This window comes from Cydia amplana, chromosome Z (assembly GCF_948474715.1).
Source record: "Cydia amplana chromosome Z, ilCydAmpl1.1, whole genome shotgun sequence".
NCBI lineage: Eukaryota > Metazoa > Arthropoda > Insecta > Lepidoptera > Tortricidae > Cydia > Cydia amplana.
The window spans coordinates 8,095,038-8,216,933 of NC_086096.1; the positions used below are offsets into that span (position 1 = coordinate 8,095,038).

Genomic DNA, 121,896 nt, shown 5'->3' on the forward strand with positions numbered 1-121,896 from the left:
ATAATAATAATGCTACACTAACCGGGGCTTGTCCTTGGGTGCCCTACTATAGTGTAAACAGGGATAATCGTCGGCCGGTGTCACATTACATTTAGAGTAAATTGTCTTATTACAAGGGGCATCTACGTGTTGGCTTCGGCCCCACGCACGCCTTCCGAATGCCCGGGACCCCATTTGGTCCCGAGAATTTGTAAGAGACTTACAAATCATAATAATAACATCGTGATTATCAAAAACGTTTAGCCTTACAAAAAATAAAAGAATATGCAAATCGCAGTGTATTTTAGAAATGCTCTAACAAGTCATGCAATGGCAGTCTAACATTGTCTCCGGAAGGTGTAATTATAAACAGTAAAAAGGAGATGCACATACTTGTACGCCCAGTTTCGCAAAGAATGACATCTTGAAAGAGCTTCAAAAACTTCGTGAAAAAGTTACATCTGACTTACGGCCGATACCTGCCCAGTATAACGAAATGGTATGCGGTTTAACTGACAAAGGAATTCATTTATTAGAAGCCATACCAAATTTCACGGACATCAAATCAGCGCTATACAAGAAACGGAATGAGAGTCTTGATATCACCAAAAGTATTTGCCGTGGTCATTCTAAAAGTTTGGTGCCACTGTCCTTCAGATAGTTTCTCCTTGCAGATTAAAAAAAAGAAAGTAATAGAATTTTAATGTTTTCATCAAAAGAAGCTAAGCAGGTTATGAGTCGTGTCAATCACTGGTTCGCGGAGAACTTTCAAATCCCGTCCCAAACCGTTTGCTCAAATTTATGTATTTTTTGGAGACATGGGCAGTGACAACCAACATACAAATATAATTCGACTGGTATATGCCCTCCTAATAAATAAGACTCAAAATACTAATGAGCATTTATTGCGACTTATATTATCACAAGTGCCGACGTGGGCTCCTAAAAACTAACGATTGGTTTTGAAATAGGTATAAGGAACGCTGCGATGATAGTTTTTCCCAATATAGAGATAAAAGGGTGCTTTTTTCATTTTTGGAAAAGTTTGTCAAGAAAAGCACGTACGATTGGCCTCCAGACCAAAAGAGGCCGTCGGCATGTCGCCCTTTGCTCAGGGCTAGCATTATTGCCTGAAGAATACATCGATGCTGGATGGCCATATGTTTTAAATGAAACTTCCATCACAAATACAAAAGTTGGCATATTCAATGAATATATGTTCGATGAATGGGTTAAAAACGAAGACTTTCGTGTTATTTGGAATTGTGAAGGAGAGGAACACCGGACTACGAATAAGTTGGAAGTGTGGAATGCAAGGTTGAACAGATTTGTTGGTAAATCAAAGCCTTCATTGCTGCACTTACTTACTGTATTACGGAACGACGCAAAATTTCACATGACAACCCAATCTAAAAAAAAACTCAAAGTTTTTAACAAAAAAGAAAAGAGCTCAAGATATTAAGAATGATATTTATATTCAAAGGGCGATTGCTGAACTACAAAATGGAACAATTTCTGTTGGCCATTGCGTAGAAAAACTTGCTCCTTATACACATTCATTTTGTTACCTATTTAATACGTAGATGTCACAAGTTGTGGATATTTTTTTGAAGTGAAAACTACTTTAGCGGCGCTGTGCACTTTTTGTGATGGGGAAAAAATGTTAAACTCGTAACAGGTGTCACGTGACCGTAAGACGTTAAACTAGGGTTGCCACCTATTTTTTGGTGGAATATAGTATTTTCCAGAATAAGGCATCATAAATATAGTAATTTCAAAAAAATACTTAAAAAAACTTTTAGATAAAATACTAAACATAAGTGTAAAATACGTTTAATCGGAAATATAGTAGTTTGAGTTTTCACTTTTCTGCCGGCACTCCCTGAGTGCAACCCGTTGTTTTTTTTTTAAGTTCAAGTGATACGTGCGTTATATTTGACATATTATTTGAATTGTATCTGCGTGTATTGAATTAAAAAACTGTGTAAACCATCTCGACCTCTTATACTTAGTAGTCACCTTCTCTTTATATACCTGCATACCATTTGTTATATATGTATTTCTATGCTAGCTAAAAAGTTAATGACGTTTAAATTTTATTGTTAGTTATGTAAAAGGAAACCTTAGTACACATCGTTGACTAGTTTTTTACGCGACAGATACGCTCTTCCTGGACAACTAATTACTTACTTATCAAAATCGGTTAAGAATATGGAATAACAATTCCACTCATACAACTGGTTTTCTCTGCGGAAGAAATGGTTTACATAGATAACCAGTTATCAAACTTGGTTTACTGGGTGGTACAAAGGGAAAATTAGAAGCTATTTTTAATTTTAAAAACCTCAATGTTTTATTTTGGTGATCATTGCGCAATTAAGTATGCTATGGAAACATGAGGTTTGTTGGAACCTTGGAGCCCTACAACATATTCGAAAATATTAATATCCAGAGAGGAAAATGGGGACTACGTTTGTATGGAAATGCGGTCATCCACTTCCCGCTTAAAGATCCAAATCTCCGCAATTTCAATTTGCTACCCGGCCTTTTTCCCAATAGGAAAATGTCATGTGAAATTTTTTTATGGCATTTTGCGAATCTGACATTTATTTAGTGAATCTGGCATTTTGCAAATCTGTCATTTTGCGAATTTTTCATTTATTCTGCATTTCTAGCATAAAGCAACAAAACCAATAAATACCCGGCCCATCTATTAATTACGTAGGTACCTAATTGCAAAGCTGTAAATTAGTGTACAGTATTGTTGTTCACTTCACGCGAGTAAACCAATTCGTCTCTAATTATGTAATTCTAAACTGATTAATTTAAACATCACTGTTAGGTTATATTGTTCGTTGTGCTTACATTTGCGAACATTAAACGAAAGCCTATATAAGTGCTTAATTACAATCTATTATAATCCTTTGTATTAAGATGTGAGCTTACCGTGGTGCTTAGTCAGTTTGTGTAAAAATGTCCATTAATATTTATTTATTTATTTAAGATGTTAAATATACTCGGTTGTTTCTTTTATACTTAGTTGTGTTAGTTACTGTTGATTCACATTCTTTATTTGGTTATTATTTGTTGCATAAAATGAGCCATTCAATAACAAAGTTCCTGTCCAATTTTTACAAACATGGCATATCAAAAAAATTTAAGTACCTAAATGTTTTTCAATTTTAGGTCGGTAAGTACCTAATGTTTTTTTTTAAATCTGCTTTTGGCAACTACTATACCTAATATTGAACGTTTAAGCAGGTAAGATCTACGCCTCTAAATTAAGGTACGCCGGACCACATTATGATACACGGCCTCTAGCAATATACGTTCCAGTAATTGAAGTAAAGCGGCAATTACACTGCGTCGTTCACCTAATGCGGTCGCCGAATTCATTTTAAACTACTTAGGCCAACAAACGTCGTCTTCACATTAGTCTGTCCGCCTACTACGGCGACCGCATGACTCTTGAATGGATTCGTTCAACAAACGTCGTCTTTACACTAGTCTGTCCGCCTAATGCGGTGGCCGAATGCGGTGGCCGAATGCGGCGGCTGAACTACAATTGCTTTCTTTAATTGCTCTCTAGTACCAGTACCTACAAACCTAGAGCTCAGTCTGGGACTAGGTCAATTTGTGTAAGATTGACCCTGATATTTATTTATTCTTTAAATACTAAACAATATTAGCAAAACTATACTTTAAATAAAAACGTTGATTTTTAAGAACGTTTGACCTAAATCAATTTTCACCTAAGTTAAGTAGGTACATAAAAATCTTCACATAAAAATAATCATGAGAAACTGCTACCGACAGACACCCGAATTTTATTTATATAATAATATAAGCATGCACGTCTGACGTTTGTTATTTGTGACAACTTCAAATATTAGTGGCCAATGCCAACGATATAATGAGTACATTTGCATAGAGGTTTTACTTTAACAAATGATCTGCGGTCGCCGCTGTCGGTGACCTTAATAAGGCGGACAGATGTCGTATTTACACTGCTTCGGTCACCTTATAAGCGTTGGCAGCTGTCGATCGCCGAATGCGACCGATTAACGTGTTCTTTACAATTTTGCGGTCGCCGACGAAGTGTAATTGCCGCTTAATAAGTCAACACTATTGTGTTGCACTGTACCTATTGTTCTGAATTTGTTATTGCTGAATAAAACTGAAGTGAGGGTAGAACAAAATAAATGAAATAAGTGGTCTCTATTTCTGATGGATATTTTGTAAATGAGACTAAATATGACTTTAAAATTGTTTCTGACTTATGATGATGATATTCCCATTTTTTGTTCCGTAGCCAAAATAACAAACGGAACCCGCCGTTTGATTTCGTTATGTGCGTCTGTTTGTTCACGTTAATTTATAACTTTAATAATTATTAAACAACCTAGGTATATGATTCTATTTTAAATTTAGAATTTTAAGTTACCTATTTACAGATATATACAGTTATATATTTATGCATGTTTGTATATATATTATGTAATTTTATATTGCTGTTGTTGTTATATGTGTATGTGTATAATTAGAATATTGTTTAGAATACTTAACTTGATTTGTGTTTCATATTTCTTCTCTTAGTCTACAATCCTGCACTAAGTATAAGTTTTCTGTTTGACCCATTGGTTGACTGGTAGAGATTGCCTTAAGGCATTAAGTCCGCCATTTGTACAATTTTTATCGTGCAATAAAGTTTAAATAAATAAATAAATGAAATACCTACACCTAAAATTTATCTGTATTCAGATTAACCTACTTAGACTCACTATGGAAATGCAACACCTATATATTGCATCTAGGTGCTTAAATGTGTACATGCATAAAGTACATGCTTAGGTTTCTGTGAAGCCCTATTGAGAAGCCGGGCACGTGGCGATTTGTGTTCCAAGCGCATTAGCATAAATAAACATAATCACCATACAACGTAACAACTCTATGCAGCTCACATTCCGAATTTACAAAGAATTTCTGCAAAACAAGCCTTACCGCACGGCTGGTTACTTTAGATTGTTCTACGAAAGAACGAGAAGCATGCATTTGTGAATAAAGAGATCTCTGACGTTGTAATTTGGTAGAAGTATAATAAAGCCTAAGAAAACATGGTCTAATTTAAATATTGCCAGTAAAGTTGCGATTTAAATAATTTGCGAAACAAACCTGCATTCAATTTAAATTTGGGCTCTTGAAAATGTAGTATGATACTTCGGCCAAACCTTATCTTAAGTGTTTAAGGTGGCAATTCTGTTTGGCAGAAGTTTGGTTGAAGTTTTAAGGACTTTTTGAGTATCACGGCAGCTAATTAGGTAGTGTGTGGGATAAATTATTCAACGCTCGAAACGGTGTCAATTATTGTCACTTCGGTTAGCTAATGATAATGATACATAAGTGTAAAACAAGTAGTAGTTTTTAATAGGAATTCATGTTAAAAACGTTAGATAATATACCAGAAATAAATTAATAACATATTTACCCTTATTGATAATAACTGTTTATGTATATATTCTGCTTAAAACTTCACAAGTATATCGAAATATATATGCTTACGGAACGCATTATGTATGCGGAAACGCGATATAATAATTCGAAATACATTAACTAGAGAAGAGCAAAAAACTTAAGGTTGTCTACCTTTTAAAGATGTGCTTTTATTCTGTTTGGCACTAAGAAAATTAAGGAGACTATACAGGGTGCGTCCTGTAACAGGAGCAATAAATTAAACTAAAGGCTGTACTCCTCAAACTGACCAACATTTGTTCAGCAACTTTTGAAAATAAGTCATGTTTTGGTTTTTATTACACTTTTAAGTTTATTCTAAGACGCAATGTATTGTAAATTTTGTTATGTTTAAAGCGTGACAAGCAACGTCAAACACACTGATGTCAGCGTACATTGAAGCCAATATTTATTTTGTATGAAAAAGAGGAAGTCTAAAGGATTCATAATTTTCAAAAGTTGCTGAACAAATGTTGGTCAGTTTGAGGAGTACAGCCTTTAGTTTAATTTATTGCTCCTGTTACAGGACGCACCCTGTATAGTGTAAGAATGCGGCCAGGTCAATAACCTGTAGCTCCAACTCTAGGCTGAATAAACGAACAAGGCGAATCACAAAGGGAAAGGCGAACTATACGAATCTGTTCGATAGATTGTGTTAACGTAGATACTAAACTTTACAAAATGTATAACAAATAACTGGGAAAACATATAAAAACTCAAAAATGCGCATTATTACAAAGATAAAACCTAGCGAGATCGATTTTTCGTCCCCAAAAACCCCCACATAGCAAATTTCATCGAAATCGTTAGAGCCGTTTCCGAGTTCCGCGAAATATATATATATATATATATAAATAAATATACAAGAATTGCTCGTTTAAAGGTTTTAGATAGATACATAGATAGAAAAAACACTCGTATCATTGCCAATTACAACTACAACACATCAACCTCAGCGTCTCTAACTAGGACTAAGTTATCAGAAGCTAAAGCTGCAGAGGAAATGTCGAGAAGGCAGGGTAAGACGAACTTCACAAAAGGAGTTATTAACGCATGAGCGGATTCGAATATGTCTCTGCGAGGTCGACTTAGGAAATGTGACTAGCGTGAGTTATAAAATTGTAGAGATGTGACGTTTCAGACAAAAATGTACTCCTTTTCGGTTTTAGATAAGTATATACATAATCCAGTAAAATTGTCGAATTTTGTAACGTGGCTCTTTTGCGTCAAATCCGTTAGTTCTGATTTTTTGCAGACTTATATATGATGTCGGTCCAATGCGTAATCCAAGTTTGTGACTTCGAGCGCCGAACGCAACTTTGTCAAAAATCGAAAAACCGCGAAAATTTCGTTTTTTTTATAGTTTTGGGCGATTGTAGGACTAGTTTTTGATAGTGTTGTATTTGGGAAACGCACGAGTGAAACAACCAATGGCTATAGACACACTGCTTTATTGCACGTTTAAAGGAAGCGGGGTGGTGCGCTCACACACACATACATAACAATCCTCCCCGTAGTTTACAACTAGTCTAAATACAACGATTACTTAAAATAGGGTTTATAATTAACTTTGGGACGGTTTCGTTTGACTCTGTCCTGGCCGACAGTAGTAGACGGGTTGGGTACAGTTGGATCACCTGGCCCTTCTACTGGGGTGTCGATGTCGTCCGACTCGGCGTCCTCGAACTGTTCTTGCTGGTCGTCGTCGGGCAGCGGCGAGGGACCAGTTACCTCGGCGCCTTCAGGGCTTACATCGGCTATTTGGCCGCCTTCTCCTCCCCCACTATGTTGCACCTCGCTGTCGGTAGTAGTACCCGTCGATAAATGGTTTTGTTCTGATGAAAATAGGTCTTCTAGAGAAATGTCGTCTAGAAATGAACCGTCCTCTTGCCCCTTGTATAACATTAATTGATCTTTATGTTTTTTATACTTATCTAAATGTTCACAATCTTTTACTAAATATACAACTTTTCCCAACTTTTCCATAATTATACCCTTACACCATGTAAACTTATTATTATTAAAGTTCTTTTTATATAAAACTTTATCGCCTATATTAAATTCTTGTTTATTTGTACCACTATACGCTTTACTCTGTAAACACTGTTGATTTTTTACATAATTATCCAATGACGTGTGCGAGCAGGACGCCGTCGAAGGGTTAATTAAATCAAGGCGTGTCCGAAGTTTGCGGCCAAAAACTAATTGGGCAGGCGAGTGCCCCGTCGTGGAATGTATTGAATTCCTGTAGTCAAAAAGAAATTTTTGTAACTTATTATTACAATCTTTAATATTTCGACTATTCATTAAACAGGCTTTAATTCCCTTTTTGACTATTTTCACGGAGCTTTCCGCCTGCCCATTGCTAGCAGGGTGGTACGCCGGCGACGTCACCGGTGTTATGCCGTTCAACAAACAAAATTCCTTAAACTCTTGTGACGTAAATGCGCACCCGTTGTCACTACCTATCACTTGCGGTAACCCAAACCTAGCCATAAACTCGTACAACTTTTCGCACACGGCCGACGTGTTAGTACCGTTTTTCATATTATAGACCTCAACCCATTTACTATGAGCATCTACGATCACTAAGTAGGTGTTGCCGTTAATTGGGCCCAAAAAATCTAAATGAATCCTCGTAAAAGGATCCGTAGGGAATTTCCAAGGAGCTAAAGGTGCGCGACTGGGAGCGGGCCTTAACTTAATACAAGTTTCACAAGAACCTATCATTTGTTCAATCTTTTCGTCGATCTTAGGAAACCAAAATTTGGACCGAGCCTCCGCTTTGGTTTTTACTATTCCTAAGTGAGAATTATGTAACTCTGATAACGCGCGTGACTGCAAAGTCGCCGGAATCACGACCTTATGGCCTCTCATCAAACAGCCGTTTTCATAAGATAACTGCAATCTACATTGGAAATACGGGTTTAACTTATCGTCATTAATTTTCCTAGGCCAGCCTTTACAAACGTAACCTATCACCTTACTTAAATCTGGGTCAATCTTTGTTTGATTACGCAACTCGTCCGTAGTTAACGGTAAGCATCCTTCGATAACAAAATTGATATATGACGCGCGATCATCTGGTAATAACGGGTTTTGTCCCTCCCCGCGCGCGCGCCCCCGCTGTGGCCCTTCGCTGTTATCGCCGTCGTCAGGTAAACAAGCTCGAGACAGATAATCTGCACTATTCATGGCACTCCGGATATATTCAATTTTATAATTATATGCGCTTAAAAAAATGGCATACCTTTGCAACCGATTAGCCGTAACTTCGGGAATGCCCTTATAAGGCCCGAAAATTGAGATTAGAGGTTTATGATCGGTTCGTAAAGTAAAGGGCACCGACCTCCCGAATAAATATTGATGGTAGCGTTTAACTGCGAACACGATTGCCGTGGCTTCTTTTTGAAGTTGCGAATAATTTTTTTCTGCCGCGTTGAGAGTACGTGAAGCGAATGAAATAGGCCTTTCACTGTTATCTGGCTGTATTTGACTCAAAATGGCACCAAGGCCGTAAGGTGATGCGTCAACGGTCAAAACTAGATTAGCATTTGGGTCAAAATGGGCTAAAACTTGATCCGAGGCCAAACTTTTTTTTATTTTTTCAAATGATCGGTCATGCTCCTCTCTCCAACACCACTTGACTCCTTTCTTCAACAAATCATACAATGGTGAAAGTATCATGGATGCCCCTTGCACAAAATTACGGTAGTAATTAACTAAACCTAAAAATGATTGTAATTTATTTACATTGCTCGGTACAGGCGCTTCCAGGATCGCTTTCACTTTGTCAGGTGATTTGTGAAGCCCGTTTTTATCAATGATATAGCCTAAGTATTGCACTTTCTCCTGAAAAAATACGCATTTTTCTTTTTGCAAAGTTAACCCTGCGTTTTCCAACCTTTTTAAAACTGCGTTTAATCTTTGCAAATGTTCAGTGTCATCTTTACCGGTTATTAATATATCGTCAAGTAAACACAGTACACCTTCCATACCACTAAGTAAATTATCAATCGCGCGCTGAAATATAGCCGGGGCACTAGCCAACCCAAAAACCAAGCGTGTGTAGAAGAATAACCCACGATGCGTATTTATGCAGGTGAGATGCTGTGACTCCGGCTTTAACTCAAGCTGAGTGTACGCGGAAGATAAGTCTAGCTTTGAGAACGTTTGTCCTCCGTGTAATTTAGCAAACAACTCTTTAATTGTGGGTAACGGATATTGTTCGACACACAGCTGCTTATTAATGCTGACCGAGTAATCTGCACAAATACGCATGGTGCCATTATTTTTCAACACCGGTACTATTGGAGATGCGTATTCCGAATACTCAACAGGCTTTAACACCCCTAGACTTACTAAGTGGTCTATTTCTTTGTCCACTTTTCCTTTTAAAGCAAATGCTAACGGTCGCGCCTTGAAAAAAACCGGTTTCGCGTCAGGTTTAAGCTGCAACCCTACTTTGTACTTATTAAATAGGCCTAAATCATCTGAAAACACTGCCGGATAATTACCTTGCAATATTTCTAGTTTATCCTGTTTTTGCGTACAGTAATTAACTGGTGTTGTCATTTCTAAGTTAAATGACGAAATGAAATCTCGACCTAAAATCGGCGGGCCACCATTGCGAATAATGTAAACATCAATCAGCTGTGTGCGCCCCGCGTATTCTATGGACATTGGCGCCATACCTATGCAGGCCAGGTTACCGCCGTTATATGACTCCAGATTTTTCTTAGGCGCGCAAACCGTCACTTTAGAGAAATGCTTGTTGAATAGCTTCGGTGACATCGCCGTGACCGCTGCCCCACTATCAATTTCAAACTGTAACGGCACGCCTTGTACGGTAACCCATTCTAACATGGGTTCACCCTTTATAGATCGAATATTAAACAACTTACCGTCGTCTCCCTCGCTCACGTCATTCGCCATTATGCACTTTACTGTTTTGCACATTTTTTTTAAATGGCCTTTACCGCGGCATTTCTTGCATCGATAATTAGAAAAACGACATTCGGCCGTCTTATGGTTTGAATAACCGCACACCGCACATTTTTCACGGGCCGAATCCTTGGTATCGCTGGTGATCTTGAACAGCTGGTCGCTCGTCGAGGCCGTTTGTCCCGCACCCGCCGACACCTCCCGCGCGCAGCGCACTGCGTTAGCCAACTCCACCGCCTTAGTAAGCGTCAGCTCCTTGAGGTCCTGCGTGAAAACCTTGTCCCGCTCCCGTCCCGGCAGCATGCCCATCATAAATCTGTCGCGAAGAACTTCCTCTACGTTTGTGAAGTTGCAATCCGCTGACAAACCACGTAGCCTTGCCGCCCATTGGGTATGCGTCTCTCCGTTTTGCTGAACGGCTGAATAAAATTTGTACCGTTCACTAAAACCAAACACCTTTGGAACAAAGTGGTCTTCCAACAACTTTAATACATCTTCGTATGGCACTTCTTCTATTTTCTTCGGCAACGCTAAATCCGCTGCGAGTTTGTAAGTACCGTCAATGAGTGTGCTAAGTAATATCGCTCGCCTTTGTTCGCCTCCCGCGTCCGACGTCGCATTTATTTTATTTGCCACAAACCATTGCAATAAGCGTGATTTAAACGTTTTCCAGGTCTGCGAATGGTGATCAAACGTAGGCAAAATTCCGAAATGCGCACTGCTGGACATTTTTATTATCGCGTAGGTAGATCGCCGCCAATGTTGTATTTGGGAAACGCACGAGTGAAACAACCAATGGCTATAGACACACTGCTTTATTGCACGTTTAAAGGAAGCGGGGTGGTGCGCTCACACACACATACATAACAGATAGTAAGTACCTTCCTTAGACGTTTTTAAAGAAGACTAAATTTGCTACAATACGAGATTAGAATTGTCTATGTAAATTGAATAGTTTCCGAGATAAAGGATTTCAAAATTTAGATTTTTTTTAAATTGAGTTCGTATGCTAATTAAGTGAGTGCAGTGAGTATGCAGTTTTGACTCAGGCGATGCCGCTTGGCATGATTGTTCCTAAGGTCAAACAAAGCTGATTTGGCTCAGTAGCTACGAGATCGTTGTAGTGTTTTACCTTCGATTACTTCTTTTAACACCTTCCCTTTCTCTGTTTACGTAATTAGTGTTCCCAATCCGATCTTATAAACTTTCGTTTTCTGGGTCTGATCCATTTACTATTTCCATGACCTCCGTCTGAAATCCATGGGATAACGCGCCCATTCCAGACGTCGCACCCCTGAGCACGTCCTTCCGGACGTCGCGCGCCTGAACGCGCCCTTGCAAACGCTGCGTACCTATTCGCTCGGCATCTGCTCCGATTGTTATTTCGTGCTGTTGTTTTGGACTTTAAAGTAACTCTGCTTAAATTGAAGTGGTCAATATGGCCTATTAGTTCTGGAAAATAAACGAGACCTACCCATAAATTCCTACTTTTTATTGCTGGCACCCACATCTTCATCTTTAACCCTACTCGCTGCTCAGTTGCGTACTCTACCAATCTATTGGAAGAGCACGTAACGTGACAGTTTTGGCGCCCAACTGCATATTTTCCAGCCCTTTGTTTCACAAAGTTCAAAATTAGAGACAACATTCGTGTCTGAAAATTGTTAAATTTTTCGGCCTATTTTCAAATTCAAAAATTTCTTAATTTATCTGCAAGTCAATATGGCACGTCCTATCAAATACTTAAACAAACCAGAATTAGAGTACGAAGTTCGAATTAGATTAGAAGAGCCTAAGGAAAACTTAGCTGCATTAAAAAAGCAGGCAAGAGGGATTAGGACAAAACCAACCCATTTCATTCCATTATTCCTCCTGAAGAAGAAATGGAACAGATCCAGACCTGCCTTAATTTCTTACAAACGCAAATCGAGCAACTCCAAGTCAAACCTTCGCTATACGCAACTAAAAGGTTAGAATAATTTATTAATAATTTGTATCATAGACTTAATCGTACGTATTGATCTAGATCATGACTCTCCTTTCGTAGATTGTCTTAATAGTCTTTCTGAAAGGCTTACATCATTAGAGAATAAGTATGAAAGCTTATTATTTAAATCCCCTCAGATTTCCCTACACCACCCTCCCGAGCCCCAGACCTCGACATCATCACTAGCTACCCCCTTAACTTCCTCTGACTCCCATCAAATAAACTCCTCTCTCAGCCACCAAACCTTTCAAATTGTTTCCCCTACGAATGTAATCTCTGAACTTAGGAAACTTGCCTATAATGGTAATTTTTGCCTAAAATCCTTCCTCCAAAAGATAGAGGAATTCAGCACCTCTCGCAACCTTTTAAAACAACGTCTTGCCGAGTTAGTCTTTGAAATCTTCACCGATAAAGCCCTTCATTGGATACGCTTCCAAAAAATCCGTAAACCAGACCTTTCCTGGGATGACATTTCTAACTTAATAGTTAGGGATTTCGGAAATACGGACTACGATCATAAACTTCTAACCGCTATTCACGCTAGAACCCAAGGCAAAAACGAAGCGATCATTATCTACATTTCCATTATGCACGGCATGTTCTCTCGCCTAAATAAACAACTGCCAGAATCTGAACAACTGGCAATTCTCCTTAGAAACATACGTCCTTCTTACTCAGTCTTTGTTGCACTCAACAAAATTAATTCTATTGAAGATCTCCTAGCGGCATGCCAAAATTATGAACATCTTTTGGACAGAGACCGCAACTTCTAAGAAACTAAACCAGCTGTAGACCAACTGGCTTCGGAGTTCAACTACATGCCTACTCCATCAAGTTCCAAATTCTCCTCTAATTTCAATTCTAAACCTGCATACAACTTAGATACAAGACCTAGCAGGTATAACTTTCCCAAACAAGTAAATAGCATTCATAATAAATTTTCTTCTAATCTTTTCTGTTTGAAGCCGTAGCAATGGATATTCCCTTAGTACTTGTAAACAACCTCACTATCCTGTTTGTTTCAAATGTGGCCTGAAAGGTCAAAAGACCCCTGATTGCCCTAAATGCATCCTACAAACAATTCTTCTCCAAAAAACGAACTGAGCACGACTTAGATAAAGCCAATTACTTTAATGCAACTGATTGGAAAGACTGGTTGTCCTATCTTCGTAACTTCTTTACCGTCTATAAAAAAAATTCAGTTCTTTATGAAGAAGAACAAGATAGCGACAGACCATTTTTGACATTCACTGTAGATAATATTTCTCTGGCTTATAAGACAGTGGCAGTTAATTGACCATTCTGGGCAATAACAAGGCCGAAATGGGAGCCTTTTAAAAATGGGTTACCCTCTATCTAAGTCGTGTCAAACTTCAGTTTCTACAGCCAACAAAAATAAACTACATTCACTTGGCCATATAAACCTACTCATGACCTTCAACAACAAAACACACGCCATAAGAGCTCACGTATTCCCTGAACCCTTCTATAATTCTCGATGTAGACTTTTGAAAATCTATCAATCTCATACCTGATTTACTAAAACCTAATTTTCTCAACAATCTACACTGCAACTCAATTACAATTGAACAAGGAATAATTTTTACCTTTGAAGCTTTAAGTACTGAACAGAAAAACATCGCTTCGGTTATAATTTCTCGTTTACTCGTTTTCGGCAGATCTCTTTTGAAGACAGGGGCGAATTTGGAAGAACTCATCTGATTTGTCACAAGATTGACACCGGTGACTCCCCACCAATTAAACAACGCTGCTATCGACTCTCCCCTGAGAAACAAAAGGCGCTGGTCAACGAAGTGGACAAGATGCTTGCTTGGAAAGTAATCGAACCCTCCGAGAGCAGTGGCTACCCCCAAAAAGGGAGGGGAAAGGGTCGGATCCCCAGGTCCAATATAAGCTATATTTCTTCCTGATCTTAGCAACTAGGGCCGTTATATATGATTTTCATATATTTTAGGGCTTCCTTATTCTATAAAGTATCACTTTAAAGCAGGCATTCATAAATTTTTTTGTAAAAATATGTAGCGGATTTAATGACGATTAAAAAGTTAAAAATCTTAAAAAAAACACTTAACTTGGCAAAGTATGAATATAATGTTTTTATCCCTAAATTATATATAATATAACTTGCCCTAGTTGCTAAGAGTAGGAAGAAATATAGCTTAGCTTGGACCTGGGGATCCGACCCTTTCCCCTCCCTTTTTGGGGGGTAGGCACGGTACGATCTCGTAGCTACTGGGCCAAATCAGCTTTGTTTGACCTTAGGAACAATCGTGCCAAGCGGCATCGCCTGAGTCAAAAGTGCATACTCACTACACTCACTTAGCATACGAACTCAATTTCAAAAAAATCTAAATTTTGAAAGCCTTCTCGGAAACTATTAAATTTACAGAGACAGTTCTATAATCTCGTGTTGTAGCAAATTTAGTCTCCTTTAAAAACGTCTAAGGAAGGTACTATCAAAAACTAGTCCTTTAGGGTTAGAATCGCCCACAACTAAAAAAACCCGAAATTTTCGCGGTTTTTTCGATTTTTAACAAAGTTGCGTTCGCGCGGCGCTCGAGGTCACAAACTTGGATTATTCATTGGGCCAATATCATAAATAAGTCTGCAAAAAATCTGAACTATCGGATTTGACGCAAACGCTAAATGTATAAATTTACTGTATTAACAGTCGAATCGTAATTTATTTTAATTGAATGACAGTAGTCGACATGTATCGACAATAGGTACGTAAACTTCTCCTCGAGTTACAGTCAAACTGAAAAACAAAATAACGACGCAGAATAAGGGTGTAATTTACAAGCATTGATGGAAATTTCCCAGAACTCAACAGTTCAACACCTTTCTTCATCTGACTTTCCATGACCTAATATTATTTGCTTTGGGGATTTATCAGATTAAACAAGCTCGCTCATATTACGGCGTGGCTTGGCTACCAGTGCATACAAAATCGGTCGTCAAAATATGCATGTTTTGATGGCAACAAATATTTGCTACGAGGCGAATTCAGTCCCGGCACAGGACTAGGAAAAGCTACTACACGTGCTCGTAGACACCAACCCAATACACAGAAATACCAGAGCCGCTATGTCTGGATATTGTTGCAGTTGGTTGTTGTAGTAATCACGAGTAGTAAGTCATTTTGATCTTGAGTAATATTTAGTAACCTAAATAAACATACCTTCATGTTAGTTGATGTTGGTAACGGTCAGTTCCTAATTTCACCAGTTTGCAGATATCGCTAACGCCATCTTGTTCAATTCATTAGACAAAACTACAGCTCTAAGCCAAAGAAGAGGTAATGTAAATTTCTTTTTCGTTTCATGTTTTAGTAGTACCTACTACGTTACGTTAGGTGGCGCTGTTGGAGCATTCTACAAAACGATATGTCATCATTTTCTTAGAATAATATTTTTCTGCTATGTATGTTCAATAACGTCACGATAAGTGCTCTCGTGGTATAGAAGTGGTGGAAAATATTTTTTTTTAGTTAAATACAGTACTTATCTGTTTTTTTTTTTCAATTATAATATGTTCTGTCATTGTAGCCAACTTTGCCCGCTTTTTTCGAAAAAACACTAATTTCTCCAAAAAAATATATGACATTAAAGTCTATTTTTTTATTCGGTAGACTGAAATGACAGTTAATAGTATGAACATGAAATGTAATTTCATACTATTAACTGTCATTTCAGTCTACCGAATAAAAAAATAGACTTTATATGATTTTCTTTTGCTCAGCACGTCCGTTGTGATCGAACGCGTCAGTTTATTTAAAGATTTTTTTTTTAAATCTTGCTTTCATCCACTTTTTTGGCGTTTTAGAGGGCGGGAAAAGATATCCGGGGTTATGGCCAACATTGCCCACGTCAATTTGGTGCGCAAATATTGCTCTTATGACGATGATGCCCAAGGATCACAAAAAGTTTTTGGGTAATCCTACCATTCCGTGTTAATAACTCAGCGATATGTATATAAACTTTTGAATAAATTGGGTGGGCAATGTTACCTACCCGTTTTTGCCCTTTTCCATACAAGAGTCGCCTAAGCAAATGCTAGGGTAGTCACTTTTGAGAAAATCTGTTACAATAGTTTAATGACCAAAAATATGATTTTTGCTGTATTTTACCAGCGTTAATGGGATAAAACATCTAAATAAAGGATAATAAGACAAATTAAATCCAGTATATATTTATGAACATACTTTAGTGTACAAACATAACCTTCTTTTACTTGCGAAGTTGGCTAAGTTAGTCGAAAGTGACAACCCTAAGCCGTTTTTGTTGGTGGGCAATGTTGGCATCCATAGGTCTGTACATGACCGGATTACATTGCCCACCGCCAAAACTCTTGTGTCTTTAGGTCTTTTTAGTTTAAACCTCAATAGACATAATCTACGCTTCATGTTTTATAACTGAAACCCGGAAATATTTGTCAGAAGGTTCTCAATTTTTTTCTACGACCATTCATTTTTCACCAACTTTTTGCCCGCAGTAATATACCCTATTTGACAACACGCTGAAAATTCCCAAGTCAAGTTATGCTCATTTTTGGTATATAGTATTGTCACAAATAAAACCTATTTTCTACTAAAAATACCAGGGTGGCCAGAAGTATTTGAAATTTTTCTACATTAACGAATTTGTTTAAAATTGTCGTTTTGGGCAAAGTTTCCCCTGGAGGCAAAGTTGGCTACAATGACGGTCATATACAATTTTAACTCCATTATGCAGCTGATGCCATCGAAGAAAAGCAGCAAAGAAAAATTCAACGACGGACCATAAGGGATACAATGCCATTGCATTGTATCCCTTATGCCCTTATATCATTATATGCCCAACGAGGAGTTTCGGCACATAAATATATCGAGTGCGCAAAGACTTGGCATTCTATTTGTGTGCCGAGCTCGACGCCGACCTCAAACCTCAACATGGCGATGGATTGCCGGCTTTATTGTCACCTTTTACCACCATCTTGATCATAATACTTATTTAATAACGACATACCAACTTACAACTGTTTTTTTTAGATTCAAACATTACTGCTATTGGCTGACTTACCAAAGGGGAATAGGACAAGACCATGGCTTGTCCACTGCTCAATCTACCGTCAACAAATACCTGGATCAATTTGTTACTGCAGTGAATAGAAGGTTTGTCTATTTTGTGCTCTCGTGGTATAGAAGTGGTGAAAAATATATTTTTTTTTGGAGTTAAATATCAGTAAGTATCTGTGTTTCTTTTTCGAATTATAATATATACAATTTTAACTCTATTCATTTACATATAAAATTATCAATAGGTACATTATTTGTAGGGCTGGCAAAGATATCATTTCTTCTTGGCAGCTGATGCCATCAAAGAAAAGCAGCAAAGAAAAATTCAACGACGGACCATAAGGGATACAATGCAACCCTTTTGATATGCCCAACGAGGAGTTACGGCTTACGGCATATAAATAATATCGAGTGCGCAAGACTTGGCATTCTATTTGTGTGCTGAACTCGACGCCGACCTCAAACCTCAACATGGCGATGGATTGCCGGGACATCTTAAAGTAAAGATATAATGTTGCACTATTCCTCAAATCATTATTGTCACCTTTTACCACCATCTTGATCATAATACTTATTTAATAACGACATACCAACTTACAACTCTTTGTTTTAGATTCAAACATCACTGCACCTATTGGCTGACTTACCAAAGGGGAACAGCCCAAGACCATGGCTTGTCCACTGCTCAATCTACCGTCAACAAGTACCTCGATCAATTTGTTACTGCAGTGAATGGAAGGTATGTCTATTTTGGTACTGAACACCACTGACACATGGGGTAACAAGGAATGCAACAGTAAATCAGTAAACTTTACCAAAGAAGAAATCAATGTCTTAAAGAATCTTATCGACAAGTATAGTACTGTATTAGTAAATAAAAAAACCGATCATATAAGTAAGTAAAATACAAAGAAAAATAGCGTGTGGCAGTTGATCGAAACGGAATACAATTCTCAAAGCTCACGCCCGAGGAGTCTGAAACAGCTACACGCAAAATTTGACAACTTCAAAAGGACTGTAAGAAAGATTGTTGTTGTTGAAAATTGTTACAATATAGGTACACATACAGATAAAAACAGTGATGGCTATTACCACCTTTTCCAAATTTTGTAAGGTACCCCCGTACCTACATAACTTATTAATGCTATTAATCTTATTTTTTTACTTATTTAACTTCTTTTGGTTGATTGTTACACTGTGAAATGTTAATTCTAAGTAAATTATTCAATTGAACATTTAATTATTTAACTAAAAGTGTAATATTTTGTATTATTTTGTTGTGTTAGTGGTTAAGTTTAGTAGCTTGATCTCGATTATTAATTATACATAGGTAACTTCTTTTGGTTGATTTTTAAATTGTGAAATGTTTATTTTAGTTGAATATAAGTTAAACATTTTATTTTACTAAAAATTGTATTATTATATTGTGTTAATAGCTAGGGAAGTAGTGTCACCCAATGTATGGAAGGTGCAAATTTTGGTATTGGATGAATTCACTTGGCACAGATGTATGATAGGTGAAGTGAAGCTAAGCTAATATTTAAGCCGGTAGCCAAGCGCCACCCCCTGGGAGGTAGGTAGGGGGGCAGTCAAAGTTACACGCCGCCGCGCTTTAGGTAAAGAATCATATCGGCTTCTATTTACCTACCACCTCGAGTTTGGTGTCATTTCCCGATAAATCAAAGATGTAGCTTTCATTTTTAGTGAAAAAAAATACACCTTTTCATATACATTTTGCAAGATAGGTATATGAAAAAATCTCCCAACGCCAGCTAATATGTTTTGTTTCAGCACACAATACTTTAAAATATATGTACAACATCGTATTAAAAAAATATATACCTAGTTGTGAAGCCCAATTCATGCAGATTCCAAAAATATGTAGTTTTATACAATTTATTAAAGAAATTTTGTAATATAAATGTAGGTATTACCGCGCGGTAACGTGAATTGTAACTGAGCGTGAGCGGGCGGACGGTCTCGTATACGATAAATAGACAAGTTTCAAGCGGCTTTTAAACCTAGCTTACCTAGCTACTAGTTAGCTACCTATTTAATTAAATGTTAATACATTTGATTAAATACCTATTTCCGAACAGACTATCGTGTGCAGCACGCGCACTGGCCATGACTCGCAGCTCAGTACCTTCCACCTATGACAAAAATACATGTTTATTTTGTGGGTTACAGAATACCCGTAGGAACTTATTATGCTCAGTAATGAAGAAAAGTTGCAGTGATAATATTATTTCATGTGCCACAGAATTAAACGGTTACAAACTTTTAGCAAAAGTATCTGAAACCTACGATTTGATTTCTCTAGAAGCAAAATATCACAATAAATGTTACGTCAATTATAAAAACAGGTTAAAACCTATTCAATATTTAATCCAATATCAAACCAAATTAAAACGTCAAGTCCAGGCTATCTCTTTTTCTGAAATCGTTACTTATAACGAAAATGAAATTCCAATCCTTAATGTAATTGGGTACTTTCCTCTACTTAAAATAAATTATTTCACACCTAGCACGAAATAAAGCACCAGATAATTATTACAAAAATAGAGATAGCAGTTATTTTTAAATACTATTTCTATTTAATAAATTGGACTGAAACTTAAAAAGTAGGTGAGTTGACCGTGACGTCACTACACACGTTTTCATATAAATTCCATATTAGAAAATCGTTTTGACAGTTTTAAAAAAGAAGCTGATTTGACTAGTAGGAAAGTAGCCAACTGAGCTTGCATTAAAGCAATCGCAGACTATGAAAGAATTAGGAGCTAAATTCAGAGCCCAAAACCTCCATAACTCAAAATATTTAACCTCATTAAGACGAAGTAACCAACGAGCCGTTTCACGACTATTCAGTTCATATGGAAGGACTATCTCTATAACTCGAAGAATGAAATTTGACCTCTACAACGCGAACAAAATATAGTCTGACCTCTGACCTCTTCTGTCTGACCTCTTTAAGATGAACAAAAACCTACGAGAAGCTCCTTAAGTCGATGCCCTCTATAAGACTAAAGGCCTGTGCACACCGGCTTGCGTGTGCGTGACGTGCGCGTGCGTGTGCGCTAAAATGTTGGAGCCGCACACGCACACGTCACGCAAGCGGTGTGCCGTCTCTCAGAAGGATCTGTATACTATAACGCTGCACGCGCACGTGCACGTCACGCACACGCAGCCGGTGTGCACAGGCCTTAATCCTCGTTAACACGAAGTTTCTGGCGTTTCCCTTGAGATGCGTGCTATCGAGGTTCCACTGTATGGATGCATCTGACCATAAGCGACAGTCAATAAGTAAGTTAAGTATGTATTCTACATATTTTTCATAAAAAACCAACATAATACTTGCAACAAATTATGTGAGACTAGACGTTTGGAAAAGTTCCTAGGCACCGCCGCGTACCATGATCGATTTTTTTTAGATAGATGTATGATCTGTATAAAATAAAGTTTATAATTTTTTAAAGCTATAGATAAGTGTTCTTTAAGGTACCATTTTTTTTGTGCCCAAAATTCAGGATTTTCAAAGATAGTGACAGTTGAATAAAAAAATTAGCAGACCGGTTTTGATATGTTCGTCAATATTTTCTTTTTTTCTATTAAACTATGTACCTATTCAACTCTAAAAAATGAATTCATCGTCCCCGATTTATAAGAAAATGACACCACACTCGAGGTGTTACGTATATAGAAGCTGCTATGTTTTTTTTCTGAAGCGCGGCGGCGTAACTTTGACTGCCCCCCCCCCCTCCCCCCTGCCTACCTGTCAGGGGGTGGCGGATGGCTAATTGGCTATCGGCTTAAATTAGCTTAGCTTTGCCTATCATGCATCTGTGCCAAGTGAATTCATCCGATACCAAAATTTGCACCCTATGACACTACTTTCCGGGGTATAAGTTTAGTCCGATTAAACAAGATGACTTACCTACATTATTTTTAATCACATAGGCAGAGGATACTGTCTGCTTATTATATTGTTATCTTTGCAAATGCGAATATTAGACATGATTTCGATTATTAAAACATCTAGGTACCTATGTAGGTTTGAGTCAATATTTGTTAATTCATAATTACGAAGTTATTGATTGAGTTAGGTTGATCTCATTTTTTTTTACATTGTTTTTGGATAAATACCTACATAAAAAGGTATTATATAAAGAAGTCTATTAATTCATAATAAATCCTGACAGTTTCCTATTCCGGCCGCATTCCTGACAAAAACCAAAATTTCTGACGTCTGGTAACCCTACCCCTAAACGGCGATTGGATTAGAGGACAGAGGAAAAATCAAACCAACCTATTAACAATGACATATTATATTAATTAGTGAGATGAATACGAGTAAGTACATGCAAATCGCAACTTCTTTGAGAAAACCGCGTATCAAAAGAAAACGGGCAGAATACTGTCAATCAAAAGAAAAATTTAGTAACTATGTATGGAATGTGTACAGAGCTACTTACTGCGTTTCAACGTTGAGTAGCAGTGTGACTTGCGAGATTTTTTCAAAGTAGTGAAGAAATATACCAAAATTGTTCCTCGCTCTCCACAATATTGAATTAATGATATTTGATGTTTGCTATTATTCGTACATTGAGTTTATCAATTAACTGTTAAGCAGTGAATTCACAGGCTATACAGCCTGTGAATTCACTGGGTAATACTACCTAGATACCTAATTACTCTAATTAGATATAATATAACGTTTTATAATTATAAAGTTGTGAAGTAGTAAACTATTAACTATTTGAGCGAGATATACAAATGTAAATGCTGTACTAGATATTTCAACATTTTTAGGATTTTTATGACATTATTGTTGAAAGGGCCACAAAGAGTGTAGAGAGGTACCTTGATGCAACGAATTCGCAGTCTTAGGATTTTACAATTACGAATACCTAGTAGCTTGTGGTACAAACTTAACCTTGCGGTTTGTCTCCGACACAGCTACTAACTACGAATACCTATATTTAACTTTGTCTACAAAAATGTAAGTATAACTAATGTACCTAGCCATTGGACGAAGCCGAAATGTACATATGCATTATGGTATTTAGAACCAGTAAACAAAGTATCAATGCCACCTGAAGAAAATAAACGAAAAAATTATACTGGAATACGTTCAAGATGATGAGACGATTGAGATGATGTCATATTTTGAATCAGTGCGTGATACCTTGCATATAACACGAAAACGTTTTCTGGAAGTAAGTGCAGCCTAATTTTTTTAAAGTATTGATGTGGGAGATACCGTAGAGAAATATAGTAAGACAAGAGTGCTCAAGGTAGTTTTGAACACCTCGCCCGCTTAGCAACTTCTGCTGCTGACTGTACTCGCATGTTAGTGCAAGCGAGATGGATAGAAAGTAATGTTACATTCACGTGAGTGTATCATGTCAATGTCAAAATGAATGATAAAGGCTAGTTTTTCCTCGCTGCCGCTGGTCTGTGTCTAGATAATTGGAAACAGCAACACAACACAACAGCTTGGTATCATGGCTGCCAGGCATTATTTTGCTTGGGATACTTAATGCTTGCGACGGCTGAGCGTGAAGACGAAAGACGGCAGCAAAGCATATTCCAAGCAAACATACGGGATATGCTTTTTAATAACCCGCTTGAAGATAGAAGTGACTCGAATTTTATAATAGACTACCGACTAGATAAAGAAGCATTCGCTGACTTATGCGATATATTGTCACAAGAAACCAACTTGAAAGGATCCCAAAGAGTGATTAAAGCGAGATGTATATAAAGTAATGTTACATTCAGCACGTGAGTGAATATGTCAATGTCAAAATGAATGATATAGGTAGGCTAGTTTTTCCTAACTGCCGCGGGTCTAACTGTGTCTAGATAATTGGAAACAGCAACACAACACACAACAGCTTGGTATCATGGCGGCCAGGCATTATTTTGCTTGGGATATGCTTGCGACGACCGAGCATGAAGACGAAAGACGGCAGCAAAGCATATTCCAAGCAAACATACGGGATATGCTTTTTAATAACTCGCTTGGAGATAGAAGCGACTCGAATTTTATAAAAGACTACCGACTAGATAAAGAGGCATTCGCTGATCTATGCGATATATTGTCACAAGAAACTCAAAGTGTCCCTTAAAGCGAGATGTATATAATAAAGTAAGGTCACTGCGGGCAAGACCGGCATACTTTATTTTTTTTCTACTTTGGAGTGATCTAGTTGCGTTAATTATTCACCTACGTTACCGTTTGTAATCGCATATGATGAAGAATTTAATATTTAATAGTTTAGCCATAGTGACACATCATTTTAATCACAAATTAAGCAAAAACATTAGTATTTTTAAAAAATCGGCGAGTAGACGGACTTCCCTTGTAGTTTAAGGGAAGTCCGTCTAGTAATGATATCAGCCAATCTATGGGTGATGTTCGTAGTCGAATTCCTAAAAAGAATGAATCAAGACAATGAAAAGTGTACTTTCAACTTGTTAATATACGATTCTGATTCGAAATAAACGCCATTTTTCTAATATAAAGGCAAGTCCGGCATATACTACGAAAATGGGGTGGTAAATCTTTTATGGCTAATAATTACACGTAATAATTTTTTGGATTTCCGAAATAAAAGACCAATAGAAATTTTAAAATGGACTTTATTCGTTTCTTTTAATTTACTGAGATGAAAATTTAGGAAACTAACATCATGCGCAATGTCAGGAGGATTTGTCGATACCTTATCAAATCGTTATAATATTAAAATCGCAAAAACAGTTGGTAATCTCTGATTTAACGAAAGTCCGGCATATGACGGACTTGCCTTGTACATAATAGACGGACTTTCAAACTTAGTCAAATTTTAATGTGATAAATGGTGGAACGTATAATTACAAAACTAAGCCAATTTCTGATATTTTAAACACAGAATAAAGATAACTGGTTCTTATGCTACTTACGTAGGTACTTTCTTATGCACAATCTTTTAAAAAACTATTTTTAACAAATTTTTTTCGAACGGCTGTCTAACTATGACTTTGAGTTCAAAACACGAAGTGACTTATTTAGGCGGATTGCTCTGAAATTGGTTGTCACAGCGCCATCTGTTTTAGAGTGAGGGAACCAACGCGCAAAACTGATAAATCGACTAGACTCCAAAGCGGCATACGCCTTCAAATTCAAAAGTTATAACGTATTGACGGACTTGTCCTGTAGACGGTCTTGCCCGCAGTGACCTTAATGTTACATTCACGTGATTGAATATGTCAAAGTTAAAATTAATTATACAGCGTGTATTTTTAATATTACCTCAAACTGTAATCAAACGTAGATTTTAGTACTATGAACCGATATTGCAAGGTAATCTTAAGTTAGTCTTAACTACTAAAGCGTAATGATTTTTTGAAAAGGTATGGAGCAGCAATGTATTGCGTAGCTACACTTATTTGACACCTGAAAGAAAAGGGTCTACTATTGTTTAGTTATTATCGTTACGTATTTCCTACATGAGGCTACTTGGCAGCCAAAACCGAATCATTATTGCTGTTAATAAATTAACTAGCCAAATTAAAGGCAAAGAATTTTTATTAGAAAACAATACTTACCATTTTAGTACAAAACAACTGTCTTGCAACGAACAAATCACATAAAGTTTCATCTCATACTACTAGATTTTTTGAATTCTTCTGAAATTGTTATGAAACCAATGATCCTACTATTAAATTAGCATTATTTTAAATAACTAAGCACTGTAAGGAAGATAGTAAATAATCAACAATCGGTTGACAAGCTAACGTCAATGACACACTTCAAACCGATACCTACCACAGAAATAGCTACCTACTTGAATAAAAAATTTGTTTAAGGAGTATTCACTTCATTCCAAATAAATTTTTTCTACTCCAGCACTTAAATGTGTCAATTAAATGACTGACAGTGATATCTAAAGCAATGTCATTTGAATGCTTTGTCTATAGGCTCATAAGATGACTGCTAGCAGTCATCTTATGAGTATAATACAACTGCTTTATTTTTTTTAAAGATACAAGTTCCGATCATCTTGATTGAAAGAGGTATGTTTTCATTTACAATAATAACTCTTTTTTTTTTAAATAATAACTCAATTTTTTTTAAATAATAACTCTTTTTTTTAATAATTTTTTTTTTTGCTGCAGCTGTCATAGAAAAAGTAATGTATGCAACAGCTCATAATTGGTTCTTAAAATTCTCGGGTCTTTTTTTACAAAACTCGACTACGTCTCGTTTTGTAACTTCGACCCTTGAATTTTAAGAACCCTTATTATATCACTGTTGCATAAACTACTATTAAGGTATTAATACAAACTACCAATTTAATAATAACTAATTTCAGCAACTCAGGCAGACTACGCATTACTGTTTACTGGCTGGTAAGATATGATGCTATTAAGCTAAATTACAAAAAAGAAAATAATTTGTTTTGACGTAAATTGTCTCGTAAATCGGTGCACGGTGTCGATAACTTCGGCACTTTAGTAGATTATGTTATATATGTTAACGCATTGCCGGAAGCTGAACGTATGCAGACGTGGTTACAATAAGATAGTGCTCCTGCACACTCTTCAGTTCGCGTCCGATCCGAGACCGATGGATTGGAAGGTTTGGCCCCCGTCGTTGGCCAGTTTGTTCGCCAGACCTCACGCCGCTCGACTTTTACGGTAAAAATGAAGTTTATTCCCAACCTAGAACGACTGTCGAACAACTCAGGGAAAAAATTACAGATGTAATTGAAAATCTCCAGCAAGTTGATATGGAAAAGGTACGACAATCACTGTTACGCCGTTGTGTCGCCTGCGTCGAGGTTCAAGGATGACATGTGGAAAATCGGTACCTCAGACGTGTAAATCGTAATGATATTTATTTTTAATACAAACTTATACTTACCAAACACAATGTCGGCTATTATTGACATCAGTTATAAGTTAACACTTGTGGCAGTTGTGATGTCACGCCAGTAAGACAAAGCAGCGATACATTGCGTGCTGAATTATTTTATTAAAGAAAAAAAAAACCTTTCGGCCGTCATCGCAACCATGTTTCGCAACCAGGTGCGACGGAAGAATTTTCCTGCTTTGTTTGTAACTAGTTGCGGTAGGCGAATGTTTTGTCTTGATACGCAACCAGTTACCAACGCGTAAACCATTTTACGCATTGGCAACTAAGTTTCGCAACCAGTTGCCAATAAATATTTATCTTTTCTTGCTATGCAACCTATATGAACGTGGTAGTATAGTATACCCTGCATATTCTTCAGAGTACTAATTTATAAAACTAGGTAATTTTTATTTGGGTGGGCAATGTTATGGTGTTTTGTGTTTGTTTGTTTAAAATATAAATATATGTTTACTTCATTTGTTACCTTTTTTATTTGACAGAGACAGTGCCCAAAAGTTAAAGGAGGAACAAAGTACCTACACATAGGATTATAGTGCAATAGTGCGTATAATATTGCTAACATAATAAATTTACTACAAACTGTACTAAATTCAATGGCAACCTCATAATTCGCACTATATCGGCTGCATGGTCAACCAAATTGTCCTCTGCTTCCACAATTTCACTCCAGTCTTGGCCATGGCGAAGATGGTATTCGCAGGCTGTTGTCCCTGGCGAAATATATAAATTATATTTATAAAGCAATGCTTGCTGCTTTTAACATATCTGTAAACTTGTTCAAATGAATTCTACAGTTTAGTGGCGTATAAAGAATAAACGGTATTTTGGCACAACTATACGACAAAAAAGAAATCTTTGCTGGCAACTGGTTGTGTATTACGTTAATTATTCCTCATTTACAACTAGTTGCAAACAAAGCAGGAAAATTCTTCCGTCGCACCTGGTTGCGAAACATGGTTGCGATGACGGCCGAAAGGAAAAAAAAACATAGTTAATGAGTTTTTTCTTGCAATATCGGTTCATAGCACTAACGCCTACTGGTTAAAATTTGAGGTACCTAATATTAAAAATACACGCTGTATAAGCTAGTCTACTCGCTGCCGCTGGTCTAACTGTGTCTAGATAATTGAAAACAGTAACACAAGACACAACAGCTTGGTATGATGGCGGCCAGGCATTATTTTGCTTGGAATATGCTGGCGACGGCCGAGCGTGAAGACGAAAGACGGCAGCAAAGCACATTCCAAGCAAACATACGGGATATGATTTTTGAAAACCCGCTTGGAGATATAAGCGATCCAAGCATACATACAAGATATGCTTTTTAAAAACCCGCTTGGAGATATAAGCGATCTAAGCATACATACGAGATCTGCTTTTTAAAAACCCGTTTGGAGATATAAGTGACCCAAGCATACATACGGGATCTGATTTTTAAAAACCCGCTTGGAGATATAAGCGATCCAAGCATACATACGGGATATGCTTTTTGAAAACCCGCTTGGAGATATAAGCGACTCGAACTTGATTAAAGACTACAGACTAGACAAAGAGGCATTCGCTTACCTATGCGATATATTGTCCCAAGAAACCATCTTGAAAAGGTCACAAAGAGTGTCCCTTGAAGCTAAGCATGTCTCATAATACATATATGTACTTGATTTGCATTCTACGATATCAATCAAAGATAAAACAACTTGTGCAGGTTTTATGTGCATTATTATTTATTGCACACTCCATTTTTTGTGCATTATTATGATTATTATACGATGTTGTCATTATGCGGATCAAGGCGTTTGTTATTTTACGACCTAATCGAATTATCATGTAGTAATTGCGGCATTCTCTGATGAAGCTCGAGTGGCCATTTTACGATCTATACAAACTAAGATGTAGTAATTATTTAGCGATTTAGGCATTCTGCGATGAAGCACGTTTGCGATGTAGCTCTTATGCGATGTGATCATTTTGCGATCTAGTCATTTTACTAGTGACCCTATAATATTAGTACCTACTTATAAACATACAAATGAAATGCTATTAGCGAGATTTAAACTCAGGACCTCCGGCTTCGTAGGTCCTAGTCACTACCAAACTAGACTAGGAGGCCGTTAATAGTTTTACAAAGTCTAACAGATTTTCCCGAAGATATTCATCAGGCTGTGGACATGGTTAGGATTACGCTGAATAAATCAAATACAAATATTTTGCCGGCAATAAATAAAAATCGAGCTACAACTCTTGTTTAGCAAATAATTCACAAACGGTTAACATTAATAACCAATATCGATCTGCTTTTGTTATAATTTATCTGCTTAGTAAATATTTATTTGGTCAGCAAGATCCATCTGAAGGTATTGGTCATCGCATCATCGCCACGACACTGAAGAAGGAAGAAAAAATTCGTAGGACGTAGGACGAAAACATTTTAGCAAATGGCTTGTCTCAAGTAGTCCTAATAGACTCAAATGAATGGAAAAATGGAAGATGTAATTGTCCAGCTTTTTACAATTTTTATATGTATATGCAAGCACGTGACTGGTTTAGCAATTCGCTTGAAGTATACGACGACTCCACCTGAAGCTGAACGTATTCCTATAGGGGAAAAAGGAAACGTGGCCGCCCATCAAAGGAAAAACGAGCATTGATAGTGCAATAAGGGTAAAACTGATTATTTTTTTATACTCATCATAATTTTGCTAAACTTGTACCTTCATTTACATTTTGATTTTGATTAGCAAGGAGCGGAATTTCTCATAGCAGAAATCAAATGTCAAGAGGGATTGACTACTGTGTTTCATCGACAATTCCAGTTATCGATGTTATCGAATTTTTTCGCATATTATTCCTATTACTGATCACCACCTTTTTATATTATTCTGTAACATTTGACCTCTTTGCATCTCCACATTAAAATAAATCACGTCAAATCAACGTTACATATGTCATTTATGTCGCTTGAGTTTTCATAAATCATTCCGGTGCCGTTTTAATAAAATGGTTAACCCTAAAAGAAAAACGATAAACAAATGGATAAAGAAATATTCTTGTCTAAGTTACAATGAAAATTCTTCCACTAGGTATATATTGCTCTAATTGTGAAGTTAATTTAAAACAACTAAAGAAACATTGTGTTGAAACTCACATAGCGAGTAAAACTCACGAGAGTCATGAGCCACAATCACAATACCCAAAAAGAACGAGTGACACATTTTATATAGACTTAATAATATTTATAGTATCTTGCAATATTCCATGGAAAAAAGTTGACAACCCACAGTTTCGAATATTTTTCGAGAAATATATTTGTCGTCCCTGTACATCAAAAATTCTTCCCGATGAATCGTTGCTGAGAAAAGTTTATTTAGATGTTCTGTACCAAGAAACTGTTAAAGAAATACGCAGGAAAATGTTAGGAAAATACATATGGATAACAATTGACGAAACACTAAATAGAATGGGAAAAAGTGTCACTAACGTGATTGTCAGAGAACAGTAAATTATTGCGGTAAATTTTACTTAATTGGAAGTAAAATTCTTGAAAAAGTTGACGATAACTCAATGGCCGAATTCTTAAAAAAACAATTGCAGTTTCTTTGGCAAAGTTCATATAATGAGCACGTAAGAAATGTCCTTGTTTTAAGTACTGATAGTGCCGCGTACATGTTGAAGGCTGCTGGTAGTTTTAAAAGGGGTGATTATCTCAACGAATTTTTTTTGCGGCGGAGCTGATAATGATAGTGTGGACTAACTGTTTCACAATGGTATTTTTTTTCTGAAAGCCTTACACAAATTATTATCTTAAGCCAAATCGGAAAATGTTATAAAAGTTATTGTTATTATGAAAAAAAATTTTTCGCCGCAATTATAATTTTGGTGTAGTGTCCAGAATCCATTTTTCTCGAATGATTTCTGTAGTAGAACCATAACATCCATTGATTTAACTAAAACTTCACAAACTTTTACTCGTTATTAGCCCTCTGCCGCAAAATGTACAAAAAGCAAAATGTACACAACGCGCAAAATGTAACAACAGGTAAAATGCTAAATACGCAAAATGTGCACAAGATAAAACGTACAATAAGCGGAACGTACAAAAGCACATTGTACAATCGCATAATGTACAAATCTGAAAATGCGCACTACTAGCAAAACGTACATTACGCAAAACGTGCAATATGCAGATAGAGTTGTAAGCAAAATGTACATTTTTTTTTTGTATTTTATGTGTCCCACACCACTGCTGGGTTTACTCCTTTACCCCTTAACCTCCTCCTTAACAGCTCGATATCGACTCCAAGAATCCCAGTACTTCCGTGGTTAGGGATGTGCCCTAAAAGTTCGTGTCCGCAAACTTGTGTTGTCTAGACTAGATTGTCCTGATCCCACATCGAGATTTTGGTGAGTTCATTTTCGATGTCTGACACAAGCTTTTCGCGACTCCATCATCATTTTCTATCTTTTCAGACTTTTTGACCCCATTTTCCCCTATTAGGGGTTGCATTCTCAAAAATGCGGAAACACGCGTTTACTAATTTGTCGTTACAAAAACTTCTACGAAGTTTTTAATAAAATGGTCTAACAAATCATGATTCCCCATACAAACTTTGAACCCCCATTTTACCCCCTTTTGAGGGTAAATTTTGAAAAATCCTTTCTTATTGCACCCCTAGACCTTATAACGAATCTACGTGACAAGTTTGAAAACTTTGGGCCCGGCGGTTTGGGCTGTGCGTTGATATGTCAGTCAGTCAGTTTCTTTTTTATATACAGGATGTTTTTTCAACACGATTACTGAGGCCATACTGACCGAAATCTCGGAAAAATTTTGGCCTTCCCCATACAAATTGACCGATCGCAAGACGGCATTTTGTATGGGCACGTTGGAAAAACATCCTGTATTTAGATTACCGTGCGTAATGTGTTGATTTTGTTTTAAGTAGAATAAAGTTACGTTTTTATTAAGTTGAGCAATTTAGTTAAGTTTTACTTATTATAGTAATTTTTATATTCGTATCGAATTAAATAAGTTACCTATAACTGTTTTTTTATTCATCGGAAGACACAATATGGGCTGCACAAGGTAAATGTTTGTTTCCAGGAACGCCAAAGACCAGCATCCAAAATGAATGAATGAAGGGAATGCAAAACCGGTTATTTTTACCATACAAAACTAACCGGTTTTGCATTCCCTAATTCCACCAGCATGTACATTTTTTTATTAAGGTCTGGTATTTGAAAAGGAATAAAGTCAATACATAAATTTCAACTTTCCTATACTTTAGGATTTAAGGAGGGGGTTAAGGGGTAAAGGAGTAAACCCAGCAGTGGTGTGGGACACATAAAATACAAAAAAAAATGTACATTTTGCTTACAACTCTATCTGCATATTGCACGTTTTGCGTATTGTACGTTTTGCTAGTAGTGTGCATTTTCAGATTTGTACATTTTGCGATTGTACAATGTGCTTTTGTACGTTCCGCTTATTGTACGTTTTATCTTGTGCACATTTTGCGTATTTAGCATTTTACCTGTTGTTACATTTTGCGCGTTGTGTACATTTTGCTTTTTGTACATTTTGCGGCAGAGGGGTTATTAGTCTACGTATATTATAAGAAAATAAAAGTGAAGATTAGTACATGACTTGGTACTCTAAACAATCTAAACTAAACTAAGCATTAATAGTTGTCCTGGTAAAATAGTAAATTTTGGTGGTAAATATTAAATTCCACCAAAATTAGGTCAATTTTGGACCTGTTGAAATTCACCCAAAGGCACATTTCCAAATTTACTGCACGTTACATGCTTGGCTCATTGATTGCATAGAGTCTCAGAGCATATACGATCTCAATATAAGAATGTTGATGCCTTGATATCCAACGTGAAAAAATATTTTTGAAGTCTCCACAAAGAGTCAGAATATACCAACAAGTATGTCCATCAATACCACTGCCTCCAAAACCTATTATAACCAGGTGGGGCACGTGACTAAAAACAGCTATATTATGCCGAAAATTATGATAGTATTAAAGAAGTAATTTCAAACTTAAATTCCAAAGAGTCGGCTGCAATTACAGAAGCAAAAAGAGTACTTAAGTGCAATAATTTGAGAAATGATTTGTTTCACATTAAATAATGTTATGTCTTTATTATGTGAAGCAATAACCAAATTACAGATATCCTGCTTATCCTTAGTAGACTCTCTCCTAATACTAGAACATGTAAGGACTATCCTAGATTGGTGTGGATCTAAAACTGTGAAACTAAAACTTGAAAAGTACTAGATAGGATTCCGGACTGATTCCTGATTTTATAGCAAAAAGTGATTACAGCCAAAACAGTGTTATCGAGTACTACAAATATGCTCCACTGTAACTTAAACTAAGGTTGAACGCTCTTTTTCATCGTATAAATGGATCTACGATGAAAAGAGGACAATTTTAAAAGGTGACAACGAAGAAAATATAATTAGTACAGATATAGCTTTCGATTTTGTTATTCTGAATGAAGGTTAACACTTTTAGGTATATTTGTTTAAATCATGTTAAGATAATATATTATAAATGTATTTTCTGTTTTATCTATTATTTTACCAATCCAAAAGTTTAATTTCATTACTTAAACGATGTCGTGTTAAGTGACAAATACTTATCGATAGTCGATAAAACACAGTAGTCAATCCCTCTTGACATTTGATTTCTGCTATGAGGAATTCCGCTCCTTGTTGATTAGGTATTTGAATACATTTGTTTTTTTTTATAAGTTATTTTGTAACTTAAATTCAATAAGAACTAAATATATGTTTGTGTTTTTTTTTATATTCACTCTATTACAATAATAGTAACAGCTGTAAATGTTTATTTAATCACCTAATTATTTTGTTACTTTGGTGTAGGAATCTACCTAAATATTTTGATTTTGATCTCAAACCAAAAGAAAAACCTTTGTTTATTTTCGTATAATTGTATTACTTTGATTCAATAAGTATAATTATAGAAATAAAACAATTTGTTGTATAATTTACATTTAAGCAAGCAAAGAAAAGTGGGTTAGGTTATGTTAGAACTGTGACCTTCACAGAAACCAACTGCTACTAGAAAAGTGGGTTAGTGGTGGATCGCTTACTGCCGATCAAATAATTAATTTGCTAACCAAATCAATTTAGAGCAGCTCAGTATGACATTAAATTGCGAACTGATTTTGAAATACTTGCTAACCTTGCCGATCAAATATACATTTTGGCTGACCAAATTATCGCTCGCAGACGTATCTGCTAGATAAAAAATTGATTTCTAAATTATTGTTCATCAAAATAGGAATTATTGGCAATTCGATGACGTCCCATTCGAATAAATGACACCCAATCAAAATCACGGTAAGCTTGGAGGATACAACTAAACGGAGTAGCCATTGACAGGCTTTCCCCTCTGCCAACGGTCATACACAATGTATGGACTGACGTTTATCTGACATGGCTATTTTTACGTTACGCATACATTTGACGTTCCCCTCCCCCGCAAAAATCGGCAGACTGTTTTGTACAGAAAATTACAGACATGGCGTCTCCGTTTGATTATATCCTCCAAGATGGTAAGGGATTCTTATGTAAGTACTAGTTTAATCATATCGTCACATCTCAGGATTCGCATAAAATAAATTGGCATTGGCAATGACCGTATATACATATAATATTATATTTAGGTAATAACTCAATAGCCAACAGCGGTATTATCCATCTACAACTATACTAGCTTTCTAAATTGTCGATATATAAAAACAAATAATGACTTACATATTAATATTTAAAAACACATTTTAATTACTTGTACAAGATTTTTGTTTTTGTATCTTGGCACTAATTTAATATTTCTTTTACAAAAAGTGAACACGCGTTTCTCATTGATGTTGTACCTATGTTTTTGATTTATTTTCATTGGAATACTGAATTTTGGCACACAAAATACTTTTTACCAACCAATGTTTGATACAATATTGAATAAGGGGTAAAAATAATAAATACACTCAGCTACATAAGGAATAATTATAACATTCTTCAATATATATTTAAATACCTAATTACTTACTGACATACTCATAGCTATGTTCAACTAACATATAATGATTATAGTATATACAGTACTTTTTCTTAAATTAGTCAAATTGATAATCACCTACGTAGAAACAGTAATTATAACCTGTCGTAATAGTGTTATAGCACATAATAAATAATGTTATAGTTTAATACAATATCAAACACAAAAAGGATATTAATATTGTCATAAGCACAATGATGTGCAAAAATGAAATGTTGTCACTTATTTGATAATTACACTAAATATGTAGTAATAATAATAATAACACTGTAAAGAAATTACCTATGTAAAGCCTGACCAGGAATATAATTATAATAATGCGCCATGTTGCGGAATTTGATTGGAACTAATTTCTTACACTGGCAATAATTTGAATGATAGGTTGTCATTGTTGTCAGTGTAATTGTGACGGTTTACTTAAATACTACTTAAGTTTTGAATATTAAATAATTCATGGAAAATCTTCAGTAGTTATACTCATTAATAAACTTTTCTAGGTAAATTAGAATCTACAATTACCCAATGCTGGTATGCGGATGACTCCTCTGCTCAAGGAAGCTTTAAAAGCTTAAGACAATGGTGGGACAAAATTAGCCAAATAAGCCCCACATATGGCTACTTTCCTCAAGCAAAAAAGTCCTACCTAATCGTAAACGACAATGACAAACAAATTGCGCAGCATATTCAAATATTCAAAGGTGTTAACGTAACTATAACAACTGGATCACGCTTCCTCGGTAGATTCATTGGTGAGGGAAAAGAAAACTTTGTTAACAATAGTATTGGAAATTGGAATTCTACAATAGAAAAGCTCTCACATATATGAAAAGATTCACCATAAGCCGCCTACACTGTTCTGACTAAAGCAGCCCAATTCAAATGGTCATTCCTATTAAGAGTTTTAGAAAACGCTAATCAATCCTTTGAACCTCTTACAAACTACGCACCAGCTTTCTACCAAACCTCCTAAGAGGCGACGTATCACCGCTAGAAGCCGATTTATTCTCATTACCCGTTCACAAAGGTGGTCTAGCCATCCCTGCACTTTCTAAAATAACTAACTTACTTAAATTATGAAAACCACCATAATTGAAAATAAATCACATTTATAGACGGGTCTGACGGGTATAAATGTGAGTTAGTATATGTTCAAAACGCGAAAGTTAAATCTCTGGACCGCACTCAACATCACACAACCCTCAGAGAAGCTAGAAAAGAATGCATGAAAAAGAAGGATTCTCAAGAAGATGACCTAATGGAATCTATTCTAGAGAAACTTTCTCCTACAAAAAAACGTGCAATCGAGCGTTCAATTTTCACGAAAACTAAAACAAAATCTTCCATTTGGCTCTCAGTCATACCAACAAGGAAAGACCTTTTTGACTTATCGCCATTAGAATTTAGAGACGCTCTGGCACTGCGATACCACAGAACTCCTGTCTCCATGCCCAAATCATGTGATGGCTGCGGCAATGATGACCTCAACGTCGACTACGCCCTCTGCTACAAAACGGGTGGTTTAATAACACGTCGCCACAACGAAATTAGAGATCTGTTTTGTGAGCTATGTCAGCACGCTTGTGGTCAAAGAACCCATCATCACCGAAGGCGACGGTGGACTTCGCGGGGATCTCTGCTGCCGCGGCGTCTGGGATGCACAGCAGGAGGCGTTATTTGATATCCGTGTCGTAGACACCGACGCTCTTTCTTATATCTCACGTCCCGTAGCATCCGTCCTAAAATCCGCCGAAGAAGAGAAAAAAAGAAAATACTCGAACGCCTGTGAAAAGCGTCACGCAACTTTCGCTCCGCAAATGTCCACCTTCATCAAACATCTCGGTGAAGCCATCGCTGACCGTTGGAACAGATCCCTTAGCGTAGTAATGGGCTGGCTAAGATCCAAAATTATGATTTCGATAATCCGAGCCACCAGCATGTGTATCCGTGGGACACGGCACAAATTCAAACCCATCCAACATTTCTTCGGTCTCAATGACGGTGCAGCCATACCTAACCCGTCTACCTCCACTTTGCACTAGCGCCATGTTTTTGTTGTTGCTCATTCTGTTTTTTTTTTTATATTTTACATTTTTGATAATTAATAAATTAAATTTATTTCGAGGTAAATCTGAGGCATCGATTACGAGAATTACGAGAGAAGGTCGTTCTTCCTTAGGTTTTAGGTCTCCTGAGAAAAACAAACCGAAAAAAAAACAATTATTTGATTTTGACCTTTGTGTGATACGTAGGAAAATACTTGAATTTTATACTGTAAAAAAAGAGGTACCGACATTTAAAAACTGTTGGCAGTACCTATTAAAATAGGACATTAATTTCCCTGGAGGCAGAGAGTCATTACGACTAATTTTGAAAAAAAAAAATAGGATTAAATTTAATAAGTGTCGAAATCAGAGACAAATTTTGATGGAACGATTTGAAATAATTGCTTGGCGAGAAAAGTATTTAGACAAAATTGACAATAGGATACCCTATTTCCTACTAAAACATTACATCGTGACGTCACGGTCAACTCACCTAATTTTTATATTTCTATCGTATTTATTAAATAGAACTTGTGTTTAAAAATAACTGCTATCTATGTTTTTCTAATAACTATCTGGTGCTTTATTTCATGCATGGTGTGAAATAATTTATTTTAAATGCAGTATAATACCTACCCTATGCTCGAAAAAATAACATTCCTATTATGTATTTGGACGAGTTATACATTCACATCGTTAAATCACAACAAGTGCTAGCAAATTGATGAGGAACCAGGTGTATCTACAGGAAAAAGTTACATAATGGTACACTGGATTGGATTTGTACCAAATGCTTTGCTTCTATACAACGACAAAGAAAAAAGTCACTTATGACTCAATAAATAAGGACATTTTTAAATGGGTCACCGAAAAGCTTCTTCCCAACCTGAATAAAAATTCCTGTGTAGTTATGGACAACGCAAGATACCATTCTTACCAAACCAACAAAGCACCACTTACTTCTTGGAATAAGGCGCGGATTTAAAAGTGGCTTGATGACAACAATATTTTTTATCCAGCCAAGGCAACCAATGCAACATTAATGACTATTGCAAAAAAACCTACACCAGAGCCAAAATATGAAATCGATGAAATGTTAAAAGATAATGGCTACACAGTACTCCGTCTACCGCCATACCATTGCGATTTTAACCATATTGAATTATATGGGGTATAGTTAAAGTGGTTAAAGTCAAAGTGGCATCAAAAAATGTTGTACATGGGGGAGATGGTTTTTTGAAACCAGAGCAAAACCAAAACAGTTTTGAGGTACCCTATATATTTATGTTAAATCAGGACAAATGATAATGCTCAGTTACATATGTTACAGAAGTAACGTTTTTATTTTCAGGAAATAACTGCCGATCCTTGGAGGAACTGTTGCGGTCATGTGATCAAAATTATTATAGGAATTAGACAATTGATTATCCACGTGGAAAAATTGGTGATTGAAGTTGAGGCAAGTGACACCTCTGACTCTGAAAGTGATTCCTGCAGTAAGTCACTTTCAGGGCATTAATTTCCCTGGAGGCAGAGAGTCATTACGACTAATTTTGAAAAAAAAATAGGATATAAATTTAATAAGTGTCGAAATCAGAGACAAATTTTGATGGAACGATTTGAAATAATTGCTTGGCGAGAAAAGTATTTAGACAAAATTGACAATAGGATACCCTATTTCCTACTAAAACATTACATCGTGACGTCACGGTCAACTCACCTAATTTTTATATTTCTATCGTATTTATTAAATAGAACTTGTGTTTAAAAATAACTGCTATCTATGTTGTTCTAATAACTATCTGGTGCTTTATTTCATGCATGGTGTGAAATAATTTATTTTAAATGCAGTATAATACCTACCCTATGCTCGAAAAAATAACATTCCTATTATATATTTGGACGAGTTATACATTCACATCGTTAAATCACAACAAGTGCTAGCAAATTGATAATGCTCAGTTACATATGTTACAGAAGTAACGTTTTTATTTTCAGGAAATAACTGCCGATCCTTGGAGGAACTGTTGCGGTCATGTGATCAAAATTATTATAGGAATTAGACAATTGATTATCCACGTGGAAAAATTGGTGATTGAAGTTGAGGCAAGTGACACCTCTGACTCTGAAAGTGATTCCTGCAGTAAGTCACTTTCAGGGTCTATATTTGAAGCCACTAAGGAGACCGAATATTTGGATTTTGATTTCGATTATAGCGAATAAAAGTAAGTCATAATAACGAGTTGCCAATCCACATAGTTCAGACTATACTGAATTGTTACCATTTATAAATGAGAATAATAGCGCCTTGACAATGATCATATATTCCTGGTCAGGCTTCTGATTACTAAAGCTACATTATGGACATAAACTGTATAATATCTTAACCTTATACATAATTATATACCTTGACATATAAATAGCCCTCAATCTAGTTTAAACCAATACCCTCTTATTAATAAACACGTTACAAGCCTTAAATTAGCTAATAATCGTTTGTCTCAATGGGCGTTTTCACTTTCAGACGCGGCCAACAAACAACAAACTGCTTCACAGATTGGCAAAACATTAATTTAAAGTACAATGTTGTAATTTTGTTAAAATTTCAATAAAAACATCAGTGTCTGCAACGAACTAGAATACTATAGAAGACTGACTTGAGCTCAAAAATGACCCCACGGCTACTGTGTCGAAAACGAATCGACTGTGTCGGGCGGAATTTGACAGCTTGAAGCGGCAATTACACTTCCTCGTTCGCCGCATGCTGCATGCGGCGACCGCAAAATTGTAAAGAACACGTTAGTCGGTCGCATTCGGCGATCGACAGCTGCCAACGCTTATAAGGTGACCGAAGCAGTGTAAATACGACATCTGTCCGCCTTATTAGGTCACCGACAGCGGCGACCGCAGATCATTTGATAAAGTAAAACCTTTATGCAAATGTACTAGTACAATGATATTTGATTCTGATTCTTTTTTGTAATAAAATAAAGTTTAACTTTGTCATTCAACTAATATTATACCGTTACTGAAACATTGTCTATTCATTTTCTCTACTCACCTGGATAAACTCCTTCAATACTTCATATATGGCATTACAGACGTCTGGTAAAAATAAGCTGATAGAGGATTCGGAAACACTGAACAAATACTGCAGACTTTGAAATGAATCTCTCGTGGCTAGATAACGTAGTGTTATTTGTAGTTTCATACGGCAACTTAAAGTCTCGCGAAATGGTGTATGTTTTTTCTCAATTAATGGTGAAACTCGTCTTAATAAGTACTCAAAATGTGGTTTATCCATCCTATGATTTTTTTTAAATTGCACATCGCACAGGTCATCACCAGGCCTCGGAGTTTTTTTAGCACGGTAAGACTAAGGAGAGCTATGGAGTCTTTGTTAACATTAAAATTAAATTCATACTCATACTCATCCTCATTAATTAAGTTCGTCCGAATCGTTTTATAAATACTTAGACTACTTATATGTAATTCATTCTGTTTACATATATTTAATTAAATGTTATATTATAAAAAAGTAATAATATGTATATGTGTATGTTAATATTATTATATTACCCATATTGCAGTGTCATCGCTCCAATATTTTATTTAAGTACTTAACGTACCTACATACTATAATTACTGTTAAGATAAGGAACTATACGTTGTCACTGGCCGCTTTAGATAATGCACTTAATGACATCATATGTCATGTATCAACATATTAAGACGTATGATTTGTTACTTCAATATATTCATTTAAGGCAAATTTCGGAATAAATTGCTGATTTCATTATGACGGATCCACAAATATCTGAAATTTTGCACTGGATTGAACCGTACAAAGATCTTATATACGATCACGAAAAATGTGTAGTAATGTGTGTGTCTTGTGACGTACATCTCACGCAATTAAGACACACTTTTATATTAAAGCATGTCAACAGCATTCTACACAATACAAAATCTCGCCAACGTTCTTCGTTTATACAGCGCTGGATAGAACCCTATGAAGAGTTAGAGTATAATACCGAGGCCACTTATGATTAAACCTCTTTACCTAAATATGTGTATGAGTAAATCAGATGTCACATTATGTCATGAATATATAGTTACGTATTTCGTTATTGTGATGATCGCTGATATTTATTAGGTCTAGAGCTGTACATAATTTACTTGTACTTAATTAATGAGGATGAGTATGAGTATGAACTTAATTTTAATGTTAACAAAGACTCCATAGCTCTCCTTAGTCTTACCGTGCTAAAAAAACTCCGAGGCCTGGTCATCACACAAAGTTGCTGTTGCTCCATAGGCGTAACGCTGGGCATATATCTTGCGAACCCAGTATCTTCGTTTCTTTCTTATTGATTTTAATAATATTTCCTGTATTATTACTAATAAACTAGCTTTCCTAAGCACAAGCTTTGACATCGCGACAGCTCTCAGAGATCTGATGGATGACTTTGTAGTTCAGCCGCCGCATTCGGCCACCGCATTAGGCGGACAGACTAGTGTAAAGACGACGTTCGTTGAACGAATCCATTCAAGAGTCATGCGGTCGCCGTAGTAGGCGGACAGACTAATGTGAAGATGACGTTTGTTGGCCTAAGTAGTTTAAAATGAATTCGGCGACCGCATTAGGTGAACGACGCAGTGTAATTGCCGCTTTAATACGACAGCGGCCTTCTGAGGGATAACATGTCAGCCCATATAAAATAATTAATTCCGATAGCCAAATAAAATGCCTTCTTGTGCGGTGAAATGGTGCCGCAACCATTCAGTAAAACATAATAAAAAGGAGGGAATTAATTGGTTTGTGTGAGTGTAATTGCTGATCATGATAAATAATTATTTGAATTAACAGACTGTTTTAGACTAATACGCTAACCCAAATGTCGTAACTCTATACTAGTTGCATAATGACTTATGCCTTTTTGATACTGGGTTGCAGAATGGGGATAGCGTTATGCAACATATGTAATTAGCAAGTTGGCTATTCATTTTAGTTTAAAGCAACAAGCAACTCCGAATATTTGTTTTTATGTAAAATAAAAATTACTGAGCGCTGTTAACTAGAACGCTGGTCAATAATGTGATGAAGATGATCCTTCCGGCCGTTTTAGACCATGGCGACCACTACGACTCCTAGTTTGCTCAGCGCTGCACGCTGGTGCGCCCGAAGACGGCTGACGTAGTCGATTTTCGGGGTGAACCCCCGCGCACAATGAGGGCACGTGAGGACACCGGATGTAAATATATATTGACTAATATAGTGTCAATACTATAATTGGCTACTTTCCTACTAGTCAAATTCTTTTTTAGAACTGTCAAAACGATTTTCTAATATGGAATTTATATGAAAACGTGTGTACTGTGTAGTGATGTCACGGTCAGCTCACCTACTTTTTATATTTCAATCAAATTTATTAAATAGAAATAGTATTTAAAAATAACTGCTATGTTTTTCTAATAATTATCTTGTGCTTTATTTCGCGCACGGTGTGAAACAATTTATTTTAAATAGAGGAAAGTACCCAATTAATAAAGTGACGATGTTGTATATCATTTTAACGATACCTACCTCCCGAGAGGTATTTTAAAGAAAATTGGGAAACGACCACTGGCATTTTATAAAAGTCTGTATGTATGTACTGACGACACTGTTCCGAAATACATACTACGCATTAATAATATATTAAAACTTTTGGATGGATCGATATAAAGTATAGACATGCATAATCTTAACAATAAATACGCGTCAAAATAATAATTTTAAGAATTGGTTCCCTCATGGTTCGTATCATCCTTATAAGGTTTGACAACGCCAAAATATTGTAACGCCGCTCAACTCGCGCAAGAGGTTTGACCATGGTTTGACGCATAGAATTTTGTTATAGCCAATCAAAACTGATATTGACCAATCATAACTTTTTTTTAATAGCGGGAAATTGTTTATTGGATATAATTAAAAGCTGGTGGGACATATCCATAGAGAAGGAATAGCTGTCAGTGTCAGTGTGGCTGGGGTCATATTTGGAAGGCATTTTTATATGGAGAGCGATGTCTATATATATTCAGTCACCGAGTGTCTGTCATTCACGGCCGGTTAGCAATCGTAACAAAACTGACGGTCAATCTCAAACGCTATACCTACATTTAAAGTGACAGACGTGAATTGAGGAAACCGGACTATTCCCAATAAGGCCTAATTTCCCCTCTGGATTGGAAGGTCAGATGGCAGTCGCTTTCGTAAGAACTAGTGCCTACGTCAATTCTTGGGATTAGTTTTCAAGCGGATCCCAGGCTCATGAGCCGTGGCAAAATGCCGGGAATGCCGGGATAACGCGAGAAAGAAGAAGTGTTAGACGGGAATTAAACTCCACCTAAGTCACGCTTTAAAATACAAGTTAAACTGAATATACCCTATTCCGTCATTTTAACTTATGTATTTGTAAGAAAGGTGGAGATATTGCCATCGAAGGACCAAAGAGAGAGAGCGCAGCCCGAAGATAAAAAGTGACTATGGCTATGAATGATTAATTATGATTGAATGTGGCCGACCTCATCTGAATATAATTTGAACGAATTGTGGCGGCCGCCAGTATTTTGTGGTTCGTTTCTTCGCTCCCTTATCTTACCGTTCTGTTCGCACACACTCACTGTTTATTTATTACACTTATATTTCCAAAAGGAAAAAAAAACGCGTATTTAGTTCTTGATTGAAATATTTATCAATGACAGATATTTTTAATTTGCGTTTTAATTAAGTAGGTCGGCAAAAAGGCGGGTGATAGGAAAATGAGGTCGAATATATTTATGAAAGAAAGAGTGAGCGAGATGGATGAATGTGAATGATAATGAATGAAAACAAAAGGGATACAATATAAATTAACTAAGCTTGTAACGCGTTTATGAATTGAATATGGTAGATAGAAATTATTTTTCTTTTAAAATCTTTTCGGTTCGTTAAGTTGTCAGTTGTATCGGTACCAGTATCGGTGTTCGCAAATTACGCGAACCGCATTACGCTGTTGTCTGCAATCATTTAAAGTTACGCAAATTTAATAACTGCGTTAAAACGATCAATAAATGAAAAATATTCACAGCAAGTATGTAACAACTATATAGCATATACCTACAATCATCAATAAAAAGAAACATCAAGATTGTTTACTCTTTTTCTAATGCTATAAAACGAGGTAGAGACAAACCAAAGAAAGTCTGCAGCGCTAGATTAAAAGTAGTTTTTAAAAATCAGTATGCGACAACACCACAGAAAATGGATTAAATAGTCTTGATACTTGTGAAATTTCTACCATATTTACCGTCTATGAAAAAATTTAGCTGTATGCACAGCTTAATTTTTATGGTAAAATAAATTTCATTCCAACAATAGATGTCACTATTAATATGTAGACATATACTAATATTGATAAATAATATTGGGAGAATGTGACATTTGGCTTCATCAAAATTAATAAGCTTTTGTAATATCCGCGACGGCGGTAAATAGGTACAGAGGGCCTACCGCGAACACCGAAGTTCTCAATATGCGAGCATCTTCCTCTTTTACTCCCATTAAGGCGTAATTAGATTGACAGAGAAATTGCCCGCAATTTGCGAACTAAAGTTTTCGGAAAAACGAAATAAACCATTAAAACAATAAACATACAAGGTGTCCCAAGAAGTAGTGATATACTGAATGTTTTATTTTTCTGAGCGCCCTTGAAGTTGTGAACATACTGGGTAATTTTATCTTTCTTGGCATTAATTTTTTTTAATTCCATTCAAAGATCTAACGATAGTAAATGTTACCATACTGAATTGGCCTATCTATCAGCTTAGCACACAAAAAAAATCAAGCATCTACCGCAATAATTCACATCACCATAAATAAAAATCTCATCGTACTCGGCGATAGGTGAAAAATTAAAAAAAAATCATAACTCCGAAAATACGAAAAATCGCGGAACATACATGGGGGTGATTCAGATAGCCCTCTAGGTCCTCTACCTCCCAGCTTCAGTATATCACTACTTCTTGGGACACCCTGTATATTAAAAATTAATTTTAGCTTTAACTAGTAGGTACCCATGCCGTGAGCATAAGCATGGAGGTTGTGGGTTCGAGCTCAAAACCCGCCTAGTACCAATGAGTTTCTCGAAATGTTAGAGGAAGTTCATAAGTATGCCTATACCTATTAGGTGTGTTCAATTTGCTGTGAAACCTTAGTCTAAACCAATATTATATTATCTAAGTAGGTACATATGGTGAAGTATTAAGATGTTTCATTCCACTTACCCGTCATCAACTCCAAATTTTGTAAACATTGTCGTTTTTCAGCTTGAATCGCCTCGTGCTGACTTTTTACAAGTGTAAAATTATTCATCACGCGGAAAAGTAACTCCCGCACGCCGGTTTTGTAAGGTTTCACCATGTTTATTCCGTTCATCACAAAACACAATGAATATTTAAACGATTTTGACAAACACATACCATAGTGCATGACGTTTACTGACTGCTTAAAAAACATTGCCATATGTAGTTTTTTAATTCGATGTCAAATTATTGCGCTGCAGACTTTCTTTGGTTTGTCTCTATAAAGTAACGCATACTACGGGGCAGTATTAACACGCCATATCCTAGGTGTGGTGTGATGTTGAATATCAGTTTTGATAACACCATGTTACACCTCTCACATTAAACATAACTTCGATTCGACTTAGTTGGCAGCACTACGTCAGGCTTAGCCCTGTTAACCGTTTCGATGCGGATGGCACGACAGGCGTGTCATCAATGTTTTTAACGTGTGGCGTATGACACGATAAGCGAGCAATCCGCAACGAATACTGGAATCGTCGCCACAGCCAAAAGGTTTCGAAAATGGAACACGCAACGAAATCCTTAATTGGCTGCGTACACAGTGCAACGTGCTTAGTAGCAAGCAGTAAGTGTCATATTTGAGACACATTAGAGCTGCGAGTGGGCTCTGAGCCGGTTGTGCTTATAACTGATACAGGTCGACGGCGTTGGCGGGCTTGGTGAGTGAGGAGCGGCGCACGTTAGCGCCGCCCTTCTCCGCGGATCAGACGTGCGTGAAGCTGGCGTGTACGGCGTCGTCCTGAGCGATCTGCGTACCCGCAGCGAAGTACTGGAAATTACAAAAAAAATTACTAAATTAAAAAAAAAAACAGCACAAGTGAGAGTCGGACTAGCTTTTTTATTGAAGTGAAAACTTCTTTAGCGGCGCTGTGCACTTTTTGTGGTGGGGAAAAAATGTTAAACTCGTAACAGGGGTCACGTGACCGTAAGACGTAACCCTCTCTTTCTACCGCGCGGCGAAAATGTATGCTGTTTCCTGCGGTTTCGTTTAGGCGGCGCAGGTTGTGTGTGCGTGTGTGTTTGAGTTACAGCGTGCTACGCACATCCATGGATGGTGACTGCTGATGAATCGACCGTCTGTGTACTCGTAAAATTCGTGTATATAAAGTGTTTAAAATAAAGTGAATCTATTCATGAAAAAAGTGACGAAGAAATTGCGAAAGAAAATGAGTGAGTACTTTATAAATACACTAGATGAAAACCCGGCTTCGCTCGGGTGAAATGTGACACACACACATTACACAAAATGTAGGTACAGAATGTAGGTAGATATTTCTGTAGTTATCGGTTCTCAAGGAATATTAAAGGCAAAGCAAGGCATAGATTTGTATAGCATCGTTCATATATCTAATACCTTTAAACGAGCAATTCTTGTTTATTTATTTATTTATTTATATATATATATATATATTTCGGGGATCTCGGAAACGGCTCTAACGATTTCGATGAAATTTGCTATATGGGGGTTTTCGGGGGCGAAAAATTGATCTAGCTAGCTCTTATCTCTGGGAAAACGCGCATTTCCGAGTTACTATATGTTTTCCGAGCGAAGCTCGGTCACCCAGATATTTGTGTTTAATAGGTAAATATAGGAAATTAAAACTGAAAAAGTCAAGATGACATCCGTTGTCAGGATAGAAAAAATATGTCAATAGGTGATTTCGCAGACACTCGTCAAATCCTTGATTCGTCAAGTTGGAGATTAGCCAAATCCTTAACTTGCCAAAACAGATACTCGTCAAATCCTTGATTCGTCAAGTTAGATGTTAGCCAAATCCTTAACTTGCCAAAACAGATACTCGTCATATCCTTGATTCCTCAAGTTAGAGATTAGCCAAATCCTTCATTCGTCAAGTTACAGACTCGCCAAATCTTTGATTCGTCAATTTAAAGATCCGTCAAATCCTTAACTAGCCAAAACAGATACTCGTCCAATCCTAGATTGGTCAAGTCAGACAGTATTACCAAATTATTGATTTGTTATAGACATTCCCAGCAAATCATAACTTAACTAAATTTGCAAAGCTAAACATGCTTATACGTCTAAAAAGTTAAACTTAAAATTATCAATTAAGTCATTATAAGATCACATGTGAAAGTGCTTTATCAGTTTCGATAACAACTTCATGTCTTCGATGACCTCTAACCCTAAGTGATATAAATCTAATGTGGATGCAACCTCTTTCATTATATAATTTTCAAATGCGATCTATTTGAAGGAACATTAGTTGAATGTCAATATCAGTCACTTGTCAGTTTAATTATCTTATTTTATGTGATTGTGTGAATTTACTTTTTATAAAAAAATTGCAAATATATCAATTTGTTGTAATGGCTTTGCCATCTACAAGTAACTGCAATGGGACTACATGAAGTAATTTCGATTTTATTGAAACTGAAAGAGGCCATAAAAATTGTTATATGTATAATGGGTATCAGTTTTATTTAAATGTAAAAAATTCAAATGGAACGACGATTTGGAGGTGTGTAAATAGAAGCATTTTCAATGGATCGTTGACGTTAAATAATACAATGGATAGTGTACTTAGAGAGGGACAACATTTATACAACCCCGATGATCGTAAAAACAAAGTTGACACATGCTTAAATTTGTGCAAGAAACGTGTTCGAACTGAATTCCAGCCAATCGGTAAAATTTATGCTGAATGCATGAACAGCTCAAATAGTGAACTTGATACATCATATTTTGAATCAAACCAAGAAATCCCTGATCTGCGTTCGAAAATTGATGCTTTATATACTAAACTGTCGGAAGAAGGCGTTGCAAGTTCCAAGTGAATATTTTAAAAATGTCACGGACGTTGTATTCCCGACTATACTGACGACTAAATTCATGTTGTTCAAAGCTAATGATGAAAACCCATTTTTCATTTTTGCTTCTCCCACGTACCAAGACTACATTGAAGAGACACATCTGTTCTTAGTAGGCGGAACCTTCAAACAAGTGCCAGATCCATTCGCTCAACTTTTTTCAATACATGTTGATTTACAAAGTACCAGGGAAACAACAACGATCATACCTGTGTTTTACTGTCTTTTGCCAGATAAAAAACCGGCTAAGTGCGAGTCGGACTCGCGCACGGAGGGTTCCGCACCAACAACAAAAAAAAAAGAAAAACAAAAGCAAAAAAAAAACAAGCAAAAAAACGGTCACCCATCCAAGTACTGACCTCGCCCGACGTAGCCGACGTAGACGACTTCGGTCAAAAATCACGTTTGTTGTATGGGAGCCCCACTTAAATCTTTATTTTATTCTGTTTTTAGTATTTTTTTCAACTGTCTAGCTATCACGGCTCGTGAGATACAGCCTGGTGACAGACGGACGAACGGACGGACAGCGGAGTCTTAGTAATAGGGTCCCGTTTTTACCCTTTGGGTACGGAACCCTAAAACAGGTTACGTTTTTTATTGTTTTGTAAGTGTTTTTATATTTTACTTTTATATTCATATTATAAATAACCTAACGTAAGAGGAAAAATAAATAAAGGGATAATAATAATAAAAATAATAACGAAGTAATGATGACGAACAACTATCGGAAATATATCCTGAAGGACGGTACGGTCGACATTTGTCGGGCATGCCGCCGTCCCGGAGAGTCACTCAGGCATATCATTTCCGGTTGTTCTCATCTTGCTAACGGCGAGTACTTGCACAGACATAATCTCGTAGCCAGGATTATTCACCAGCAGCTTGCTCTTCTATACGGCCTTGTGGACCGCGAAGTACCGTACTACAAGTATTCACCTGCGCAAGTTCTCGAGAATGGTCGTGCCACGCTCTATTGGGTTCGATCTGTCATCACTGACAGGACTATTGTAGCCAATAAGCCTGACATTGTGATAATAGATCGAGCGCAACGCCGGGCCGTGCTCGTTGACATCACCATCCCTCATGATGAGAATCTCGTGAAAGCCGAGAAGGACAAGTCCAGTAAGTACCTAGACTTGGCTCACGAGATAACCGCCATGTGGGATGTTGATTGGACGATCATTGTCCCGATAGTTGTTTCAGCGAACGGTCTAATAGCGAAGAGTCTCGACCAACATCTTGAGAGACTCTCGCTAGGTGGTTGGATCAAGGGCCAGATGCAGAAGGCGGTGATCTTGGACACGGCGCGGATAGTCCGCCGGTTCCTCTCTCTGCGGCCCTGACCACCGGTAGCTTGGGCCCTGCCCCGCTGCCGGCGGCACCCTAGGTTAGGTTTTTTTATAATGTGTTTATATGTATTTTTTATTGTTTTGTAAGTGTTTTTATATTTTACTTTTATATTCATATTGTAAAAAACCCTAGCTTAGAGAAGATAAATAAATAAAGGAATATAAAAATAAAAAAAAACATACAACCGAATTGATAACCTCCTACTTTGAGATTTGGAAGTCGGTTAATAAAAGCAAAAACACAAGCTCTACAATTCCTAAAAAACTAACTTGGATCAAGCTGACGCATATTTCTTTGCTATAAAAATTTCGTTATATGTGAAGTTGTTAGGAAGTTGTCTTACTTAAGTTTTAAGTTTAAAAGAATGTTATACTGATTTATAGGAAGATTTCTTACTTAGGTTTCAAGCTTATAGGTATCTCAAGTTTTCTTAAAGCGTTGACGAAAAATATAAACATTTAAGTTTAAAAGAATGTTATTTTGATTTATAGGAAGATTTCTTACTTAGGTTTCAAGCTTTAGGTATCTTAAGTTTTCTTAAAGAGTTGAAGAAAAATATGAACATGTTTTTTTTTTCAATATAAGACAAAAATATATTATATGCCTATTATTTTATTATCAATTTATCATTTTGTTCTTGGTTACGTGTTCTCAGATAATAATTTGACGAATCCAGGATTTGGCGAGTCTCTAACTTGCCGAATCAAGGATTCAACGAATCTCTAACTTGACGAATCAAGGATTTGGCTAACCTCTAACTTGACGAATCAAGGATTTGACGAATCTCCAACTTGACGAATCAAGGATTTGACGAGTGTCTGCGAAATCCAATAGGTGTACTTCCATACAAGCCCAAAAGCCGGGCTTGCCTTACCGAAATTATGTAGTGATAAGATCACTAATTAATATAGATTATTTTTAAACCGCGCGCCAAATGAACCCGTATTATTAAATTCAAGCCACAGCACGCGGACCGCGGCGCCAGCGTGTTGCATATTTTTGCCGTGGTGGCGCCTCGTCCGTGCGAAAGAAATCAGGCGTAGGATCACAGAATAAGTAATAGTACGAGGGGCGTTCAAAATATTCTCGGTATTGATATCTTACGACCTCTTCTAAAATTTCTTTCGTTACTGGCCGCTAAGGTTTATTCATTGACATTAAAAAAAAGTATAATTCGAACCGAGATGGTCTTTTGTTTTTCTGCAATTGCTGAACAAACATGAACATCATGTGCGAATTGACAATGTTAACTAAATTAGAACATCGATGCGTGATAAAATTCTTGACAAAACAGGGTAAAAATCAAAAAACCATAAAAGAGGAAATGGATTGTGTTTACCGTGAGTCTGCTCCTTCTTTATCTACCATTCAAAAGTGGTCAAGCGAGTTTAAACGCGGAAGGGAGAGTATTGAAGATGACCCTAGACCTGGCCGGCCTGTAGTAGCTACTTCACAAGAAAATATTGATAAAGTGGAAAAACTTATATTGGAAGATGGTTGAGTGAAGGTAAAATCTATAGCACAAGTAACCAATCTCTCTATTGGTACCGTACATGATATTATACATGACCATCTTAATATGTCAAAAGTAAGTGCAAGATGGGTTCCGCGAATGCTGACTCGGCTTCAAAAAGACATGCGTGTAGCTTGTTGTTCCGATTTTATTGACCTGTGCGGTGAAAATCCTGATGAGGTGCTGCAAAGAATAGTTACTGGAGATGAAACCTGGGTTCATCATTATGACCCAGAGAGTAAACAAGAGTCCATGCAGTGGCACATTAAGGGTTCAGCTCATCCCAAGAAGTTCAAGGTCATCCCTTCAGCTGGCAAGGTCATGGCCACGATATTTTGGGATTGTGAAGGAGTATTACTAATCGATTATAAAGAAAAAGGTGTAAATATCACAGGACAGTACTATGCTAACATTCTACGTCAATTAAAGGATGTAATTAAAGAAAAGAGGCGAGGAAAGTTAACCAAAGGTATTCTGCTTCTGCATGACAACGCCCCCGTCCATACTGCTCATATTGCCAAGGCAGCTATTGTTGAATGTGGGTTTAAAACTGTTACTCACCCACCGTATAGTCCGGACTTAGCCCCCAGCGACTTCTTTTTGCTCCCCAATCTTAAAAAGGATCTGCGTGGAAATAAATTTTCTGACGATGAAGCATTGAAGGCGGCAGTGGAGGAGCATTTTTACACGAAAGATAAAAAATAATTTTAGGGATTAAAAAAAATAATTGATCGATCTTTTAAGTGTATGAACATAGGGGGGGAGTATATTGAAAAATAAAAATATCAAACTTTTCGTACTTGTTTGTTTTCATTCTCATACCGAGAATATTTTGAACACCCCTCGTATTATCATACAGAACGGACACGCACCGCCCCGCCCCGACTCGGATTACCTCGCCCCTCGACAGCAGTTAGCCGAGTTTTAGGCGCGCGCTCAGTTCGGTTAGCGACGCGATGACGGACGGAACATTCAAAATGCCGGTCTATTACATATGTGTGTGTGTGTGTTATTTTAGAAATAAGTAGGTACTTAATTAAGTTTTCAATTTAAAATACACGAAATGTGTATAAGGCTAAACTTTTGTATAATTATAGGTACTTAATAATATCGTACGTCACATACATACACGCCTACCGATTTTTTGTTCGTTGAATTTAGGAATGTAAAGTTAACATTTTAATGTAAATACCTACACAGATATTACTTGTAAATGTTTTATTTTTAGTTTTACACTCTTCACAAAAAATAATTTATGCTCGGAATATTCGCGTTTTTATTGATTTATTTATTTATATTTTGGAAATCCAACAGCTATCTATACAGAGTATCCCAAATTAATAAGAGAATAAGAAGATATGGTTTTTTTAATTGTAATATAATTAATTAGGTATTTTACCCAAAAACTCAGCCTCACTGTGCAGAGGGGGAACGCGGCCAGTATCCTGGGAACTGCCTCAGGCTAATTTAGGGTTAGATTTTTGATTTATTTTGTTATTCAGTCTCTGTTATTAATATATACCTATTAATTTTTTCCATTAGGTATGTACATGTTATATAAAATCAATAGGTATCAATAATAACGTAAATATAATAATGGCGTAACTAAACAATTGGAGCGTAATTTTAAACTTAAACATTAGTTCACATATTTCGGTTGAATTATCCAACGCAGCGCAGCGGGCGGCTCGTCGTGTCACTTCGGCCGGCCTTGGCAAGCGTCGGCTTAGCCTTCCCCGCGCGCCGCACGTGAGTCAGCCCTAAGCGACTTACTCACACAATAACGCGTGCACAGACGTGCCGTTCACACATATAAACGCCAATGATTTTCGATGTATGGCGTGTCCGCCCTGTGGTAGGATGTTCTAGCTATCCTGCTCGCACTCGTCGGCTTGCAACCGGGCTTGCTTTTTCGTCCCGCTCTTGGCCCTCTAAGCCTACAAAGCGCCATAGAACGATGTAATATTTTCTGTGGATGTCGCTGATGGTTTATCTAATGGCACTGTAGGAAAATTACTTCTCATAGAATCTGATGAAAATGATGAAATTACAAGACTTTGGTTCAAATTCTCAAAATCCATTGGTCAAAAACGTGCAACAAAATTTAGAAGCGCCATTGCACGCTTTTAAATCGACAAAGACGCTGTTCCGATTTCTGTACAATCATCGTCAATACCACTCAACAAAAATAAAACAATAGTGGCAAAAAGAAAACATTTTCCACTGATTTCGGCTTTGGCAATGACAATTCACAAATCCAAATGAGGTACCTTCGATGCTATTGTTTATGAATACAATCGTTTTCATTCAAGAGAATTGGTGTACGTTGCGTTATCAAGAGTAACTAGTATAGAAGGTTTGTTCTTAGTCACTGAAGAAAACGCAAGGGCGAGCTGGAAATTTCATCATGGCAGAGTAGGAAACACACAGGTGGAAGATTCAAACGCAACAAAAAATCAAAAGAGATCAACAACTCATCGAGAAGATTTATCAATTGAATTGAAACGATTACATTAAAATCCTTTGCAAACCATCACCAAAACACTTCTTGATTTTATTACTAAGAATAATAGATTGTTTATTTCAACCAACCCAGCTGGGGTTCGGCTCAAAAGGAGGCTGCTATGCCGCTGTTCACGCCTGCCGAACTTATTTAGAAAATTGTAAAGAACAGGTACGTGCAATCGGCAATGCTACAGACATCCTTCCAACCTCATGTACACACACCACCAAATCTCCTCCTCGGACGGCTGTCAACAAGGTGATCCACTCGGTCCAACCATCTTTAGCTTAGCAATACACCCAATTATTTCGGCTCTAAATTCTAAATTCAACATCTGGTATCTCGATGACGGTACCATAGGCGGTGATGCGAACTGTCCTCGACGATCTTCGCTTTTTAGTTACCAAATTCAGCGAAATCGGCCTGGAGCTCAATATGAGCAAATGTGAACTTTTTATAAGCCCAGATGTCCAAAATGATACACAAATTATAAACGACTTTAGAAATAACTGCCCTGGCATAAAATTACTAAGCAAGAGCTCGCTTCATCTCCTCGGAGCCCTAATGTTTGATAAATCAATTCCAGATTACATTGATATTCATCGTTTTTCTGAAATTTCGGACCACCATCTCCAAATGAATTCCCACATGGCATTTTTTCATTCGGTTTTGTCTTTTTGTTCCTAAATTTACGTACGTAATGCGATGCAGCCCTCTTTTCAAATATCCACAATTATGTCAAAAGGTCGATTAAATTATACTACATATCGAAATACAAAAAAGCGGCCAAGTGCGAGTCGGACTCGCCCATGAAGCGTTCCGTATTTAGGCGATTTATGACGTATTAAAAAAAAACTACTTGCTAGATCTCGTTCAAACCAATTTTCGGTGGAAGTTTACATGGTAATGTACATCATATATTTTTTTTAGTTTTATCATTCTCTTATTTTAGAAGTTACAGGGGGGGGGGACACACATTTTACCACTTTGGAAGTGTCTCTCGCGCAAACTATTCAGTTTAGAAAAAAATGATATTAGAAACCTCAATATCATTTTTGAAGACCTATCCATAGATACCCCACACGTATGGGTTTGATGAAAAAAAAAATTTTGAGTTTCAGTTCGAAGTATGGGGAACCCCAAAAATTTATTGTTTTTTTTTCTATTTTTGTGTGAAAATCTTAATGCGGTTCACAGAATACATCTACTTACCAAGTTTCAACAGTATAGTTCTTATAGTTTCGGAGAAAAGTGGCTGTGACATACGGACGGACAGACAGACGGACAGACAGACGGACAGACAGACAGACAGACAGACATGACGAATCTATAAGGGTTCCGTTTTTTGCCATTTGGCTACGGAACCCTAAAAATCATCAATATTAATATTGACAACAGGCAATATATCCACGCCACATTGCCTATACGATTTGGCGGCCTAGGTACATATAAGGCAAATATCCAGTGTCGCACTGCCCGCTTTTCTGTCTTCTGTGCATGGTACCCTATCCTTCGTAGGTAAAATACTCTCTCCGTCACTGCGTGACTTCGAGGTAGTGTACCTGTCGGAAGCAGAAAATGCAATGCCTGCCCGAACAAAGACATTCCGACCGAAAAATTAACCCAACGATTTCGGGATGAACCGCTCTGCCACCAAGTACAAAACTGGCTCCTAAATTCAACACAATCCAACACAGAAAAAGCCCGCCTTCTTGCCTCATCCCAACATCAACATCCCAACCCAACATCCGGCTTTTGGCTTAACGCCTTCCTCTCCATTAATTGCGCAACTTTACTGGACAACAATTCTTTTAGACTGGCTGTCGGCCACCGCCTAGGCGCCGAAATAGTTGTCCCCCACTGCTGTCCCTGCGGAACAGAAGTTGACAGTCTGGGCTCCCACGGCCTCTCCTGCCGAAGGAGTGCCGGCCGCCTGTCCCGCTACGCCAGCCTCAACGATGTCATCCGTCGGGCCTTTGTCAGCGTGGGCGTGCCGGCCGCGTTGGAACCACCCGGTCTGGCGCGCGACGATGGCAAGAGGCCCGATGGAATAACCCTCATCCCCTGGCAGATGGGACGGCCGGTCATCTGGGATGCCACATGTGTAGACACCCTAGCGCCGTTCCATCTAGTCGCCACGTCGCAGAGAACTGGCGGGGCGGCGGCAGCGGCTGAATCCCTAAAACGCCGCAAATATGCTGATCTTACAAACAACCACATATTTGCGGCGTTCGCGGTAGAGACCCTGGGGCCGTGGTGTCGTTACGCTCATAATCTTTTAAAGGGCCTAAAAAAAAGACTATTTGAAACCACGGGTGACCCTAAGGCTGGCTCATTCCTAGGCCAAAGAATAGGCATAGCTATTCAGCGTGGGAATGTAGCTAGCCTTATGGGCACTCTTCCGCAGGGGACAGATCTGGGGGACCTAAGATAGGTGATTTATTTATTTTATTAGTTTTAATTTACCTATTTAGTTTATACTTAATTTTAATAATAGTTTATAAGTTTTGTTTATGCAATAAATATACGATTAATCTGTAATAAATAATCATAAAGATTCTGATCAAATAGTCACCTTTTGACTGTTTTTTTTTTCATTCAACTGTCAAAGTTTACGTGCGCATGTAGATGATCTAGCAATTGACGCTCTTGTTAAAAAGATGAATGTGTTAATTTTATCAGAAACTCATATGGGTAACTATGAAATAATTGACATTCCGAATTTACTTTGTTGCGAGTTTCAGAAGAAATAATCGTCCAGCGGGAGGAGTAGCTATTTATCAAAATATGAACACAGTTCATTGTTGCACAAATTATATTGATGTGCATACGAAATACACCAGCATGTTTAATGCTACTGTTTCTGATATCGGCGATATGTGTATACGTCGTTGCCACTCTGGTGATAATCAGATCATTATTATGGTTGCCGTTTACATTTCTCCAGATAAGTCATTGCGTACTATACGAGACTTCTTGTATGAAATTTTATTCATGTATTCTCATGACGCATCTGCATTGCTTCAAAAAAAAATTGGTAAAAGCTTTATGATTTGCCAATGATTTTGAGTGCAGACTTCAACATAAACTTTGCAGACGATAAAAATCAATTATTAATTGAATTTATAAATAATGAATTTGGTTTAACGATATCAAATGATCGCAATCTTAGCACTACGAACTACAAAACTACTATTGATGCGGTCTTTATTAGACATTTAAATAGGTTCGAATCAAAATTGTTCGTTTCTTATTTCAGCTTCCATAAACCTATCGTATTAGTTTTAGAGATTGGCGATGTTGGTTCTAGTAATGATGATGGTGTAAGTCGTTGAAATTATGGATGGAAGTTGATTTTTATGAGAGATAAACTTTTTAACGTTAAATAATTGTAATAGTTCTGAAGTGTTAGTTTTAATGTAATATAAATTGTCATGTTTGGGTACGATAGCGCAATAAATGAATATTGTATTTTACCACATAAATGATAGTACTTTTATACTGATAATTAAAGCAATTCGTGCAAAATTATTCCCTAACCATTCCAAAATATCAAAAATGCACAACGTTACTATTCAAGTTTTCACTTCTGCCGGCACTCCCGGAGTGCAACCCGTTGTTTTTTTTCCTTTTGAGTGAAAAGTGTTTAATGTAAATTTCTAGATTTTTTTTAGAATTAAAACAAAATTAAACTAAAGGAGAAATATAGTTGCAGCACCAGTTGGCTTTTGTCATACCTAACAATCATATTTTTGTGGGATTCGTGGTGAGATTTTTGTAAAAGTGGTTTTTGGTTTAAAATATTTTTGCCTCAAGGTATTATTTTTTTTTTTCAAAGAATATACGTACTTAGTCAGATTTATAACTAAATAAAACAAAATTTACTTATGTTTGGAAGAAAACATAAAACTCTGCAGCTGCAAATTATAGTTACAAATCTCTCTGGTGGCGCTGGGGTAGGACAAGGACAGGACGTGAACACTTATAACGTGAACATTGTATTTACACATTTCAGAAATTGATTTTAACGATTTAAGATTTTCCTTTTTTCGCGGGGGTTGTAGTATTTGCCCGCCCTATGTAACAATAAATCCAATAGAGAATTTTAAAAATAAGTTTCGGGCATTTTCGTTGTTGCCGCCTTTTTGGCTATATGCAGAAAATCCAAATGGGCTGGAATTTATGCGAATGGATCCAACAACTCAGCAGATTAAACATCACATACGTTTAAACGATGATCGAACTATCACTGTAAGTGTTTATTAATGTAACAATAAAATTCGGTTGGCATAATTTTAATTTGTAACGAAACATAATTACTATTTAATTGCAGGTGCATTTTTCCCAATAAAGAAGAATTGCCACTAAAAGGAGAAAATTATCCGTCGCCGAATCCTATGTTATCTTGAAGCAAAACAAGTGCTAAAGTCACACGGTCAATTAATTTGGAACCTCCAATGAAAAAGTTATGCTTCATTAAAATTACTTTGACAATATTTATTTATCATCGACAATCACACCAAAAAACAAAATATACAGTACTAATCAAGCACATACACGACGCTTGGTAACACTTGCTAGATACTATGGGTGTCTTCTGGGATCTCTTCAAAGCATTTGATTGCGTGGAGCATGATATACTACTACACAAGCTGAAGAACTACCGTCTGTCAACTGAAGTTCTAAGGCTTGTTAAGCCTTACTTTGCCAAACAAAATCAATTGTAAATGGATCAGAGTCTAGTGGTATGACTATAAAGCTTGGGGTACCACAGGGATCAATTTTGGGACCTTTTCTCTTCTTTGTACATATATGAATGATCTGCCGAATATGCCTAACCTTGTAAGGCATAAATGAGAGATAGTCTTATTTACTGATGTGACACCTTCTTCTTGTTCTTGTTAGGGGCTATATAAGGCTCCAAAGCCTATGTATCACTGCGACCATCGCTGATCTATTGTGATGTGACACCTTACTAATTTTCAAAGTTGACAGGAAACTGAGCGAATATTGCCATGTAAATGAAACTTGGGAAGAAGTGATAGAATGGTTCACAGGCTTCACAGCAAATAACTTAATTCCTAATGCGAAAAAGCGTAAATGTGTAAAATGTTCGCTGCCGAATGTAAGAAAATCTGAAACTATCATCACATTAAATAGCATAAAGCTGGGCCTTGTCGAGAATGTTTTTTCTGGGTCTTTTTGTTCATTTTGACGCTTGGAGAGACTTTACACCTCCAAATCTTATTCGTATTAGTAGGTACTCTGACATTGGGGACCTTTTACATCTCCAAATTCAATGTATTTTTAACCACATCGCTGTTGTAGTAATTATTTATTTTAAAATTATTATACCTAATGGAATGTTTACCCAGGCATTGGCTTTTATATTTATAAATGTACCTGGCTATGTATTTTTCATGTCACTATATGATGTTACTGTAAATGTTGTACTGACTTGTAAAAAATTGCCCTTGAGGCCTACTTGCAGAATAAATTTTTGAATTTTGAATCGATCAGCGCATGCGTCATAATATAGGTAGGTACTTTAAGCTCGCATATATTCAAATTACGTACTCGTAAATGGAAGGAAAATAAATAAAAAAAAAGTGTGACATTAATGTGTGTTAATTTGTTTTTGTTTGTGCGTTGGTATGGAGTGCATTCCAGAAAAGGTAACCTCATAACTTTTTAATATGAAAGGTGTTACACCAGCCACTGAAAGTGGGATGGGCACACGCTGTATAGGTCATACTGAGCAACTTTTACTATGGGACCAACCCCGAAATTGAGAAAAAAAATTCCCTAATACATATTGGCTGGCTATGTTGATATCTTGAATCTTGTCATTTTCTTATCGTAATTTGGGGGTTGGTCCCATAGTAAAAGTTGTTCAGTATGACCTGTACAACGAGTAACCACCCCACTTTCAGTGGCTGATGGTGATGTAACTAGTGTCCGACCGAAGGTTCGGTTTCGGTTTCGGCCAGTTTCGGCCAAAAAGTCATGTTTCGGCTGTAGGTTCGGTTTCGGCCATAAAACGGCCGAACCTTTCGGCCGGGCCGAAACTTACGAAATGTAGTTCGTACTATGAAACTAAACATGTGACAAAGATCAAAAGTTGGGGCACAAGTAGGACAACAATATTAATATACTGATTTATGTATACATAAATTAATTGGTTTATTATAAAACACAATTCCCCTAATTAAGGTGGCCAAGTTGAAGAATAGTAACTTTCGTAGGACTAAAAAGGTTTATACTCGTACCGACTGAAGTGGTATTGTTGGAATCAGGAGGAATGGTCTACTGATTATCAAAATGCATGTTGTCATTGTTGTCGCTTCATAAAGTGGTGGAATGAGTTTATATGACGTCATAAAGTCAGCAGTACAAAGTTGTAAAGTTTTTTCTTTTAAACATATCATGTGGGATGTGGGGTACCATATGAAAGGGCTTAGTGAGTAGGTTACAAATATATAACATATTTTAACATGTTCACCACCTGGTCTAACAAATTATTAGAAAACTTTCAAAAATTTGACAATCCAGAGTCGAATTAGAACTGCTCTAAATTGAAAATGGCTGAATGGATTAGTCCAAATTTTATACAAAATGACTGTGAATATTCTTTATACTATGTCTAAAAATAATTAACCAAATATATCCAAAAATAAGAAAAATACATCAAGTTGAATAACAATATAAACTGTTACAGTAGACTACTATATACAATTTTTTACTGAAAACATACCATGTGGAGTATGAAAAGAAAGGGCTTTGTCAGCTGATTACAAATATATTTAAACGCCCAAATAGTGGAAATGGTATAGTATGTTATTTTGTATAATATTTTGTATTTTTGTATGTACATATTTGTAATTTACTCATAAATCGCTTTCATTTAATACCTCACTTGGTATGTTTTCAGTAAAAAGAAAAAATGTATTTTAGAAGTTTCCCATAACAGTAAATTATACCGTTATTGTACTTGATGTACCTATTTCTCTTATCTTTTTAAAATTTCTGGCTAATTATTTTTGAACATTATATAGAGGATATTCACAGTCACTTCACTTGGTATGTATTTTAGAATAATCCATTCAGTAGTTATCAATGTAGAGCAGTTCATAATCAACTCTGCATTGTGTAATTTTTGGATGTTTTCGGTCGGCCTAAAGCAAAGCGGGTGCACAAAAAAGACAGAAAATTTTTGACCATAAGTGCAAAATATATAGGAATCGTAAAAAAATTAAATCAAAACGCTAAAATAAGCATGTTTTGTAGGAAAAACTTTTCTCTAAAATCGAAAATTGTCAAGATATTTGACCCGAAAGTTGGGAAAATCTAGGACAGTAAAAAATTCGATGAATGTTGTGTCATTATACCACCTATTTTTTATTTTGTTATCGTAGAGAATACGCTAAAATAAGCATGTTTTGTAGAAATAACTTTTGTCTAAAATCAAAAGCGTATTCTCTAGGATAAAATCATGAAAAATAGGCGTCATAATAACATCACTCTGATGAATTTGTTTTAAGTACTGCACCCCCTTTGATTTAGTCCAATCCGGTATAAACCTTTTCGGTCCTACGAAAATCGTAAATAAGGTAATTTCTACGAAATGGCCTCTCCTCTAAAAAGCGGTTTTGTGACATATTTTCAACGATTTTCACAAGTCTACAAAAGGTTCGGTTTCGGTTTCGGCCGAAACTGGGGCCAAAGCCGAACCTTCGGTTTCGGTTTCGGTTTCGGCAAAAAAACATGTTTCGGTCGGACACTAGATGTAACACGTTGTATAGGTACTTACTTAGTAGAAAGTTTAGCAAACATATCAATTTCTTAAGATTAAGTAACGTTTGGTAACGTAGAATATACACAGAAATTGACTAAAAACCTACAGGTCCATGGATAACAATGGAACGAGAACATGCGTGACTTGTATTAGGGTACATTGTCACAATAGCATTATCAACAAAAACAATTCATATTCATGAGAATCCAGGAACGTTTTTTATGCAAAGGTCATCAATCCATGGGGTAGCAATAAGTAACTTACTTTACACTGTTACGAACTTCTAATATATCTTCCGATGAACATGTCTCAAAATGTCCCTCCCCAGAAGAAAGTCATTGGACTAAACAGAATAAGAACAATATACCATTAACTTAAAAATAACATAATCAAAATACCTAGGTAATTATACCTAACAAAGCATACGAAAAAATGCTACAGTAAAAATACTATACAGGGTTTGGACCAACCTGTATAGGAACACAAACATATGTTTAAGCATATGTTTAACATATGTTTTACCTAAGCTAAGAATTAGAAAGCAAATGAATACTACTTCTATCTCTTCGAACAGTTTACACTTGGCATGCAGTAATTTTATTTATTTACTCTTATGACCACGAATAAAGAAAGAGGCTGCAGTTTTTAGAGTTTAGCATAAATCTACGTATGGACGTTTTTATAGAATTCTTTCTGAACAACTTAAAAATTATTTAGAGCTCAAGGTATTTCGAATGTCACCGTCATTTGCTGTTGGATAGAACTTCTTATGTTTTAATACGTAAAGTGTCAGTAAAAAATACTAACCCCTGCAAAAGCTGCGCCATTCCACCCGAGTCGTTCGTGCTCGCGCTGCATCTGCCTGGAGGCGTGCGTGTGGGCATGCGAGGGCTTGTGGTCGGCGCGCGAGGCGAGGCGCGCCTTGGCGGACAGCGCGGCGCGCAGCGGCACGTTGGCGCGCGCCGCCTCCGCGCGTCCGTGCTGGCAGAACTCCAGCAGCGCCACGCCCAGCGCCAGCGCCAGACCGCCCACCAGCACGTAGAATATGCCAGCTACTTGACTAAGCGTCATTTCCGTAATACTTGTTTCCTGTAAAACCGACATGTTCAAACTCATTTAAAATTATTATATAATAATTAATTTCGTCCATCAAGAGTGTAAAAGAGCTTTTTTTGAACACGATACGATAATAACCAACAATACGTACAATAATTGGAAACGGGAATAAGTAAATTAACAAAACTAAACTCCATCTACTTGAACATGTAAAAGTACCTATGTAACTTAAAATATCATCATCATCATCATTTATACGTGTGACCTTTACAAGGAAACTTAGCCGCTTCTGAAATCGCCTTTTTTATTTCCAACGTTACTACATAAGATTAAGTAAATGAGAATTGAATTGACAGTAATCAACCAGATTAGAGACATAGACATACATTGGTTACCTACATACACACAATGGGACAGTAGCATATGATAACAGTTTTTTTAGAGTAGCGCAAAACCAAAGTAACAAAATAATATGTTTTACTGAGCAAATTCAAACCCGTTAAATGTATTAGTATTTATAACGACTCTCATTCAAAGCTGAATCGCAGCGTCCAGCACCGTTGAATGACAAACTTGAAAATGTTCAGCGCAGCTAGCAACTCGTAAACGTTCTCGTACTAACGGCAGAAAATTAACAGGCTGTTGAACGTAAAAGCTTAATCGGAACTGTATATCAATCCTAACGCGATGAATATCGATAAACCACTGTGAAGTGACTAAATTACGCTGCCTCTTTCACTGCATCCTGCTTGTCATAGGTATACCGCCGCTATACTTACTCAACCTCGTATCTGCAACACTCATTTGATGACAAAAACACTTGTATTCCGAATGAAAGAAAAGCGACATTTCCATCAAATGATTGTTGCAGATATGAGGTTGAGTAAGTATAGCGACGATTACGTTACACTGAATTATCAGTGCCAGGCGTCCAATTTCCAATACAAAATGAACATACATACGTGTTTTTGGCAGTGAATGTGTTAACGCAAGTAGTGTAACCCTTTATTGATCAAATGAATCAAATCATTACTCGATTAATTATGCCCTCTTACCTCATCCTTTCCTTCGTCACAGTCCGATTTTCTGGTCTCGAGAACCCATTTACGCCACAGCTTCGATATAACTCCGGTCGCTTTCATTTCGACTATGGCAAGATTTATCACCTCCCTAAAATAGTAAAAAAAATATTATACTGATATATTTTCATACATACATTAGAGTGGATAGGTAAGTAAATATTTTTTCTAATATTTTTCTTCCACAAGGGTTTTTTTACTCGATTAGATCTCAAATGTCTCCATGCAACATTTTAACGTAATATAATTGTTTGCGATATATCCGTTTTCATAGAAAATTTCGACATTTTGGTATAGACAATAAAATAAAATCTACAACATTATAGATATAGAACTGGTATTTTTCGTTGATGATCACATGTTATTAGGATTACGACTTTTTTTTCGTGCAATGTTGATGGACTAGGTCGGCAGCCCTTTACCCGTCCGTCACAATAGGTGGCCTTGAACAGGGGCCTATTTCTCGAACGGTATTAGACTAATATTATCAGTGTGTTGCCATGGTAACCCATACGACTTGACAGTTCGTGGACTAATAATATTAGTCTAATACCGTTCGAGAAATAGACCCCAGGGGTCATTAATGGGTATCGTCCAACGAACTAGAATAACTATATATGCGTTTACATGATACCGTCGCCGGTATCATGTAAACGCAATTGCAAAATTGCATGGCCATTTTAAGAAAGATTTCATTCATAATATATCCATGCAATTTTGCAGCTGGTGACTTCGCACTACTTGTTAAATTTTACTGTTATTAGGACCACTATCCTTAAAAAACTTAATGTTTCGGAGGTAAGTAGTAGGTAACATCGTGTATTTTTGTTACATTCTACAAAATCATCGTTTAAGTATACACATCTCTATTCCCACTAACGTATCTTTATTTCTCTATAGCGCAATAAACCGTACGTGTTATATAAAATGTAAATTTTTAGATTGTCGTTAAAAATCACGTGCTTGCCGCACGTACCGTAAAAACGGAACAGTAGGTGGATATAAATTCGATATGTAGAGAGTAGTACCCCACTGACGGGAGACCCATGTAAATTTACGAGTTTTCAGTATTCAACTGGGAATTACCGCGCTGAAGCGAGATTTCAGCCAGATAGTGTGAACTGGGAGCTTTCCTACACTGAAAATTTACTGCGAAGTTTGCGTCTGTCCTTAGTAATATGTGTTCTTGTAATCCCGTTATTCGTGCTAAGGGTTTATAAACTAATATGAAAAAATAAAACCCAATTATGTTTGTTAATCACTTTATTACTGTTACTAATCGGCACTAATACTATAAATTTATAACTGGAAACATAATTATTATACTAAGGGAATAGTAGCCACGACATCTATGTCGGAAGGAAGTATCAAGAGATACCTATGGGATGTAATGGGATTTCGTACTGTTCCATCTTTGCAATTGACTGTATGTCAACCGACTCTGTTCGATAATTACAATATTAATTTAAGACTTCATTTGCCTTGGTTTTCGTTGCCCGGAGAAAAATGAAAATACCTATAATTATAGAAATCAATAAAAGTATATGTTCTATACTCCTTGCTATATTTTAGTAGGTACTTATGTGTGTATAACTCTTTATTCTAAAGAACACACAACGACACAAATATGGCACTACAACTTATAATGTTATACTTATATACTTATAAAAAAAATAACGTTATAATAACATATAGAGTAGATATTTACTGCAAACGCCACATTCAATAATTATAGTGAAATCTTCATCATATAATCAGGTGAGCCATCGCATAGTAACTTGCACCTCTTTTTCCCCAACGGACTAGGTCTAGTTATTACACTGCAAATGAGTTTACTTTATATAGCTTGAAATGTTGCTCAAACCTCATTTCGCTGTAAAGTTTTAGCGAAAATTCCTCGAGCTTTTCTTAGAGAAAAGATGAAGTCAGCTTTACATGAAACAGCTATTAGTTCTCAGAGGGCCTAGTTTGTCTTTACGGTGTCATCATCGTGTTGTTATTGAAATAAAATACTTGATACGAATACGTACGTTACGAAAATAATTTGATTTTCATTAGATTGGTATACAAGATTAAAACTTATTACCTAAATTTCTTTGAGTCTGTATAATCGACTTAAAATTATTAAGGTTTAATCTTTTTAACGTAATATTTCGATTAGTAACTATTTTGGTACATAAATCTTAGTATTTCACGCAGGTAAACCGCCTAATCCTTAGGGAGTAACGAGTTTTTCTTTGTGTCACTGAGGTCCACTTGCGCGTTCCAGGGTTAGCCATTAACATTGCCTACTGGTATAAACTGTACGAATATACGACGTTCCCTACTCTTTTCGTATAACTATAGATATTATCCTTCAACAAAACGTCTATTTTCCTTGAATTAGTTTCTTGTTCAGTCAGCAGCAATAGTTGCTAAGCAGGCGAGGTGTTCAAAATGATCTTGACGCGACTTTATTGTTAAGATAATTAAGAGCGCGTCAAGGTTCTGTTCTGGTAAATCTGAAATAATGCCTAGACTGTTTAGCCGTACGTTGCCGCTCCATCGATGTTCACTAGATACCTATTATATTTGCTGTCACTTTCACCGCGAGCGTCGCATGCTTCAGTGCTCCCTTTTATCCACAACCATGCTGTGGAAATCAGGCTGAAGCATGGATAGTTAGTGCAGTTTCGAGGTGCTCACTCGCAATTACTTTCATTTTCCATGCGGGTAAAGTTAGTGTTATGTACGGAGCTGGTAGTTTATTTAAATTAAGTTAGTGGTGCTTGGTTATCTCGGATTAAATAGAGAGCTAGCTAGTCAGATAAAAGTATAAACTAAATATGTGGTCATGGTAGTGTATTAAGTTACGTAAAATATCGAACACGCCTCGTTTCACTATTTAAGCTTTAAGAAAATAGATTATTATAAAGAATGTCTTTAGGTATATGTTTTTAAAAAGGTCATCGTTATACGCCTAATAGAACAAAACTATAATACAATATTTTTTATATGTGTTGATCTGGATTTAGTTAATGTATCGCTGTTGATAAATCCTGTTAAAAATGAACATGAGACCCATGAGGGCCACGAGATACTTTACCTTAAAGGCGATCCCTTGGTAGTGGCGATAGCAAAGTTGACATGCTTGTAGCGACAAGTGCGTGGCATGGAACCGCAAACGACTTGCCCTTCTTTTTCAAATGAGTATTGGGCAAGATCCTCATTCAAGACTGTACCTTCTATACCGTTCTGCTGAAAAAATATTAGTATAAACAGTATTAAATTATCAATTTATATAGTACCTACGTTTATTAGTATTCACATTAATACTTAGAAAGTAGTGTCTTTTAAATGTCGCTTTAATTGGCAAATTCTTAGTTGTAATTATTTAGATACCTATATTAATAAAATTCTATGTAGGTACTTTGTCTTTTGGATTCATTCTACTAAGCAAAGAGTAATGTAAATATAACTACTAAGAATCATTTGTTAGCGTTTCCAATGCTACCGTCTGTAAAGTATTCCAAAATTGACCGTTCTAGTACATACATCACTTTTTTTTGTTTGGACTTGACGTAGTAGAAGCGTAGGTAGTAGAAACAAAAATTATTTAGAGCGAGCCTATAAACGTCAAGATTTGTAACCAACAGGTTTTCGTAAACAGATTATTATCGCCAAAAAAATATAAAAACCATTTCAACGGCTACCACTCATAAACGCACATTTACAAGTATCACATTATAACTGATTGTTAGCAAAACAAAAATTACAATATTTTACCATCGCCTTGCTCATAGAGGCTAACACTAAAGAAGGTTACCTGATGTAAAAAGCATGTCTCTTACTTCGGTTTGTGGCATGCTTGGTGGCGAGATGATGGACTGGCTTGGCTCGGATAAGCGTTCCACTATAAGATAAGCAGCCAGGTTTGCCGTATACGAACAGACCAGTATCAGAGCAAAGAACCACCACACCGTGCCAACGATTCTACCGGAGAGTGACCTACAAGAATACCATGAAATTAATTTTATTCTTGGTGACAGAAATAAAATCGATGAGTGGGAAGATGCTTGTGTCTTAGTATAATGACTACCAATAAAAATCACAGTGAGAAAACTGTGTTAAAAGTAATCAACGAAAGTCTGCATGTAGACATATATCGAGGAAGTGAAATACAAAATAAACAACTAAGTAATTTTACTTATTACATGTGAACTGTCTCGTATCCGTATAACAAGGTGATTATCGGGCCTCCCCTCTTCGGGCGTTCGCATATACACAATATACTATCCTATATCTCAACCACGCACGATTTAACACAAGACATGGAATTTAATCTAACTTCTATTGCCAACGCCGATGTTCCTATATTGACCACATTATATGTAGGTACTTGTGTGTTTCAAAATTGGCAACGCACTTTTGTGATTATTACCTATCAGTTTTTATTTATTTAATTTATTCCATTGTTTTTCAGTTCATACGTGAAATTCAATGTAACAAATAACATAACTGCATAATATCAAAAAACCGGAAGAGCATGTCGGGCCAATCTCAGGGTAGAGTCCGTAGTTATTACCTGTCTGTCACAATAAACGGATTTTAATGGGAGCTTTTTGTGCATTTTAACAAGCAAAAGGGATTATCGTCAAATCACTTATGTCTTTTTGATAACAAAAAAAGACTTACGATAACCCATCGTGTTAATCATCATGTATCTCGAATTCCAGAAAGCTTTTGATACCGTTGACAATGACATACTTCTAACTAAACTATGGTGTATACTTGTATAGGGTTGAACGATGAAATGCTCGTTTTTTTTGCTGATAGGTATTTAGAAGACAAGACACAATTTGTCAAATATGGACCCTATATTTCTTCTCCGTACCATACTCGGTCGGGAGTAAGTCAGGGATCAAGCTTCGGACCCCTGTTTTTCTTAATCATGGTGAACGACCTTGTGAGTGACCTCAAGTACGCCAAATGCTTACTATCTATACGCGACCTCAAGCTAGTTATGGGCATCGAGCAGGAGTCGGATTGCTTAAAGCTTCAGGAGGATCTCGATCAGGTATATCGTTGGAACGTCGCGAACAAACTTCACTTCAATAACGGCAAGTGCCAAATAATGCTAATCGCAAAATAATTTGAATACTAGAAAAAAGCAAATTAAAGTTTGTTTTAATGTAAAAAAGTGTAGGAAAAAGTACCTATACGTACTTTGGAACCACGTCGCTGCCTTGTTGCATGAATGAGCCAAGCGAAAACCAAAACGAATTCCATATGCTGAATTCGTTGTGCAAGATAATCTAGAAAAAATAAATGTCTACATTACTGGATTCGGCGGATTAATTATGATTACACGCGAAATTATTGATTCATCGTTGTCATGTACGAGTACTATTTACAAATCGAGGTAAGATTTTTGAAGTAAGTAGGTACTTTTAAATCATAACAGGGCAATTTTAATTCCCATTGAAATTAAAATGTACTTGTTCGATAAAATCTGTGCCCTCTGTTTGTTTTTTTCAGTTAGGAACTAATTGTGTCGTATTTTTTTTCTCTGTAGAACTCAGCTTAATTAAAGATGAAAGAAGTTTAGCCTTTCATTACCTCATTAGCGCTGCTTATTGGGTGATCCAAGTGAGTGTCGGTTATAGAAACCGAGCGCCATTCGTGAGGTGAAAATCTTGACACAAGAAATAGTACTATGCTGACTGCAAAGAAACTGAAGAGGACGCACAGCTGCAACATTAAGTAAATAATATCTGGTATCATCCGTGATACAAAAAAGTTATAACCGTAGGCATATATTTATATGTAGCATAGTTATAGAAAGCACTACTGAAGTACAATACAATAATTATGAATGTTTTACAAACGGCTGAATAGGTAGGGTATATCGTCTTCCATTGCCTCGACAGTAACTCATAAAATAAAACGGATTATTAATATACATCCCGACGTTTCGAACCCTGTAGAGTGTTAGTAGTCAACGGGGGACACGGACACCGAGGAAAAATATTCACCTCTGTCAAAATTATACAAATTAACAAGTCCATGGGAATAATTCAGCCTGTATACATACGATTATAAACAATTATTTGTCTCACCCAAATCTCCTTTGACAACGGTCGAAGAAAACTGAAAGTGTCTGCCAGCTGCTTGGAAGTTTTTGTGTGGCTGATTGGATAATCGATTGAAAGGAAAGATTCACTAAAATCCACTACCGTCTCGCGTTCGGGGGTCACAGCTAAAGGAGCCACAGCGATATCCGCTTCCTGTTAAACAAACATGAATGATATATAAAAAGATCAGGTTTTTTCCTCCATCAGCAGGCTGTATAGGCATGATTAGGATGGTGTTATCTACATGACTAATAATTGTCGGGTTTTAACACCGCACTAATGAAAGAGAAAGGTGCAGTCATTTTCACGCTAAACGACTTAGATAGCCCGACCATCATTACATAATCATATAGAAGGATAAATTTGGAAAAGGGAAGATTCAAAATTAAGAATTATTATAATGTAATTATAACCCCACCCCGCTCACAACAATTACTTATAATTAAAGTCTGTTAACCCCATTTTCAGAGGTTAATTTTCATAAAATGATTCGTAATGGAGCTTTTACTACCTGTGAAATGTGTTTTTCAAGTTAGAAGCCCCTATACCTTCAACGGTTTAGGATACTGTGTGTTGTCTGCAATATCTTAATAATGAAACTTTTTATAACACAAAAAGCTTCAACCATATCCGTTACAGTTGCGGACTTCAACGCATTCATAAAAAGGATTGTGTTTTACTTCAACATGAACTCAGCTTAGTATTTTTTTATATTTTTCCTAAGTAGTAGGTATATTTGTTTTAAGGTATAGTTATGAGAGACCCTATAATACGTCTAAATTCGTAAATTCCTAATAATACCTACCTTTTTAATAATACTCGTAGGTCTAAGGATACTTTTTTAATATATGTATGTATGTATGTAGGTACGACCCAAGTCAAACTAACTCTCCAAAATATTTCATTAAATGTAGCGACAGGGTCTGAAGTAACTGAGTACACATAAGAAACCTCTCGTAAAGACAAAGAGATTAAGGGAACCTTCGCTGGATATTAGATTTACCGTCAAATTTCTTCGCAAAAGTTAAAGCAAACGAGTGTCCGTCGACCGGGAGGGAGAGGAGGGGCGCAAATCCTTTATAACTACAATAATGCGTCTGAGACTCAATAAACAAGGACCTGTAAGGGAGCGATGCGGTCATTGTACCCTTCGAGATTGAACGGGAAGGCTGAAAAATAATTTATTTTCGATCTTGTGTCCTATGATCACGTAAAAAATGTATGATTACAAAAATTGGCTATAAACTAGCAAAAAAAGTGTCGAGTTTTAGGTACGTCGCTACAATATTCGTTTATATTCAGGCGTGTTGTGTTTTCGCATCGTTCAAACAATGTGCAGATCGAAAAATATCCCTTTGCAAAAATAAGCCCAAATATTCATCTCTGCTGGGTGTTTTCAGTTTGCTACGAGTTTCCATGTTGATATTTCTTTGTAGCAACTCCGTTATTTATTTTTGGTAATAACGAGATGCCCAAAACATGCACTTTTAGATGAAAAACTACGGTTTCAGTTACAAAAACAAAAAGGAAGAATGAATCACAAAATAATGAATTATAATAGTATTTTTCTACTCCCGTACTTTTATTTGTCATTTAAAGGGTCGTGCACACACCTTTAAACCCCTCTCTTATAGTTGTCAAGACAAGTCTTTAGTCTATTCCCCAAAAAAGTATTTGTGCATACACGCAGTATCTTTTTGGCACTTTTACGATACTTCGTGTAATCACCACTTAAAAAATATTGTATGGAATACATTGTTGTCAACCTAATTTTAATTTTCAATTCTGACAGATGAGTGAACCATAGACATGTTTTGGTTAATCATCATCATCATCATCATCATCATCATCATCAATTTTCATCTTTATAGGGCTGTATCTCCTAAACCGTGCGTGGTAGCGCAAAAATAATCAAATTTTCGTTCCCCTTTGAATCCCATAAGTAATATTTAAAAAACACAAAAAACAAAAAAAAAACAAAAAAAAAGAAAAAAAAGAAAGAAAAATGTTTATGGGTTGTATCTCCTAAACTGTGCGTCGTAGCGCAAAAATATTAAAATGTTCATTCCTCTGTAAGAAGCCCTTAATTAATATAAAAGAAAACACAAAAGAGAAATAAAAAAAAACAAAAAAAAACTTTATAATGCTGTATCTCCTAAACCGTGCGTCGTAGCGCAAAAATAATCAAATTTTCGTTCCCCTTCGGATCCTGTAAGTAATATTTAAAAAACACGAAAAACAAAAAAAAAATTAAAAAAAAGAAAGAAAAATGTTTATGGGTTGTATCTCCTAAGCCGTGCGTCGTAGCGCGAAAATAATAAAATGTTCATTCCTCTGTAAGAAACCCCTAAGTAATATTTAAAAAAAAAACTTTATAATGCTGTATCTTTTAAACCGTGCGTCGTAGCGCAAAAATAATCAAATTTTCGTTCCCCTCTGAAACCCGGAAGTAATATTTTAAAAACACGAAAAACAAAAAAAAATATTTTTAATTATTTTTGCGCTACGACGCACGGTTTACGAGATACAATCCTATAAACATTTTTTTCGTGTTTTTTAAATATTACTTAGGGGTTTCAAAGGGGAACGAAAATTTTATTATTTTTGCGCTACGACGCACGGTTTAGGAGATACAGGCCCTATAAAGATGAAAAAAAAAAATCGTACCATTAACCAAAACATGTCTATGGTTCACTCATCTGTCAGAAATGCCAATTAAAATTAGGTTGGCAACAATGTATTCCATACCATATTTTTTAAGTGGTGATTACACGAAGTATCGTAAAAGTGCCAAAAAGATACTGCGTGTATGCACAAATACTTTTTTGGGGAATAGACTAAAGACTTGTCTTGGCAACTATAAGATAGGGGTTTAAAGGTGTGTGCACGACCCTTTAAATGACAAATAAAAGTACGGGAGTAGAAAAAATAAATTTACATTCTATAAAATGGTGCAAATTGAGTACTTTGGCTTTGGTCCATAGCGTGAAATTAAAACAACTTTATAGTTACACAGCATTTAATAAGCTTTTTCGCAGGTAAGTCACCAAAAATTGTTTGCAACTTATTGAGCCGCTTTTAGGGTCATAATACGAAATCTTACGCAGGCGTGCTTTTTCATTATATTATTGTATTGCTTTACGTTATTAGAAAAAAGCACCTCAGTGGAAACAGTCATTTTCTGAATCGGATCTTTGGCCAGAACATTGGGTATTTTTAGCTCACTTTAATATTATATGTTACATATAAGAACTAAAGTCCGTCAACCAAATCTTGTCAGTAGTAAAAGGCGGCAAATTTGAAAAATCGCGGGTTTGCAACACTGTGTTCGAATAATTCCAAAACGCGTGTCATCTGTGTTATATCTGTGGAATGTGGATCGTGAATGACATCCGTCACCTTATTTGTTTTCATTTGGTTTTCATTCTGAATCGTTTCTGTTTCAAGAGATATTTCTGCTGTCACCATTAAATACCAATACATTAAATAAGAACAAGCAAAGCTAAGGGGCCTACAATACAATCATGCTCGTTGATGGTAAACATTACTAAAAATTGAGGTTATGACAAGTACCTATTGGAAGAACTCTTTCGAACTTTTAAGATTATGTTCAGTTTTTTTGTTTTAGGGTTAAAAGGCATAAATAAAATTAAAACGTATGCCTAAATCTATCCAATAAGACCATAAATTGTGTCCTGGAAACCGTCCATAGGCCCACATGTCTAATATTTTCAGCAATCAGTTGTGACTATTTACAAAGGTAAACCTTTTAAACAGTATTAAGAGCCTTGATTATATCGCCGTTCTTTCGCAATATCTACCTAATCCATACATGTTTGAGTAGTATCTCTTCAGACAATACTTACCTATGGCGGTTTATGTACGTGTACAACGCAACCAAGTCGAAAAAAAACGTATTATTTAAAAATGTAACAAAAATATTGAGAGCAATGGAACAGATTATTCTTGTAAAAGTTGTCATTATGTTAATCATCAAGAAAATAGATTATGTAGGCTGATTTGATTCATGCACTCAGTTACTGCACATATGTACCTATGGGACTGCCTATGGGAAATCCTAGTTTATACTTGCTGAAGTAGGGATGTATTTATTTAAAAGAAGTTTTAAGTCGCTGTACATACCTGTTTGTTCAATAAAAGAAAATAATTTCTTCAGCGTGCATATGAAGCACTAGTAGTAGTAAAAGTATTTTCACTTTTGCAAAATGACAAGTCTTGAATAGCCCTATGTGCAAGTTAATAAAATTTCTTAACAGTATTCTCCTGATATCTAAATGACCTTTTTAAATATCAGCATACAAAATATGATTTATCCAATATATAAAACATTTTTAGCTTGTATGCAAAACAGCAGTGTGAGCAAAATGTTACCAACCTAACAAGTAAAGAGTATCACTGAACTATAATTAATTATACACACACAATATAACAATATTATAATTGTGATATGTTTCTCAAACATATTCCCTAAACTTTAGTCTGGCAAACACTACTAGTAGAAAATTATACTCATAGCTTTAGCATAAGACAGACAGTAAGACTCCCTCGCTCTTTGTTTAGACAGTCAGTCCTAGGCCAAACTACATAAAGAATCTATTTTATGTCTGCCACAGAACCCTAAAAATTATCAATTATATATTTTTCTTAGCGTCATGCTCATGAAATAAAATAGGTACCAAGGTACTTAATTTTTAAATTAGACAAATTACTTTACTTACTTTAGGTAAACTAAAAACAGTTAATACCTCAGAAATCTTTGTTGTAAGTTAATTTAAGTTATATATTTCATAGAGAAGACTTAGAGTAATTCCATATGTTTGAAAATTTAAATTACACATTTTGAAACAAATCTGTTTTATGCTTAAGATGCAATAGATTACTACAGAGTATTATGCTTGGTTGAAGTGACCCAGTAACATTGGTAACTTCATTATATTTTTTGTGTAATCTAAAGTGACCCTTATCTTATTTACCTTTAAATTAAATAAACACCCAAATATCAGTTGTTTTATTTTTGATATGTATATTGTACAATATATACCAATCAAAAAAATTACACAGGTATGTCATATTCATCCATAAGAGTACACTAATTTACATTAACAAGTGGCATATTATATTGTAAATAACAAATATATGCACTATCTAATTATCTGCATTTTGATAGGATTTTATTTTAGTAAACTTAGAAGACATAGATAGGGAACAAAGAGAATATAAGCACTACGATAGGGAGTGGTTTTTGATATCTTCAAATTTGTTCATCATTTTGATTAACATTGTTTTAACATCGCTTTTAAATTGTCCGTCCATGTTTCAAATTTTTTCAATAAACCGTGAGTGACAATTTGAATTCACGTGCGCAGGGCGCGCTCAGCGGAAAAAAAATATTTTGGTTCGATGTACATTGCTGCTTTTCTTAGCGCAATACTGCTCTTTGAGTGTTGCCCTACTTTAGTTTGCTTTACATTGCTACTGACAAGATTTGGCTGACGGACTATACTTATCTTTTAATCAATTAATTTTATTGCTATTAATGGCTAAAACGCGTTTTTACTTAAACGGGGATTTACGGTAGCATAATTATTTATGTATATTATACAAATGGGTATATGTACAGAAAATACTGTTTTTTATACTTTGTTACCTTTTCTTATTTCAATATCAAAGTCGTTAAACAATGCTAGTGTTTATAATCAAGAAGTTTACAATTAATAGTTACTTTTAACGCTTGTATTACGAATAACAGAACTATTATTTTAATTGTTTAAATTAAACCTTTACCTTTCCAGAACATTATTCCAATACAGAGCTTTAAAAAAAATACGAAGTCGGTATTTTGTTCAATTTTAAATTTCTATAATAATATGAGGTCGATATAAAACACCATCTTATCAACACGAGAAATTATTGATTGATATATATTTGTGATGTCAGTGACCGGTTACATCAGTACAGTAGATAAATGCTGGTATTTTATAGAAGAATCCGTTCATACAACGTAGAAATTGGATTCGAATAAAAAGTCCATCGGAACGTTGACAAAGCACGTCCCCTCGGAAAACATCGATGCCGCAATAAACTGCATTATTTTATCTTGGCAAGTAAATACTTTTAAGCTTAGTTGAGTCTTTGTAGTGCACCAGTTTATAACGCAGAGATTTACTTTTTCTCTACGTGCCTCTCTACCTCCAAACTCTAAATTAAATTTTGCTTTTCTTTGAGATAAAAGGAGGCGAATGTGTCATTTTTCCTGTTTACCACCGAGCCACCATCTGAATCTTCTTATATTTTCCGGCACTTGGAGTCGTAAACTAAGTGAGTTATTCTTATGTGCTACGATCCATGTAGATAGTGATGATTATAAATATTATATTTCTTTTAGTATGAACAGCTAGGAAATGATGCATTATATGTATTTTCATAGTTATCACATACGAGCAGTTCGTTTAATGTTAGACTGTAACTTGAATGCATGGCTACCAATTATTCATTCACAGCAGATAAATCAATTCGCAAACGTTTGAACAGGTTGAGTCGGTTCTGTGATTTTGGATCGAAGCGATAATCTAAATCTCTTACTTACGGACCATTAACTGTATCCCTCGATCTTAGTAAGGGGATTGGAACAGAGTAGGATTACTGAGTTACATTTTGAATTATTATTACTATAATAGTATTTTATGCAACCGTTGTTTAAGAGGGGCCAAAAAGGCGAGTAGCGTGAGTAACAATTTGAGGCGAAGCCGAAAATTGTTAATAAAGACGCCACGAGTATTTTTTGACTCAGTTAAACAACGTTGCACACAATACTTTTTCTACGACCAAGCACTTACTTTTAAAAAAATTGTAAATTTAACAAATATTTTTCATTCAACAAAAATAATACTTTAAACAAGTGGAATCATATAGGACATATATGTAGGTAAACAAACCAAAAGTATACAGCTAAGATACGCGACCCGGCCACCGCGCCCCGCGCCCCACGGCCGGTTGGTCAGCGACACCTTCTTGTAACTCATGAGGCCCTGGTACTTGCTCTTAGTTAAATTACAATTTTGAAGTTTTTTTTTTCGATTTTGGCCACAGTAGCCTATGGAGACTAACAAGCAATGCTAAGCGGTGTTCGTAGTCTATGGGTCTTGCTATATTACAAGTGTCACATGCGCGTTTCTGACTTCTGAAGAAATTTTAGAACCTAATGAATATATTGTAAATTGGCAGCAATGCACTTAGTACTCATCTGTCAGAGATGACAAGTAAAATTAGGTTGGCAACAATGTATTTCATACAATATCATTTAAGTGGTGATTACACGAAGTATCGTAAAAGTACCAAAAAGATACTGCGTGTATGCACAAATACTTTTTTGGGGAATAGACTAAAGACTTGTCTTGACAACTATAAGATAGGGGTTTAAAGGTGTGTGCACGACCCTTTAAATGACAAATAAAAGTACGGGAGTAGAATAATACTTCGTGTAATCACCACTTAAAAAATATTGTATGGAATACATTGTTGTCAACCTAATTTTAATTGTCATTTCTGACAGATGAGTGAACCATAGACATGTTTTGGTTAATCATCATCATCGTCATCATCAATTTTCATCTTTATAGGGCTGTATCTCCTAAACCGTGCGTCGTAGCGCAAAAATAATCAAATTTTCGTTTCCCTTTGAAAACCATAAGTAATATTTAAAAAACACGAAAAACAAAAAAAAAAAAAGTAAGAAAAATATTTATGGGTTGTATCTCCTAAACCGTGCGTCGTAGCGCAAAAATAATAAAATGTTCATTCCTCTGTAAGAAACCCCTAATTAATATAAAAAAAAAAAAAAAAAAAAAAAAAAAAAAAAAAAAAAACAAAAAGTTTATAATGCTGTATCTCCTAAACCGTGCGTCGTAGCGCAAAAATAATTAAATTTTCGTTTCCCTTTGAAAGCCATAAGTAATATTTAAAAAACCCGAAAAACAAAAAAAAAATAAAAAAAAAGGAAAGAAAAATGTTTATGGGTTGTATCTCCTAAACCGTGCGTCGTAGCGCAAAAATAATAAAATGTTCATTCCTCTGTAAGAAACCCCTATTTAATATTAAAAAAAAAAACAAAAGAATGAAAAAAAAACAAAAAAAAAACTTTATAATGCTGTATCTCCTAAACCGTGCGTCGTAGCGCAAAAATAATCAAATTTTCGTTTCCCTTTGAAACCCGTAAGTAATATTTAAAAAACACGAAAAACAAAAAAAAAAATAAAAAAATAAAGAAAAATGTTTATGGGTTGTATCTCCTAAACCGTGCGTCGTAGCGCAAAAATAATAAAATGTTTATTCCTCTGTATGAAACCCCTAATTAATATTTAAAAAAAAGAAACAAAAAAAAAAACAAAAAAAAAACTTTATAATGCTGTATCTCCTAAACCGTACATCTTAGCGCAAAAATAATCAAATTTTCGTTCCCCTTTAAGGAACCCCTAAGTAATATTTAAAAAACAAAAAATGAAAAAAGTAAGAAAAATATTTATAGGGTTGTATCTCCTAATTCTCCTATACCTATACCGTGTGTCGTAGCGCAAAAATAGTAAAATTTTCGTTCCCCTTAAGAATCCTACGCACTGAACAACCTATCACATTAGGACATGAAACAATCATCATCATCCATTTTTATTATTATTTCATTGCATTTCAAAGTAAGTGCTTGGTCGTAGAAAAAGTATTGTATGCAACGTTGTTTAACTGAGTCAAAAAATACTCGTGGCGTCTATATTAACAATTTTCGGCTTCGCCTAAAATTGTTACTCACGCCACTCGCCTTTTTTGACCCCTTTTAAACAACGGTTGCATAAAATACTATTATTTTATTTTAAATGAAGTTCTACATTTAAAATATGTATAATTATACATACAAAGTGTAACAGTACCTACCTATTGAAAGTCTGAGAAAAGTATGTTTGAAATCAACAATAGAGTCGATTTTTTGGATACCAAAATCATAGCAATCGAGCGTTCACCTAGCGTCAAAGTAAGTTGTCGACGTACCTAATGAACGCTTGTAAATCCAGGTATATTACGACCGCACAGATGTACACCTATGAAGTGTAATAAAATTAAGCTTTGGCAACTTTATCATAATCAGTTGGTAAATTTTAGAACCGAATAAAAATTATGCGGATATTTCCATTACAATCGTTTGAGAGCTTATAAGTTTTTTGTCGTTTTCCAGAGGAAATTCGTAGTCAATGAATGGTGGTTGAATAGTGTCTTTTACCTCATTTATGTTTACATACAGAATCTAATATTAATCAAAATTTATAAAAATACTGCGTCGAATTATGACATTATCGCTATAAATTAAAGTGAACAAGTCAATTTTAACCACTAAGTAACGTTCATTTCGAGGCTTAAAGATTCGAACCCTTAACACTCTCGAGGCTTAACGCCTCATATGCGACATAGACGATTTCTTACATCCATACGCGTAAAATAAATAAACACAATTCTCAAATATAGTCGAGTCTTCAAGACTTACGAGTCTTGAGGACTCGAGTCTTTAAGCCTAAAAAGAAGCGTTATTCACAACACTGGGTTGAGCTTGTAAGTTCAATTGAAATAAATAAATAAAGGTCTGGATCGTTGAACGAATGCCAGTTAATTAAGAAAACCGTTACAGGACCAGGAACACGTAACTTTCAATTGTTATAGAAGAAAGGAAATTAAATTTACGAATGGTTTTCATTCCGTTGTTTTGTTTCTAGGTTGTTCTACTTCACACGGATTTTTTATTTTTAGGAGTAGTATCTCTATTTTTCACCGTCTTCAGTTTGTCGAGTAGACTATTATTGTAACAAGTTTTCTAATCAAAAGGATGAGGCAGAGATAGATTTATGTAGAAATACCTATTTCGTTGGTTTTTTTGTAAAATAAGTGCCTGAACCTTTACTTTTGATAGTAAGTGCCATTGCGTTATAAATATACGGAGCCCAACCTCTAGCCTATGCCATCTATATTAACTGTTAAATCGAAGCACAAATTATTAATTCTCAATACAATCAATGAATCTATGCTTAATCATTTAAATCAATAATTATCGGAAATCTTTCTGTTTTACTTACCAATTTAAATTTGCTGTTTTCTATTATTTTAGGTTATTACGAAGCACGGGTAGGTTCCGGTGATAAGAGGGACCATCCAACTTACCTTTCGAACTATTTCGCCAACTATACCGGACCAACCTGTGGGCGGGGTTTCCGATCCATACGTCCCATCTTGTACGAGTCTCAACTCATCTAGAACAGGTAATAATTTAAAATCATGACCATAATTATTAATCTTCTTGCAAAATCGGTTTTTTGTAGAGAGTACAGTAGACGCAATTCCCAATAGGTAACAATATTAGGTATTTAAGAAGAGGTCAGGACAAACGACCGAATTGTATATATTTTAATATTTTGTTTCGCTTGTTGGGAATTGTGACTCATCATTAACGCCGCCAGAAAATCGATCAGTACCTAGTCACTGTAAGTATATACGAGTACCTATACATAAAATGCACGAATTCATATTATATGCTTACATTTTATTCTAAGTTTCTGAGCCAGAAGATCAACTAAATCCTTGCAAAACCCATGATATTGGGTTTCAGGCATTGCGTGACTCGTTTTAGACTTTTGCATCAAGTAAGGTTCTTGTAATATTGTTGTGACTATGTATGTTTTGTTGGTATCGTAAGATGCGGGTGATTTTAGCTGTACTTGCTTCGGAGAGCTCACGGAGAGTCCGTTTGCGTCAGTCCATGTTCCAACCTGTTCCAAATGAAGTGTTTTTTTTTGTCAATACCGTAATTGATCCAAACCAATACATTTGGATTAGTGAGACTGAGACCAATTCAAACTTACATTTTGATATCATCGGCTCGTGGGCCTCGTGGCCCTGTCTCTCGATCGCGCCAATAGGTACATGAACGACGTTTGTATGTTCGCTGTGTACAAACAAGTACGAACGAAATGCACACGCGAATGATAGCAAAATGGTATTTAGGTATCATTTTGATATCAAAAAAAAAATGTTTGAATTGGCCTCAGTGACATTAATGCAAATTAGGTACTTATGTATAAAACGTATAACGAAATTAAAGTAACATGCATAGGTAACATGAAACGAAAAGGACACAAATGCAGTCCCCATTTTCCTCTCGTCCACTATCCTCTCGAATTCTCGATACATACTATAAAACCAAAATATGAAGATAGGTATAAACGAAAAATAAAGAGAAAGTAGGTCGCATTGATTTATGGTCTCCCAGTGTTCATTAGCAAGCAAAAGAAGAAATGGGGTGAAAGGTAAAAGAGAGTTGAAATTAAACTTTGCCCAACATTATTGCCAGCTTTCGATTTTTAAACTTGGTTTCAAAGAGATACTTAGTTATTACAAAAGTAACAATAACTAAGTTTCTATATTTAATAAACATGGGCCGGCTTTATTGATCTTGTTTAATTTGTAATTTGATCCAATCTAACTGAAACTGAAATTCAGTTAATTAAAGGAACCGTTTCCATGTCCTAACCATTTGACGTTTAAGGACCTCAAATGCATTATGAATTGTTTTATATAAGTAAATAAAAAGTTCCGCTCGTAAAAATACATTAGTAATTAACACACAAAATCTGCTGACGTTGGATTGTTGGACTAATTTGTTATTAAAATGCCATTATGCCAGTTTTTAGCAACCTATAAGTAGTCTTAGAAATAAACCATTTTTACAATGCATGCTATTTTCTTATCCAGAGCACCTGGTTACGCCCTTATCTAAAGTACCTAATATTAGGGTCTATGCGGAAAGAGAAGAGTCGTAGAATGTATGGGCTCCCCTGCATTTCACGACTCTTCTCTTTCCGCACAGACTCTGCCTATAGATGCAACTCTCACATACGAGGCAAAAGTACTAACTTTTGTTGTGTTTGTGTGAGTTACCTCTTGAAATGTGAGCATAGGTATTACCGTGGAGAGAAGCGCGGTTACGAAGCGGTTTATCTATATTAGTTTATGAATTTAATATAATGTTAGTTTCATACAAGAGGAAGTACGGAAAGACTAATAATAAAACTGCACGAAAACCTTAATACGAGCAAGATGAGTCAACTTCAGACAGAATATGCTTCATTATTGATACGTACCGTCAACATAGCGCTCTGAACAGTCATCTCAACCACTTGTAATGTAAAATTGTGTCTATGCCCCTCTTCATTGAACGATATATTTCCTGTAAGACCCTCTATATCAGTCTGAAATAATAAAGCAAACAAAGTCCGTTATTTTATTTTATATTTTACTGGCTTAAGGATATCAAGAAAGAATAAAAGACTAATCGAGCTTTGTTCTCTAGGAATTGTTATTCTTAATGATATTAGACATTTTTCTTATAGATTTCATAGATCATAATAATGAGATTAGACATTTTTCTTAAGGATTTCATAGATGGAAATGGAATGAATGGTGATATTTGTGAGATTCAAAATGGATGGAAGGAATTACCTTTTTAATTAACCTAGATATCTTGTCGCCGTGCTCAAAGGGTATCACCCAGCTCTTGCCAGGGTTACAATCGATGACTTTGGTCGAGTTAGCTTGACCGGCGGCCCTGCGAAGGGCGTTGCGGAATGCGTCTGGTTTCTTTCTCGAAAGCCTTCCGAGTGCATCCATTAATACTTGCACTCCGTCGTACATGAGCGCAGCTTGGGCCTAATAAAATATAAACACTAGGCATTTTAGCTTTATACAAATATAATTACTGTAATGGTCCAATTGAGGGGGGCTTAAATCTTCTCGGGGCAGAGGTGTAGGGTTGGAGCCGGTCTACCTAGCTTTATTTGACGTTCATAAGCGCATTGTAATTATGCCTACTTGAATAAAGTATATTTTATCTTTATCTTTATCTTTACAGGTAGGTACATAAGGTAAAATAGGCACTTAGGCACAATAAGTACTTAGATGTTGACTTGTATAAATATTTGACATCATTTTTTTACATACATTACGAGTAGAACGAGTAGAATCGGATAATCAGGTATGAAAAAGTAGAAATGTATATGTAAGACCACTGACTTAATATAAAAGAAATAGACACACAAAGCAGAACAAAAACGTCAAGAAATGTGGATCCCAATGACGTTTCGCACCATTTGCATTGATGATAAAAACGCTTACGTAAATTTTGAGTCAAGATAAATGTTTCGTACAGAAAAGAGCTTAATGTCGTAAGCATTAAGTGTCAAATTTGCAAACATAAGTACCAACACTGTTAAAAAATTTAGTCCGATGGCACTAAACGTAACGTATTTACGTCAAACAACGTCAAACGAGAATAATGAACGAATGGAGTCACTTTGGTACATTTTAATATGTATTACTGTACAGGAAAATATTAAAATTGAAGTAATAAATAAAACAAATTTAATTTAATCGGGAGCTCAAATAAAATTAATTCGTGGTTCAAATTCAAACAAATTAAATTTTTAATTCGTAAGTATACGTCTTTAAATACTAATTTCCTTGAAATAAATTCTACTTATTAAATAACTGTGTATTTAAGATCTACATTTACTCATAGCACGGGTGCACGGGGACATTTAGATACTGATTGGATTTTTTTTATAAAGTCTACCTATACTTTATACAAAAAAATCCTGTGGTTGTCACTGTGTTCCGACAGGTTTAGCATTTACAGTTAGTCGATATAAGCCCTTATTGGTGGTGTATATGTCGGAAACAGGGAAATGGGCCAAACACACAAGTGCCGTTTTGCCTTGTTTAAAACTGCATCACCCCAATCTCTTGCTATAATTAAATAGCAGTCCACTTTGCACGTCGCATAGGTTTTCTTGGAAATCTTCAATTTAAACATAATATTATTTCTTATGAATTCCATATAAAAATATAAAAAAATATTGACCTCACATCGACTCAATAGAATTTTGTTCCTTGACATCCCTTCTTTGGTACTAACAAATTAATTTATTCAAAACCATAAAATTACCACCAGATTACATAAATTATGTAATGCTATCCAAAGAACTAACCGAAAGAAATACATTCCATCCTTTTTCCTTGTTTTATCATTGTTATATTTACATATTTTAACGGCACATTTCGTAATTGTTGACAACTTCACATTTGAGCGTTTCAAACAAGACTAAACGAAAAAGTAATGCATGATCTGTTTTGACATCACTTTTGTGGGGCCATTTTTGGCGGCTGATTGGGTATCCAGTTCTTTATACTATATCAATGTGTAAGACTAATAGTAAGATATGTATATCGTTGTTCATTTCAGTATCCAACGAAAAACTTCGAACACATTACTGCACGAAGTAATAATTTATGCAGAGTATTGCAGAGGTTTCACTTATGGCTTCATTAGGGCGTGCGTGAGTTACTGAAATCAACATAAACTGGTTATAACTCTCTTCACAATTTTCATCGCAATTCCACATCGGCGCTTTACAGCTGACGCATGTGAGTTGCTCTACGATGCATGATTCCAGTACCTATGTATGTACAAATCAACCTCACATGGATGCCGAGTGCGTTATTTCCTTAGGTTCTCGCTATTTTAACCATCCTATGACTTAGTAGTACAACATTACCTAACCCAACGCAAAACGTTTAATTTTAAAAAATCGCTGTAACTGGTCGATAAACGCGGTGTATCATAAATAACATGATAAAATAAGTTCAGGATTTGAACTGATATGTATATCGTTGTTCATTTCAGTATCCAACGAAAAACTTCGAACACATTACTGCACGAAGTAATAATTTATGCAGAGTATTGCAGAGGTTTCACTTATGGCTTCATTAGGGCGTGCGTGAGTTACTGAAATCAACATAAACTGGTTATAACTCTCTTCACAATTTTCATCGCAATTTCACATCGGCGCTTTACAGCTGACGCATGTGAGTTGCTCTACGATGCATGATTCCAGTACCTATGTATGTACAAATCAACCTCACATGGATGCCGAGTGCGTTATTTCCTTAGGTTCTCGCTATTTTAACCATCCTATGACTTAGTAGTACAACATTACCTAACCCAACGCAAAACGTTTAATTTTAAAAAATCGCTGTAACTGGTCGATAAACGCGGTGTATCATAAATAACATGATAAAATAAGTTCAGGATTTAAACTGGTACCTATTTATGAAGTCTTGAGCTGTTATACTAAGCTAGGCTCTTGATGCAGAGCATTCAATAAATTGTGTATGTAAATCAACGATGTAATCATCCATCTCCATATGTTATGAGATTATATGTCAGGTGACCTGACTTCACGATAAGCTTAGATATGCAAACGGCATCAAATAGAGCACCCAAATTAATCTGCTGGCCTTTCGGAATGAACTCAAACTAGTCAAAGTGCTGCAGCATAAGCTTTGCCGCAAGCGAGGGATTTCCACTGCACAACTTCAACTAGTCGTATTATGTGTCATGATGATGTTTCTTATCTATTATATGGGGATAAGTTGTTTAGAAAAGTTCAAACTGAGAGCTGTACGGTATTGTCTGAGGTTAAAATGACAAGACACGAAACATGATAAGGATGGTATCTAAATTACGAGTAGTACCTACTTATCACTGATAAAACAAAATTCAAATTAAAAAGCTTGAATAAAATGTTACTGACGGTAGGTAATGTAGGTATCTATTACTTAATTAGTCACCCTACACTTTGCGTAGGTTAATTATATCGTTTACTGATCGCCCATTTGACGTAATGACGTGATTTTAGAAAAGAATACAATTATTTTCTGGGCATGTAATAACTATCTTAACAATCTATTGGATTCAGAAAAGGTTATATCCGATTGTACCTTCAATATCAGACTAATAAGGCTTCGGGAATACGTTGTATATTGAAGATAATCTAATTCTATCTTCAATATCAGACTAACAAGGCTTCGGGAATACGTTGTATATTGAAGAGAATCTATGATAATAAGTTTGTCTAAGCGATCATACTTGAAACTGTTTCTAGTTACGGAGGGGTGCTGTAGCATGGCCGGTTAATGGGGGCGAAGCACTTACCGATATGGTTCCCTTGAATCGGGGGTCCATTCTCCGCAAACCGTCCATGAAATCGCGCACAATCTTGCGCGAGTGGTCGACGATGCGGAACCCGGTAATGTTGACTGCGCCGTACTCGGTTACTTCGTTCTCCCAGTGGTCGTCCATAACCTGTTAATGGAAATACGTTTCAGTCTTTATAGTTAGTCCTCACCCTTGCCGTGGGATGCGACGCCTCGAAGAAACATAATTACTTATCGATATTTATAACCACCGAAATGTTTACCTGATACATTACTGTTGGAAGAAGCAGCCGACAATAAATAATGCCTACACAAAAATTTCACTTTAATAAGTCAGCTAGTCCTTATGTGAACCTGCAATATGTTTCAGACCTTTATTAATTTAGTCTCACCATTTGCCTTAAGGTTGAGTAGTAAAGAAAGGGGCAGGGCCTCTACCTTTTGTTTCTTGAGGTTATATTTTGTTCAGTATTGTAGTTATAATAATTAAATTATTCATTTTGGGTTTCATTGTATTTTGTCTACAGCTTTTTTTCGAGAACACCAGATAATATATAGTTTATTTTGGTGTTAATTATAGTGTTTCTTCAGATTTATTTAGTATTATTGTAATTCTAGTTTAGTTTTAACATGCGGCATTAAAATTTATGATCAACTTTAAAAACAAGTTTGACATGTATATTTCAAATAGTTTTCACAAACAAAAAACGGTGCAAGAGAGAGAGAGAGATTTAAGGTAATAAATTGATATTTCGCAGGGAAATTACTTAGACAAAAGTACGGTTGTGAATTTATGTGCTGCTTGAACAGTCAGCCTAGTCATCCTGAGCCCTAGTATTGTAGGTAATTGTGTGCCAGCAATACGTGTTAGTATGATAAATCAGATGGCTATGGAAAATAAATAATATCTCAATTTGCGCTGACTCATGTTCCAGATCGAAAAACGGTAGTAAATTAAAGTAGTGATGTGATTCTTACTTAATCGGTTCAGTGGTTAGAGAAATTCTGCGGAAAGTCGATACAATGGACGAATAGTCAGACACTTCGCTAATAGGGTTCATGTAGGAGGAAGTGCGAAAAAGACGCTGTTCAATTGCTATTATCACATTTCCTGTAAGAACGTTTAAATAAGGAACTCGCTTGTTACTCCTTCTGAAAGCTCCGCCACAACTCGACGTAGGGAAACGTCTGCCGTAAACGGTAAAATAAAATATATTTAGATAAAACCCCCGAGGGTATAAATGAGTCTGGAAATTCGTCGTTCAAATATACTTTTGATATAAAATTGAGCGATTAATTTAATAGCAAAATACCATGTAAAAGAATAGTACATTATTGCAGAGGCCGGGAAAGGGCAATTCGTGGATGAGTTTCGATTTTGTCGGACGACGCGAAGCGGAGTCCGACAAAGAAGACGAATCCACGAATTGCTATTCCTGCCGAGGCATATATAGTGCTTTTCTCCAAACATGCGAGGAAATAAGGTAAAATAATAATTATTTAAGCATCAAGCATCACTCAAATCGAACCTTCACATCAAAAATGTCAAAAACAATTTCCCTCTTTAATTAATTTTTAAAAGTTAAGGGTACAAACTTATTCTGCCAGTCAGTACCATTCAATATTCGTTCATTAAATATAATTGTGCAATATAGTTGGTCAAACCAATTTGTCAGTCAGTAAGAACTATACCCATCCTTTACTTTTGGGTGCTAGTACTAGTGTAAGACAAAGATAGTATGATTCTCTCTGTCTATGTTTGAAATGAGAAAGTCCTTTGACAAACTATATAAGCTTTATAAACACGGATGAGATCCTTAAAAAAATATAAAAATAATCTTTGATTTTATTAAGCAGTATTCGCACGATCATACACGAGCACAACGGTCTTGTAAGAACGAGACAAGTAAGGTGGTTTATCTTACTATCTCACTCTATCCTATAGCTTGAAATGATAGCTGATCGGGTCGTGTAGACGCGGCTCGCGGCTATAATAATTGGCTGTTTGCGTTTTTTATTTTTAAAAAGTAAAAAACACTACAGTAATAAGTTATTACTGTAGTGTTTTTTTCATTCCCGTCCGCTAGAACAGGACAGCGATAGTTTGATTTTTTTTTAATAGAGTTTGACAATAACGAAGAACTTCCCGTACTATTTTTGCTACAATAAGGTGAACATTTCCGAGCATATTGGAGAAAAATATTTTAATGGGCATTCAGTACGAGGGCTGGTCCGAAAGTTGTTAGCTGCTCCGGTTCTACTCATGCAAATCATATTTCTGGACACAAATTCAATAACGTCGGATGTGAACATCTGACCAAAAATGCCTAAACATTTTCATTTATCTAGAATAATGAGTACAAAGACCTAATTAAATACTAACCAACAGTCATGGATACCAATTTATGAAACTCCATGTGTGCTATAATTTTTAACCAACTTCAAAAAAAGCAGGAGGTTATGAATTCGACCGTATTTTTACAAGCTTTTCTTTAGTGTGAAACTGTCCTGTTGTCTGTGTCTGTAATCAAATCTTGCAAGTTAAATTTGACCCCTTTCCCATTTTCCCATTGAGCTGAAATTTGCATACTTAATGTACCTAAGTCGGGTGACAATGAAGAACAACTATTAGGTTAATCTTGCTACGATTATGACCACTTTTTGTTTTACGCGGGACAAGCTTAAACTTATTCCTACGTAACTTTCAGTTGTCAGTTGTTGACCGTTGTCGTATAAACAGTTTAAAATATGTCTCACGAAAGTTTAATATCGATTAACTTTCAGTTCTTTATTATAGCAGAGTTTCACTCACCAGTCCGCTGAGCATGTAATGGTAAGTTCTCCGGCCCAATTGCACTTTCCGAACATGTTCTACCAGAATGCTTTTGGCATTTTTTGCGTTGCAATCGAGAACAATACGCTTGTTGCCCCACCGGTCATGTTGTTCCAGTGCCAGCAAAAAGTCCATCGCTTCCGATGCGTTGGTAATCCGTTTCACAAGAGAGATCCGGAACACCGTGCGGCCTGGCTGCATTGATTGATACAGCTGTTGTAGACGTAGTAATCCTGTATAAATACAATTAACGTTCATTGTCACTTTGGCTTGCCTCATCTTAAGGTTAACGTTTGAAATTAATTTCCTAAATTTTTTATGCATTTTGTTTGTTAGGCATAGGTAAAGGTACCGTAAGATCTTAATGAAAAAAATCCTTAAGTATTTTTTTGCTATATAAATGGTTTTATTTGATTCATTTATTTATTTTATTTATTTGGAGATCCAACAGCTGTGATATTAACATAAAGACTATAGTAGATAACAGGAAGCCACAGGTAGTGACATAATACTAAACTAATAGAAATGGTTTTGGGAAATTTAATCGGTAAATTTACTAATAGAAAAAGAAGTAAGTACAAAACAAACGTAAGTTTTTGTGATCATAACCTAAATTTGTAACGTTATGTAGGTATATTACTGATCTTTTGTTGTTTGTTGCTAGCCGCGAAAATGTAATATTTTTTGTGCATTTTGACATGATAATGGCATGTGATAATTTTATATAAAAATGGAAATATAATATAATAGCGGAAAACGAAGCATTTAATTATCAGTTATGTATGTACATATTAAATTGATAAAAAAATACGAATTTACCAAAGCGAACTACTTATGCCATTTAGTTTACTTAAATGTACAAAAGGCAAACGCCAAAGTTAACGGAAAACAAAAACATCCTGTACTTATACGAATTGTACCCATTCTCACTGTTCTTGAATACGCTGCCTCTGGCCCACTACAGGGTAGGTACCACCTGTCCCTGCTATTTTCATATAGCAACCGCAAAATATTGCACTAATAAGAAATGTATTAGTAACACTCAGTAACACTCACTAACAAATATACCAAGCACTTTACGTAGATACAGTTGCGTGAACATAACAAAGATAATAGAACATATAGAACACTGACAATGCCAGAAGCATTTATACCCTGCTCTATTTTCCAGTTCCCCTAAACCAATTCGAGTCCACGCGAATTTTATCGAATTAAACGCCCCATATAAAACAAGCGGAACGAAAAAGGGACAAAAGCGTGCTCGGAGGAGGCAAAAAATAAAAACTCTTTTGCTCTTCATGAAAGGGCGCCTAAGCTGGAAGGTATGAACGATATATACCCGATGAAAAAGATAATACAACGCGTAAAATTCGATTCGCAACCATTTATTTCGGGTGTTTAAATGTATTAGACAATTATTTAAATCGAAAGGAAAGAGATTTGTTGGGTTGATATCAGGCGTCGTTATAAAATAATATTCATCAAGAGTAAATTATTGGGAATTTACAAAATAGTAATGTCCGAATTGAGCATTCATTAATTACGGCAGTGGATTGGCGTGCGGATGAATTTGGTGTGAATCAAATCCAATGGGATTATACGTTCAGTTAACGATTTTCTCACTGTTTTACTCCATCATATGAGTGTAAGTTTATTGAGAATCCGCGTCCTGCATAATCGATGGCATACTTACATGCATAATCAGTTACTGTAATAATTACCTAATTAAAAGCAATGAATTAACTCAAACTGTATAACAACTGCACACTTCATATAAAATTATATAAATATGACGGGAAAATATTACTAAAATCAAGTTAATCTCACAATAAGCTCAATAAACCTTGTGATGAAGATGACAATTAAATAATAATAATATGTAATTTGATAAATACTTGTGTACATTTAAGACTACTGTAACCTGTAAGCTCTGCTGAGCTCTCACTAAACGTTTCATCAATACAAATTCTAAAATCTTTACAAATGCACTCGTTATGTAGGCCGGCGATGTGATATCGTGACCTAAGCCGCTTCGCGTACACGCAAGTGGAAATCCAAAACAGTTTCGTTGTTGAGAGATAAATGTGCGGCTGGAGATGCGGTGAAAGTTTCACCCGCACCCGGACTATTCTCACCATGTGTCGCATTTGAACTCGTGACCCTTGAGGTTTTCCACTGTCGTCACCCGACTAATGGCTTATGACGTACCCCCTTCAGTCGCCCTGTGTGTCCCGAGATCAATTATGAACTTGACGATCCCAAAATCAGATCTCTTTCCTTTGCAGCTGATTTACATATGTTGCCTCTTTATGTATTTCTAATCTCAATAACGTGGAATAAGGACGGAATATTATACACACCTATTATCCTGGTATAAATGAAACATTATTGAATTCTGTCAATTTCTTATGCAGCATAAAAATAAAGATTTTACGATAGGTTCTCAATAAAACAGAGTTCATTGTAAATAAAACCAAGGGATCACTACAAGATAAATGTTTACCTACTGTATAACATCTACTTTTATACATTGTTCAAAATTTGCATATTTAAGTATGTAAGAAACAACTAAGTAGTACTACTGGCGGTGCTAATTAGCTTCGATCATACACAGGTTGAAGGGATTTTCCTCCGCTATAAGAATTACATAATGTCATTTTTTTACATATAATTACATCTAAAAATCTGTAATTGCGTTGTAGCTGTGATGGCTAGTTAATATTTTTTTACGTATTTTATTTTTACATACATTATAATTATTATAATTCTCTTTATTTATTTATCTTCTTAGTTTAGGTTTTTTTACAATATGAATATAAAAGTAAAATAAAAAACACAAAACAATATAAAAATACATATAAACATATTACAAAAAAACCTAACCTAGGGTGCCGCCAGCAGCGGGGCGAGGCCCAAGCTGCCGGTGGTTAGGGCCGCAGAGAGAGGAACCGGCGGACTATCCGCGCCGTGTCCAAGATCACCGCCTTCTGCATCTGACCCTTGATCCAACCACCTAGCGAGAGTTTCTCAAGATGTTGGTCGAGGCTCTTCGCTATTAGACCGTTCACTGAAACGACTATCGGGACAATTATCGTCGAATCAACATCCCACATGGCGGTTATCTCGTGAGCCAAATCTAGGTACTTACTGGACTTGTCCTTCTCGGCTTTCACGAGATTCTCATCATGGGGGATGGTGATGTCAACGAGCACGGCCCGGCGTTGCGATCGATCTATTATCACAATGTCAGGCTTATTGGCTACAATAGTCCTGTCTGTGATGATAGATCGATCCCAATAGAGTGTGGCACGACCATTCTCGAGAACTGGCGCAGGTGAATACTTGTAGTACGGTACTTCGCGGTCCACAAGGTCGTATAGGAGAGCAAGCTGCTGGTGAATAATCCTGGCTACGAGATTATGTCTGTGCAAGTACTCGCCGTTAGAAAGATGAGAGCAACCGGAAATGATATGAATTATTATTCTCTTTATTTATTTATCATCTTAAGTTAGGTTAATTTATAATATGGATATAAAAATAAAATACAAAAACACTTACAAAAACAATACAAAATACTTATAAACATATTATAAAAAAACCTAACCTAGGGTGCCGCCAGCAGCGGGGCAAGGCCCAAGCTGCCGGTGGTCAGGGCCGCAGAGAGAGGAACCGGCGGACTATCCGCGCCGTGTCCAAGATCACCGCCTTCTGCATCTGGCCCTTGATCCAACCACCTAGCGAGAGTCTCTCAAGATGTTGGTCGAGACTCTTCGCTATTAGACCGTTCGCTGAAACAACTATCGGGACAATGATCGTCGAATCAACATCCCACATGGCGGTTATCTCGTGAGCCAAGTCTAGGTACTTACTGGACTTGTCCTTATTATTATTATTATTCAGAGCCCACTGTGTCCCACTGCTGGGCAAAGGCCTCCCCCCTCTTCCTCCACTCGTCTCTATTTAGTGCAATATCTGGCCAGCCTCTCAGGAAGGAGTCCAAGTTATCCCGCCATCGCCGACGATCGCATTATAATGCGTTGTGTAATTGTATTACATATATTATAATACATCCATTCAAATGTTGATAATAAGTACATACTTATACATATACCTACCTACGAATATAGTGTTGACTGTTGGCAATCCATTTTGCGCCAATTTTATTGATGGTTTGTTGTGTTCTCTTCGTTCAATCGCGCCCATTTTCTTACTTTACATAAGCTGCAAATTGGGTTAGAATGACGAAGTAGGTATGGTGTGTTGCCGAAAAAAAATGTTGGTAAAATAATTTATTTTCGTGTCCCGTACGACACGGCTTGTGATGGAAAAGCATTTGCTACCTCCGAAAATACCGAGAGTGTTGACTTATTTTATGTCCATTATTTTCATGTTTTTGTTCTTACAATGCCTGTGTGTTAACATGAATCAGTTAAGAAATAATACGTGTTGTGGCGTCGTTATCTTTTCACACAGTGATTTGTTTACCAGTAGTCGGTCGGCGACGCGTGCAGATCGAGCCGGGGACTTTTGTTTAGCGTCAGTTATGCGAGTCGTCTATTATCCGCGCCTTGCGATAGCGAAACATTGTAAATGAACTTGTAAAATCTAAAATTAGATCGCACCGCCACTATTTTTAACGTAATGTTTGAGGCCTGCCACTATAGTCTACTATACCTATTATACATAACTATAATATGTAAGTATGCCTGTATGGGCGTACAGTACGAGGGTTGGTCCGAAAGTTGTTAGCTGCTCCAGCTCTTCTCATGCGTTTTTAGGGTTCTGTAGCCAAATGGCAAAAAACGGAACCCTTATAGATTCGTCATGTCTGTCTGTCTGTCTATCTGTCTGTTTGTCTGTCTGTCCGTCCGTATATCACAGCCACTTTTCTCCGAAACTATAAGAACTATACTGTTGAAACTTGGTAAGTAGATGTATTCTGTGAACCGCATTAAGATTTTCACACAAAAATAGAAAAAAACACAATAAATTTTGGGGGTTCCCCATACTTAGAACTGAAATTCAAAAAAATGTTTTTCATCAAATCCATACGTGTGGGGTATCTATGGATAGGTCTTCAAAAATTATATTGAGGCTTCTAATATCATTTTTTTCTAAACTGAATAGTTTGCGCGAGAGACACTTCCAAAGTGGTAAAATGTGTGTCCCCCCCCCCTGTAACTTCTAAAATAAGAGATAGATAAAACAAAAAAATTGGTTTGAACGAGATCTAGTAAGTAGTTTTTTTTTAATACGTCATAAATAGCCTAAATACGGAACCCTTCATGGGCGAGTCCGACTCGCACTTGGCCGCTTTTTTAATATTATTTATACCACTGTGAGGTAATATTTCAGTACTTATTGAGGTGGTGTACAATCATTTTTAGAAAAATCATAGTTGGACTTTTAATATCCTTCGATTTTTTGATTGAATATAAAAATGCAAGCCACTCGTAGAGGATTTACTAGACATGTCAGCAAAAAATGAGGTACCTACATACAGTCAGCACATAAAATCGTGTGCACGAAAATACGGCTACCATTGACTAAGAATACGTATAAAACGGACTTAATACCACAAAGCGAATAAAATATCGAGTTCATTTAGTAAAAATATCAAAGGCAAAGCGAATAGTTCCCGGCCCATAAGACAAAGCTCGAGCTTGAGTCACCCAAGCCACTTGGAACATTTCCAAACCAGTCTGCTCTAGGGATAATTATAGTAGAGATTAAATTATAGACATTTCCAAAGTACTTCAAAAAGTGTATTTCTATTTATACGATTTTATTGCATTATTACTGGATGGTAATTAACAATACAATAAAAAATATATTGTTATTTTCGTGCATGACGGATCTGTACCTAAGTAGCAGCTGAAGTGATCCAAATACGACTTTTATGTCCTAAAATACGTACACATTACACCGTATGTGTTATGTATAAATATGTCGCAGCCATATGGTCTAGTTAGCTAGCTAATTAGCCGCCTAGGCCAACAGAAAATCATTGACAAAAGGCACCTAATAAAGTACCTTAATTGTCATCACTCATCAGTGACAAGGTACATAACTCATAAGTCCAAGGTACTTATTAGATGCATTTCAAAAAGAGGCATGAGTCCGTAAATTAATTTATCAGCATGACATGATACTTAACATGGTCATCTAATTTAGAATAATCTATCTATAAGTACCACAAAACTTCGTGTCGGAAAATTGTCGTGACGGAAGATTATCAAAACTGAGTGTCTTATAAGCATTTTTAAAACTCAAAACACAAGCACCCTTATTTATATTCGGCGGTTTGTTAGAACCACTCAAGTCAAGGTATACTCTCGACAAAATTTACGACAGTGCATAAATATCAATTCTCCGGTTATTTGCAATAAATTCACATTTTGATGTTGAGGTCTGGTTGAGTGCGGAACTTTTTCGTAGCATTATTTTTAACCTTTTTGTATATTTCATTCGTAATTTCGAGATTGTGAAAACATGATGCTTTATATTTCTGCCATAAAATACCAGTTTATACTTATAAAAATTTAAATACATTGCTTTTGTTTGAATCCGCTAATGCACTTCTTTGTTCTTGGTGCCTCTTCAGCGTTGTTGTTTGAAAATTGTGCCACTTCGTCTCGAGATTGCAGAGTTGGTGATTTGTTCTGGCCTTATACCTGAAGTTTAGTGACTATTCATTAAATGTCTTTTGATGTAGGCACCTACAGTATCTTTCACAAAAGCTTTATAGCTCTATATTGAATTCGACTTAAATATCTGAGGCTACCACAAAATTAAAATACAAAACAGATTTTTTTTACAAATAACATATTGTCAACTAATCTATAGCTTGGAGTTCGTGAAATAAAAGCGGGCGCGAACTAATCACCTTAGTGTAGTTACAGTGTACAAGTTAGTTAGGTATAAGTCTTTTCTTTATGTGTAGGTATTGTATAACTATATGACCTTATACGGAAATAAATGATATTCTATTCTATATTCTATTTTAATCAAAAATACATTTCAATACCTTACTACCGACATCGGTAAGCCTTTTATAAAAACTAAAAAATACTCTGACCATGCTAACTTTGCACAAACTTTGGCATAAGAATGCATACCTACCTATTCCTAAAAGCTCCATAATTGACGTAGCACTTGGCATGAAAACGTGGTCCGACTCTTGATACCTATTTACATAACTACAGTCAAAACTAATTGACTGTAATGTATAATATTAAAGCATAATGATTGAGTAAAATTCTTATTTTAATAAGGACAAATAAGAGAATATCTAGTTTCACGTGCCAAGTGACAGCTGGGAGTGTAATATAGTTCAACATGATTGATCGGAGCCGTATTCCTGAAATGAATCCTGAATGCACTCCTGGTGCATGTGTGTGCCGGTGACATGTGACGTCTTGTGAAAATGCGGTCGCGCGTCGCCTTGAATAAATTGAATCCTGATATGATCTCTGCACAGAGTAGTGGGTAGTCAGTGAGTTTATTACATATACTGAAAAGGAATGAACATATTTTCTAAGAGGCACAATATTAAAGTTACCTAGATGGGATTTAGGTACCTATTGGATTTACGAAACACTCAAATAAATAAATACTATATGACATTATTACACTAATTTAATAAATCCCACAGTCAAAAAGGCACTTAGACGTGGGTACTTAGACAACGATATATACAAAATATAAATATTTATAAATACCTACTTAAATATATAGAAAACACGCATGACATCCGTGCTCATTACACGAATAAAATGCCCTCACCAGGATTTGAACCCGGGACCATCGGCTACATAGTCACTACCCACTAGGCCAGACAGGTCGTCAAAATCTATAGAAAGTATAGTTACTTACTCATTTTCACTTAAATTCAATTAGAAACTGCAACTGTTTCACAGTTTTATTCACATAAAAAAAAAATTTTGATGATTTATTTAACCAAACAGGATTATAATTATATTTTATGCAACCGTTGTTTAAGAGAGGTCAAAAAAGGCGAGTGGCGTGAGTAACAATTTGAGGCGAAGCCGAAAATTGTTAATAAAGACGCCACGAGTATTTTTTGACTCAGTTAAACAACGTTACATACAATACTTTTTCTACGACCAAGCACTTACTTTGCATTCAAGAAGTAGCAAAAATGGAGGGTACGGGCGGGAAAAGAATGAATGAATGAATGAAATTAAAGAAAAACATGTCTATGGTTCACTTATTTGTCAGAGATGACATTTAAAATAAGGTTGGCAACACTGTATTTCATTCAATATTCTTTAAGTGTCATTACACGAAGTATCGTAAAATCGCCAAAAAGATACTGGGTGTATGCCCAAATTCTTTTTTGGGGAATAGATTAAAGACTGCTTGACAACTATAAGATAGGGGTTTAAAGGTGTGTGCAAGATCCTTTAAATGACAAATAAAAGTACGGGAGTAGAAAAACATAAGTACGGCTGTGTCAATATGAAATATTTTATCTGTGCACTTAGTACTGGGCTATCTGTGTTTGAATTTGAAATGGGTTTTATCAGTATACATCGAGCATAACGAAATGTAATATTGGTATATCAGAACTTAACATAATCAAGATTCAATGTATGTAGGTATGTAAGAAGTTAGTAGGCAACTTTTTAAAATAAATCGTTCTTCGGCAGATCGATTTTTAAAACGGACGCCTACAATGCGCTCACTGTATGTCATTTCGGTAAAGGATACATATACTAAACTGATCAACAACAAACATAATTTTCGTTCCTAGTACTAATACCGTATATAATACATATATCCATCATACAATACATACGCACGTACACTATGCTAAACAATAGGAATGTTAGCTGAGCGAGTAAAACCTTAGTCACGTGATTAAAATGTACCAGTACGAAAGCGACGTCCCATCTTAGTCGTACCGGTTTTCATAGTATCAAAACCTTTTCGACACGCTTTTTTTTCCATTCATAACTAACAAATCTTATTTCTGCCACTTTAGCTATGAAACACTAAAAAAGTGCGAAGGAGAACCACTAGCACGAGATCTTAGTGTAAGGCCTGAGTGGACGTTCGAGTTGGGCGTGCGGCGTGCATGTTAAACAAATGCAAGCGTATAGGAGCGGCCTTAGTGCACGCTGCTCAAATTACTTGTGAGCCCGACGCCACGCTGCACGCCCCGCCGAACGCTCCGCTTTGAGCGTCCACTCAGGCCTTACACTTAGGTCCACCACCTTGCATTTTGGAGACAAGATCAGATCAGGTACAAGTAAGAGCTTATTCGTTGCCGCTGCAAAACAAAATGCGCAGGGAGGTGCAATTGCGTTAAAAAAACTAAAATGCACGGACCTATGTGCATGTAGTGGCAATTGCGAACAATAGATATCGTATTTTAACCCGCATTTATTTTCAAACATCTCCTAGGTAACTAAAAATATGTTAAAATTTTATCACATTTATAATAACCAGGCATCGGAGTTTTTATCGCATGGTAAGACTAATAGCAAGCTATGGAGTCGACATTTGCCATAAATGTAAACTCTTATTCATACTCATACTCATGATTAATTTTATTTAATATGTAGTAACTATTTAGTAATCTGTTCTCGATTACTAAATAGTTACTACGTATATGAGTTTAATGATGATATGACACAGATATGTTTTAAAATAAATGTATGTTTTAATTGGGTGAGTTGTACTTCACAACTCAAGCACACTATAGCAGATTTTTCATATGGCTCTATCCATGCCAAAATTGCAGCTATTTCTGGGTTAGGCATAATAATTAATTATGGAATATTCCACAACGTATTTACCACTTACAGATATAAATAACTACTACGTTTGCAATCACCAGTGATTGACACATGACAAATACTAATCAATTTTATCAGCGGTCAGTACCTACATGACATTAGGTCTTTCGCAGCGATGTAGTTTGTATAAGTAGTTGTATGTTAAAATAATTGAAGTTATGAATTCATAATGTAATAGAAAAATATTTTTATATATAATTCGACTAAGATAATATACACGACCGACCGCTCTAAAGGCATTTTAAGATAAATGAAATATGTAAATGAGTATGAGTATGAATAAGAGTTTACATTTATGGCAAATGTCGACTCCATAGCTTGCTATTAGTCTTACCATGCGATAAAAACTCCGATGCCTGATAATAACTCTTCGGGCGAAAGTTTTCCCAACATCTTTATTTATATATTTAATTTATCACGTCCAGAAGTAATTTATTAATTTAATCTACAACCAGAATAATAACAACTTATCAGAAATCATCTAAACATACTTAAAAATCCTAAAGCTGCATACCGCTCTTACAATGCAGGTACGCCGCGCGACACAAACCATTTATTTTAACGAGAGTTATAAAAGAAAAATGTCTGACAAGTTTATTATTCTGTAAAAGAAGGATAACTGGGCTATTCACAGGTATTTTTTTTTCTAGAGCAAATCCTCATACTTTTAATTCTGTAGAGGATTTTCGAAAAAAAAGTGTAAAGATTTTTTTTTTAATTTTGGATGTCTCATATTGTTTGTATGGGTGAGTGAAAATTTAGTCACAGAAATGAATTCCTTATCCTCGAATTACACGAAAAAGACACCAAACTTGATATAGTTGCTAGATGTATGCAGATATAAAATTTAGAGTGAGGCGCGCCGGGGGCACTTTCCCCCCCTCACCTGCCCACCTGCTGGGGGGGACCTCTCGGCAACCGGGCGAAATCAGCTCTGATCACCCCCAGGAACACCTGTTCCAAGCGGTTTGCTTTGTCTCCAAAATGCAAAGTCCCCTTAGAAAACAGGATCTAAGATCTCGTACTACACTGCCAGGAACGAATCCTTTTACATTTACATGAATTATTAAAATATAGATTTGTACACATACGGAAAGAAAATTTTCCCTTTAAATAATCCATTATTTAAATATAAAAAAATCACCATTTTGCCGGTGATTGTCATAAGTCTTAATTCACTATCACCAAAAAATAGAAGAAAACTTGAAATAGAAAAGTAAATTTTAAAGTACATCGGTGAAAATAAAATCTTTTGATTGATTTGCAAATTAACTAAGTATTAATGTCGTTAAAAAGGAATGACGATTCTACAAGTTGACGGAATCTGAAAGGAATAACAATTTTTACCTTATAAAAGGAAACAAATGCTGATTAGATGCAGTTTGTGCAATCGAAGCCCTGCAATTTTGGTGGGAGTCATAAAAATTTACGTTCAAACCGGCAAATGTGCGGCGATAATCGAGTAAAGCCCGTGTCACATTTTACCAAATCTGGTGCATCGGAATGGTCTGCACAAACTGCCGTGACATATTTTTTTTATCGCCTAACTGAATCACTAAAACGTTTTGACGCATACGTGATTTTTGGTGAACAAGAATCATTTTTAATAAAGTTAATAAAGGTATTTACGATTCGACAAAAATGTAGCCCTTAATTTTTATACGATTGTCACAGAGAGTATGACATGTAATTTGTTTATCAAAAAGGTGTGAATTTTTTACAAAACAAAAGTTGAAGTCTCGTCGTCTTAAATTACAAGAGGTATGTTCTTCACTTTCCGAAAGAAAAGTTTTTCAAAACTTTTCCTGAGAGTGTAGGCGGGTCCTAACTGTCGGAGGTGAAATATGTAAATAGCTAGCAAGCGTTCAAATAATAGTCTTTCTGGAGATTTAGAGGTTTAGTAACCTCATACATTTTAGGATGAGATTTTAATGGAGAGATTTTATATAGTATTTACGAGGGTTAGTCGGAAAGTTATTAGCTGCTCAGGCTCTACTCATACGATTTGTATTAGGTATTTTTACCGTTGTGAGAGATATTTTAATGCTAATTATGGCCATGAAAAATAAGTTATTAGCTATATCCGTATACCGTTTTTTATTATAACAAAATATTTTATTGTTAATAGTGTTTTATTCAAATAAAAATATTATATAAATCTTTCATTACATCAAGTATTAGTATAGTAACTAGTCGCTTGATTATTATAATTGCTCATTATAAAATAAAATAGCATGCCGTAATGGAAACAGATTGAAGCATCCGAAGGAAGCAAATTTACGCTTTATAAAACCTCCATTTCTGTTAACAACACAATAAAGAGAATGCAGTAAGCCGGCTTGACTTCCGAGCTCACCCCGTTCGCAGTTTACCTTTATCTTAATATTCACTGATATTAAAAAGTTAATCCGCAAAAATAACAGGAGCAGCCGGCGGTCGCTGTTATCACAGACGTCTAAGAAAAACAAGGCCCGTGCTTAAAATGCAAAGGTAAAAATATTAACCAATTCCTGTGTTTTCCTCTGCTCGAGTTGAGTTAAAACTTTTCCTATATGGAAATCGAAAACTAATAGTGATATCCATTCAATGGTGAAGAGAGAAAGGTAATGTTTTTACAGAGTTTGGTTCAAGTGTGATTTAAGCTTACGATCATTTTACGTGGTTATAAATTAAAATAACATTTTTTGGTGAAACGAATTAAAAAAACCGGTCAAGTGAGAGTTTGATTAACTCGCGCACCGAGGGCTACATACATACTTTCAATTACGAGACTCATGCAACTATAAACACGAAAGATTTTTGACCAGAAGTATATATAATAAGTATACTTGTGTACAGTATTGTAGTAAGTACTTCGTTTCGGAATGTATAGGTACTGAAGCTCTTTCCTTAGTACATCTTAATAGTCATGCTTGTTATGAAAAAAAAGCTGCACTTTTGGAGGAAAGCAAGCCGCTTTGCACGATGATAGTGGAGGCCCATTAAAACATTTTTTTCGAAGAACCCGTAATTTCGTCCCTTAGAGGCCGAGGTGAAGCGAGGTCTGTTAGAAACAGAAAAAAAATCCTACAAGTTTTACGGATCATCCAATTTCGTTAAATTTGGTGTCAATTGAAAGAAAATTACATTTTTCATTATAAAAAAAATAAAAACAAAATATTTTTAAAGAAAAATAGTGTGAAAAGATTGAAAACCTATTTTTTCCTTTTACGGTTTATTTGTGCAAATAGTGTCTTCCACATTGAATAATGTTTAGAAAAAAGTACTGTACCATAAAATTAAACACATTTTTCATCATATACTGAAAACCGCATCAAAATCGGTTAAGCAGTTTATGAGATCCATATTTCAGAAGTTGGCTTAGTTTTATTTATTTATTTTATGGACCAAGAAGCATGTAAATCAGTGTAAATTTTAAGTATTTTGTGGGTATTTACTTTGTCTATTTTAAAAATATGTGTATATGTTCCCAAAAAACTGGACAAGTGCGAGTCGGACTCGCGCACGATAGGTTCCGTACCATTACGCAAAAAACGGCAAAAAATGTACGTTTGTTGTATGGGAGCCCCACTTAAATATTTATTTTATTCTATTTTTAGTATTTTTTGTTATAGCGGCAACAGAAATACATCATCTGTGAAAATTTCAACTGCCTGGCTATTACGGTTCATGAGATACAGTCTGATGTTTACCACTTCTGTTCCGTTTGGACAGACGGACGGACAGACGGACAGCGGAGTCTTAGTAATAGGGTACCGTTTTTACCCTTTGGGTACGGAACCCTGAAAAGATCTATTCGCCTTCATTCGTACTTGGCTCACATGGTACGCTGCACGCAACGTATGTTTGTGAAGTGCAGCTTGAGTTGAGGGAAGGTTAGTTACAAGTTTATTCTTTACTGTAAAAAACCGTTCTGTGCTCTGCATGCGCATCATACAATTTAATAAAATGGTTTCTATGGAACCAAATAAGCTTATAAAGGCAGGAGGTACTTCAGGATGCTACTGGACGCTGGACGTGTTGGAGTCTCAGGGCCTAAATAGGGCTGACGGAAAAAGGCCAGACGGTTTGACACTGCTGAAAACGCAGCCCCATTTGGGATGCGACGTGTGTAAGCTTGCCCCTTTACACCTCAGCCACAGGGCGCGTCGGAGCAGCCGCCGAAAATGCAGCAAAACTTAAACGAGCGAAATATTCCAATTTGGAGCCTGCCTACGAATTTATACATATATAGGTACCAGTAGCCGTAGAGACAAGCGGCTCTTAGGTAGTGTGCTGAGGCAAAAAATAACTATCAATAAGTTAGGACAATGACGCCTATGTGAAAAAAGGGGCGACCCTAGGTCCGGCGCATATTTAGTGTAACACACGTCGTTAGCCACACAGCGAAGCAACACGAGCAGCGTTATAGGCACAAGCTCATTCTGCATCCAAAAAGGAGTCAAACAGGATGATCGACCCACTATCTCCAAAGCTGTTTACCTCTTGCCTACAGGAAATCGTCCAGTAGCTGGTGGCTAAATGGGAAACAATGGACATTGACGTTGGCGAAATAAGGTTGAAAAACCTGCGTTTTTCCGAAGACATACCCCCTTATTCATAAACGTCTGCTAAGTTAATCAGTTGATGATCATCGTTTCTCCCTCTCTATGACATAACGGCAGATAGGGACAAACGACGATCATCAACTGATTAAGTTAGCAGCCGTTTATGAATAACGCCAATAGTCTTGTTTTCCCACACTGCACCTCATTTAGAGAAAATGTTAGACCTTACCAGCAAGTCTTGAAGTCAGATTCGAAATGAACAGGACAAAAACCCAGTTAATGGTCAATGGCGTGAAACGTAGGGTCACGGTAGATATGCAGGATATACAATTTCGTAGACGAATATACCTGCATGGGCCAGATAGAATCCTTCGATAATATGCAGTCCAAGGAAATCGATCGACGACTTGAAAACGCCTGGAAGAGCTTCTGGTCCACGAAGGGCCAACTTCCACTGGCATCAAAACACAAACACTTCAACATGTGTATCCTTGCTTATCCTAACAACCTACAGCGCATAAACTTGGTCATTAACAGAAGCCCAATAGTCCCGACTCAAGAATATGACAGTACTAAAAATCGCCATGTAAATAAAACTTAGCCAAATTCGAAAACTTGAATCTCATAAACGGCTTAACCGATTTTGATGGGGTTTTCAATATACGATAAGAAATATGTTTGATTTTATCATTTAGTGCTTTTTGTAGACTTTTTTCTATATGGAACACACTATTTGCAAAATTAAAGTGTAAAAGGAAAAAATAGGTTTTCAATTTTTTTTTACATTATTTTTGTATTTACATATTTTGTTTAAATTTTTTTTTAAGATAAAGAAAGTCATTTTCTTACAATTCACACCAAATTTAACGAAATCGGAGGATCCGTAAAATTTGTAGATTTTTTTTTCTGTTTATAATAGACCTCGCTTCACCTCGGCTCCTAAGGGACGAAATTACCGGTTCTTTGAAAAAAATCGTTTTATTGAGCCTCCACTATCATTGTGCAAAGCCACTTGCTTTCCTCTCAAAATGCAGCTTTCGGGCAAAAAAGCTTCATAACCAGTAAGACTATAATATCAGGGTATGAATTAGAGCTAGATTAGGTATGGATCTTGACAGATCAAGTGTTAAAAGTGACGTTTTTGATTGAAATAACGCCTGTTTTACGTTATATAGTTACGGTATACAATAAAGAGCTTTCTTATAACAGTAGTAAGCACGTCCACTTACCGTCATGCGAGTCATACATGTAGATGATCTCGGTCCACCCATACCACACGATTGTGTCTACAATTGCCTTGTGATAATCAGGCCTCATGCTCACTGCGTGGTCGATCAATCCCGACGAAGGCGGTATCACCTGTCAAAATATAAATCCTAGAGAATAGTAGGCATGTACTTAAAATCCGTATAAACGCGTTGGTTTTGGCGGCGGGTTTTTATAGAAATAGGTATTGGACAGCAATGTGCCAGCTACGCAAAAAACGCTTTAGAAGGAATCATAAATACAGGCATCATATCATTATTTAACATTTTTACTGTACAATATGTATGTCGTTGCTTCTATATTGCATTCTTCATAATTTCTGGAAACTTTTAATTATAGTTTGGCGTTTGACTAAACTCGGTCTTTTAAAATGTATGGAGTGGTCGAATTAATAAGTCCACGTCCATTTCAAGGAATCCATTTTTATGCCATCTACTTAATTATTATCTATGTGAAAAAAACTGAGTTGTTTCTCGGAAAACGTTCTCTGTTTTGTTTGGAAAATGTTCGCTCGCTCGCTCGCTCTTTGGGAAATATTTTCCATAGGAGGAAACTTTCTGGAGAACGGCACAACTCTACATTCAATATACCTACCTGAAAGGAATAATAAGACTATACAAAAAGAAATATAATACATAACTAATATTGAATTGGTTTAGGGTTTTAGTCCAAAAAAAAATATCAGAGCGAACGTCGCAATATTTTTTCATCAAGGCACATTAATAAAATCGTATATAAATCACCTGAATTATAAAAAATATTATTGTATAACAATTAAAGAAGAAACCATTTCCTTTATTATAATTTTCGTGAAATGAAATTGTCATTTCGAGACTTTGAACTTTGCCTTACTCTGAAATTACTTCAGCTTAATTAGTTTTGCCCTGTTCTACCTTGCAATAAAGCGATACGGATACATAAATAAACTGTGAAACAGCGAATTTCTAAGATCTATAAATCATATTTTACCTTCTCTGGGAACCATGGTGTCACAAACGGCATCTGAAAGGTGTTGGTGTAGGAATGGAGTGTGTCAAACGATTCCGGCGTCACCGCGCCGAGCATACCGAACACGCCGCGCGCAAATTGGTTGCATACTGAAACAAACACAACATGTAAGTAATGCACTGTCGGTATTTGTTCTTAAATTCCTCACATGCCAAACTTTGTCAGTGCGTGTAACCATGGGACTATTGGGACTACAACTTAAAGGCTTACGAAGAGCTTACAAAGACCGCTAGCTCACCACATAATTATAGACGAGGCTTTATTAATGTATATGTATATGTACCTATGTACCTAGTTGGTTACTAAGTTCCGTTACCAGAGTTTTCACGGAATAAAAGGAAAATATCTGGGTGACCGAGCGAAGCTCGGAAAACATATAATAACTCGAAAATGCGCGTTTTCCCAGAGATAAGACCTAGCTAGATCGATTTTTCGCCCCCGAAAACCCCCATATAGCAAATTTCATCGAAATCGTTAGAGCCGTTTCCGAGATCCCCGAAATATATATATAAATAAATAAATAAATATATAAATAAACAAGAATTGCTCGTTTAAAGGTATTAGATTAGATAGGTAGCGATTTTTAATTATTCGTGTATACAATTGTAAAGCTTATTTATTAATGATAAGCTTACAATACAACCTAATAAACATAGTTGTTCTGGTTTTGCAGAATTCCTTATAGAACTCGGAAAAATGGCGTAAAAAAAAGCGGCCAAGTGCGAGTCGGACTCGCCCATGAAGGGTTCCGTATTTAGGCGATTTATGACGTATAAAAAAAACTACTTACTAGATCTCGTTCAAACCAATTTTCGGTGGAAGTTTACATGGTAATGTACATCATTTTTTTTTTAGTTTTATCATTCTCTTAGTTTAGAAGTTACAGGGGGGGGACACACATTTTACCACTTTGGAAGTGTCTCTCGCGCAAACTATTCAGTTTAGAAAAAAATGATATTAGAAACCTCAATATCATTTTTGAAGACCTATCCATAGATACCCCACACGTATGGGTTTGATGAAAAAAAAATTTTTGACTTTCAGTTCAAAGTATGGGGAACCCCAAAAATTTATGGTTTTTTTTCTATTTTTGTGTGAAAATCTTAATGCGGTTCACAGAATACATCTACTTACCAAGTTTCAACAGTATAGTTCTTATAGTTTCGGAGAAAAGTGGCTGTGACATACGGACGGACAGACAGACGGACAGACGGACAGACGGACAGACGGACAGACGGACAGACAGACAGACAGACAGACATGACGAATCTATAAGGGTTCCGTTTTTTGCCATTTGGCTACGGAACCCTAAAAACCGTCTAAAGTACGCTCCCTGTTCGTGTCGTTTTTACATGCTATTTATTTCTAATCATATTAAGAATGTATCAGCTTTGCACAATTCGATAGCTTGATTATTCATCTTTAATTTAACATATAGTTTACATGGGTTTCTTTGATTAAACACATAGTCTACAGAGTTTTCCAAGCCTGCCTCCTGCACAATTGTCTAAATCTATACGTTTTCGTGCGAAACTGAAAAATATACAATGTTTGGAGGGGAATATCTTAGGGTATAACATTAGGGTCATCACAAAATTTACGGTAACTTAGAGGTCTCATTAAAATAAGCAATTGAATCTTCTGGCAAAGTTGCAAGATTGCATTAGACACACTTCTGTAAAGTATAATTTTCATAAATTGACCGCGTGTTTACGCCTTCACGTAATCTGGAGCTTTCCAAGGATTCCCATGAATTCTCCAACTGAATTTTATATTATTATATCATGTTTTATCGTTACAAAATAAGCTATCAAACTGTGCCAATTTTTTTATTATTTTAAGCATTATTTTATATTTAATGAGTTGAAAACCTTGTAACAGAACTTAGTAACCGACTAGGTATAACTAAGTACGTAAGTTTTTTACACAAAAGGCGGCAAAATTATTTTTTATAACATAACTAAAAGTTAAAAACGTATATGAAACATGGAATACATTTTAATCTGGAACTCATCTCCTAAGAGCAGGGCTCGGAACCGGTTTTATTATATAACCCAAAATGGCCCAATATAATTATTTTATGCTCTTTACGTAGGACTGAATCGTGTATTTACGTAACAACTTCGTATTATTAGATTGTCCCATTCAACATTAAATAATAAGCCAAAGAACCTAATATTACCGGTATTTTTTGTATGAAGAAAAAACCGGTTCCGAGCCTTGCCTAAGAGGATAGAAATTGTAGGTAAAATTTTATATGAGAGTACCTCTAGAGTTTGTCACTTTTTAGGGTTCCGTAGCCAAATGGCAAAAAACGGAACCCTTATAGATTCGTCATGTCTGTCTGTCCGTCTGTCTGTCCGTCCGTATGTCACAGCCACTTTTCTCCGAAACTATAAGAACTATACTGTTGAAACTTGGTAAGTAGATGTATTCTGTGAACCGCATTAAGATTTTCACACAAAAATAGAAAAAAAAACAATAAATTTTTGGGGTTCCCCATACTTCGAACTGAAACTCATAATTTTTTTTTTCATCAAACCCATACGTGTGGGGTATCTATGGATAGGTCTTCAAAAATGATATTGAGGTTCCTAATATCATTTTTTTCTAAACTGAATAGTTTGCGCGAGAGACACTTCCAAAGTGGTAAAATGTGTGTCCCCCCCCCCCCCCGTAACTTCTAAAATAAGAGAATGATAAAACTAAAAAAAATATATGATGTACATTACCATGTAAACTTCCACCGAAAATTGGTTTGAACGAGATCTAGTAAGTAGTTTTTTTTTATACGTCATAAATCGCCTAAATACGGAACCCTTCATGGGCGAGTCCGACTCGCACTTGGCCGCTTTTATCTTAACGAGTAAAGAGTACCTTTCAATTTAAAACTGATCCAACAATTATGCACTTTCCAAATTACATAAAAAGTTAATATTTAATATGACGGTCCACAACGGCTCGCTCAAAAGACGTTGATGCTTCGTTTATATAGGTACCTGCGTAGCAAAATAATGTACGACCAAAATGCAACAAAAATATTAACCTAAAATAACAATGCATATAATCTGCGTCAAGTTTCGGTGTGGTCGATTTCTGTTGTAGAATAATATGTACCTATAAAGCATCGCAAAATATAACTATTTTTGCTCTTTTTCACACCCAATTTCAAAAGGGAAAAGTGTCAATAACAAGAACGAAAGATATTCTATATTTATTTCACGTGTCTACGTTAAATAAGTACCTACCGAAGAAGAGATGGATTAAATCGGACGTTCACTTTATTTTCAAGTTCATTAAATTTAGCTTCACTGACGGGCTTTTAGGGTAATTGCATTAGGGTGCAATTACAATAGGGAGGGGGCGATTGAGCCGTTGTCAATATCGGTGTCTGTTGGGACTGTTAAATTGAATTGGTTATTTCGATAATCGAATACCTAAGTGTATAAAATGTGGCTTTAGGTAAGTATTAAATTTTATCTTAAATTTTATAAAGTGAAGAGTGACATAAGTACTGGTTATTTATTTAAATATTATATGACAGTTTTTTTGGTATACACACACACAATATTATATGACAGTTTTTTTGGTAACATATATTTAATTTTAAGTACATAAGTACGTGTATTGGGCTGGGTTTACTTGGTTGCCTGGGAGAAGAAGAACGATTATAATGCTGCTTACCAGCCTCACCTTAAACTACAAACAAAAACAGTATGAAACATTAAGAAAAAAGTGAAAACCCTGATTATGATAACCTGAAGCAATAGGAGAAAACCTGTTTGTTATAATAGGTACATATTAAAAGGTCTCCTCAGATACCTGAAAATCTCCCAAATACACACAGTCCCAATTAGCCGACTACTGGACTAGACGAGTAATTACTAATTTAGGTATGTGTAGCTATAATTGTAACTATTACTAAATAGGACCGAGACACAACCCTTTTGGCTTATTTGCTGAATAAAAGACTGCGCTTAAGTTAAGGTATATTACTTATTTCAAAAATACATATTTGTCTGATCGCAGAGTTTTGAAGAAAAAATATTTAGTTCGTCCGATTTAGATTTTCAAAATCATGAAATAGCAAATGCTTTGTGCCTGTGTGAGTCATTGTAGTGACACCGCAGTTGCCGTCACCGAGAAATACTCGCCGACCTCGTCGTTAAGAGCCCATCAACGTGCACACTAGCGCCACTGCTAAATAGTCGTGATTATTTAAATTTAACGAAATATATTTCAAAAAGGGGGCCGCTACGTACTGTATCTTGTATTAAAGTACCTTGTGAATACATCAAACTATAGTTTCTATGTTGCTGGATACGTCAATCTATGCGTCCAAAGTTAAAACACCCGTTTTTGTTTTGAGTTCACAGATTGACGAATCCAGCAACATAGAAACTAGTTTGATGTATTCAAAAGGTACTTTAATACAAGGTACAGTACGTAGCGGCCCCCTTTTTTAGGGTTCCGTAGCCAAATGGCAAAAAACGGAACCCTTATAGATTCGTCATGTCTGTCTGTCTGTCTGTCCGTCTGTCCGTCTGTCTGTCCGTCCGTATGTCACAGCCACTTTTCTCCGAAACTATAAGAACTATACTGTTGAAACTTGGTAAGTAGATGTATTCTGTGAACTGCATTAAGATTTTCAGACAAAAATAGAAAAAAAAACAATAAATTTTTGGGGTTCCCCATACTTCGAACTGAAACTCAAAAATATTTTTTTTATCAAACCCATACGTGTGGGGTATCTATGGATAGGTCTTCAAAAATGATATTGAGGTTTCTAATATCATTTTTTTTTAAACTGAATAGTTTGCGCGAGAGACACTTCCAAAGTGGTAAAATGTGTATCCCCCCCCCCCTGTAACTTCTAAAATAACAGAATGATAAAACTAAAAAAAATATATGATGTACATTACCATGTAAACTTCCACCGAAAATTGGTTTGAACGAGATCTAGTAAGTAGTTTTTTTTAATACGTCATAAATCGCCTAAATACGGAACCCTTCATGGGCGAGTCCGACTCGCACTTGGCCGCTTTTTTTTTAAATATCTTTCGCTAAATTTAAATAATCACGATTACTTAGCAGTGGCGCGAGTGTGCGCGTTGATGGGCTCTTAACCGAACAGCGACTGCCACCGTCTGCCGCACCATCCTCTTTCACGGCCTATTACTTTTGTTTTCTCTTTTAATTTCCGTGTCACTTTTTTGTCCATTGTTCTTATTTTACGAGAGATAAAATATGGCCTAGGCTTACGTCTATCTGTCACAATTAAGTCGTGTTCTTTCATTGATAGCACTAGACGGCCCCTTTGGAAGCAATATAAAGCATTGCGATAAGGTTGGCAATGTCAGGGGTTTTCTTTTGTTTTTCTTAGTTGCTACTAGAGCAAAATTAAGTAAAAGGCAAGAAGGGTGTTTTAAGGAACAGGCTTTTATTTTTAAAAGAGAAATATTTTGTAATGGCTGGACTTTGAGGATGGTTAAGATTTATCAAGTAAGTAACATTGTAAATGATAGAAATTACATGTACCTACATATTTTATATATGCTTTAGGTATAGGTACTATACTTAATAGCAGAATTCTATTTTAATATTCAACTATAATTAGTTACATTAAATTATTAAATTAAGAAACAAAGCTATCGTTCATGTATGACATTAAGTAATGTAAGCATTGAATGGGATAAAATCAATGCAAAGGCACATCGAACATTACGAGATTTCAATCAGTAACGCGTGTTTATCGCGTAGCAAGAATAATTGGCCTTACGACCCAGGATCGTTGAGTGACAACAATACAAATAAACGCCGCTCGGGCACATATTCTGAGTGTAAAGCGAGCGTTGAAATGAAACATTTTTCACAGAAATTTCAGGCGAACTGCTTTGCTACGATTGGTATTTAAAACCAAGCGCGTCAAAGGATTGTCTATTGCTATCGCCAGTTACAGTTACACAGAGGGTTAGAAAGTCAGGAACTGGGCGACTGGTGACAATATTGTTTGACATTGTTTACATGGATTAGTGAAAAGGAGGTCCTTTAGCTGTTAGTCTTTTGAGAAGTAAATCTATTACCGTAATTGGGTACTTTCCTCTACTTAAAAATAAAGCACCAGATAATTATTAGAAAAACATACATAGCACTTATCTTTAAACACAATTTCTATTTAATAAATCGGATGGAAGTATAAAAAGTGGTGAGTTGACTGTGACGTCACTACACGTTTTCATATAAATTCCATAATATCTGGGTGACCGAGCTTCGCTCGGAAAACATATAAAAACTCATAAATGCGCGTTTTCCCAGAGATAAGACCTAGCTAGATCGATTTCTCGCCCCCGAAAACCCCCATATAGTAAATTTCATCGAAATCGTTAGAGCCGTTTCCGAGATCCCTGAAATATATAAATATATAAATAAACAAGAATTGCTCGTTTAAAGGTATTAGATTAGATAGATAGATATTAGATAGATTAGCAAATCGTTTTGACAGTTCAAAAAAAGAAACTGATTTGACTAGTAGGAAAGTAGCCAATTCAGTATTTATTTATATTATACTTAATATGATACTTACTAAGCCGGCTGAGCTTGAATGCATCCGCAGTATTGATGACGTCTACGTACGCCTGCAACTCCAGACGACGACTGCTGATGTTTTGGTTATGAGTGTTCATTGCGTACTTAAACACATTTTGAATCTCCTCGGTGTTTTGGTCGAATATGGCACCTGTTAAACAAGCAAAAACGCATTTAGATATGTTTTGTTAAACTAAACAGTGATAAATATTTAAGAGATATATTTTATAGCTTTGTATTGATATTAGGAGACGTGTATAGGTATATAAATTATAAAATGCCGCTAAAACTCAGAATCAAGGGGTTATATATAGTGTGGTAACCCTCTATCTCCCGTCCATGAAGAAGTTTTTTTTCCGTTTTCACCTGAAGGGTGTGCTTTTGAAGATATAAGGGTTGAAAGTTTCGCCCTCTAGCCTCCTGAGATCCAGATTAAGTAGTTTTGTTTTTGAGTTTTGAACGTTAACTTAACACATTCAGTGCCAGCGCGTGCTACGCACTTCGAGCGTAGCCGATAACGCGTTTTAAATGCCGGTATAAATATATTAGGTAGGTATATGACATCAACATTTCCCATGCTCCAAAAGATATAATAATTATTTCTACTGAACATCCCGCGACATGAAATGGAACACTCGATTCGACATCTTTATCGGTTGCACAGTGAAAAAACGGGTCCGCTGGCATTCTGAAAAGCGTCATCGGGTTGATATATGAGTGCTGACCAAAACGTTTATCGGAATCAGAGCCCACAGCTCGCTGGTTCCTTTAACGCCCGACTTTGGCGCGCCTTACGTTACGTGCCCATACACTATCGCTATGTCTTTTTTTCCTACACCGACCGAACATTATGTCCTATCCTAAGAGCCATTTCGAGCCTCAATTCTTAGCAATATTTCTTCCATTTGCGACGTCATTTCTTTCTATATTACGGTCGGAATCTTCGTGAGCGCGAGTTCATGGTGTTATAGATTTAGACAAAATATGTACATGTTAGCATTTCTAAAGTTTCATATAGGTAAATTTAAGAATGTATTACATCAAAATGTTTCTTTATATTTTACAAAGTTCATTACAACTTTGAATGAATAGACCTCGTTAGTTTATTATTTAAAAAGTGCGATGTTTCTTCATACCGAATATTTCTTTTAAAAGTGGGAGTTGTCGACGCTCGGTAGTGTCCTACCTGGCTGAGGCTGTAAGTTCATTAAAAGAAGATTAAAAGAAACTTTTTCAGCTCTGCAAAGTGTTCTAAGCCTCGGGCGCAGTAACAGTGCGATGAATTTTATGAGACGATAATGGCTCGCTGCAATATCACGGTTTAACTTATATTTTGTTCAATTTAATAAATTAAAAGCCGGTGGCCATTTATATTCGTGCGTTGTTTTATCTTGATCGTTTAAATGCTTAAAATATAAAGCTTTATTGATGTTACATTAAATTTTATGCACTATACGTCCTCTCAAATTTTATAATCTCTATAATTAATAGGCGGATTATTTACTATGTAATATGCTCGAGGTGATTTGTTTCTTTTAATCAATATCTCTGCGTTTATTGAAAGGGATAGTAAATATAGTAATATTATAGGGACATTTTTATGATTGCATACCATTGGGTAATTAAAAAGCTTAGGTACTTATTTATCTATGCCTTAGTGCAGGTGAACTGAAATAAATCCTTGATACCTTCGCATGTAAACACGTGTTCAACATTTAGCATAATTTCAATTTGATTTAAAATAATGTTCAATAAAGTCACATCTACTACAATTGTCAGACCCGTGCTTTAGTTTCGTTGCTACACACGTTACAGGAACATAAGTAGAACTGTATTCAACTAGAGCGCTCGGGTCACCGCTGCTTCACGCGCTTATGCACTTAGCTTGGTGGGGCACATCTATTTTTAAACCATTATTGTAATGACACTTTTACAGGGATCTTTGTTAAAATGTGCTTTAGTCCTTTTCCTACTCCCGTACTTTTATTTGTCGTTTAAAGGGTCGTGCACACACCTTTAAACCCCTATCTTATAGTTGTCAAGACAAGTCTTTAGTCTATTCCCCAAAAAAGTATTTGTGCATACACGCAGTATCTTTTTGGCACTTTTACGATACTTCGTGTAATCACCACTTAAGAAATATTGTATGAAATACATTGTTACCAACCTAATTTTAATTGTCATCTCTGACAGTAAATGAACCTTAGACATGTTTTTTTTATTTCATTCATTCTTTTCCCGCCCGTACCGAGGATTCATTTGCTACTTCTTGAATGAAAAATATTTGTTAAATTTACAATTTTATTTCAAAGTAAGTGCTTGGTCGTAGAAAAAGTATTGTATACAACGTTGTTTAACTGAGTCAAAAAATACTCGTGGCGTCTTTATTAACAATTTTCGGCTTACTCACGCCAGTCGCCTTTTTTGGCCTCTCTTAAATAACGGTTGCATAAAATAGTATTGTCAAATCACCTTAAAAAATTACATCCTAATACATGTACGTTAATAAACTATCACTTTGCTCCACAATATACATATTCACGTTTTACATCCATTGAACTATTATTACTCATTTTTACAACTACTATATCGATACTGGGATGACTTTTTGTCATTGTACCTACATGAAATATTTTGTTAGTGGCTAGGAAATAATTTCTAATCTATGAGTTTGTCTCGGTATAATTATATTGAATAAGTATTGAAACAATATTCTAACATGGTATTTGTATACGCAAGTGTTCCGTCGAAAAGTGTCGAATGTGACCGAAAAACTAACCTAACCTAAGTAATATAATTAAGTAGGTATATAATGAATCGCGTCTATTCTTTAAAAAAGCAATTGCACCTAAACCATTGAATCCTCCTTTAAAAAGTAAAAAAGTGTTATCAAAAATGCAGTCTTAATTAAGATTGATTTCGGTACTTTTCAACTTATTATACTCCGGACAGAGAGTTGGAAGAAGACGTCGTTAACTGGTTTTTAATCTTTCCTCGCTTTGTGCATCAGAGAAAATTGAAAATTAGAAGGATTTAAAATGCCTATAGTGCCTACTTATTTTTGAAAGAGAACTAAATGTTCGGGATTTCTTATATAACGGAAAATAATAGATTGTGTACAGATATCGAACAAATTGTTGTTATTCTCACGCTAACTGACTAGAGTTTTTATTCAAAGGAATACCAACTTGACAATCCTCGACAGTAAATTTGTCGAATTTTGTAACGTGGCTCTTCTGCTTCAAATCCGGTAGTTCTGATTTTTTGCAGACTTATTTATGATGTTATCTCAATTAATAATCCAGGTTTGTGACCTCGAGCGCCGAACGCCACTTTGTCAAAAATCGAAAAAACCGCGAAAATTTCGGTTTTCTTTTAGATTTGGGCGACTATAACCCTAAAAGACTAGTTTTTGATAGTACCTTTTCAGGGCGTTTTTAAAGAAGACTAAATTTGCTACAATACGACACTAGAATTATCTCTGTAGATTGAACAGTTTCCGAGATAAAGCCTTTCAAAAGTTTTTAAGTTTTTGGAATTGAATTCGTAGGCTAAGTGAGTGCAGTCAGTACCTATGCACTTTTGTCTCAGGCGATGCCGCTTGGGACGATTTATCCTAAGGTCAAACAAAGCTGATTTGGCCCGGTAGCCACGAGATCGTACCGTGCCTACCCCCCAAAAAGGGAGGGGAAAGGGTTGGATCCCCAGGTCTAATCTATGCTAATATAATTATTTCTTCCTGCTACTTCCTGCTTTTTGTTGAAGCGTAGAAAAGTATTGTATACAATCAATAGTGTTATAATCAAGCTTTTCGAATAATATTGTAGTTTTCCTTTTCAAATATTATTGTAGGTACCTACGTTAAGTAAGTTTGTCTATATATCTAATTCGATTTTTTCACTCATTAACTCTAAGGTCAGCTGGAAGAGATCCCTTATAGGGATAAGTTAGCTTTTATACCTAAATGTATGTGAATTCCTTGTGCACCTGTTTTTGTACAATAAATTGATTTACTGCTACTACTACTTGAGGATTTTATATCTGAAATTATAAGAGGTTAATAATGTAAGTAACCATGAGTATCTTCATCTACGCAAACAAACCTGAACCCCAGATTTGAACTGAATAGTCGATATTTTCATAGTAATTTGTGGCCAGCTCTTGAGAATCTACCTGTGTATGTATGTAGGTACCTATATTTTTTATTTAGTACAAGGTTAGAATGCAACTTCATTACGAAGAAGTAGTTTTATTGCTAGGAGATAGGAGCTGGCCAGAAGCCAACAGCTTACACGGGAATTCTTCACGTAATTTCATTTTATGTCACATAAATGTGTTCAGGGTTAAAATGTTTAAGTCCCTCGCTGCAAGAACTGCCACGTACTGTACATTGCCGTAATTGTAAGTACTTATATGTATATGTGTAAATGAGACGTAGGTAACTGAAATGCTCATATTTCCATGCCACCTAGAGTAAATAATGGCACATACAATAATATCGTAATATTTTTCTGTATATGTATATGTATATGCAAGTATCGTCAAACTTGGCATGTACAATGTTAAAAGGGTGTATTTATGAACATGAATATAAAGGTAAAATAGCTAAAGTTTCAGGTAGCCACGTGAGATCGTGGGTGTTGGAGTCGCATAACTTTTGCGGCTCGTAACGCAACCCAAGTTTATTCAAATATTGTTAAAACTTCCCTCGCTCACCTTGTTTTGGTGAGACTATAAAGGGAAACATGATAGGATGCTACACGTATATATTTTACATTATTAAAATAATAACATATTGTTCTTGATACAAAGTTCGCTCTGTCAACAAGACAGGGTATCCCCCTCCCGCATTGAGAAAATATATGATGTAGGTACTCTTAATATAAAGTACTTTAACAAGGTATTCGTTTTCTATTGCCGTTAAAACAACAATTATAAATAAAATAATGGTACTTAGGATGTGAGAGTGAGACTGATTAATGTGGCATGGCACATTTAACATGATTCCGAAACCATCTAAGCAATTATATACTTTCCATGAGGACTTGGGAACTATTAACAATACAAATTATAGAGTACCTACCCTTTTGCTACGCCATTTTACCAAATAAAACACAAGATACTTATGAAAGATTATTAGAAATATTAAAAGACTGTTTACCATTATGGAATCCTACGAAAAAAGTTGACTATGAAATGGGGAGGTATGATTAATGAAATTCATGAAGTATACCCCGACGCACAAGTCAGTGGCTGCTTGTTTCACTTCAAACAGGCGATTTCAAGAAAAGGCAAGGCTTTAGGCCTAAATAAACATAAAGAATCCCAGAACATTTTTAAGATATTGTAAGGCCTTAGCATATTTTATTTTGCCAAAGGAACTAATAATTGCTGGTTGGTTTTCTATTATCGAAGATATAATCTCACAATTGCGAAGAGCATAATGATTTTATAACGTATTTCATTATTCAGTGCGAATAATAAAACGATGAATACTATCAGTTGCTTCAACGAACGGCAAACTACGACAAATGACGTAGAAGGATGGAACCAGCGTATAAATAGGAAAATGATAAAGAACGCCTCCGTCTCCGTATGATAAATATTATACAAAAATAAATTACATGCCAACATCAAAGAATAAAAAAAATTACTACCTATGTGACCAAAAGTAACAAATAAGAGAAAAAATATATATAGAAGAGCTACGGTCACAAAGTGTTTACTTATAGAAAAAAAATCATAATTATTAAGCTACAGAGAATATAATACATATATAGTGTGTGAGTTTTCACATAATACATTATATTTATTGTCAACAAGTTCCTCAGTTTCGTTTTTAGAAGTTAACACTTTCATGAGTTACATTCTAATAAGATTGCATATAAAACCAACTATTTAAGGTATTCCACAGATATTGCCCGGTAAGTAGCAGGTGGAACCTGTACAAAGACCATTCGAATAGGGTAATTACGGTAACTTTCGTCAAACGTTGCTTTCAAGTTTAAAGTGCTGCCGTTGAAAACTTTTCTTTGCTGCACTGAATCCTTTCTTATTTCGACATAAAGCGTAACGATCTTCAGTAATACGTAGGTTTTACTAAAATTTAAAACTAATATCAAACAAAGGTCAAAGTACCATATCATTTAGGGTTCCGTACCCAAAGGGTAAAAACGGAACTCTATTACTAAGGCAGCTGTCCGTCTGTCCGTCCGTCCGTCTGCCTGTCACCAGGCTGTATCTCATCAACCGTGATAGCTAGGCAGTTTAAATTTTCACACATGATGTATTTTTGTTGCCACTATAACAATAAAAACTAATAATCTTTAAAAGAAAAAAAAACCGACTTCTCTACTAATGTATCATTGGTACAATGCCTCAAGGGCCTAATTTAGATTTAAGCTAGTTATTAATTTCTTTTAGTAATACCACTGTATATATCTTGTTTGTAAATAAATAATTTAGACTACTATCATCAGAACACACGCTTGTCAAAAATGTGGCTTAAAAACTTAACATGCTTAACAAACATAACGAAAATCGCCAAACGTAAACTATGCGTCGTTGGAGAGTTCCGTTCTGATCATCATCAGCAGTGCCACTTCCTCAAATGTCACTTTTTTGAATGTATATGCTTGATTTGTTGATAAAAACACAAAAATCACTATATGTATGCCTTTAAGATTTGAGGAGTTCCCTTGATTCCTCATGGATTCCATCATATCAGAACTGGGTTTTTAAAAAAACGGGACCAATCTATATAAAAAAAGAATTTTCAAAATCGGTCCAGTAATGAAGGAGATATCGAGTAACAAACATAAAAAAAACATACAACCGACTTGATAACCTCCGTTTGAGATTTGGAAGTCGGTTAAAAACTGAATATAATTAATATTAAAGTGGGGCTCCCAACTTGTGCTGCAAATGAAAATGATAAACACCGTGTTTTATTTGATTTCCGTTAATTTCAAGGGTGCATTCCTGAGCTTAAATCAAGGAACTTTCTCAAAGACACCGATATTCTAATTAACTCCATTTCGGAGATAATCAATAATTTATTTTTTGCTATAAGGCCTCTACAAGCGTGTACACTTGCCTTAGGGCCGGTTTACATATTGATTAGTGTTTAGAATGAGTTCATACATTTGCTACTAAACTTAAGTACAATCTCGGTCGATCGATGTTCGAAATGACATTGTTATGTCACAGATTTCAATTGTTTGGTTGAGTTAAATGTAACCCCGTGTAAGCCCGTGTTACAACAACGCTATATGCTACATTTAATTAGTTTTTAAACATATTTTTTTTTTTTGTAAAAAATGCAAAAAAAATTTTTTTTTTTTTTTGAAAATTAACTATGCCATTTAGTTCTCTTAAACGTACTTAACCATACCCCGAAGTTAACGGAATTCAATAAAAACACGGTGTATAATACTTGCCTTAGCTCCTAAGAGTAGGAAGAAATAGGTATAGCATATAGCATAGATTGGACCCGTGGATTCAACCCTTTCCCCTCCCTTTTTGGGGGGTAGGCGGTATGATCTCGTGGCTACCGGGCCAAATCAGCGTTGTTTAACCTGTGGAACAATCGTGCCAAGCGGCATCGCCTGAGACAAAAGTGCATACTCACATTACTCACTGCACTCACTGAGCCTAAGAATTCAATTTAAAAAAATTAAAAACTTTTGAAAGGCTTTATCTCGAAAACTATTCAATCTACAGAGATAATTCTAGTGTCGTATTGTAGAAAATTTAGACTGCTTTAAAAACGCCCTGAAAAGGTACTATCAAAAACAAGTCTTTTAGGGTTATAATCGCCCAAATCTAAAAGAAACCCGACATTTTCGCGGTTTTTTCGATTTTTAACAAAGTTGCGTTGGGCGCTCGAGGTCACAAACTTGGATTATTAATTGTGCCAACATCATAAATAAGTCTGCAAAAAATCAGAACTACCGGATTTGACGCAAACGGTATAAATTTACTGTATTAACAGTCGAATCGTAATTACAAGTCGTAATTACCGTTCTACTATATTATAAGTTTATAACGACAATAAATGTGTAACAGAAATTAAATACGGCCCGATTCAAACAATGCGTATAAGATGTCACAGCCATATGATACTGATCTGTCAGTGTCAAAAGTGACGTTTTTGGTTGCAAAAATGTCACTTTTAAGATAAGATAAGATAAAGATAAGATAAGATAAAAGCTTTTTATTCGTGACGTTCACAAAACATGTACGAACATGTACAGACAACAACAGCAAGAACAGAAGAGAACAATAAGTGTGCATCACGAAATGGACCCAACTCAGCATAATGCTAGCTATAAAGCCAGCGCTGGTCTTCCGTAGGGCCCATTCGGTGATGCCACGACAGATAACACAAAAAGATACATATTAAAACATTTGCAAAAGATACACAGAAGAAGTAATTAAGAAAACAGAGAATACAAAAATTTATACATGAAAACGAATTAAGACTACAAACAAAACAAAAAGAAAATAAAAACATAAACATAGACAAAAATTTATAATAGACGAGAAATTATGAACGCGACCATACCATGCGTCAACGCTTGCCTGCAACTGCTAGCGCCAGCTTTTGACACTGACAAATCTGGGTGGAACTAGGGTTGATGAGTGATAGAGAGATGCGCTACGGAACGTTAACGACTGGCACGTTGGCTACGCGCCCAGCGCGTGTTGGGTATAGTATAATTATGGTTCTATTATTCAAACCTATATAAATATCAGCAGGACTTTATATGAGTTCATTAATATCACCAATTAATTAGTTACCTATTTAATATCAAAAAAGTTGTCTCATCTATAAGATCCCTTTCTCCCACACAATGTGTTCACTGATGTACCAAACAAAAAAATTAAGTCGATACAAACTTAATAGTTTAAAAATATTTCTATAAATGAAAAATGACAAGAAAACCATCACGTTTAAATTTTATGGTATTCCGAATTGCGCTGACATACCTACCTATAGGTACCCTTGTAAAGCGCAATTATAACCTTCAATTCACTCCCGCCAGACCGAGAGAGACATCGCATAAGGTTGAAAAGAGAAAATCGATACTCCCTGGATGGGCACGGGAGTATTCGCGTGCGTTGGAGTGAAAAGGAAAAGAAACATATTTTTATCACCTTTCCCCACATACAAAAGCAACAATAAAATAGATTTTTTTTTTACAAAACCAAACCGTGCCAAGTTGTCAACTAAGAATTAGCATGAATTATCTCACTTAATGCGGGAGTATGACACTTACCCACGACTATTTTCTCGACGGAAAAAGGCTGCGCCGCCACACCGACGTACAACAACAACAACCCGGCGCCGACCGAACATCGTACTTTGCGTTCGTACGCCATAGTACGCTAACAACCCGACCACTTTTATGCACAGTTCGATGCAGAAAAATGCATAATCCAGCCTCTCGGTCACCAATAAACTGATAAAATTGTGTGTGAATCGTAAGGAGATAAAGTGTCGGGATGCTGCGTACAAACCTGAGACTTAGGGGCGACTGATTGCGAGGCGGAGCGGACGTGGCATGGGGCCCCCTCCCGCCCGCCACAACCGCGCGCTTACTTTCTGACTGAAACCTTAATTTTAATATAACCATGTTCTTTGGCTTATAATTTTTCCACACTTAAGTATCGTCATGTATGATATAGATTATAAATAATTACTTGAACTAGCATAAAAAAACCAAGCGCTAAAAGTGCTACTATTCTTGAATTATTGAAAGCATATAGTAAGAAAGGGAGTGCAGGCAAGTATAATTTATTATTAAGTGTAGTTGACATGAAAGTTTAGTTACAAGTATGTTGTTAGTACCTACGTGTGGTGCGCGCGTCGCTCCGCCGAGTCTGGCTCCCCGCCCCGGCTTCACCCCTAATACTGAGGTTACCTCTCTCACATTAGCCACAGTCTCTGGAAAACCACTGCTTCCAAGCTCCGCCTATAACTTAGTTCTGTGATACTATTCATACTAAAACCTTTGAAATACGGGGTAAATTTTCAACCTACATTGTAGACAATTTAGAAAAAATTGTTTTAATACCTAGCCGGTTTATTTGTCGATACTTATACCCTAAGTAGGTAGGTAAAGTTTTGTTTTAGGTCTTTTACTTTAGCCCAAATCAATAGTAGCTAATACTTATATCGATATCTTCTTATACGAAAAGTTTAATGATAAAATTTCATCGCTTAAAGGTTTACTTAGTAAGAAAGATAAACAAATTCGCAGCAACAAATAAAAAGCGGCCAAGTGCGAGTCGGACTCGCCCATGAAGGGTTCCGTATTTAGGCGATTTATGACGTATTAAATAAAAACTACTTACTAGATCTCGTTCAAACCAATTTTCTGTGGAAGTTTACATGGTAATGTACATCATATATTTTTTTTAGTTTTATCATTCTCTTATTTTAGAAGTTACAGGGGGGGGGGGGACACATTTTACCAGTTTGGAAGTGTCTCTCGCGCAAACTATTCAGTTTAGAAAAAAATGATATTAGAAACCTCAATATCATT

The 121,896-nt window shown here is 36.0% G+C and overlaps 2 protein-coding genes and 1 long non-coding RNA gene across 3 annotated transcripts; 1 reads left to right on the top strand and 2 right to left on the bottom strand.

Moving 5' to 3' along the window:
- Nucleotides 1-7,029: 7,029 nt before the first annotated feature.
- LOC134661764 (uncharacterized protein K02A2.6-like) lies at nucleotides 7,030-11,305 on the bottom strand. The gene has a single exon (XM_063517948.1). It carries the CDS (start codon nucleotides 11,158-11,160, stop codon nucleotides 7,030-7,032), a length of 4,131 nt encoding a protein of 1,376 aa, XP_063374018.1. The 5' UTR covers nucleotides 11,161-11,305.
- Nucleotides 11,306-45,508: 34,203 nt separating this feature from the next.
- On the bottom strand, nucleotides 45,509-120,981 carry LOC134661449 (glutamate receptor 1). The gene is made up of 18 exons (XM_063517543.1): nucleotides 120,628-120,981; nucleotides 111,345-111,497; nucleotides 104,723-104,850; nucleotides 103,717-103,846; nucleotides 88,096-88,349; nucleotides 85,282-85,431; nucleotides 81,732-81,938; nucleotides 81,374-81,481; nucleotides 79,774-80,002; nucleotides 79,398-79,486; nucleotides 69,168-69,335; nucleotides 68,668-68,799; nucleotides 68,275-68,363; nucleotides 66,900-67,056; nucleotides 66,155-66,303; nucleotides 63,046-63,160; nucleotides 61,742-62,023; nucleotides 45,509-45,710 (listed from the first exon to the last, which is right to left on the bottom strand). Exons 1-18 carry the CDS (start codon nucleotides 120,728-120,730, stop codon nucleotides 45,645-45,647), a joined length of 2,709 nt encoding a protein of 902 aa, XP_063373613.1. The 5' UTR covers nucleotides 120,731-120,981; the 3' UTR covers nucleotides 45,509-45,644.
- On the top strand, nucleotides 52,396-86,851 carry LOC134661482 (uncharacterized). Its single transcript, XR_010097961.1, has 2 exons — nucleotides 52,396-52,498; nucleotides 86,607-86,851. It is a non-coding gene; the product is annotated as an uncharacterized LOC134661482 (long non-coding RNA).
- Nucleotides 120,982-121,896: the final 915 nt, after the last annotated feature.

Bases quoted from the DNA above. Each gene is read 5' to 3' on its own strand.
- LOC134661764 (XM_063517948.1), bottom strand. From the start codon at position 11,160: ATGTCCAGCAGTGCGCATTTCGGAATTTTGCCTACGTTTGATCACCAT.
- LOC134661449 (XM_063517543.1), bottom strand. From the start codon at position 120,730: ATGGCGTACGAACGCAAAGTACGATGTTCGGTCGGCGCCGGGTTGTTG. The intron at 88,350-103,716 runs GTAAGTGGACGT...GTATTTATACAG, and splicing joins CATGTATGACTCGCATGACG to GATTACTACGTCTACAACAG. The intron at 63,161-66,154 runs GTAAAGTATCTC...TTACTATTTTAG, and splicing joins ACCAAGGGATCGCCTTTAAG to GGAGGTGATAAATCTTGCCA.